The sequence below is a fragment of the Sceloporus occidentalis genome, unplaced genomic scaffold (assembly GCF_023333645.1).
Source record: "Sceloporus occidentalis isolate IW3139 unplaced genomic scaffold, rSceOcc1.0.p SCAF_2, whole genome shotgun sequence".
Lineage (NCBI taxonomy): Eukaryota > Metazoa > Chordata > Lepidosauria > Squamata > Phrynosomatidae > Sceloporus > Sceloporus occidentalis.
In genome coordinates, this window is record NW_028316982.1 from 75,399,440 (window position 1) to 75,522,190 (window position 122,751).

The window sequence follows — 122,751 nt, forward strand, 5'->3', positions numbered from 1 at the left end:
TTTCTCCTGATACTTGAAGCTCTGGTTACAGCTATCTAGGGAAAGCTCAGCTCCAAGGAGCTTTGGGTGGGAAAGGAAGAGCCACCAACATCTCGCCTCCAAGGAGAGAGGTTCCCTGACAGAAATTATTCTTTAGATGAACAACAAGCAGTATAGTTGTTGTTGTTGTTGTTGTTGTTGTTGTTGTTGACCTTGGCTTTGCAAAAATAAAAGCTGAGCTTTTTGAAGGTGGGGGCAGAAACAAATCCTCTGACCACAGGTTGGGAGGTTAACTATCGTGTGTGTGTGTGTGTGTGTGTGTGTGTGTGTGTGTGAGAGAGAGAGAGAGAGAGAGAGAGAGAGAGAGAGAGAGAGAGAGAGAATGAATGTATATGTGAGACTGAGTGTGAGTGTGTTTGTTTGTTGTGTCTGTGTGTGAGAGAGACTGAGTGTGTGTGAGAGAATGTGCGTGTTATATGTGTGTAAGAAAGAGGGAGTGTGTGTGAGAGTGAATGTGTGCGAGACTGAGTGTGCAAGTGCGTTTGAGCATTGTGTCTGTGTGTGAGGGACTGAGTGTGTGTGAGAGAGAGAGAGAGAGAGAGAGAGAGTGTATATGAGACTGAGTGTGAATGTGTTTGTTGTGTATGTCTGTGAGAGAGACTGAGTGTGTGTGTGAGAATGTGTGAGAGTTTGAGCATTGTGTCTGCGTGTGAGAGACACTCTGTGTGTGTGTGTGTGTGAGAGAGAGAGAGAGATTGTCTGTGTGAGTTTCTGTGTGAGACTGAGTTTGTGATTGTGAGTGTTGTGTCTGGGTATGTGACTGTGAGTGTGTGTTTGTATGACAGAATATATCTTTGTGTATGTATCTGAGAGAGAATGTGTATGTGAAAATGTGTGTGTGTCTTTGTGTGAGAGAATGTGTGTCCTATCTCTGAGAGAGACTGAATGTGTGTGTCAGGATGTATGAGAGAGGGTGTGTGTGTGTGAAGGCGTGTGTGAGACTGAGTGTGTGTCTTTGTTGTGTCTGTGTGAGAGAGAGCCTGAGTGTGTGTGTCAGAAAATGTGTGTGAGAGAAAGGGAGTGTCTGAGACTCTATGTGTGTGAATGTATGAGACTCCGCTCTGAGCCCCACAACAAACTCCAACTCCCAAAATTCCATAGCCTTGAGCCACAAAAGAGTTAAAGCGGTACCAAAACGGGTTATTTCTCTAGTGTGGATGGAGCCAGAATGTGGGTGACTGAAGTGTGTTTGTGTGTGAGAGACTGTTTTGTCTATAAGTGTGTGAGAGAAAGAAAGAGAGAGTACACATTCCCCTCCTTCCCTCCCTCTGAGCCCCTCCTGCTCCTGGCCCTTCTCTAGCCCTCCTCCCAGCTGCAAGAGATGAAAGGGGGGCGGGGGTCTGGAGCCTCCTCATCCAATGGCAAGCGTTGGGGCTTGGCTGTTGCCCAATGAGAGCCCCTCCCCTGGGCTGAGCCTTCTCCCACCCCCCACCCACCAACACACACACACACAAAGCCCTCCCTTCCTGGGGAGCGGATCTATTTCAGCAGCTGTGCGCACTCCAAAGCTTTGCAGAAGGAGACGCGCCAGGAGGAGGAAGGACGAGAAGCAGGAGGAGAAGAGGAGGAGGGGAAAGAGAAGAGTTGGGGGGCTGTGCTTTTGCCCCCTCCCTCCCTGCCCCTTCCAGGAGGGGGGTCTCCTCTGGATGCCAAGGACCTCGCTCCTCCCAGGATGGAGACCTTCCACCCGGCCAAGCTGGAGAAGCACCCCCACTACCCCCACCTCCACCACCCCCAGCCCCCCAGGGACTTCTTCCCCAGCTATGGGGCCAAAGGGGCCAAGGCGGGGGCCTCCGGGAACGCCTTCAGCTCCTGGAACGACTACCTGGGCTTGGCCACCTTGATCACCCAGGCGGTGAGCCAGAGCCAGGAGAAGAAGAAGCCCAAGAAGGAGATGGAGATGGAGAAGGGGGTCTTCGGAGTCCAGGAGGAAGAGGAAGAGGAGGAGGAGGAGGAAGACTTGGAGGAAGAAGTCTTGGAGGATGATTTGGAGGAGGAGGAGGAGGATTTGGAGGAGGAGGAAGAGGAGGGCACCCACTATTTTGGGACCACCCTGGATTTGCACCACTTGGACTTGTTCCACCACCATCACCATCTGAAGCCTTCCGTGGAGGGATTGTTGGAGGAGCGCTTCGCCGACTTGAGCCCCTTCTCCAGTGGGGCATCAGAGCCCTTGGGAAGGCGAGACCGGTCCCCTCCAGGGGGCTGGGAAGGACAGCTGCTGCCCCCCTTGCCTCCCCCGGGGGGGCGCCCTCCTGCCCTGCCTCTCCCGGGGGGCCGCCCCGCTGCCCATCGCCTCCTCCTCCGGCAGCCTCCGGACTTGCAGGTCTGCGTCTTTTGCCGGAACAACAAGGAAGCGGTGGCCCTCTACACGACCCACATCCTCAAGGGACCCGACGGGAGGGTCCTCTGCCCGGTCCTCAGGCGCTACACCTGCCCTCTCTGCGGGGCCAGCGGCGACAATGCCCACACCATCAAGTACTGCCCCTTGTCCAAAATGGCCAAGCAGCCCATGGCCCTCAAGGGCGCCCGCCACCACCCCCCCCACCACCACCACCTCCTGGGCAAGAAGGTCCGCTAGGGGGGGCCCCGCTTGGATTGGGTTCAGTTGGGTTGAGTTGGTTTGGTTGGGTTGGGTTGAGTTGGGTTTAGCTGGGTTGAGCTGAGTCCAGTTCAACCCAACTCAAGTCAAGTTGGGTTGGGTTGGGTTGACTTGGGTAGGGTTGGGTTGGATTGGGTGGTGTGGACCACATTGGACCCATACCTCTCCACCTCCTTCCCTTGCCTACAGATTTCTTTGAAGCTACTACAGCAAGTGGGGGGAGGGAGGGAGAAAGAGAAGAAGAAAAATAAAGGACACTTCCCTTAGGGAATCACATTTTTTAAATAATAATAATTAATAATAATAATGGTCTTTTACCAAATGATGATTTTTCCTCTTAATATATTGCGACGCAAGGACGGTAGGCCATGCGGTGACGACGGTTTCCTTGACTTTCTGTATCCCAAATAATCCGAATATAGTTTCTAGTTTGTATACCTAGGAGCCGGGGAGGGGGGGAGACCCCCTTCAGGCTTCCTTCATGAATTTAAGGTTGAGAATAATGATAATAATAATAATAATAATAATGCCCTTGACAGGTACTGTATTTGTTTATTGTAAAAAATATAATCTAATTTTTAAATGGGATTGGGGGAGGAGGGGCTAAGGGTGATCCTTTTAGGAGTCTGCTCCCACTGGTGCCGTTTTTCTTTCATGTTAACTTTCAGCTGGGGGAAAGGAGCAGTCTTTTTTATTTAAAAAAATAATCACAAAATTAAATGAAAATGAACATTTAGAGCAACTTTCAAGCAGAAGTCAGAAAACAACATGGACTTTGGCTTGTTGAGATGTACGTGACCTAAATGAAGATTATTTTTTACGTGTGTGTTTAAAGTGGGGGGGATGTCCTACCCTGAGTAAGAAAAGAGGCAAGACAAGGCTTGAGAAAGCAATGAATTTACTGTTGGACTGGTGTTTTGTTCCAATTGATGTCTTTACTGTTTCTAAGCAATATTTGGTTACAAAGGTTGGGACAGGAGTTTTTTTATTGATAAGCAATTATTTTGTTTATCCTTCCATAATCAGATTTTATTTTGAGTGCATGTTTGCTTTGCCTTTGTTTTGCTGTTCCCAAAAAAAACCAAAACAAAACACCCATGTTTCATACATTGCCTTTTCTCTTCCAACCACCACCACTCCCTTTGCCTTTCTTTAAATTTCAGTTATCTTCCTGTAGCCCAGCTGAGATGACTTGGTTGATTTTATACAGTGGAAGTAAAGATGTTACAAAGACCTGATGTCAGCTTATTCTTTCCTTTGGAGTTTTCTCCTTCCCAGGCCATACAGTTTTGGACCTTTAAATACAAGTCATACGAGGAGCAGGTACTGCATTTATGGCTTTTTGGATATCTGAGTGCCTGCCAGGGGCCCATTCACACTATACAGTATCATACAATCATAGAGCTGGAAGAGACCTCAAGAGCCATCCAGTCCAACCCTCTGCCACGCAGGAACACAGAATCAAAGCATCCCTGACAAATGGCCATTCAGCCTCTGTTTAAAAACCTCCAAAGGAGACTCTACCACTCTTTGAGGGAGTGTGTTGCACTATTGAACAGCTCTTGCTCTCAGGAAGTTCCTCCTAACATTGAGCTGGAATCTCCTGTAATCTGAATTCTTTGCTCAGGGTCCTGTACTCTGGAGAAATTTGAAGATGTCAATATGACATCCCTTCAAATAATTTAAACATGGCTATCATGTCACCTCCTAACCACCTCTTCTTCAGACTAAACATCAAGTTTCCTAAGTTCCCCATAAGGCATGATTTCCAGACTTTTCACCATTTTGGTCACCTTCCTCTGGACACGCTCCAGCTTCTCAATATCCTTTTTGAATTGTGGTGCTCAGAACTGGATGCAGTACTACAGGTGAGGTCTGACCAAAGCAAAACTTCTGTTGATGCAGCCTAGAATTGCATTGGCTTTTTTGGCTGCTGCATCACACTGTTCACTCTTACTCAGTTTATGATCATCTAGGATTCCTAGAGGTCTTTCACATGTCCTGTTGTCAAGCCAGGTGATTATTCCAGTTTAACTGCCATGGTTGCATACTGTGGAATCCTGGGGTTTGGAGTTTGCTGAGGTATCAGAACACGCCCTAAACTTCCAGTCCCAAAATTCCAGAGGAGAGAACTGTGACAGTTAAAGTGGAATCAGGGTGCTATGGTTTTGTGAATGGATCCCCCATGACTGATCAACCCTCTCGCCCTCCCTGCTTTGTTAAGGTCATGTAGCAGAAAGGTGTTTTCTAACTCAAAAACAAAGGCAAAGCAGTTGTTACACTTCTTACTTGACGTTTTCAAAATGAAAGCAGGATCAATTAAATGGCCAAAAAACAAAACACTGTATTTTTTGATACGTAAACACAAAAGGTAATGCAGAATGTGTCACATTGAAGCAGGCAACAAGTAATATTCCACCTACTTGTGTTTACTCCCTGCATATGTATTTTTGGGTTTTGAAAGTCCAAAACTTTCCCATCCACTCTGTGCAGCTGTCAAGCCCTAGGAGCAGGGTGACCAGACATCTCTTCCTTTTCCAGACATGTCCTACATTTTAGCCTTCTGACCAGGAGGGATTCCAAAATGTCCTCCAATTTGAACATGGCTAAGCAGCATGAATTTATATTTATATTAGTATTTGTAGTTTTTATTTTGTAATGTCCATTTTTCTAGATCCCTTTATCATGTACTGTTGTCAAGAACTAAGAACTGCAAGAACTGAGGAAAGTAGTGGAGATTAAGAAGTCTTGGAGATGTCTCATCCACAGGGCAGTCATGAGTCAAGATTGACTCGAGGGCAGTTAACAACAAAAACATTTTTGTGAGTGTCCTACATTTTGCAGTACCTTGTCTTCCTTTGCTATTATGACATCTGGTCACCCTTCTTAGGAGGGGGCCCCAGTGCCGCTTTCCAAAAAGAGGCATAAACATGTGTGAGACACATTTACACTTGAGCATGTCACCAACAGGATCCCAGCCACTGTTACCTAGAGCAACCTGAAAAGAATAATTGTCCAGGTCATAGGGCAAATATTTCAGTGAATCCATGTTTTACATTTAGCAATCCTCTTTTCTCCTTCCCCCATCCCCAGTAAAAAAAAGGAGGGAAAGATTCAAATGTCATTTGGTAGAGTGAACCTGGTTCACATTCTTATGTGCGTTTTTAGTACAGATCAGAAAACTGCACTAAAATGTACTAAAGTTAGAAAACTTTCCCATAACTGTTGCAAAGGGGGCAGAGAGTGCCATGTGGACGGGTTTGTGATACTAAATGCTTGTAGTTGCTTACTTTAGTGTTCTTGGGGGCTCCTTTATGTTTTGGTCCTCCTAGTGGCTACAGATTCACATACAAAAACATTTTATTTTTTAAATTACAGTGGTCCCTTTCCATCTGCAAGAGTTGAGTTCCTTCCTCTGCCCAGCCCATGGGAAAAACTATGAATGATTGCAACCCATTTTATTCAATGGTGATGGTGTGTACGCATATAGCCATTGAATAAAATGGAGTATGAAGATTTATGGATGCTAGAATCCACATAGCTAGCACACCAACACGGCTGGCCCACTGTATATGCTGTTCTTCAGATGCCTTATCTGTGAGATAACACAAACCAATCAAAACAAGGCCTCAACCCTGTCATTACTTCCAGGTGGAATAAACCTGGGCCCCATTCACACAACACAATTATAGTCCTATTATCCCATTTTACTTCCCATAGTTCTATTTTATGGAATCCTGAGGCCTGTGGTTTGGTGAGGCACTAGAGCTCTCTGGATTACAATTCTAAATGCCTCTCCCTAGCCTACCCATCCTAGTATTCCATAGGACAGAACTATGGCAGTTAAAATGGAATTGGAGCACTATAACTTAGTAGCTTGAATAGACCCCTGTTGAATCAGTGGGATTTATCTGTATGTTGTCTCACTGGGATTACTCTAATTGGGACTAATTAAGGGCTGTGCAGACTGGCCTTTAAGGCCAGCTTGGAAGTGGAGTTGGGAAGTGGCGTCCACATGATGCATGCCCTGGCTCTGCCCCCAGGGCGGTATGACTCCGTGCACCACTCCACACAGCATGCAGCATCACAGCACTCCTCTGGCTCTGAATTTCCAAATGTGCTTTGACAATTATCTTAAATTCTCTGTAAAGAGCTAAATCTTTTTAGGAAAAGCTCCAGCATGGAAGTACTTCAACTGAGAAAAGTTTGAACATAGTGAAGACCTATTCATTGCAACGATTCAAAGTACAGTGCGCCCTTGTTTTATACGGGGGATCTGTTCCAGACCCATGTAAAATAAAAAACGCATATGCTCAAGCTCCATTGCAAGTAATGGGGCATGTGCTTGCGGCAGTGTGTGGCACCAGCAGCGTATGCGCGCCATTATTTCTTCCAGCACATGGTGCCAGAAGAAGCAGCACTGCTTTCAGTGTATGCTGAAAGCAGCATATAATGCGCCCACATATGATGCGGGTGCACTGTAGAACTTCATGGGAGGATATTAAGACCTTGGGATGAGATGAGTCTAGAGCCATGAGGTGCAGCAATTCCTCCAAAAGTAATTATGGCTGCATGCCTTCAAGTCGTTTGATTTATGGCAACCCTGTCACAGGGTTTTCTTGACAAGTTTCTTCAGAGCGGTTTTGCCATTGCTAATGAGAGAGTGTGACTTGCCCAAGGTTACCCAGTGGGTTTACATGCCCAAGCTGGGATTTGAACCCTGGTCTCGAGTCCTAGTCCAGTGCTCAAACTACACCACACTAGCTCTCCCAAAATATTATTTGTTGGGAAAAGAGACATAGCATGGCTATCTGTGTGCTGGTAAATACATTTGAAGGCCTTAGAGCAGTGCCTTAAGAAAACAACAATATTTTATTACTTACATGTTTATTCACATATCAACAAGAAAGTCTTTCAAATGTATGTTTAGGTTTGCAGCCTTAATCTAAATAGAGGAAATCTCTCTGTATGAGTGTATTTGGGCAGTGTGGAGTTATAAGGAAGCATAGAGTATAGAATATCATCAAACTGAGTTTATTCTCTGGTTAGGGAGGGCGTTTTTCTACAAATGGGAAAAGATTGCATATGTTGATGTCTGAGTCCTAGAGAATCACTACATTAAATGAGGCCAGGATATGTTTGGGGTGAGCTGAGCAAAGGCAAAGAAATTAAATAACATTGGTTTCCACCTCAAACTTTCCCTTCTACTTTTTCTCCTCACAGTATTCAATTCTATAAAGGGTTCACTTCACCTTCCAGTGAAGTAAATGAATTCACTTTAAGCAGGGACATAGCTAGGATTTTAGGAATGGGGGGGTCCAGATTAGGTGCCACCATTATAATAGGGCTTGGGTGTGGCAGCACAGCAGCACACACTATTCATTTTTCTAATGGAAGGGGGGGTCCGGACCCCAAGAACCCCCCCCCCTTGGCTACGTCCCTGCTTTAAGGTGTACAAATGAGCAGATTTGTGAGATGTTTAATCATATATATGTCAGAAATATTCGCTGTCAGAGTATTTCTATCTCAATAACAAACTGAAGAAACATGCTTATAATGTTTAAGATTAGATTCTAGAGAGGAAAGCTATTTAAGAGCATTTAGTCTGATCCTAGATATACTTGAAAGTAAAGCACAGCCCAAAAGGGCTTGTTGAGATGGTCAGCTGCCTTCAAGTCAGCCTCAACTCATGGTGACCCCATGAACGAGGCACCTCCAAGCCCCTCTTTCTTCAACCACTCTGGTCAGGTCCTGCAGGCTCAGGCCCAAGGTCTCCCTGATTGAGTCTATCCATCTAATGTGTGGCTTTCCTCTCTTTCTGCTACCCTCCATCTTTCCTAGCATTATTGTATTTTCTAATGAGTCCTGCCTTCTCATGATGTGTCCAAAGTACAACAGCCTCAGGGGCTTTTACAGACAGCCCTGAAGGGGTGGCCTTCAACTGCCCCTTTTACAGCCAGATCGGGGCTGTGGCAACCGCACACTGTGGCCCCAATCTGGCCTTTGCAGAGCGCAAAAAGGAGCCACAAAAAGCGGGTCTTCTTTGAACCTGCAAAGGGCACGATAGGTTTACAGCGCTCCTTCGGCACTGAATCGTGCAGACACAGCACCAGAGGAGTGCCGTTATGCCACATGCCATGTGGAGCAGCGTGCAGCATCACACCAGGGGCCGAGTCGGGGCGTGCATCATGTGAACACTACACCCCATTTCCACCCCCAAGCCGGCCTTTAAGGCCAATTTGCACAGGGCCTCAGTTCAGTCATCTTGGCTTCCAGGGAGAGTTCAGGTTTGATCTATTATAAGACTCATTTGTTTGTCTTTTTGGCTTGTCCACTGTATCCTCAGCACTCTTCTCCAGCATCACATCTCAAATTAATTGATCTTCTTTCTATCAGTTTTCTTCATTGTCCAACTCTCACATCCATACATAATGATGGCAAATACAATGGCTTGGACAATCCTAACTTTGGTGTTCAGATTTATATTTTTGCACTTCAAGATTTTGTCCAGTTCTTTGGGTCTCTTCGTTGGGACAAGCAGCTTTGTTGGGACAAGTAACTAGATTTAGATCCATGTTTCCTGCAAAGCTCCTAGCTCATAAGAAAGCAGTAAGAAAGGTGTTTCTTACATAAGAAATAAGGCAAATAAACAGAAATATCCATTTAAAAAAATTGTCTAGTTCTTCCATAACTGCCCTTCTCAATCCTAGTAGTCTTCTTTTCTTGACTTTGGTCCCTATTCTGATCAATATTTGAGCCAAGGTATGAGAAATCTTTATTCCAATTTCCTCATTTTCTGAATTTGTGTAATTCTTACTCCCAGTTAAAAGTAACCCAGTTAAAAGAAACAGTTTTGCAACTCCTAGCTTCTAGTCAAATAAGGTAAACAAACTGGTACATTTACAATCTGCAGGATTTAGCTTAATTTGAATTTGCAAGTTGCTTTCTAGTTTAAAGAAAGTACTGATAATGGATGGAGGGGGATTCTCCTAAAAAGAATGTTGTCATTTAAAAAATATTTTTATATTTAGCAGCACAATCCGCTTTAAATTGAAAATAATTACAAATGCTGATGAGGTATATTTTTTTCATAATATTGCAAAACCATAAACTCAAGGCTAAAACTGTTAAATACTATTAAAACTAACAATCTTTGGATGCTCCTCTTTTAAAACCAAAACAAGTCTGTGTCAATTTAGCAATGAAAACACATTTCTGACGTCCAGGATGAGGATCTGATAACATGACCTTAAGCATGATTCCTTGGAAGAAAATTATACTACAATTAAAAGGTCTCTTCATTTAGTGCAGTGAGCAGGAGATGTGTTTATGCATCTGCACCCAATTCACATATTAAATGGACAGTGGCAAACAAATGAATTCTTATCGCAAAACACGTGTGGCTAAAGGAATAGTCCTGCCCCTGGCTTTGATTGCTGTACCAAAATGGACCATATAAAGGCCTATGAAATAATGGCAAAAACATGCCATGCAAAGTTTTTGAGTTGCTCAACAGTTTCCTACTCAAAAATATAAAGAACAAATTTTTAAAAAGTTTATATCCAACCTCATCCAATGGTCGATTTATTGAAATAACTTAAACAAGTACCAGAGAAGGCATTTGTATTATTTCATAGCAAAACAGCATATATGAAACGTGATAATATTTTAGACAGATAGATGATGCAACAGCCATCTGTTAACTTTTTGCAATCTCAGACTTCATGGACAATAACTATTACTTTGTCTTTCTCTGTCATACCCAGTCACAACTGCACTGTGCACCCTTAGTTCTGGACCAAGGTCTGAAACCGCCTTCTGAAGCTATAAACACAAAGTTAAGCAGCTCCTTGAGGATTCAGCATTCAACTTATATGAACAGCAGCTCTGAAAAAGTTCTTAGTATAGAACGATCATGGAATGCAAAGAATAGCATAATAATAGCAGGTGTTGGTTAGTTTATTCCAGGCATAGATACTAATGTAAAACCACAGTCCATTTCTTCTGAGGGCTTTTTCTTAGGGCTATCAAGCAAGCTGTCATGTCTGAACATTTCACTTTAGTCAAGAAAGAGCAGTGGCAAATTCATAGAAATGTATGAAACACCTGCTCCAACACTTAACCCAAGTCCATCAAAAATTGTTCATGAACCATCCTATTTCTAATTATCAAGTGTCATTCTCAAGGGTGGCTTCAGTTTGATTTGACCAAGATTTGGGAATCTGAATTGTGAGAACACCCTCATTGCTTGAACAGAACAGAAAAATAAATGACTATAACTTTTCATAGAATCAGAGTTGGAAGCGACCACAAGGGCCATCCATGCTACTCTCCTGCTGCACAGTAAGACACAATCAAAGCACTCCCAACAGATGGCCATCCAGAGGAGGCAGCTTCACCACACTTGGAGGCAGCGTATTCCACTGTCAAACAGCTCTTGCCATCAATAAGTTCTTCCTTTGTCTCCTCGCCGGACTCCGCAGCCAAGCCGCGCTTCTGCCGGGCGGTCTTCTCCCGGGGTGTCGGAGGTGCGCATCTGTGCACCGCCCCGGGAGAGCCTCCCACGGACTGAGGGAGCACCGCAGCGGGACTCTTTGTTTTAGGCTGCTTTGGCCTTCGGCGGCAGCCAGGGACAGGGCCCTTTAAGACTCCTGGGGGGAAGGCAGAGAGTGGGAGCTCGCCAGGTGAGAGCGGCGAGCTCATAAGCCGGACGCCGGACCTCCCCACCACGGCCCCTTTGCCTCCTCGCCGGACTCCGCAGCCAAGCCGCGCTTCTGCCGGGCGGTCTTCTCCCGGGGTGTCGGAGGTGCGCATCTGCGCACCGCCCCGGGAGAGCCGCCCACGGACTGAGGGAGCACCGCAGCGGGACTCCGCAATTGCGCAGCTGCGCAGTTTTTACGGGGCTAGGGAGGTTGTGGGTTAGCTTAGACAGAGGATGCCTGCAGTGGCTAACCTCTGCCCCTTATTTGTCGGTGTAGGGTGGGTGGGTGGAGGTCATGGACGCGGGGGATGCATGGGCTGGGGAGGAAGGGGACAACATCACTCTGAGCGGAGCTCCTATTGAGGTTGTGTGGGGCAGGGGGAGGTATGGCGGTGGGAGGAGGGACTTGCGTTCCAGGGGAAGGCGAGATCGATGCCTCATATCTATCTCCCCTTCCTGTCCCCCTCCCAACCCAAGGGACCTGAGGGTCACTCCAACCGTGCCACAAACCCTGTCGCTGCTCCTGTGCAACGCCAGATCAATTAACAAGATCCACATCCTCCACGACCTGTTGGAGGACCGAAGTTGTGATCTGGCTTGCATTACCGAGACCTGGCTGGGGCCTGAAGGGGATGCTGTGTGGGCTCAGGCCCTGCCTGCCGGGTTCTCGGTGAAGGACCAGCCCAGGTTAGGTGGGCGGGGGTGTGTGTGGCTTTGATACATAGGAACACCGTGTCCCTCACTAGGAACCACATCAGACAGACGTCCTATATCGAGTGTATTTACCTGACCCTAAAAGCTAGGGACAGTCTAGGGATTCTGTTGGTGTATCAGCCACCCCGTGCGCTAACGGACTCCCTTAACGAGCTGACACAGCTGGTCGCTGAATTGATGCTGGAGACGCCCAGGCTACTTGTCCTGGGCGACTTCAACATCTCTCTCACGGCCAGCTATGTTCCACCCGGTGCGGCTCGCGAATTCATGGACACCATGGCTGCCATGGGCCTGTCCCAGCTAATTCAGGGTCCTACGCATTGTGCGGGTAATACTCCCGATTTGGTCTTCTGTTCGGATGCGGAAAATCCGTGGGTGGAAATATCTGATATTTCCCCCTTGCCATGGATGGATCACTTCCTGGTTGAGGTGAAAATCAAGGTCTCTACCCAGATCCCTCCCGGGGGTGGTGGACCTATTAGGATGGTCCACCCTCGAAGGCTAATGGAACCTGACCGGTTCCAGGCAGCCCTAGAGGGATACATGGTTGGAAGCGACGGCGATTCTGTTGATGCCCTGACTGGTATCTGGAATACCGGTCTCTCGAGGGCTATACACAGTATCGCTCCCAAGCGCCCTCTCAGACCCGCTTCCAAACGTAAGCCCTGGTATACGGAAGATCTCCGGGCGAGGAAGCGGGAGCTGCGACGGCTAGAGTACCGTTGGCGGAAACACCTTCGCTCAGACGACAAGACTCTCCTAGACCAACTGTTAGAGGACTACGGAGAGGCGATACGCGCAGCAAAGAATTCGTTCTATGGTGCTCGTATCGCGTCCGCGGAGTCGCGTCCAGCAGAGTTGTTCAGGGTAGTCAGGGAGCTCACTCAGCTCCCTCCTGCCCTGAACCAGATCCTTGAACCTTCTAAGGCCTGCTGCGACTTATTTAATAACTTCTTCGTGGATAAAACTTCTCGTATAAGCGAAGGTCTTAACGCCGACATTCAGGCAGAACCTAACGTAGAGGCGTCCAGGGCCTCCGTGGACTTAGTTAAGCTGGATCGGTTTGAGTTGGTTAGTACCGAGGATGTGGACAAGATCCTCGGAAGTGTTCGGAAGACAACCTGCTCTCTCGATCCCTGTCCCTCGTGGCTAGCAGCCCAGGGGGGACCGGCTGTAACTTCATTGTTACGCCGGATAATTAATACATCTCTGAGGGAAGGGCAATTTCCATCTGTTCTTAAATTGGCCCTAGTAAAACCTTTATTAAAAAAGCCCTCCCTCGACCCCCTGGTACATAATAATTATCGGCCAGTTTCACTGCTGCCATTTCTGGGGAAGGTGATCGAGAGGGCCGTTGCAATCCAGCTTCAGGGGGTCTTGGATGAAACGGATTATCTGGACCCATTTCAAACTGGCTTTCGGGCGGGTTATGGGGTTGAGTCGGCCATGGTCGCCTTGGTCGATGATCTCCGTCTGGGCATCGACAGGGGAAGCGTGTCCCTGTTGGTGCTCTTGGACATCTCAGCGGCTTTCGATACCATAGACCATGGTATCCTTCTGGGGCGCCTGGCAGAGGTGGGAATCGGGGGCACTGCGCTCCAGTGGTTCCGGTCCTACCTCTCCGGGAGGTCCCAGATGGTGCAGCTGGGAGACGTGTGCTCCGATGAGAGGGCCCTTAAAACTGGGGTCCCTCAAGGAGCCATTCTGTCTCCCATGCTATTTAACATTTACATGAAACCGCTGGGAGAGATCATCCGGAGACATGGGGCGTGGGGTTATCAGTACGCTGATGACACCCAGATCATTTTCTCTATGTCTCCGACTGATGCAGTGACCAAGGATGGCGTCTCTCCTCTCGTGGCCTGTCTGGAGTCAGTAATGGGCTGGATGAGGGAAAACCGACTCAAGCTGAATCCAGAGAAAATGGAGGTACTTGTGATAGGTTCCCCTGGTCCAGGAATGACGGTGGTTCCACCTGTCCTGAACGGGGTCACGCTCTCTGTGAAGGACTCCGTGCGCAGTCTGGGGGTGCTTCTTGACTCGTCCCTTCACCTGACTGCTCAGGTGAACGCGACGGTCAAGAGCACCTGCTATCAGCTTCGGCTTATTCGCCAGCTGCGCCCATACCTGACCCAGAGGGACCTTGAAACTGTGGTACATGCCCTGGTAACCTCGAGATTGGATTTCTGCAATGGACTCTACATGGGACAGCCCTTATACCAAACCCGGAAACTTCAAATGGTGCAGAATATGGCAGCTAGGCTGGTCACTGGCACGTCCAGGGCCAGCCATATAACACCGGTTTTAAAAAACCTCCATTGGCTGCCCATTCGCTTCCGGGCGCAATATAAGGTGCTGGTAATGACCTATAAAGTCCTAAATGGCTTGGGCCCAGGATACCTGAAGGACCGCCTCTCCCCGTACATTCCGCCTCGCACCCTCAGAACTTCTGGGCAGCAACTCCTTAGGGTTCCCGGGGCAAGATTATCCTCCACATCTAGGAGGTCCTATTCCATCGCCGCCCCGGCCCTTTGGAATACGCTGCCCACAGAGCTCCGCTCAGTTACCTCCCTGGCCCAATTTAAACGGGACTTAAAGACCTATCTGTTCCAAATTGCATTCCCCGATTAAGTCCCTATAGGCCCCCCCGCCGCACAGGCCGCACAGGCAATGGTTTGCTAACCCGGGGGCTTTGGTTTTTGGTTTTTCGTTCTGTTTTGCTTTTGTTTTGCCTTGATTTATGTAATTTTTGATTTGGTTTTTAGCTTGTATATTGTATGTTTTTAAATGCTGTAAACCGCCCTGATCTTATGGAAGGGCGGTATACAAATAAAATGATGATGATGATGATGATGATGATGATGATTATTATTATTTAGGGGAATCCTGTAGCTTGCATCCATTGCTCTGTGTCCTAGTCTCTGGAGCAGCAGAAAACAAGCTTACTCCATCATGAGTATGCTATCTTCTATGCTAACTTCAGTCACCCAGAGGGCCTTTTCCATTTCAGCTCCGAAGCTATGGAATGACCTGCCGAAGAGATCCGTGACATTTCTACTCTTACAGCCTTTAAGAAGGCTCTTAAGACGGATCTCTTCCAGCAGGCCTTCCCTACCTAGTTCTACTCCCCATTTACTGTGACTTATGTCACTCTGTCCACCAATTCTTCTCTTAAATTTAATGAGAAGAATTAAATTAAAATTAATTAAAATAAAATCCTTGCCTCAAGAAGAAGAGCCCTCCCTCCATGACATCACCATCAGACCTGGGAGGAAATTAAAAAGAGAGGCCCAACTTCCATCAGGCCTAACTGTGAATGTACTCACTTCGCTCTCTTTAATTTTATTGTATTTTATTTATTTATTGTATTTTATTTTATTATCTTTATTTTTACTGTTGTAACCCGCCTGGATTCCTTGTGATTGGGGGGGGGGGGGGGGCTATAAATAAATTATTATTATTATTATTATTATTATTATTATTATTATTATTATTATTATTATATCCCTTCTTAACCTTCTGTTCCTCAGGCTAAACACACTCAGATCCCTAAGTCATTCTTCATAGGTCTTAGTTTCCATACCTTTCACCATTTTTGGTTTTCGTCCATGTGCATAAAATTCTGACAAAGTAGACATTTAAGAGAGGATTAATCCAACCAAATTTTAAAGAAATAACTGCAGGTGTTTTGTGTTAGCTATCTGTCAAGTTCTCCATACAACATCAGTCAACTGTAAAACTTAGATAATAATGCTTTCTTGAGGATACCTTAATTTACAAGCAGTTCAACTGCTGAGATTTAATGACGGTCTTGGGAGCTGACAAAACACACATGAAATCCAGGGCACTTTGGATAGAGATACTTTTGCTCTGAAATTGGGAGCCAATGGGCCAATCAAATTTGATTAAGAGCTAGCACAAATTGGTCTGAATCAGTCCAACTGAATCAGTTACAAAACATTTGAATCAGTTTGAAATCACCACCAAAACATGGTGTACTGAAAATGTAATGTGTCAGCTGTATTAAAGAGTTAAAGCTTTGCATAGTATTTGTTAGCAAGAAGTTTTAGAGTACCTATCATGAAAAGTACTAGGTCTAGCCATTTCTTGCAATCTGAATAAAATCAAGAAGTGTGAACCTTCACCCAATGAAATGTAAACCATGACCAGCAAGTCAGCTCAATGGATAGATTTTGCATAGCTTGTGATAAGTGATGGTTTCAATTCACTTTCACCACATCAAATAATTTTTGTCTGTTAGCTTTTATTCATAAAACAGCATGGTAAATTCCAAATTCTGTTTATTCCTTGCATATAGTCACATTAGCAGCCAAAGAGATGGTGTAAGCCTATTTGAAGGCTTGTGCATACCAACAACAGATTTTTTTTTCTGTATGCAGCAGGGTCTTGTGACAACTCTTAAATGACTTACCAACACTTGTCATTTCAGAAGTGCTGCCAAGTGGAAAGCTCTTTGAGAAATGTCTATACAAATCTTGGACAGACAAGTGGACACAGTTCATCAGATCCTGATCTAGAATTGCAATTTACTTTCGAACTAAGCAATGGGTATTACTAATCTCTGACCAAGAAAGATTACCACTTTCTATTTCTCAAGTAAAAATTTTCACTCCTAATGGTTTCACACAAGTTATTAATAAATGAGTTGCATGGAAAGGATTAAAGTTATGTTCAGTCTGTGTTAGATGGTGTTATACTCCCCTAAAAATACAGGATTGGCCTTGGAGTACTCCTAGATTCAGTACTGAGCCTTGAGGCCCAGGTCTCAGCAGTGACCAAGAGTGCATTTGCCCAGTAAGTCAGTGCACCAACTGTGCCTGTTCCTAGAGAAACTGGATGTGGCCACGCTGTACATGCCTTGGTTACATCCTGTTTGGATTCTGTAATGCATTGCTTTTGAAACTTCAGCTGGCCCAAAGAGCTGCAGGCAGATTATTAAATGGGGCTGACTAAAGGGTGCATACAACTCCTTTGTTGCAACAGCTCCACTGGTCCATTTCCAGGCACAATTGAACATGCTATAAAGCCCTATGCAGCTTGAGTCTGCAGGGAGAGGGGGGGGAAATATAAATAAATTTAATAATTATTTGAAAAAGTGTATCTCCCTGTATGAGCCCATTAGGGTTTTAAGATCCTCTGGAGAGGCCCTCCTGTCTGTCCCATCACCTTCTCAGGCTCATCTGGTAGGAACAAGGAAGAGGGCCTTCTCGGTACTGCTCCCAGACTTTGAAACTCACTCCCCAGAGGTCAGAATGGCCCCATCCTTGCTGTCTTTCCTGTGGCAAGTTAAAACATTATGTCTCTAGGCCTTTCCAGACTGTTGAGGTTGGGCTCTATATGCTGTGTGGTGCTGGATTTCAAGGTTTTTAAGGGTCTATAAATAATTTTCTTTTAATGCAATTTAGTATTCTTAACTGTTTTAATATGTACTGTTTTAAAGTGTTTATCTTTTTGAACTGCATTTTATTCTTTTAATGAATGATGTGTCTTAGTACTGTATTAGTTTAATTCTATTTTAATGCTCACTTTTGCTATTTTTTATGTTGTTCTTTTAATCTGTAAGCAGCTTTTGTGTCCCAATTTGGAGGGAAAGCCGGAAATAAGTATAATAAAATAATAAACTTCTGCTGGAGTGAAAATAAGTGTAGATGATTTGCAACTGATTTGCATGTTGAATCAAGCCCCCATTTCTTTAGTAATTTACATTGTGATGCACCTATGAAACCATAGCTGTCTCTGGGCTGCATCCTGTTATAATGACTGGACAAAATTATGACCAAGAACAGTCAAATGTAAGTTTTTGGTGATCATCGAGTAGTATCAATAAGGAATGCAGCAGCTCACAAGTCCTATCATCCACCTCATGCAAACCATTGCACACAAACATCTTTTCTCCCAAGAAAACATTGGGGAAGTAAGAGAGCTTTTGAAGAATGGAGAACAATTAAGAAATTAGGATAAATAAAGAAAGAATCAATTAAGAATTGAAAAGAAAACATTTCTTATTTATACCCCACCTTTTTCTCAGGATAGGATCCAAGGCAGCTCCTTCTTGAAGTCTACCGTACCATTGTCATGTCCCCAAACTGTATCTGGCAATTAAGAGAATTAATAATGGACTTTTGTACTTAATCCAATGTGAGACTTGTTCCCCAAAACTCATTGCTCAAGTGATATATCCTCTTTTGATGAAGCCACACCGTGCTTAGCACAACTCTTAAGAGTGAAATTAGTGTCTGGCAAAAGATTCTTGCTTGCAATTACAGTGAATTTTTGTGACAGAGTTCAACTAAATAGTTATGAATTATGTTCAATTAGTCTCAATCTAAAGGTTCACATTTAACTATAGTCGGCCGTCTGTATACACAGATTCTGCATCCAGCATGGTGATCTAGCACAATTAACATTACACAAGGCTGAAATGTTAATGAAGAAGCCACAACAAAAAACACCTTATTTTGTTAAGTTTATTTATCATTGAAATTAACACATAGCAGCAAGTTCTGTGTTGGCTTCAATTAAAAACAATCATTAACTCTGCTAATTCGCCCCCAAAATTGAAGTCAACCCAGCCCTTACTACAAAGCACTTGGTTTAAATGGTAAAGCACTTACCCTGAAGACAAGAAATTGGGAAAGGGGGAAAGTGAGCAGTTCCTCCAGAGCACATATTTGAAATATTACACTATAGGTAAATGCTTCAAAAGGCATGAATTACCCAGACAGAAAAAGTAGAGTTTATATGCAGCAAGAAAAATGACAACTCTTAGCAGTATACTTACTCAAATGCTTTAAATTTTAAAAGCCTTTTTTGACACAGCTGTGGCATTCATTATGAAAACAAAGACTGAATAATGGCTTGTTAAGTGTACGCATTGAAGTAGTCTACAAAAATTCCCAGTGTAGCTAAAAGATCTGCAACCTTTATTTTGTGTAATTCAAATTAAAACATACTGAATTTATGGAATACCACCAGCAAAAAACCTCTTACCATCAATACAGAAAATGTTGTCTTATCCCTACTTTAGAGCGTATAGTCCTGCTATGTTTTCACTTTAAGTAACTAGAAGTGTACTTTCAAACATATGCTTTGTAGATCATACCCATTTCCAGGTGAAGAACTAGTTAAAATAAAATCAGGTTTATTTTTGACTGAGATATACATGCCACTCAAAGATAACTAAAGAATTATTATTTTTTATTTCTTACCACCAAGTGATCAGTGACATATACAACATTTGAAATTTCATATAACCTGTATTTAATTTCCAACTTTTAATTGTAAGTTCTGTGCATGATCAGTTTATGTATGAGCAAGAGTTTCATGCCTTCACATTACCTAGACAATTTTTGTTAAAGGATTCCAATTCAGTGTTAAAGCACCAATATTATAACATTTTATCAAATCAATGCTAAACACCAACTTAAAGCCATTTAGGCTCTGAACTTAACGCCGCACGGTGGTCCAACCATCTTCATCAGTTTCATTTTTAGTGCGACGAAGAGATTCTCGTTCTTTTTCTGTTCTCCAGGCACCCTTCTCCTTCTCACTCTCTTTTTCTCGCTCTTTTGAAACAGAAGAGACAGGAGTAGAACCACCAGCAGGTGTTTTTCTAACAGTTTCACGCTCTTCACGTTCTTCCTTTCGGTCATCACTGCGTCTCCATGAGCTCACTGAAAAATAAGAAGGCATCATTTCAACTGCGTCTCATTTACTGTCCCAGACAACAAACATATCCAGGCTGAGCACTTTAATTGCCTTGGAATCCAAGCCATTGTAAGAGAGGGATGCAGTTCCAGCTTATGATTTATTATATTACATAAACACACAGTCCCAAAATAGAACTTTTTTTAAGAAGGAAAGAATAATCAAGTATACATCTTGGAATACAGATATGCAATGAGGTATAAATATGATTTATGCATTTGATTAACTGATCTCCTCTGGTATTGAAGACCAGAATAGGGGAGGGACTTTTTCTAGCCAACACTGTTCAAGGACTGAGGTCACATGTCAGATTCAAAACTGAGGGGCACACTCTGGAAGATTTATAAACAGAAGTACTCATCAAACTTCCCCTCGGATCATTTACAATCTTATAATTATACAAAGCACCAGCATATTTATCTAATAAAAGTACTTTTCTATATGTTTCCATGGCAGAATGTTTTAAGTGGCAAAAACAGTAATAATGGAACACAAGCCTACCATCTTCCCTATCTGTTCTCGGAGGTGGCCCTCTCCTTTCCCTCTCTTCACCCCGCCGATCTCGAAGATCACGACTACTCCGGTCATCTCTAGAGTCACGGCCACCTCTATCCCATTCATCTCGACGGCCTGAATCTCTCCAGCTAGAGGCTTCCTCAGCTGGTCCTCTTCTCCAGCCAGCATCATCCCTTTAGTAATAGAAAAAGCAATTTTAGTAATAAGAAAAGGCATTTAACTAGTTTCTGTTCCAAGAGAACAGATTTAATCAGCCATACAATCTAGAAGCTATTTTAATGTTAAATGCAGACCAAGCAATCCAAATGTAAAATCAAAACCATGACTTATTCATTCAAATTACTATTTCTGAATAAAACAGAAATGCAATATTCAGAAACATTTTGGGTATTGCAATGAAATACTAGTTTGTATATTAACGTGTTAAAAAATTACTCTGGTTATTGGGGGGTTGGGAGAGGGAGAATGAGAACCACCAGACGTTGTTATTTAAAAGTAGTCAAAGTAAACCTTGATCGTCGGAATCTATCTTCCCGATCAAAATCACGGTCTTTGTCAAATTCTCGGTCCTTTTCATTGTCATCACGATCTTTATCTCTATCCCATTCACGATCTTCTGAAGGTCTAGAATCTCGTGGAGGCCCCCAACTGTCTTCACGGGCCTTCTCCCGTTCTCTCCATCCACCTATCAACAGAAGAATGTATCAACTTGTTTCATGTGGTTCTATATACATTTGTTAGTTTATTGATTCCGCTCTGAATCAGGAAAACTGTTTTCTTTTAATCAATATATTTACATTTAATTCATTTCGGAATAATCAGGTCATATGACAATTCTTATTATTTCCATTTAAGAAATCAAATTTTTATTGATTTGTATACTTAGTTACCAGCAATCAAAATTCAAAGACTTGTCTTTTGGAAATCTTCAACTGGTGGAACCAACTGTAAGATTCCTACCATATGACACACATGATGCTGTCATTTAAAATAATGCACTTGTTTGTGTGCAAAATTAAAACAGAGTGTATGCTACCTATTTTTAGAAAATTATTTAAGTTCTTCAGTAGATGGTTCTTAATGTTGGAATCAGCCTACCTGGTTTTCCAAATGGCCTCCATGGTCCAGATCTGGAGTCATCCACACGCCTAGAGTCATCTCCACGTCTAGGACCTCTATCATCATCACCAACACGCCTAGGTGCACGATCATCATCACGCCTTGACACTCTATCTTCATCTGTGTTGCGCCATGGTCCTCTATCTTCATCACGTCTTGAAATTCTGTCATCATCCATCCCACGTCTAGGGCCCCTATCTTCATCTGTAGCTCTCCAACTTGGTCTATCATCATCCATCCCGCGCCTGGGGGCCCTGTCGTCGTCCAAGCCACGCCTGGGGCCCCTGTCATCATCCAAGCCGCGCCTGGGGCCCCTATCATCATCCAAGCCACGCCTGGGGCCCCTATCATCATCCAAGCCACGCCTGGGGCCCCTGTCATCGTCCAAGCCACGCCTGGGGCCCCTGTCGTCGTCCAAGCCACGCCTGGGACCCCTGTCATCATCCAAGCCACGCCTGGGACCCCTGTCATCATCCAAGATGCGCCTGGGACCCCTGTCTTCATCCAAGCCGCGCCTGGGGCCCCTATCATCATCAGTGTTGCGCCAACTTGGTCTGTCATCATCCACAACACGCCTGGGACCCCTGTCTTCATCCAAACCACGCCTGGGACCCCTGTCTTCATCCAAGCCACGCCTGGGGCCCCTGTCCTCATCCAAGCCACGCCTGGGGCCCCTGTCCTCATCCAAGCCACGCCTGGGGGCCCTGTCATCGTCTAAGCCACGTCTGGGGCCCCTGTCCTCGTCCAAGCCACGCTTGGGGCCCCTGTCCTCGTCCAAGCCGCGCTTGGGGCCCCTGTCCTCATCCAAGCCACGCTTGGGCCCCCTATCATCATCCAAGCCACGCCTGGGCCCCTTGTCATCATCCAAGCCACGCCTGGGCCCCTTGTCATCGTCCAAGCCACGCCTAGGCCCCCTGTCATCATCCAAGCCACGCCGGGGGGCCTTATCATCTGTTGAACGCCAACTTGGTTTGTCATCATCCAGCATTTTCCTAGGACCTTTTTCATCTTCAAGATCAGGCTTCAACACTTTGTCATCTGCTTCTTCATGAGGGGACTGTGCTCTGTCTTCTGAAGTGGCACGAGGAGTCAAATCATCTTTTCGTGCAGGTTTTTCATCATCACGTGCTTCTCCGCGACGCCATTCTCTATTCAAGCACAAAACCAGTTAATTTTTAACACAGAAAATGTTCATATTTAATGCAATTAAAATCTTTAACATAGAAAAGGTTTAAGTGTTTAAGAACCAGCTATTATTCCTATACAATAACAATATGTAACACTAATAATTATTTCCCATATTAAAAGCTGTTCCCCCTTAGAATCAGTGTACAATCTTTTTTAGTTTCATGTGCAATTCTCACCTATTTTATCACTAACTCTATCATCCACATATCAAGGAGCCATAGCTAACTGCAGATTCACTGCCATATGTATTCCACCCGGTGCTTCAGAGACAGATGAGAAAGAAAGCCACTCCATTCTCTCTGCTGAGACATCAGTGCCATCAGATTTCTCTCTTCCCTGAACTGTTTCCATTCAAGTTGACCATTGCAATTCATTAAATGCTGGTGCCTGAGATTACCTTTTCCATTACCTACCCTCATTTCTTCTTCCTATTCTACCTTGTTGAGTATCTTATTTACTGAATATCCTAGAAGTGCTTAAACTAAGCTCATTTACTAAGTATATATGGCATTAAGACTCAGACTTGCATCCTTCCAAGGTCGCTAAAATGAGTGCCCAGATTGGGGGCAATTAGCTTACAGTTATAAACTGCTTAGACACTGTTAGTTCAGTATGAAGCAGTATACAAATGAAGCTGTTTATTACGTTTAAAAGGAAGCTGCAAGTTAAGCTACTCTTTGTCTAATTTGTGCCTTCCTATTTTGTACTTATAGTACGACCCCATCTCCATTGTACAGGTTTCACTTATCCATATATGAAAAGAGTATGTTCCCCAGGCATTTTCTAGATGCTCCAGTGATTCTGTGGTATTCTTCCGGTGGAAGTTGAGCATGGAGTCATGATGGATGACCTAGAAATGCCTAGAGAGGTGTTCCCTCTAAGAATCTCTAGATCCTCCAGCATGACTCCATATTCAACTTCTGCTGGATGTTATTCAATACAATAGTTTCCCATTTCCACATTATATTGGCACATTGTGCACTGTGCTATTCTGGTTTCTCAACAACTCAAATTTGATGTATGGGGCATTTAGGCCTCTTGTTTAATTTATGGAAGTGCACAGATGTCTAGTCTCCCCTAAGAGGAGCAGTTTGGTTTTACAATCTAGCATTCCCAAACCACAACTTGCTCAACCCAAGGTAGGTCATATTACTTTGTTTCCTACAAGATGCTAATATTACTCTCAGTAAAAAGAACTCCCAAGACTTGAAGTGTTAAGAAAGTTAGCTCAGGGACCAAAATAAGACTTTTTTGTGTATCTTTGGTCCGGTTTTTAAAGGAGCTTTGGGAAGATAACACTAATGAGCACTACACCTTCAGAGACTTAGACCTTCCAGAAATGAGCTTTTTTTCCCCAGCTGTTAATTCAGATAGGGATAGCCTCAAGTTGCTGTACATTCATCACTCTTTTCAATAGTCTTAAGACTCCTGTCAAATGTATCAATGAATGAGGGCAAGCTGGATGACATATCTTCCAGAGTTTTGTTAAGACATCCCCTACATACCTACACCTATACTTATACATACACACATACAAACATACGTATATTGTTTGTATATGTTTTTTTGTGTTTCTCAGGCAATAATTACTCAGAGGTGGCTTGCCATTGCTTTCCTCTGAAATATAGCCTATAGCACCTGGTTTTCCTTGGTGATCCTCTACGCAAGCACTAAGTTCGATCCTGCTTAGCTTACAAGATTAGACAGGATTTGGTGCAGGGAAGATGAAATATACAGGAATTTTCCAGATCATGTATACATGCAATCATCAGAGGTGACATTCTGGTCTGTCTTTTCTTGGAATGTGGCAAACGCAGATATGTTATCAACAGCCATCATGGTCTGACTGCACATATATCAAAACTCTTCCAACTTTTTCCATTTATTGCAAGTTCTTCAGCTTCAGGAATAGGCTTCTATGAACAAGTCTTCTAGTTTCCAGAGCAAGTTTTAGTTACATAATAACCTGGGCAGGAATATAAGCTGCCTGAGATGGACCCCAGGGCATACATGGAACAAATATGTACATGTACAGAAGTTCCAAGTGCCTATGAAGAGATTCCATTCCACCTACTTTTTGCCCCTCTCTGCTATACAGAGGGAATTTGATACTATTCAGCATGTTTGTGTTTCTTTAAACTTAATCCTTAGCAGTATTTTCTTTTTATCCTACTGCCTCTTTCTCTCAAATGTTAAAAAAGGTGATTGTTTAATTAGGCCACAGAGATTTGTAACATATCAAGGATATAAACAACTGATTTCTTGGGGCCTCGGGAACAATAAGCATGTTAAAATACAGAAGACAAAACAGATTCTTGAGGACAGTAGACAAAAGTGACAGCCATTCCACAAACATGAGTCTTCCACCTAAGATGGGGTTGGGTGGGTAGGAGCCACATACATCTTTGCTTTAATACACTGTTTGAATATATGGACAATTAAATCTGCACATTATTTACATGATCAAATGAAATAATGGGAAGCAAACCTCCACAAACAATTGCAGCTTACAGCACTAATGGCCACATAAATAATTTCTTCTGCATGTAAAAGTGTTCTAAAATTTAAGTATTATTCCAACTACTACCTTTCTGCTGGTGGACGTCTCCATTCTGATTCTGGCTCTGCGCTTCTTCTCCAGGTACTTTCACCATCTCTATCACCCCAACGAGATTCCTACATTTAAAAATTAAGTTTAAAAGCCTTTATAACCCATACTCATGTTTTAATTTCAATACAATAGCAAAAACATAACACCTAACGCTCATCAACAAATATGTTTAAGAATAAAAGATGTAACAGTCCATGCAATTAAATCATATTTAAAAACAGAATTAAGGAATCATTAAATTGATTCTTTAAAAAAACCCTCAAAGAACAGTGCACAGATAACTATAAATTTTTGTTTAGCTCCTATTTACCTTTATATAGAATGAATTTTGCCACTGCTCCCCAACCCCATACTTTTAAATCTGGAATATCAGACAATTTCCAGTATTTTGCATTCACAAATGCTGCAGATACTTTCATTCAGCAAAATGATTGATTACAGCCCTAGTATATAAAGTCTTTTATACACTAATATGAGTGAAAGTAATGCCTCTAGTCTTATTGTGCAACAGAAGTTTTAAATTATGATTGTTATCATTTAACCTTTTTTCTCAATTAAATCTATCCATTATAGTACATCAATATCAAACAAACTATTAGACCATTCAAACATAGGGAATAATAACTCTTAATAATTTTTGCTAATTGTTACAGCAGTTACAAATCACCTCATCATCATTTTAAAGCAATTTCTTCAATATTCTTTTCTTAAGAACTTTTCTTACTCCAAATTATTCCCATATTTTTTTATGAATACCGTTTTCCTTTGTCTTGCATCCAATTTACCATGTTCTTTTACCTCAAGAGTGATTGAGGTGAGGCCCTGAGGCTGCATGCAACTCTCCCAGATGTTTTTGTGGCTCCCCATCACATACACCTTTTAAATAGCACTAGCACATCCACACCTATCTGACACTCACTGACTTAAAAATCTTGTTTTTCAAAAAGAAAAGTGTACAGATCGGGGTTTTCTTCCCTAGTATACTGGTAACAATATTTACCTTCCTTGAAAGTGGATCTTCAAGATTTCTCCTCTCTTCTTCTCGGCGACGCTCTCTCTCTTCAATCTCCATCTCTCTTTGACGTTTTTTTCTTTCTACCTCTTCTAGCTTTTTAACACGCTCCTGATATTCCCGCATTTCTTGTTCACGTTTTTCACGTTCAGCTCGTTCCTTTTCTTCTTGTTCTGCCCAAAGAATTGAGTCAGATAAATAAAGGGCAATGCCATCTTGCCTACCACATCTACTAATTCTGGACACAAACCATCTCATGCAAGCAAACTGTAATATATTTTAACACAGCTACGGCTCACCTCTATCCAGAGGAGCGAAACTACTACTGTTAGGAAACATAAGGGTATACAGGCTGAGTATCCCTCATCCAAAATACTTGAGACCACAAGTGTTCCATATTTTAGATTTTGAAATATCTGTATTTGCATACATATATATAATGAGAATGGAAAGAGACACGAGGATCTGTGAAATGGCAGGAGGTGTGGATTCCCACCATTTCACAGATCCTTGTATCTCTCTCCACCCTTGCAAATATGGTACAGGTATGTGATACATGACTTGTAGCTCATACAGTTTTGAATTTTGGAGTACTTTGGATTTTGGAATTTCATGTAAGAAACACTCAACTTATATGAGCAAGTGAGTGTTCTTTCAGCAAAAGACTTTCAGCATTTACCTTTGAGCATCTTCTCTTCTCGCAAGCGTTGCTCTTCCTCCTCCTTCTGCTGGTAATAAGTAATGCGTCTTTCCTCTTTACGCTGTCTCTTGCGTTCTTCTAAGCGGTTACGCTTTTCCTCAGCCAGTTTTTCTTGAAACTGTTTAAGTTTTTCCTGAAATATGTATATGAATAACAATATTTAATTCTGAATACCAGAAATAATGTGAGTAACCTACAAACCAAAGGACAAAATGTGGCAGCATCTACACTGCAGAAAGAATGCAGTCTGACACCACTTTAACTGCCATGGCTCAATACTATGGAATCCTGGGATTTGTAGTTTTCTGAGATATGTAGCTTTTGCTGTCAGAAATCTCTGGTGCCAAAATAAACTACAAGTCCCAGGATTCCATAGCACTGAGCCATGGCAGTTAAAGCGGCATTAAATTGTATTATTTCTGCAGTGCAAATGCAGCCTGAGATTAAAGGTTAGAGCATAAAGGACTATTTGTTGTTAGGAAGCAGTCTATCACTCAGTAAATAGGGACCTCTACCTACAAAAGCAGCTAATCATTACAGTGGTTCACCACACAGACTAACAAATACACACCGAATAGCAGACATACGGCAAAGCATTGCAAAATGTGATAGGAAGCTGTTTCTCCAAACAGAACAAACATGTGCTGGATTTTAAACCTTGTGTGATGGTATTTATCTTCTAGTTTCCATGCCAAGAGCAGCCTTTTCAATGATTTAAAAACAAATTATTTCATTGCTCATGTCATTATTAAGGTACTTCCTATTGTTAATGCCTGGAATTATAACTAGCATGGTTTCTGCTCACTACTTAGCTGGAAGATTTAATGGATGAAACAGTCCCTACCCTTGAAGGGGGGTGCTTTTTACTGATTTTATCTTCTAACATTATGTGCACATGCATTTTCATTACAGAACAGTATTATATACAAAGAGTGATAGGAAATGAAGTTCTTTTCCAAAATGTTCCACACACTAATGGCAGCAGGAATAGCTCTTATTGAACAGGCCTTTAGTGGCAGAGTTGACTGAATTTATGTTTGAAGTAATCACTGAAACTGATTTTAATTTGGATGCATTCATTATGTGCCCATGCAGCTACTGCAGTTAATACACTGTGACTGAGACAATAGTTATACCTAAGTCCATTTTCAAAGGAAAACAACAACAAAGAAAATCTAGTACCATTACAACAGTATGAACCACCAGTGCTCTTCCTCTTCCATCTTCTACTGATATTAAGATACCTGGATGGACATTTTAGGGGAACAGGCAAGCCCACTGTAAGGCCCGCTTATTCTAAATAACCCAGATCATAATTCCCTAGGCTGTAACAGTTCAAAACCCTGCCCTGATTCAGTCAAAAAGTCCTTATCAAGAAGCAGCTCATGCTGGGTATATTTCTGGATGTGCAATAAACCCATAAATCATTCTACATATCGTTTCTTGAAAAATGTTTTTAACTGGAAAAGGACCTGCTCTCCAGCAATTTCACCAGTTTTGTTCTCCACTCCAAGTCCCTCTAGGCACTTCAGCTGGAGTTTGGTATCCAAACTGTGTGGAGAATCCTATGATCTGAGAATGGAGAGCCTGGAATGCTACACTCATTTCATCTAGAGATGTTCCAGGAACTGAGGCCGTAGCTTAATACCAAAGCTGTGCGTGTCAAAAAGGCATGCCATATATCTTTGAAGAGTTTCATATTCAGCTCTGTCCATCTCAGTCAAAATCAATTAAAAAACCCAGATCATTTCAGAAACCTGACAACTAGATTTTTATAGCTGGATGGTATCAAGCTGGAGCTACAACTAACAATCCAACTTAATGCTTCATAAGCCATCACTGAGGTTTGCCAACAATGAGGAAGATGGAGCCAAGGCCACCTGAAAGGTCAGAATCAATCAAGTTATATACAAGCTCAGGGACAACACCTTTCTGAGGTCTGATGTTCCAGGGCTTAACCCCTCATAAACTATTACAAGAGCATTTGGGGTCAGACTGGACTGATGAAAGAAACAACCCATTGGGTCATCCTGATGAAGACTGTCACCAATGGACAAGACACATGTAGCCACAAATGCTCAATGCTGACATGGTTGGCTGAGTACACTCAATCAATGAGGTTATTTATATGACATGTTTTCCTCAAAGGTGGGATTCAAGAGAGATGAACTCAGATGAAAATGAAACACTAAATTTTATAGCATGCCTCAAACTGCTGTGAGACATCATTAAAAAAAATGAACTGGAACGCATAAACCATACCGTCTTGAATGTGCAGAATGTGGATGGTGTCCCTGCCCAAATTCTAGTCTAGATTTAGATACATTTCTTTTAATGGAGGAAACTGTAAAGGAAGGAAACTCCTACGTGGAACTGGATTTAGGACAATGTAAAATGTGTATTATATAACATATTTTGATATTATATGTATTTCATACATTAACAAACAATACCAAGGGAGCCCAGGTGGTGCAGTGGTAAAATGCCTGAACTGCAGCCACTCACTCACAAGCCACAAGATTGTGAGTTCAATACCAGCCAAGTGCTTCAGATCATCTCAGGTTCACATCCTTCTGGAGGTCACTAAAATGAGTACCCAGCTTGTTGGGGGCAATTAGCTTACACTTTGTACTGTTTAGTACATCGACAAGCAGTATAGAAATATACTTGCTATTGATTTAATTACATTTCAGCTTGTTATTCTCCTTTACTTCCATACCCTAAAGTACCCTAGAGCTTAGCATGGGCTACATGCCACATAATGAATGCATCCAAATTAAAATCAGTTTCAGTGATTACTTCAAGCATAAATTCAGTCCACTACAAAACTGTGTTAAGTTTGGAATGATTTATAAAACAGGTTAACCTGCAAATGCCACCTAATGCCTATAGAGGAGGAATGAAATACCAATAGATGAAAGGAATAAAAACACAATTTAAAAGAATTTTATATCAGATTGTTTTCTCAGAAAGAGCAAATCTCTACAGACAGCATGGTGATTATGGTAGTCTTGTGTCTCTATCACACCTCATTCATGTTTTCAAGAAAGGACCAACCCCATGTGTGAAAATGTAGAGAACACAAAACCTTATTTACCTCATAAACTGATCTTCTTGCTGCTTTGAGCCTAGTTATAAATAAATCACTGTCTTCTAACATCCTCGACAGCCTGTTCTTATGCTCAAGGGCCTTCTCACGTTCTAGTTGCATGGTTGTGATCTGTAATATATGCAAAATCAAATTAATATTAGACTGATATGTTCCAAATGTCTTGCTTATGTAGTCCCCCAGGCCTCTTTGTTACCTTACTCAGACATCCCTAGAATTCAAAGCTATAGCCATGTTAGTCTGAAGAATCAGTAGGTGGAGATCTTGTAGCATCTTTGAAACTAACTGAAATAAAGAAGTTGGCAGCATAAGCTTACGTAGACCTGTCTACTTCCTCAAATGCATCTGAGTTCATGCTTTCAACTTCTTTATTTCAGTTAGTCTCAAAAGTACTACAAGATCTCTCTACTTACTGATTCCACAGACTAGCTTGGCTATATCTTTGATTTCTACAACTATGGAAAGCACCAAATTTAGCCAAATAGAGTGGAAATCCATCAATCTCTTAAAGAAACTTGCCCAGACCCAGTCACATGTCCCTTATGATCTTATATTTAGTAAATCAACCCATTGATGAACCTATTATTTATTACACAAAATATGCAGAAATTGTGATTCTTTCATTTCAGCATATCTAAACACAATTAAATTTTGCCAGGTAATAATGCTGCCTCACTGGGCAAAGATAAATTGTTATAAACTGATGATCACATTCTATTAACCAAAAGAGGGGGAAATGTTTAACGCAACTACTTCCACCTCACATAGGTTTGCTCAAAAACCTTACCCGTTCTTCTTCTTGCTGCTCCCAAAGATCCATATCTCTGATTCTTTGCTCTTCATATGCACTCTTAATCAATGGAATTTCTTCTAAGCGTTTTGCTCTTTCAAAATAGTCAATCTGAATAAAAGAAGAAATGTTGACTGTTGAAGTTTGATGTTAAAAAAATATTTCAAGAGTCACTGTTCTCTCAACCTAGTTCACAGCAGCTAAGTATGCCATAATTTTTCTGATACCTTTTTCTCCTGATTCTTCAAACGTTCTTGCAGTTCTTTCTTTTCTTTTTCTAGCTGTTCAACCTGTTTTGCCATAATGAAGTCAGGGTCCAATTCTTCAAGATCCTACAATCAAAGGAAAGATGTTATGGAGTCACACTTATCCTGATACATACAAATAAATCATTATGATTTTTAAGTATTTTACAGCTTTCCACTGGATACACTATTAGTTGATCTTTAGTGCATTTAAACATATACTTTAATATTCAGAAATGGTTTACATTAATTTTAAACTACTTAGATTCAGAGGGACATCATTAATGTTCAGAAACTTAATTCAAAGAAAAGGTACTGTTGGTGGATGATTTAACTAATTATACTCTCTTACTCTTTCCCCTCCATGTTTTGATAACCTTTCATCATCAGGTTGTTACTATAATGTGCTGTATACCGGATTGCCTCTGAATATGTTTTGCCATGCTGTCAGGGTGTCTGCTGGTGTAATGAAGATCTGATTTTAACAAAGTCTTCATTGCCACCCACATGAAGCAAAGTATCATGTAACTAATATTTAACTCTAAAGTCTAGATTTCTAGATTCTGTTTACAGTTCTTTCCCCTAAACCATTGAAGACTCCCAGATAGGCATGTAATTTTTCATTACGTTTCTTCTCAAAGGTATTGAGAAGTAATTTCAGCAATTTTCTTGCCAGAGCAAGAAAGTCTTCAAAAACCAGTTTTCAAAAACTATTCACAATTTGGTACTTAATTCTGCACAAAATTCACACATAGCTGTTTTGTGCAAAAAACAATCAAACAAACAAACAAACAAAAAACAAAGCATTTTTTTCATGGAAAATAGTATTTTGAAACAGAAAGTTACAGTGCAGAAAATCAACCATGTGCTAATTTTACATAGAACATACCCCCAATTACAGTTTTTCTGGGAAAAGAACAGAATTTCTTCACAGGAATTAAGATTTCTGAATTAAAATATTATTTCCCATACATAAAGCAATCTTTTCTGCACAAAACATCCATCTATGAATCCCACACTGAATGGGATTCAAAAATTTTCAATTCAATTCAAAATTTTTCTCATCAAAGTTTCTCAACACTTGAAAAACATGTTTTTCAGCCATTTTCCAAGTATTTTCTTTCCATTTCTTCCCCCAGCATGAAAACACAAGGAAACTGAGGTAAGGAAGGCACAGATTTAAAGATACCTAAGTAAGCTGCCATTGCTGGAGTGAGTTTCTTTCTCTGCAGATAAGAATGGACTTTCCAAGAAGTCCCAACATACCATATCTACCCAACTATAAGTCAGCTTCATGTATAAATCAAGGATATGTTTTAGGGCCAAAATTATGAATTTTGATATGACCCATGTATAAGTCGAGGGTAAAACTCAGGGGCATGTGACAAAGAATCTAAAGGCTGAAGCAAGGAAAACAATGCCAAACAACGTACAAAATTCTAGCAGGCACAACTGTTTGTACTCGTCCTAAAGGATAGCTGAATGAAAGAATAGAGGAGGGGGGTGTCAGTGCTTCCAATACAGGTTTTTGCTTTTCACCAGGGCATGGTTCCTTTTTTTAATAAGAGTTAAAGTACAGCACTTACGCTGACCCATGGATGTCAACTCAGATTTTTGGGATCAATTTTTTGACTAAAATTTGTAGACTTATAGATGAGTATATACAGTACTATTCTTTGTCTGAGGTGAAGGAGCCATTTAGGTACAGCATTTATTAAACATAGAGAAAAGGAGAAGAGTGACATGATCAATTAAATTGAAACCACCTGCTAGAACATCCTTCTGTCAAACACAACTAGTGCTGTCAAAATTATCCAGTTCATAACATCTGGCGAACAGAAGGATTAGAACAGACAGATGCCCTGCAATCTCAAGAGGTGTGTGAATTAGTGAAGAGTCTTCATTAAGCATGGGCACAAGCATATGTGATGACACTCTATGAGCAGTAAGAGGGTACTGAGCTACTGTGAACTACATATTATAGAGTGGTACCGTAATGTTAGCAAATTCAAAATGGCTGCCCAGTTCGATACTGCTAAACATATTCACCCTGCAAAAGGCAGAAACACCACTACACTTTCTTGAGAGATTAATTTTGACACCATTTCTAACTACAGTCGCCCCTCCGTTTTCGGGGGAGATCCATTCCGGACCTTCCCCCGAAAATGTTTATATTCAAACCCCATTGGCTTGAATGGCGGTGCGGGCCCCATTTTGTCCCCCTCCATTTGCCATCCGCGCATGGGCGAAGGACACATACTTCAGTGCTGCAAAAATGGAGGGGCAATTGTACTACTGAAGATATAACAAAACTTACTATGGGTCAAAATAGACAGCCCCACCTGGGTCGCTCCACCTGAAGATGGATTGGGCCCAGTTGTCAACTGTTCCTTTTTCGGCTATGGAAAAGCCGCCTTTAGCAGCTCTTCTGCAGCTCCACAGCAGCTTCCCGGCGTGTTGGGAGCTTGCAGTGTGTAACCGCCATGTCCCCATGACATCCAGCAGCCAGTCTACATGTGGGCAGCTGGGCAGCTTCAGAGTGTGCTGTGTCAAAACGTTGCGCTCTGAAGCCCCTTGGACAGAGGCACAAAGGGACTGTCTGTTTCACCCCTATGCCAACTCTAGGATAGAAATTTAGGATGGAAAGATTTGCAGCCCCAATCTTAAGGACCCTCTGATCCCAGCGCTCCAAATGTCTGTCTTCACTGATATCTTGCTTGGGAGTTTCTACAATGAAAGCCTCAGCTAGGGACTGGAAGCCAACTTTTTCAAACAAGGAAGCAATTGCTAGGAATACAGACACTACGGCCAATCCTACTGCAAGCAAAGCGAAGTGGCAGCTGGGACAGAGATAGGAAAGATATGGAACAGCATAGCTCTATCAAGGTCCAAGTAGAGGCAAAAATCTTTAAGCACAAATGTGTTAAAAGCATAAATGTGTTTTAAAGGCAATTTATGTGCCCAGTCCAAAAAATCCTTCCTTAATTTCACTGCTTTCCCCACTGGAACCATAACACAAGCTGAAAAGAGAAAAGCAGGATCAGCAATATAATGCACACAGAAGAGGGAGAGACTAACAAAGAGACTTTTAAAATTGTAAAGGTGAACTCAGAGGGAATAGAACTATAAAGGTATGAAGCCAAGAGTGGGACAGAATTGTAAAGATACTAAACTGATGAGAAATTAAAGATAAAGAGATAAAAAAAATTAATAAACCTAAAAGGCCAGTATCAGGAAGTGAGAAATATGACCTGTTCTAGGTTAAGGTATGGATAAACATTCACAAGAAGAGCTAAAGATCTACATTTGACAGTTAAGAACTGGTCGCATGATCCCCTGCCTCACAAGGGCAGCAATGAGTTAATCTATCACTGGACAGCTCCTTTGCTATAGACACAGAATTTCCCATTCGGGGTTTCCATGGGCAGAATGACATCAAGGGTATACTCAAGAACAAACTGTCATCAGATTCATTCTCAAAGAAATTTCTTAGGCATCCCTATAAACACCAGCTGAAAGGCCCCAGATTGCTTCCCTCTTCTTTCCTTGTGTTAGTAAAATGGATGGGGAGAGGTGGTGTACTCTTAGCATTCCTGGGAGCTGAGTGAGCTCTTGGATGGGACTCCTGGAAGTCTGGCTAAAAGTAGGAAACAGAATCTCCACAAGAGGAATAAACAAATCATTGGGGGAAAACTGCATGGTTCTTACTTCAATATCAATATCTTTGAATGCCTTGGCTCCAAGCTCAGTTTTCTTGATCTGCTCCAAACGTTCACGAACTGTTTTCTTTTTGATTTGTTCATGTTCCTGAAGAATGCGCTCCTTTTCCCGCTCTTTTGCTTCCTGACGCAATCTCTCTTCTTCAGCTTTGCGAACCTTTTGGAGCTCAGCTTCACGTTGTTCTAACTCTTCTTTCTCACGCTGAATGTTAAGACTTTCAAGACGTTCCTTTCTTTCCTCAATTGTCTGACGGCGAGCAAGAATTCGTTGATGTTCTTTCCTTGAGTTTTTCAAGTAAGCTGTAACAGCCTGTTGATGTTGCTCTTCTTTCTCTAGCTGTATAAAAAAAATTAAAGACAGAAAAGAACACCCATTAATAAAATGCAAATACCAGGAATGATAAACAGGACAAAATGCCTTTTCCTTTGTAGTAGCAATTTAATGAGGAACAACACTGAGATTACAACAAGCTTTGAAGAGAATCTGGATTCAAATTCAAGTAAGATTATCATAGCTGAGTTGTTTTTATCTTATTTAAGATTAAAGATATTCCTAAAATTGTATACAGGACAGTATCTTGTTTCTTTTGCCTTCTTCGTTTCTTCTAACATTCAGTTTAAGCAGCTTGAAGGACAAGAGAGGCAACAGCAGAAAAGCAGTGCTGCCATGGTGTGATATGAACTACAGATCTTGCTAGATTTCCTTGCTCTTTTCTCCCCTTCTCTTATCTTCTCTTTTGCAGGTGACAGATGCCCCACCATGAGATAAGTACAAGTAGAAATGACTGGGCATGGTTGAAAAGGAAATTCCAGCATACGCTCTGTAAATGATTTCTAAAGAAGGTACTATTATTTACAAAATATTCTCTCCATTTTTGTATAAATTATATAAAACAAGTAGATTTCAACATAGTGGAATAGAAATCTCAGCACTAAACACTTGGTATTTATCATCAATGAAGAAATTATGTGAACATCAACACATTTAAAAACAAAGAAGATAGAAAGGATGTGAGGACAAAAAGGAAGATTCATTTGACAGGAGAGACACTGTGAAAAATGGAACACAGAAGACATAATACTACCTTTACTGGAAGGGAGATATTTACACCAAAGGTAGGAATTGTTGCCAAGACTTTTTGCAAGGTTTCTGTTCAAAGACTACAGCTCTGGAAACCCAGAAATAACCTCCAGATCACTTCTAACTTTATCAAAAGTCTAGGTCAGGGGTAGGAAACCTTTTTGAGCCGGGGGCCGGGTTGCTGTTCCTCAGACAACTGGGGGGCCGAAGCCAAAAAATAAATAATTAATTTTTTTTTAAAAAAAATTAAATAAATAAATAAACCGGGACAAATGTAGGACAAAATTTTCAAATGGTGGACACATTTTTTAAAAAGTAGAGGGCACGCGAAAAAATTTGCAGATTTTTAAAAAAAGTTAATATAAATGCATGTTTCTGAGGCTTCTATAGACAATTGCCCCTATGCGCGAGAGGCCAAAGGCCCCGGCGGCAATTGGTGGCAGGACCGGGCTGGGGCCGGTCCCAAGGCCTTGCCGGGCCGCAGGTTGTCTACCCCTGGTCTAGGTGGAGGCACATGTGTTGTACAGTCCCTCCACATTTGCCTATCCCAACCTCAATCTCGACTGAGATTGCCTAGGATTTCCAGGAAGTATTGATATTCTATTATCCCAAAATTGTACCAAAGGCACACTGAAAACCAGAAAGAAAACATATCCAAAAAAAACAACCAAACAAAGAAACCCCAACCTATGACATACCAATAGGTGAGGTGGTTTAATCACTTCAAGAGCCTTTGCAAGGGCTGAAGACATAGCTGTCAGCTGATTCCTAATCTGTTCAGAAGGCATGCTCTGCAACTGAGGTCCAAGAGGAGCATCTTCCCGAGTGCAATAGTTCAAATCTGACCCAAAACTCAATGTTCGAGTAGTATGATCAATGCGAACCTTTTAAAATGGAAAACAGAGAAAAATTTAAAATTTACATTAGAGTAATGAATGTATGCATGTGCTTCATATTTCTAGTCACCAACCCTTACATTTTTATATCACTACTATTAAACATGGAACACGGTATAGTATATAACAAATGTCGGAATAGTTCTCAAATGAAATAAGGGAAAGATAGATTATCTTAATTCAAATTACATGCTAAAGATTTTAGTTCTACTATAGCTGTCTGTAGTGGAGAAACTTAGTTAAATCATCTCAGGTTTTTGCTCATGGACCAAATAAACATGCCTAAATGTAAACTAAAAAAAGTAATTCTAAAAGAAAAAATAAATACTTCATTTTAACCACCATTTTAAAAGGATTCTCCTTTTCTCACACAGAGGAAGTATTTTTAGGACAGAACTTCTATGATTTTAAAATATACTTGCATTAAAAATAATGTTTTAAATATCTACCACCTAAATACCATCATTAACTAAAAAGTCAGCATCCCTGCGTTCCAACTATATTGCCGGAAAGCTTCTGAATAAGAATCTGTTTTGCAAAAAAACAGAAGCTAGCCTGGAAAAGAAATTACAGCTATCAAGTTTTCATTTATTGGGTTTTAGTTGAAAACTCAGGTTTTCTTGAAGATATGAACACATATTAATGTTTTATACTTTTTATGGTACTTACTTGTAAATCACAATGTCTAGCTGCATCTACTATTGCCCGTTCCAGTTGGAAAGCATCAACAAAAGGAACTAGAGTTGTCAGGCGAGAAAATTCAATGCTTTGATAAATTTGGGCCACCTGTATAACACATTAATAGTCAACTATATTCAATAAATCATTATAATGATATGCAAAGCATTTATTCTGGCTTTTTTCAGAGTTAAACCAAATTAATCAACAGCTTCAACGTCAATAATAATTACTCACATTTGAAGAACATAATATGTGTTATCAGCATTTACTGAAGGAACCACTCTCTCTCCTGAACTTTTGTATGAAGGAGACTGGCAGGATCACTAAAAGAAGTGAAGCTGCTAATTAGCCTTCAGCCATTACTTTAGCACATCAGAAATAACACTGCTTACCAATACAAAGGAAGCAGGTCAATGTCATGTGCATTTGGAAAGTAATTGAACATCTCTTAAATATGACGAGAATAAAAAATGCACGATTCAATTAATCATCTTAAACCCAAGAGAACTCCTTACTGTATTTATGGGATTTTATTGTTTTATGTCAGTTATTAGTACCACTACTCAGATAAGCATCACACACAAGGAAAGAAAAGTGGAATTGTTGCAGCAATGTATGTTAATAAATATGCATAACAGCCCCTCCCTAATATTTGCATAGTCACATGCTATCTATATAGTTCCTAGGCATGCATACTAATTGTACATGCACTGGGAACCTTGATTCACCACTATTCCTGGCAATCATACCTAGAGAGCCTATCAACCTACTTTGTGCATTAAGTAGGAACTGTATAGACTATACTGTACAGTGAACACATGTAAAATTGGGGGTGGGGGTTATCTAATGAAAAACTGCACACACACACACACACACACACACACACACCTTACATTGCACTGTAAAAATGGGGGGAGGGGAATCTTTGCCAAAATTGCTCTCCTTTGCTACATTATATATGGCATGGCTGCTGTCTGATCAGGGCTGCTCCCACAGCACTCTTTTGACTTCAGTAACAGTAACAGTAACATCTATTAATTACAGGGAAGATCTCTGTGAGATTTCCCTAATGAGACAAGAAATGCCAGCATAGTGGGTCATAGTATTATATAATATAGGCTAATCTACATTCTCTGTGGAAGAGTGATTGGAAATTTCATCACACTGGTGGGTAGAACAACCACACACTCTCTACCACGCATTCACTATCTATCCATTCACATCACCTATCCATTCACACACATTCACACACACCTTAATCAATTGTCCATCCTTAACCCCAAACATTCAAATCTCAACCCCCAGAAATCCTACAGATAGAGCCAAAGACTTGCTAAAGACTGAGAATGACAACAGAAGTATGGATCTGCCTGCCTAATAGCTCTTGTCTTTCTTCAGTTATGGCTGTGGTACATAAAGCATACATAAATTATGAACAATGTCAACAGGAATTCCGATGGAAACTACCAGGATACTCTGCTAGTTGCCATAGGGGTACCTGTTGTCTCTTCTTTTTCTCCAGTGGCAGCATGAAGATCTGTGAAGCTGGAAGCCTCCAGAGAGAGAAGTCAAAGGCAACATGGGGCTCCCTGCATTACATGATCTATTTTGATCATATGGGTGGGATCTGAAAGCATTACCAGATGCAGTCTGGGAAAATCATGCTGCTTATATGAACTTGATCAAAAGCAGCTACTAGACATTCCAGACAACAGACAAATCCAGGAGTCAACCCAGGAGATCTATTAAATTACTCCAGAAAGACAAATCTAGAATCTTTTGCATATCCCATACAGTTAAAATGTCCCTGGATCTTTTGCTAATGGGTTTTTCAAAGATCTGTGGTAAGGAACAAAACAAACAAAACAAAACAAAGTACTTCAATCTTTGACTGATTTCACTCATGAAAGATTTACTTCAACACTGTATTATACAGTATACCAATATTTTCTAACAATACCTGCTGAAGCAGTCTGAGGATGGTGTTGTTCTGCAAATGAGGAATATACAGTTGCAGTTCTGGTTCCTTCTCAGATTGCTCTCTTACCCAGTTTAAAACCTGTACAGAATTAATTCAAAGAGATTAAAATACCTATTTCAAAACAACACATTCTCCTCAGCATATTGGATCAAAGTTTTTGATGAGCTAGATAAAACTTTGAAGGTAGGTTGGCAGGGTAACAAACATAGTCATGATTGTCACTACCTTCAAACAAAATTTAACTCGGCTTGCACATTATAGAAAATGGAAAAATGTGTTAGTGATTGAGCTAAAGAATAGTTTGGTGGTTTGTTCATTAAAATAAAAGGATACTGTATTTTATAAAACCCTCCATTTTTCTTAACTATTCATCCAAACAAAAAAATAGTAGAAACAGACTGGAGCACCATTTATAAAATTACATATTCAAAGAAAGATGTTAGAATTTCAACATCAGTTTTTGTAGCAAAAGATTTCAAATAATTCTCACAAAAATTGAAATGAAGCAGGACAGGAGTAAGGTGACTGTACCAAACAAACAGGAAACACTGAGAAAACCTCAGAGTATCTACTATAGCCTACCATTTTTAAAAAGAAACCAACACACATTTATTACAGCCCAAAATCTGTGTTAACTGGCACTTGCACATAAATTCTGTATTTTTGAATAAAATTTCAGCACTTACCTTACACACACGGCCACATAGCTTCAATGGATGAAAATCTACTTCAAGCCAGTTATAAAGCTCCTTTACCTCTGGGACAACATGCTGTACTACATTGAATCTCACCTATGAGAAATCATGAATTTTTTGAAAAACTAATTAAACAAGCTGGAAGACTAACAAGCATCCTAACAAGTTGGTGTAAACACAAAGAATATTCATAATTTAAAACAGACAAAATTATAACGCAAATATATGAAGGAAATATAGGGGTTTTTTAATTTAAAAGTAATGTTCATAAAAAGGGAAGGCAATCATAAAGACACAAATTACATTCCTTGTAGATCAGGGATGGGCAAAGTGTAACCAATGGAGCTCACAAGAGCTTCTCCAGGGCCTTTGTTAGCCCCAGCATTCAAAAACAAATTGTTTTTTCCCTCCAGAATGCCTCCAAATGTACTCTTGAGGGTATTGAGGTAATTTCTACAATGTTTGGCATCTACCACCACTACCCCGGTACAAGGGGTCCAAAATAGTTATTGCAAAATTTTCCCAAAAAATATTTTGTTCCAAAATGCCCCCAGATGTCCACTAGGGGCACAATTCCACCATGTTTGCAGCCTCTCTGGGTCTATTTACGCCCAGGAAAGGTCCTTTATTAAAAACAGGGAGTGAACAGGATATGACTGCTACTGACTTACTGCTGTTAAAAAGGTCTCTCCTGAACCTAAAATGGCCAAGGTCCCCAAACATGATGAAAATGCTCCCATATTCCCTAGAGGACATGTGGGAGCATCGTATTTTATTTTTATTTTGGGGGAGCAGGTGAGGTAGGGAGGTGCGGCCCTCCAAGGTCTCTTAGAGAGCTAATGAGACCCCCTAGATTTGCAGTTACCCAACCCATTGTAGATATATAACACTTAAGTATTTTTAACTGCTGCAGCAGCCCACAGTCACACATATATCACAGGAATGAAGTATTTATGAAATAACGTATGAAATATTTAGCTTTCATTAATATTATGTATTCACCAAATCATTCTAATCATCTTCGCTGAGTTTTACTAAAGTATCTTTCAATCATGACTGTCATCTTATCTTGAAAAGTTTGCATGGTTATAACATCTGGATAATAGAACAAGATGCCAATCATACAAATTGTTAACCAAATTCTACCCACCATATCATTTATAAGAGTAATCCGTGTAGGTGGGGCTTGAAGGCCCAACAGTGTTGCCAATCGCCGCTGTTTTTCTACAATTATACCATCCATGTCCAGAAGCCGAGCAATGTCTGTTCGTTCAGGAGTTATTGGAATTGAAAGCGTAGCCAAAAGGACTCTTGTTGACATCCTACCAACAAAAATCAGAAGAATTAACTCAGATTATTCTTTTGCAGTTTTAAACAGTTTAATGACCTTACTATTTATTGAATGCGTTAAATCTTAGAAAATTTCTTTTTTAAAGGTTAACGTCCAAACTACTGCTTGAAAATAAGTGACACTAACGCTACTGGAAAATCAGCTATATCTCTGATTACTGCAAACAGAAAATCAAACACAAAATCAATTTTTCCCCACCTCTGCATCTCTTCCTGTGTGAGGTTCTTCCGCATTTCCCGTGAAAGATGATACAAACGATGAAGTGTGGATGCATGAAACAATGCATTTCCTGATTTCCAGAATACAGTAGAAACTTTATGATAATAGTTTGCCATTAGCTGAGGTTTTGGTGGTTTTTTGGATAATGAGAATAAGCCATGTATATCCTCCACAGCTTTGAAAGCTTCCTGAAAGAAAATAACTGCATGGTAATAGCACAAAATAGAAGAAACACTGTTCAATGCTGTTCAGATTTACTGATAAACAGAAGGATATGCTCATTATATCAATTTGTAAGCCAAAGCATATTTAAAACCATACTGACGTAAAACTAAATATATTTAATAACATTACTGTTCTACAAAGTTTACTATACTTCTGTGCCGCTCTAAGTTACTAGATCCCTTAAAACATGAAACCAAATTTAATGCTTAGAATGTGGAGAATGCAGACTGCAAGAAATGTATGATGGTGCCTCACTATTCTAAGCATATACCTGCCACAGTTCCATGCTGATAGCACTGTCCAGTTGTACAAGCCTCGTCTCCAAGTGCATTGACTGACTCTCTGGATTGTTAAGATTGATGGCTGTGCTTTGATTGTGATGACGCTGGATCTGACCCAAATGCATTCTCAAGTTGTCACAGAGTTTGCGAAACTCAGCCTTGCGGGTATATTGCAAACAAAACTTGAAAGCTGCAAAAATGTTATTCCACGTTTTAATAGTTGAAAAGAAAGTTTAGATACACATACACATGCACACATCCAACCAAATCTTGTTCTTGTGAAAGAGTTAATATTCCCACCTCAGCTCCTTCCTAAGAAGCCAGTATTGTCTGAATTGTTCCTTTAAAATATTTTTAAAGCAAAAAAAATTATTCGTGCATCTCCTTCTCAGTGGTAGGCAACCAATAACATCAACCAATAAGGTATCTACCTTCAAACCTCCTTTTTGAGAGGCTACAAAAGTTATCATAGTAATTACAATTTTACCTTGCTGTGCAATATCATGGTATAGCCGCTCCACTCTTGAATTGTTTCTGAGAAGGTCCAAACACTGCCTATATGATTCCCAAAGAAACTTCACCCAGGGAGTCAAAAGTAACCGATCAGTACGATCCTGAGTATCTTCTCCACTAACAGCACTTAGGAGAACACTAAGAACAAAAATAAATATTTTATTGTATAGAATCTACAGTATTCCACATTTTTGTTTTATTTGCCAAGATTCACAGAGCCAACTGCTAACAGGACTAAAGGACAATATGAAAGCAGCATTTAGGAATTATTTTTGTTGTTTTGTTTTCAGACTACTATGGAACTACCACATCTTTCCATCTTGAAAGATGATGGCCCATTACAGACCGCCCAAAAGGGGTGGTCTTGGGCCGCTGCCGGTTGCAGCGTGGGGAAGCCGCTGCAGCCAAACCGCGCGACTCCCCCGTGCTGTAAAAAAGGAGCGCGAAAATCACGCTCCTTCCAGTAACCCGGAACAAGTGCCAAAGCGCGCACTCGCGACGTCTCTTCCGGGTTTAGACGTCCGGACGCTGTGCGTCCGTTACGTCAAGATGGCCGCGCCCGTCTGTATAGGGCGCCGCCATCTTGCCGTACGGAATACGCGCGAGGGGCAAGGCGCGTCCGGAAGCACCGCCCCTCGCGCATATTCCTGGCGCAACGATGGCGCCACTTAGGCCCGTCTGTAAGGCGCCGATGTTTCTGAGATATTCATAAGCCAAGAAAAGACTCCACTTCATAAATGTTTTCATGTGGTGGATCTTAGGATTGCAAATTAGTTGGGTCAATTATGTTCAAAGTGTACACCTAATACAGACAAAATTTAATCACATGCCAAAACATCTTAGCGTATCCTACCTCTCTGGAGTCTGAATATTATCCAGGTCTTCTATGTCTAATACCATCTGCTGAGACTCTTCTTTAGCAGCTTCGGTTTTTTCTTCTGCTAATTTTAAATAGGCCCGAACTACATCCTCCAAAGACTTGATGTTCACCTGTATCAAAAGTAGAGCAGATAAGTAGCTTTTCTTAAACATTAGAAAATTTTATACAAAACTCAAAATGTAAGAGCAAAATATAGCAATGCGACAATGTATTTTAAAATCAAAGTATGCTAGGTAAACTCCTGAACTCATTGATATTAAGAATCAGTTACTATGTCTAGCCAAATCCAAGTTGTTTTACAAAGAAATATGATACTAGTGTAAGTAAGCAATGAATATGTTGTTTCCAAACATTTACGGACAGAAAATTAAAAAACCAAAAAATTTAATAAGAACTAATTATTGGCTTTTAGCTGTATTTTTAGTTCATGTTTAAGAGCCTTGGGTTCTACACTGGGAGAAAGGTGGGATATAAAATAAATATATATGATTAATGCAATCATAACGCTCAAATCTTTTACCTGTTGGCAGATATTTTTGTACTGATATAATCCTTCCTTTGCCAGGTGACTCTTGCGGAGGTCCACACAGAGTTCCAAATATTTTAGCATAATTGGTTCATGGATCTTTTGCCATGTTCGGTGTTTTTTACTTTTCATAACATCATAGAGTACATCAAGAGCAGGTTGCTTCTTCCCAACCTCAAGAAATTCTGAAAAAGACATTGTGATTAGCATGTAGTGTACTCTCAATAATTATTGCAAGAGACTATTTATGTGTAAAGAAATACCTAGGGAAGTAAAATGCTAAAGCTCTGGTTTGTAAATAGCCATTCTTCCAGCTGCTCGTGGAACGTAATAATCACCTGCTGGCAACCAGACTGTATGGCTTCTACCAAGCAGGCTGACATTTTCCCTCCTTTTCAGGATAGCATTCTTTCAATGAGCTACTGCTTTATTTGAACTCCCCCGCCCCACCATTCACAAGGGTTTAAAAAAGCAATGGGGAATCTCTAACCTGCTGGCTAACTATGGCCTCTGGAATTTATTGGATAGCCCACACATTTATTCTGCTGTTAACTATGGTTAAGTGATATGTGATTTGTATCAAGCCTACAGACAAAGCATGTTTAAAGGGAAAGCTGTTGCATTAAACTGAACTGTACTTTTCAATCTAAGAAACTGGGGGTTACTCCTCAGTAGAGATGCCTAGAATTAAAATGTGACTCATAAGGCTGGTAGCAAAATGTCCAAATTGGCAGGAATTATATCAGTCATCATCACTACTGCTTTCAATGCCATTTACACAGGTCACTTCCTGAATTTCATCCCAGCTTCCAGGGCAAGGAAGGTTTAAAAGGACTTCAGGAATCTACAGCAAAGGATGGACAATTACCTCTAGTTTTACGTATTAATTTATCTCTCTTGGAAAAGATCCATTAGCTCCAACACTTGGCGTGAGCCATGTTAAATTTCTCAGTGCAAAGCTTGGACAACACAGCTTGGGCAAAGGCCTTAATACTTCATGAATGCTTAGGAGAGCATTTGATATTCCTCAATATCTGCTCAAAGACTGAAATAAGATTCTCCCCACAAGTGACTTCCAAGTTGCTTGTACCACCATGTCTTTGGAACATGAGTTACTTATAATGTAGAGAACAGATTTTCTTTTCTCAAGCTACCTCAAACAGTGCACATTTTTAGAACAATATCCCTAAGCACTATGAACAGTTTCCAGATCTTTTAAAGACTGTACAACTTTTTAAAAGATAAAACCTCCCCAAAGATATAACAAAACAAGCTGAAGAGTCTTCATTAAAAAATATTCTGTGCATTTCAAGAGAAATACTATAATTTGTACTTATGAGCTACTGAGTTCTGCAACTTTTCAAATTCTGAATGTTCAGGACTCTATCTACCAAAAAAGAGGAACATTTTTTCCTCTCCATCTTGTGCAGAATTAATTTCTCAGTAACTATCGTTCTTCGTTTCTGATGTTAACCAAAGGTATGTCACAATTCCTCAATGTCTAAGTCTGTGGTGGCAAACTAATGGCACATGTGCCAGAGATGGCACACAAAGCCATTTTCAGGGCACGCAGAGGACGAGGAAGAGGAGGAATAGGCGCATGCCTGCTCCTGTTCTTCCTGGCCATCCCAGGACTTCAGCTGCCTCCGTAGAGGCATCAGAAGGCCCTGGGGTGGGGGAAGAGCCTGTTCCTCTTCTTCCACCCCCTCAACCCCCAGGCCTTCAGCTGTCTCCACAGAGGCAGCTGAGGACCCAGGAGGGCAGGAGGAAGAAGTCCCGCCCTCAGAAGGTGAAAGTCCTCCGCAGAGGGAGAAGTCCCCCCCCTCAGAGGGCAGATGTCCCACCCTGGAAGTCCTGTCCCTGGCACCGCATAGCACCCAGTGTCAGAACATCTTTTAGTTTGGGCACTCAGGGGCTGTAACAGCCTGTTCAGGGGCGGCTCTATTGGGTTGGGAACGTGACAGCCGCAGGCCACGCCCCCAAACAGGTGCAAATAGGAGCCCCGAAATGCAGCTCCTACTTGTGCCCTAGAACAGGAGCCATAAGGGCCACAGTGCCATGTAAGCACTGCACATGAGTGACATCATTTTGGTGCGCCCTATCTATATGGTCGCGTGCCAAGTTGGTGCCCAGAGTGCAATAGGGTCACTGAGCATGTAAACACTCAGCCTTTGCGCAACCCTAGTTCGCGGCCAGGCTGGCACAAAGTGCCAGTCTGTACCGGGCCTCAGTCCCCAAAACATTCACCATCACTGGTCTAAGTTGAGAGGCAAGATACCAACCCTAGTTTCATTAATTATTAATACACTTATCCAGTGTTCATTCCAAGGAGCTCTACATGGTGTACATGTTTCGATCCTTGCAATCGCTCTGAAAGATAGGTGAAGGATGAATGATATGAGGGCACAAAGTAGGTTTTCAGTATCCTACAATAAATAGAGCATCTGAGGAAGTAGACTGAAGTCTATGAAAGCTCATGCTGCCAGCTTCTTTCTTTCAGTTAGTCTCAAAAGTGCTACTAGATCTCTCTATATACCACAATAAATAGTAATCTTACTTACTGTTTTATATTTACTATTCTTGTATGTATACAAATAAAAAAATGGCTCTTCTCTGAAGCACAAAAGGCATGTGTACTCCATGATCTCAGCCTCTGAATTATGGTTTTTGGTATTTTGGTGTGGGGTGGTGTTTAAATGTTGAATGTAGACATAGGATCCAGATTTAATAATACCAGAAATCAACGATTCTTCTTCATCCTCAAAGTTACTTACTCAAATGATCTTAGGTTTCATAACAATCAACATAAAAATTATGAATCCCAAGCCATCATCAACAAAATTTGGGTTATTTTCTTTATGTTTTTATATTGGTAACATCCAGTGTTCAAAGCAAAAAGCATATTTAAATTCTGTACACTCTGCCAACCAAAAAAATAAATATCTAGTTTTCAGCATCCCCTAAATTGCTGTCTGCTCCAAAGACACTTAGGTTTAAACCAAGATTGCCAACTCCTGCTCTGTCCAAATAGAAAAACGCAGCTTAGCACAAACAAGACCCAGGCAGTTACATAAAAGGGGGAGGCTTTTAAAGAAAATAAAGCATAGATTGGTGTTCCATCTGAAAGCCCCCAAGAATGCATAAAATTACAAAACCTTAGTAGCAGAGTCTCAGGTCGTATGGAATTCTAGGGTTTGTAGTGTGCTGAGATACTAGAGCTCTCTGGCTAAGAATTATAAATCCCTCTCCCTAAATGGCAAATACTAGGATTTCATAAGGTAGAATCACGGCAGTTAAAGTAGAATCATAGTGCTATATTTGTGTGTTGCAAAACAGCTCTACTATTATTGTCTACTTTCATGTTACTTCTGATTTACTGTGACCCTAAAGTGAATCTATTATGAAGTTTTCTTGGTATTGTTCAGAGGGGGGTTTCCCCTTCCCCTTCCTCTGAGGCTGACAGTGTGACTTGGCCAAGGTCATCCAGTGGATTTCCATGACCAAATGGGGATTTGAACCCTGGTCTCCCAGAGTTATAGTCCAGCATTCAAAGTACTACTCCATGCCAGCTCAAAACAAGCATATTTACAAAAATTGGTTTTTGTAACATTTTAGTACTAAAATTTACCTTTTAGTAACTGAGTATAACCTACTTTAACCCGATTACTCTGTGTTCAAACATATTTAACATGACACTTTTTATATTACAGACGGCCCTGCCACACAGAACTGGTTTTTACCAGCAATTTTCCTTATTAAATTGGCTTTTACAACAGGGTGTGTTTACTTCTTCCCAATCAGCTGTGCTACTGGAACTGTCAGTTCACCACATAAAAGACACAAAACAGGGGAAAGGGGCCAAGAAAGTGTATTAAGGATGGCAGCTCTGAACTTAAGTCTATTATTAATTCCTGCCTTGTTTAATCTGAGAGAACACACAAATATTTCACAGCATTGCAAATAAAGTTAACTATGATAAGCAAGACGCTTGACTAATTTTTCTTCTCTTCGCTTCAAAAGCTGCAACTTGCAAAGCAGAAATAATGCAGTTTGACACCACTTTAACTGCCATGGCTCAATGCTAGGGAATTCTGGGAATCCTAGACCATTGGTCACGATGGCTGAGGCTTTGGGGATCTGAAGTCCAAACACCCCCAAAAACCTGGGGGACCAGAGTTTGGAAGTCACTGCTTTGGAGACTGACATTTTACTGGCCCATTATAACAGCCACTCCCCCGCTTTTGAGCCTCAAAGCGAACTGTCCCAATTGAAGAACTTTAACATGGGGAAAGGGCTGGGAAAGACGTCTGCCCTTGCTCTCTTCCACTCTACAACTGGGAAATTAAGAAAGGACTTGTAAATACAACCTGTAGCTCAGCAGGAAATGAAACTGAGAGGACGCATAAGTGACCAGTCTTGAATGGACTGTGGAAACGTCATACTGAAAAATGCATCTGTTGGTGGTGAGAAGAATACCAGTACTACACACCAGTAGTATACTGTCTTCATGAGCACTGTGTAGTTCCACTCACTATACTCTTTCTTTTGGTGTGTGTGTGTGTGTGTATATATATATATATATAGTGTGTATGCATAGTGTGTGTATATATTTACATACACACATATACTGTGCATATATACATACATACATATACTCTGTGCATATATATAGTGTGCGCGCGCGTGTGTGTGTATATATATATATATATATAGACACACACATACTCAAATACTGTGTATGTATAATATCTGTGTGTGTCTATATTTATAGTGTATGTATATACTGTGCATGTATAGTGTGTGTATATAATGTATGTATATATATGTAGTGTGTGTGTATATATATATATATATATATACACATATACTCTCTCTGTACACACATATACTGTGTATGTATATTGTATGTGTGTGTGTGTGTGTATATATATATATATATATATATATATATATAGTGTACAGATATGTATATATAGCGTATGTGTGTGCCTCCAACTCCTTTCTGCTTCAGGACCACCCTAAACCAAGCCTGTAATGGGATTTTCTTGGGGGAAATCGGTCGAGGCCATATGTATGCTGTACATTTACGAAAGCTGGAGTGTGTGGTTTCAGAGCCTGGCTTTGCCATGGCCATCCTCTCAGGCTGAGTGTGTGTGACTGGCCCAAGGTTGTCAGCCAGGCTGCATCCACAGTGAGGTGTACCACTTTGACTCTTTGTGTGGCTCTTTGCTGTGGAATTCTGGGAGCTGGAGTTTGCTGTGGGGCCCAGAGGGTGCCAAAGGATGTATTCTTCGCCTCGCGAGAAAGAAGCCGTGCTAAAATGGTGGCGAGGCCAGCCAGGAGCCAAGGCCCATAGGCCTCCATTAATGGAGCCCAAGCCGGGCGGGGCGCGGAGAAGGAAAGGGGGGAAAGGAAATGGCGGCGGCGGCGGTGATGGGCGCGGAGGCTCCTGGCACTCACCGTTCGCCCGCTTCAGGGCGTTCTCCGGCCTCTGGAAGTAGACCGGCATGATGGCGGCGGCTCCTTCCCCTCCTTCTCACGCGGACAGAAGAGGAAGAGGCTTCAGGGCCCGGGAGCAGCAGCCAGAGAGCGAGGCCGGAAAGAGAAGGCGTCACGTGACACCTCCCTCTCCTCTCCTCTCCTCTCCTCTCCAGCCGCGCGCACGGACGTGTCCGGAAGTGGAGGCCTGGAGGCCTGTCCGCGCGGGAGGGTGGCTCTTCTTCGGCGCGCGCATGCGCCCTGAAGGATTCGAGGCGCAATTGGTGTGTCACTGTCAATTGGCCTTTTTTGTCTTCTTGGAATAGGCGAGCCGGGGAAGGAAGGAAGGAAGGGACGAAGTTGTTGGTGTGGTTGCGTTCTCCCTCCCGAGGGTCGCGGGTTCGAGGCTGGCTCTCGTCCTTGGCTCCATCCATAAAATACACTCGTCCCCTCCTCCATACTGTATTTGCTTTGATCATTCACGGGTTTGAATAATGTTCTCTCTAGGAATCTCTAGGTCCTCCAACGCAACTCTATGGTCAACTTTAACCAAACGTTGCTCTGAAGGAACTAGAGATATTCCTAGAGAGAACACTCCTCTAGGCATTTGTAGCTCTTCCAGGGCAACTCTATGGTCAGTGTCTGTTAGACGTTGACCACAGAGTTGCACAGGAGGACCTAGAGATTCCTAGAGTGTACCTACTAATCAAATCCACAAATATCAAAGCTGCAGATGTGGAGAGACGAGTTTACAGAGTTTGGCTCCGCTTTAACTGCTATGGAATTGTAGGGATGGCAATTATAATGGGACATTTAGCCTTCTCTGGCTGCGTTCACACTGCAGAGGTTGACCCTACTTTAACTGCTCCATCCTATGGAATTCTGGGAATTGGAGTTGTTTGTGGCATCAGAACTCTCCCTGACAGAGAAGGCTAAATGTCTCGCAGGAATAGAAACTGTTTGTGGTTTCCACCTAAATGTCTCACATAACTAGAGAGCTTTGGTGTAACAACAGACTACAAATCCCAGCATTCCATAGCAGTGAGCCATGGCAATTAAAGCAGTGTCAAACTGGATTATTTGTGTAGTATACTCACCAACCAGAGCCCTTGGCTTTTTCTCCCCCTCTCATAACTAGGCCACAGTTTAGTGTTAAGGCCAGATTGAAATTTCCACTTGGCTTATTTATTGAGTTGTTGTTGTTGTTGTTGTTGTGTGTCTTCAAGTCATTTCTGATTTAGAGCGGTATCAAGGGGTTTTCTTGGCAATTTTCTTTAGGGGGGGGTTGCCATGGCTATCATGTGAGGCTGAAAGAGAGTGACTTGCCCAAGGTCCCCGAGTTGGTTTCCATAGCCCAGCTGGGATTCAAACCCTGGTCTCAAGAGACATAGTCCAGTGCTCACTTTGGACTGATTACAGCATAGGCATAAGCTGCATGAAATGAATATATGGGAACAGATAAATATCTCAAGTGATAGATGAGCATGTCAACCAGAATTGGGCAAAGTTACATTTTTGTTACTCAGTAAAGTGTCAAGTCTCCTCTCCACCGCAAAGCACATTTTATCACAATGTTGTCAGTGACAACACTGTCAGGGGCATTTGGGGAGTTGGAAGTGTAATAAAACTAGAACTTTTAAACTGATGCTGATTCACACTTGTCCACAGATTAAAGAATAAATAGAAATGTGTATCATTCTGATGATACAATATCTCATAAACCATCCAGCAACTTTCAGAGAGGTTTTGTACAGATATGAAAAAGCAGGGACCCTGAGGAACACTGCAGGACAATTCCCATGGGAAAAGAGCAACAGTCCATCAGCATCCCATTCTAGAAATTATGTGCCAAGGAGAAACAGAACTACTGCAATATACAATCCCTGATCCTCAGTCTAGAAAGAGAGGCTGCCATGATTAATGGTATTAGGATTTGTTGAGGGATCTAGGAGAATTAACACAGTCACTCTCGCTCTCTCTCACACAGAACAGGTCACTGAACGGGGTATTCAGCATAGCATGCATCCCAAACCCAGACCTGAAACCAGTATGGAAAATGGTCTAGAACAGGAGTGGGGAGCTTTTGACTGTCCAGTTAAATAATATTTAGGGAGCTGCTGATGACAGGCAGTTCAGAAATGTTCCCTGTTTTTGCAGTTATTAGGCTGCAGTGAGCCCTGCCCTCATTCCCAGTGCCACAAAAACAGAAGGAAAGGCAACAGTTCAGGCTTCCTCAAACTCAGATGTCTTTGTGGAGAGACAGGAACATAAGATATTTGAAGGATTTGGTGTTTTTTTTAATTGTCCAGCAAATGCTGCTTTTGCAAGGAAGGGATAACAAACTGTTGAGTAATATTATTTTCCATCTTGCAGATGGTCAGGAGTGAAACAGACGTGTTAAACCTGTATTACAAAGATGAGAGGAGAATGAATAGAGTGTGAACTAAAATAGTACTGCTCAAAGTGGTGGTCAAGAAATGGTGCCAACCTGTGAAGCATCGGTTGTTGGTCCACAGCAAATTTCAAAGAAATAAACAATATTTATCTTACATCCACACTGCGGAAACAATCCAGGTTGACACCTCTTTAAGTGCCATGGCTCAATGCTGAGAAATGGAGTTTAGAGATATTTAGCCCTGTCAGAGAGGTCTGGTATCACAAAATTACAAAAATAAAAAATACAAATCCCAGGATTCCATAGCACTGAGTCATAGCAATGAAAATGGTATCAAACTACATTATTTCTGCAGTGTGCATGCAGCCGCGGCCTCAAAGGTGCTACAAGATCTCTTTGCATACAGACATTCCCAACTAACACAGCTGTGTCTCTGAATTCTGGGAGTTACATTTTAAATTGTATCATTTTAAATTTGCCATTCAGCACGTTTAGTCCCTATATTGGGAGAAAGGCATAATATAAGAAAATAAAACAACAATAACAACATATGGGGATCCAAGATTGGAAAGCCTTGGGCCTTTAATTCAATGCCAAAAATACTTCAGGAGTCTACAAGGATGTATTCGGTTTAACACCCATTGCTATTTTTTCATTTTTTAAAATAAATTTTATTAAACATGTAAAATCATAACAGTCCTAACACATAGCACACAAACATCTAAAATCCATTTTAACACATATATAATCTACCTTAATTTAATATAACGTGACAGATTCACAATCTACAATTTACAAATATCTCTCTTACATTCTACAAACAACTTTTTCCTTCTTTCTTTTATCCCTTTATTCTTTTCCCCTTTTGTCCTTTATACTTCTCTTTTTTTCCTTCTCACGGTATCTTTCCGCACGACTCCTTTGACTCCTTACCTTCCTTTTCCTTTCATCACTCCTCCCCTTTTCTATACCCACTTTTCACTTACTCATACCTTTTCACTTACTCACACCTACACATATACCTTCTCACACTTCTTCCATCTGCCTGCCTGCCAGTACTTTTCTACTTCTCATCCTAAGACTTTCTTTAACAGTATCATAGGTCCAAAACACACTGCAGAAATGATCCAGTTTGAAACTGCTTTAACTGCCCTGGCTCAATGCTAGGGAATTCTGGAAACTGTAGTTTTGTGAGACATTCAGCCTCCTGTCAGAGAGAGCTTTGGTGCCACAATAAACTACAATTCCCAGAGTTCCCTAGCACTGAGTCAGGGCAGTTAGAACAGTCTCAAAGGCCTGTTACAGACTGCCAAAATAAAGCTGCTTCGGGTCTCTTTGGAGGTATGCCATTTAAATGATGCATGCATCCTAGGAATCCGGAAGCTGCACCAAAAGCTGCACTCCGGTGCTTAGGAATGGAGTGTGGCTTTGGTGCGACCTCCAGACTCTTAGGACCCATGCATCATTTAAATAGCATACCTCCAAAGAGACCCGAAGCAGCTTTATTTTGGCAGTCTGTAACAGGCCATAGTAGATTATTTCTGCAATGTGCTTTGGACCTTAGTTGATAGTCCTGTCTTAACAATTTTTCCTTAGAAATCCTGGGAAGTTCCTTAGAAGTCTTTCCTTATTATGGTCCAAAACACAATGCAGAAATAATCTAATCTGAGACTGCTTTAACTGCCCTGGCTCGGTGCTAAGGAATTCTGGGAACTGTAGTTTTGAGAGACATTCAGCCTTCTCTGTCAGAGAGCTCTGGTGCCACAACAAACTACATTTCCCAGAATTTCCTAGCATTCAGCCAGGGCAGTTAAAGCTGTCTGAAACTGGACCATTTCTGCAGTGTGTTTTGGACCAATAATTCAATTGAATACAAAAAAAAAAAAAAATACATCCTTAATACAAACTTTGTCCTGTCCCATTTCAATATTTACAAACTACTTACAACCTATTAAAATAAAACCCCTCAGACCCCCAATGAAGCAGGGGCCTCCTCCCCTCCAGCTGCACCATGGCAGGCTTCATCCTGCTGCTCTCTGCTGGTCCAAAATGGAGCCCCCAAAAGCACACACCGGAAGCTGGGAGGCGTGTGTTGACTCCATATTTTGTTCTCCTCCTCCTGATACTGCTAAGAGGAGGAGGAGGGCCATGATGATGGGACTAGGAGGCCAGGCCTGGCAGTCGGGAAATAGGCGGGGTCCAGGAGCAGGAGGAGGAGGAAGAGAGAAAGATGGCAGAGACAGAGATTCAGCGGCTGTTGGGTGTGGGGCTGGTTGGTAAGTCTACTTCTGCTCTCTGCTGCACAAAATGGAGGCAGCTTTGGGTGCCTTCTTTTCTCTCCCCCACACAGACCCTGAAACCTCCCCCCCCCAGCCACCCTCTTGCTTGAGAAGAGAGCATTTTCTTCCATTGCATCCACTGCTCTGGATCCTAGTTTCTGGAGCAGCAGAAAAAAAGCTTGCTCCCTCCTCAGCATGACATCCCTTCAAATATTTTAAACAGGGCCATATACCTCTTAACTATCTCTTCTCAAGGCTAAACATACCCATCTCACTAAATCTAGCCTCATAAGGCATGGTTTCCAGACCCTTCACCCTTCCCTTCCCTTCCCTTGAAAAGCCCTATTCCACTTTGTAGGGCTGTTGGTATGGACAAATAACCAGACGGTCTCCAAAGGAGGAGGGTGTCCAGAATGGTGAAGGGTCTGGAAAACATGCTTTATGAAGGAGGAGAGACTTAGGGAGCTGGGGATGTTTAGCCTGGAGAAGAGAGGGTTGAGAGGTATATGACAGCCCTGCTTAGGTATTTGAAGGGGTGTCATATTGTGGATGGAGCAAGCTTGTTTTCTACTGCTCCAGAGAACAAGAGCCAGAGCATTGGATGCAAGCTACAGCAAAAGAGGTTCCAGCTCAACATTAGGAGGAACTTCCTGACAGTAGGGGCTGTTTGACAATGGAACATACTTCCTCAGAGTTTGGTGGAGTCTCCTCCTTAAAGGAGAAGGTTGGATGGTCATCTGTCTGGGGTACTTTGATTGTGAGTTTCTGCATGGCAGAATGGGGTTGGACTGGATGGCCCTTGGGGTCCTCTTCCAACTCTTTGGTTCTCAGAGTGTGGAGGAGTACGGTTGTGTGGCCTTCTCTCCTCAGCGCTTGCTTGTGGGTTAGGGTGATGGGGAGATGGCTATGCTGAAGGAAAGGGGTGGTTTTTTTGGTGGGTTTTCCAGGTTATGAGGCTGTGTTCTAGAAAAGTTTATTTCTGACGTTTCACTAAGCATCTGTGGCTGGCATCGTCCTCTGAAGGTGCCAGCCACAGCTGCTGGTGAAACATCAGAAGTAAACTCTTCTAAAATGTGGCCTCATAGCATGAAAAACCCTTAAAAAACTATGGATGCTGGCCATGAAAGCCTTCGACTTCACATTGGAAAAGGGTGAGTTTGTCTGTGTTCCTCTGCTGTGTTCAAGTCAGGGGTGCTGTGATTGTGAGTTCCTGCATGGAAGGGGGTTGGACTGAATGGCCCTTGAGGGTCTCTTCCAACTCTAGGTTCTATAAATCACTTCCGACTTATGGAGACTCTAAAATGAACCTATCATGGGGTTTGCTAGGCAATTTTTTTCAGAAGGGGTTTGCCATTGCCATCCTCTGAGGCTGAGAGTGTGTGACTTGCCTAGGGTCACCCAGTGGGCTTCATGGCTCAGAAGGGATACGAAGCCCGGTCTCCAGAGTTGTAGTCCAAAGCTCAAACCACTAAGTCACATTGGCTTTCTGTACAAGAGTGGACTCAACCCCTGAAACTTTTCCACAGGACTGCTGCCACATTGTGGAATTAATCCCATTTGACACCACTTTAACTGTCGTGGTTTCACTCTGGGATTTTGAGTTTGTTGTGACACCAGAGATCTGTGACAGAGAAGGCTAAATAGCTCACAAAACTAGAAGTCCCGTAATTCCATAGCATTCAGCTATGGTCATTAAAGCAGTGTCAAAGTGCATTATTTCTGCAGTGCAGATGCAACCCTAGTCTTGGGGTGGGGCGAAGGCACATATAAAGTGATTGAATGCTCCCAATTAAAAACAAAATGTGGAAATCTACATTAACTCTACATTAATTCTGTACTATAGATGCAGCCCTATTATTATTGCCCCTTCTGGGTAGTTGCAGTCCTGCCTTTGAGGCTCATATCCCCAGATAAAACCCTTAAAATCATAGGTACCTGAATATTTAAATATGGAAATTCTTTCCGTAGTCCTGTAATCTTAATTAACATTCAGTGCTACATAAGCAGTTTATGTATCTTCCTAATTGCACTGTGTATACATACTCTTTGGTTTGTCAACAAATGTGGCTAAATGAAGTCCTAATGTTTAATTGTTCTGTGTCAGAAGTCCTTATCTGACTGACAGTGTTTCTTTCTCAACACGGAAATAATTTAGGAATAGTTTCATTTACTGTTGCTGTGTGCCTTCAAGTCATTTTCTGACTTATGGCAACCCTAAGACGAACCTATATCATGGTTTTCTTGGCAAGATTTGTTTAGAGGGGGTTGCGAGTGCCTTCCTCTGAGGCTGAAAAAAATGTGATGCCCATGGTCATCCAGTGGGTTTCCATGACTGATCGGGGATTTGAACCCTGGACTCCCAGAGTCTCACACAGACCTCTACACCACACTGGCTCATTATTTACTAAATTATCATTTACTGAGCACCAGACTATATAGAGTATAAAAAGGGTAAGTCTAGGTTCTCAGGAACTTGCAGTCTAAATTGCAGCACATGAGAAAAAAAGAGGAAGGGGCAACAGGAAAAGAACATTTGTCATTGTTTCATTACATGTACTTAGGTTTGGTTACAGGTTTAATGGCTGCAGAGTACAGTGGGCCCTTGGTATCCACTGTGGTTTGGTTCCAGGACAGCCCATGGATACCAAAATCTGTGGATGCTCAAGTCCCATTAAATAGCGTAGTAAAATGGTGTCCCATATACAAAATTGCAAAATCAAGGTTTGCTATTTAGAATTAATATATTTTAAATACTTCAAAGTTGTGGATGCTTGAATCTGTGGATAAAGAATCTGTGGATAAGGAGAGCTTTTACAGTATGGGAACATCTTATAATTTTTAATAATGCTGCTCCAAAAACTTTAGACTAAGCATTATGGAAATACATAGCTACAGATTTCTGCATCAATCTATGTATAGTACCAATCTATGTATTCCATAACATAAATTTAAAACAGAAACACCAATTTAAAATTAAGATAACAGATGAGTGAAAATCTCTATATATGTGTGTGTGTGTGTGTGTGTGTGTAAAATGTGAGTGTGAAGGTGAGTGCAATAAATGGATCTGATTAACCAATCAATTTACTTCCTTGCTGCTGTTGGCATTCTCACAGTGAACATCTTTCCACCATAGAAAAAGATACCAATGGAGATGCTTTGTGGGTTTGGTGTTACCCTTCTACGACAATTGAATTAAGAGATCTCTTGTTGAGAAAATGCTGCCTTACAGATGAAAGCAAACAGCTTCACACCTTCATATTTGGTCAGTACAGAATGACATGGTTTTACATTACAACCATGGACGTTCAAGACTCTTCAGCTTTACAAAAGGTAGGAATGGAATTCTAAACAGCTTGGTGTAGAAGGATCTTAGTCCTGTCTGTACATGTGCATATTATGGCCTTATGAATGCTTGCCAGCAAGACATTTGACATGCCTGCCAATCTGTCTGATTATTTATAAGTACATCTGTATGTCTGTTCACAAGACATTTGTTGCCTAATCAGTCTTTCACTAGCATAATATCAAAAGTGGAAGAGAATATAAGAACCATAGTATTCCATGAATATATACATTTGCATTCAAGACTAAATTGGGAAATTGTGTAAAGTGCAAGGTGCATTAGGACAGAGAAAGATATACTAGTATTATAATATGACTCTGGGGAAACACCTAAGTAACCTGTCATTTCCAGTTGTCCTTTTTTGGGCAGTTTAGGACAGTGCTCATGTGCCAGCATATAGTTTTGTGGTAAAATGATTTGGCCATAAGCCTTTGGGTTGATCATCTAAGGCTGTAATCCTAGGCATTCTTTCCTGGGAGCAGAACCCACTGATTCTGTGTGTGCGTGCATGCATATGTGTAGTACACCTGCACATATGTGTAGTACATCTGTGGATTCCTGATCAGCTAGAGCTTTCATGTTGGTATGTAACTGTTGCGGGGATGATGGTATAACACAATAATCCCTTAGAAAACTATGGCTGGTGTAACATTTGACCAGATTGTTTCAGATTCAAGAACTAACAATAAAGAGGTCTTCTGAAGTCAGAGCAGTGTTGAAGAAAATAAAGCAGCAATTAGAGTCATAAAATCATATATTTCTAATGAGCATAGGAAACATCTCTACACTGAGCCAGACTACTGGGCCGTGTAGCTTAGCAGGCAGGAACTACACAGAATTTTAGGCAGGCTGCTTTCCTAGCTCTACATGGAGATCCCTCATATTCCCTGCTAGCTGCCATTTCCAAGTACTAACCAGATGTTGGTATTGCAGCCAAAATCAAGTGAGATCACTGTGTTCAGAGTGATATAGTGGTTGAAGGAAGTCATTAAGTGACGAATACAGATAAGAATATTGTTGTGGTTGTCTTATTTTATCTGCTTTCAAATTGGTTGTCTCTAGAAGTATTCCTTTGGAATTCTCCTTGATGTTTGTTTAGCTGCTTCCAATAATTCAAATTCTTCTGCTCCTCCCCCAATACATATTGCTTTGGAAAATTTCAAATGTCTGTAACCCAGACAGCAGACAAGCTTATACACATGAGTGACTGACATCAGCTTTGTATGTGTGACTGTGGAAAGTGCTTTCTTTAAATCCTAAAAGGTAGTAAAACATTCAAATCCTTATTAAACTTTGATGCTAGATTCAAGCATGCATGTGACTACATGTTTGGGAAAGCTCTTTGTGTTAAAAGTTTTAAAATATTGTTGAACTTGCTCATTTGTTAGAAGAAGATTATTGCAGTCTTAATGAGGTTAATAGGGGATGAATGGAAAACACATCTGATATAGGGTTGAATCTGGATTTAATCACACTTAGAGCAAGCGCATGAAAATCAATGGGACTTAATCATGACTAAATTTCACAAGATATGACTGAAGCTGGTTTCAAATCTATATAAACAAGTTAACCTCTTTATTTGCTAGAAATGGAGCAAAACCAAATCCATCAATTTTGTTTTATTTACTGTTTTCCAATGAGATTCTGAATTAGTTTGGGCACTGATTAGTTTGTGTTGGTGTAATGTCTTGCATATGCAATATAGTGTAGTGTTACAATGGAATATTGGGGTATAAAGCAACACTATAGAGCAATGTTTTCTTTCCATGTGTTGTATAGGTGACACATTTTTCCATTGTTTTGACTACTAAAGACTTTAACCCAGAGAAATATGCAGCCTTCACTCGGATCCTCTGTAGGTGTGTATCACTCATCTGTTTTTTACTACAGCTGCAAAGTTCAGTAGGTAATTTCAAATCCTTTTTTATCATTATTCTCATTCTAGAGGCTTACTCTGCATCAGCATTGCAGAAATAATGCAGTTTGATACCACTTTAACTGTCATGGTTCAATGTTGTGGAATCCTGGGATTTGTAGTTTTATAGGTCTCTGACAGAGAGGTCTAAATATCTCACAAAATGACAAATCTCAAAATTCTGTAGCATTGAGCCATGAAAGTTAAAGTAGTATCAAGCTGCATTATTTCTGCATTGCACATGCAGCCCTAGTCTGGGGAAAAGGCAGATATGAATAAAGTGATTTATTGTTCCCAATTAAGGGCTAGTACAGACCAGCATGAAAGGCTGGCTTTCAGCCAGCTTGGGGGTATGGTGTACGACGACACATGCACCCATGATGCCCAGAAGCCAGCTTCACACCGCATGGCTGCCCGCACGGGAGCTGGCTTCTGGGAGCCATAAAGCTGCAGCAGGACAGGAAAAGCCATCTTTTTGCTAGCGCAAAAAGGAGCGGCATTTTGCTGCTTCTTTTTGGGCAGACAAAAAGGCGGATTGGGGCCTCAAGGGGCCTTTGTGGCAGTCTGTTCCACCCCAAATAGAGAAACCTTTTTTTTAAAAAAACTTTTTAAAAAACTACAAGCAATTAGAAACAATGTAGAAATCTGTTGCACCTTTTTCATACAGAAGGTCAGGTATACATGTGTCTTGAAAGTTGCCAACTAAAATCCAAACACTCTTTTCTTCAAAGCAACGACATTGTTTTAAGCACATTAATTACATCCTTGTAATGTTATGATTAGATTATTATAACATTATCAGTGTGCACTTGTTCAGCAGCTTCAGTTGGTTCTGAATAGTCACCAGTTTGTTATTAGTTGCCAGATTACTAGTTTCTTTGAGAGCTGAAATCAAGACTACTGATTTCAAGACTACTAGTTTGTTTGGGAGCTGAAATCAAGACTACTGAGGACCTAAACAGGGTGGGGAAATTTGTCCTCAAGAAGTTGAGACAATCATTCTAGCAAACCATTACTATTTACAGTGCTAGGTGAGGCTGATAGGACTTGTAGCTCAAGATATTTAGATGGCTAAAGATTTCCGCAATCTGTGAGATAAGTATTCTATCAAGGTTACCTTGGGACAAGCAAGAAAGTAGATGGACTTTACTGGGTTTAGTTTTCTTTTTGGGTGGGGGTTGTTTTTTGTTTGTTTGTTTGTTTGTTTTGAGACTGGTGGCAGATTTTTTTTGTGAGTTCTGATTGCCAGCTATTTAAAAATAACAAAGGGCTTTTTTGTTGTAGTTGTGAACCTTCAAACCATTTTCGAGTGGAGTTTTCTTGGCAAGATTTGATTAGAGGGGAGTTGCCTTTGCCTTGTTCTGAGGCTGAGAGGCTGTGACTTTGTCAAGGTCACCCAGTGGGTTTCCATGGCTGAGCAGGGATTTGAACCATGGTCTCCAGAGTCATAGTCCAAGGCTCAAACCACTACACCACCCTGGTTCTCAAATTGTATTGCTGTAGTGACAAAATATGAGGTGTGTGTGTGCTTTGAAAGACTTTTCTGTAAATGGAAGTGTATGTCTTTTGCAACAGGTTCCACTTGGTGGACATGATGTTCCTGTAAAAAAACAAAAAGCCCAAAGAATGAACAACTAAATGGATCCCACATGCTTTTTATGAGACTGCTGGTGTATTCCATTAAAGAACTAAGGCTGTATTGATTGTCCTCCTCCTTTATAAAGTCTCCCAGTTTGCAATTCATAACAAGGCTTTTTCATTATCAACATGTAGACTGCAGCATGAATTCCCTTTACTTTTTAAAAACAGGATTACTCACTGCTTCCATTAATTTTATTAACCATAAATAAATAAAATTATTTATTTATTTTGTATTGACCCTTTCTTTACACTATTTTAAAACCTAGGACTGTTCTTTTAAAATGTCAATTTTTTTTTAAAAAGAATGTTTAAAGTTGCCTTGAAGGTAACTGACAGAAGGATGGAGTATCAGTGACTTGATAAGTAATATCCTGAGTCAGACATAGAAAGACAAGTAAGCTTGTGTATGAAAAGTATGTTTGGCATATTAAATGAGCAGTCAGATTTTTCGTAGAGTAGTTGCCCTGCTGCTTTGTATGTAATGTTCGGCCACTAGTATAAAGTTTAAAAGATGGAGATCTATTCTCTTTTTCAGAATATACCTAAAATATGGGAGTCCTGTGAAAATGATGGAGAGTTATATTTCTGTCCTGACAAAAGGAATCTGCCAGAGTGAAGAAAATGGTTCTTTCCTAAGCAAAGATTTTGATGTCCGAAAAGCTTACCTTGCAGGTTCAATCAAAGGTGGGAGAAATTCTTCTAAGTCTTTATTTTAATGAAGTATATTTATGTATATCTTGTTTTTCCTCCAATGACTTCAAAAAAAAATCTATAGCTTCTTCTTCCTCAGTTTTCCACTTTACCCTTACAACAATCTTGTAATTCTGAAAGAGAATGACTAGCTCAAGGTCATCCAACAATTTAAATGACTGAATATTTAAAGGAACCTGGGTGTTGTAAGTCCCATTCCAATACTCTAACCATTATATTACACTGTCTGTCTGTCTGAGCATGGGAGAATTGGTTTGTTGAATAACATCAATGTGTTGTCATCCCCAAAAGAAACATTTCCAAGCCCTGCTGTTTGCTTCCATTTATGGATTGCAGCACAGGAGGCAATGCTGTTGTAACTGCAATTGTGATGAATTATACATAGCACACCTTTTATTCATTAGCAGTCTCCCATCTGAGAGCTAACCAAGCCTGACTGTACTTAGTTTCTGAGATCAGACAGGTTCTGGTGCCTTTAAGATATTTAGGCCCACATCACACATAGAACAGTAAACATTTTCTGACAGGCCTGGTGTCAACACCTGATATTCACAAGCTGCTTGATGGGCTCCAAGTGTTTTGGCAGGGCATAACTCGGAGACTTGCCTTAACACCCCCCCTCCTCCAACTTTAATTTCTTCTCCCAATGAGTTGCTCCAAACAGCACTGGAAATCTAGGTCTTGCTGCCATATAAATTTCCCACACTGCCTCCAATGCTCCAGAGGATTGTGGAAAATTAAAATGGTGGGTAAAGCCAGCTGTTACCTCCAGATACGTATATCCTCTAGGACAGGGGCCCATGACAAGCCTTCCCTAAATCAGGCAGTTCTGGTTGCAGCTGTCTCTTTAAGTCTAAGAGTTGTGAACTGTATGGGTGTGTGTGTTTTTGCTTTTTCAGGCTGCACTGGTGCATTCAGGAAAACCAGAAATGACATTTTTTAATCTCCAATCACAATTTTTGCAAAGTTTTGTGACAGGAATTCTGAGTTGTGAGCAACCCAAACCACCCCATTTAGAAGTTGTTTGGGGGCGTTTGTGGCTATTTTCAGATGAAAAAAAATCATCCAAAAGTTGGCCTGAACATTTTTAAGAATTGGGGCTGAGGGCCAGTGTGGATTGTGAGCTGCATTCAGTTGACAGGCCACACTTTCCCCAACCTTGCTCTACTCTTCTCCTGCTGTGGTATAAGTACAACAGGATCACTCCTGCCTGTTCTCTTTATAAGAGTAGGAGAGAATGTTGAGCAGTTCTGGGAACTGTTGTCTAAAAAAGTAACTTTTCTAACCTTTGCTCTCAACTTCCTGTTTTTGTGTTGTTTTAAACTATACAAAGGCAGTGTCAGAGAAAGAGGTATTTCATGTGCTAAAAATGTAATATAAACCATTTTTTTTGGCTCCAGAAAAGATTCCACTTGGCAAATTCCTTATCATTCCAGTAAAAAAACTTTCTCATGATAAGTAGTTAAAGTAAGTTATTGCAAATACTACCGTACTTAATTATGTCGTTGCTATCTATATATTTATTAGCTGCCACACTAAAACTTTTTTCTTTCCTCAAGATATAATTTCTCAATTTGGAATGGAAACAGTCATCCTGTATACTGCAGTTATGTTAAAGAAAAAAATTGTAGTGTATCACCCAAGAATAGAAGCTGTCCAGGAGTTTACAAGGTACAGCACATATGAAATAAATAGTGACCAAGAGGTATGGGTTGTATTCAGCCTTTTCTTTTTTTCTTTTTATTTACAACCCAAACCAGCCCATGTTTGCTTCCTTTGTGTTCAGAGTCAGAAGTACAGGCTGATATAATTCACACATGATGCTAAATCTTATCCTAACAGTGTATGTATAAGCCCCAACCTTGGCTTTCGTATGTTCCAACCACCCAACTCCCACATGATTAGGTCTTCAGCTACTTTTAGTTTTGCTTTCACAGAATCTTGCCTTGTCACTGTGTGGAAACGACATTAAGATTTAGAACAAACTCAGGTTTAATAGGACAGCTTCACAAGCAGCTTCTGGTTTGAAGTTGGCTCATTTTGGAGGGGATCAAAGGACCATCAAAATGGTGGTGTTATCTTGCATTATGTACAAGATCTTGTAACTTCCATTAACTACACAACTCACACCTTTACCCCCAGGTCCACACATCTTCTCCCATGTTTTTCCATTGCCTTTTAAGGAAAACTCAATTTGGAAAGATCAATGGTCTTCCCACACATCTGTTCCTGTGCCCTGGTATATTTAGTTTTTGCAGAGGGGAGGGAGTGTATGAGTGATGTCATGATTCTGAGTGTCACCCTTCTTTTTGGGCTCCCAATAGCAGCCAATAAATATAGCACTAAGTTAGCTTGACACAATTAGTAGCTAATTCCCTGATGTTCATGCAGAGGATATATTCTTCCTCAGTCATTGTCATTGTTCAAGAAGAAAAGAAAGGCATTAAGAAGGAAGAGATGGGGTCAAGGTTTCTCAGGTACTGTGGGACTGCCAAACTGGGACAACTTTTTAAGGAAGAGAGCGACTTCTATCCCAGATGAAATCAGATGTGTAGAAAACAATTTCATAAAATAAGTAAACCTCTATGGGGTATGGTCCCCCCACCCCACCCAAAGATGGTGGGTAGAAAACAGCAGGAGAAATGGGACAAGGCTGTTCAAATCACAGGTGGAACAAAGGTGGAAACAAAACTAACTTCTGCTGTTTTCCAAAGCTGGTCTGGAGATAAACTGTACTACCTAAATGAAAGTTTTTCATGGGAATAGACTTCAGAGTCATAGCCACATTAGTTTGAAATAGCCACATGCCAAGGGGTCTTGGAGCACCTTTGAGACAAACTGCAAAAGAAGTTGTAGCATAAGCTTTCATAGACTTGATCTTATCTGTCTGCATGCCTCTGAGGAAGTAGACCATGTCTACTAAAGCTTATGTTACAAATTCTTTTGCAGTTCGTCTCAAAGGTGGTGCAAAATCCCTTTGCATATGGATATGTCTCAGAAGTCTAACCCCATGAAAAACATTCATTTCTTCTTTCACATAGGTGGTGAAATATTCCTTTGCATACCAAAAAGAATGTAAGCCTTCAGCATTTGGATTCTGTATTTAAAAGAAGTGAGGGGAGACACTTTGAGGAAGTGCAAGGACTTGTGCTGGAACCAGCCTTGTTTAGCTAACCACAATATTTCTTAGAAACAAGTATTTACAGTTCCAGTCAAAACACTTGTTAGTTTCAAAACAAGCCAGCTTCATATCAGGAGTTTGGAAGCTGCCTTTTTTGTGTCTCTCTAACCAGTCTTTGGCCCCATACAGACAGGCCAAAATAAAGCTGCTTCGGGTCACTTTGGAGGTATGCTGTTTAAATGATGCATGCGTCTTACGAGTCCAGAAGCCACACCAAAGCCATGATCCAGTCCTAAGGATCGGAGCACAGCTTTGGCGCAACTTCTGGGCTCTTAGGACGCATGCATCATTGAAACAGCATACCTCCAAAGTGACTCGAAGCAGCTTCATTTTGGCCTGTCTGTATGGGGCCTTTGTTTAAAGTAGAATAATCCATATGCAATAGCAGAGATTCTACAGAAGTAAAACTAAACCCTACCAACATCTTCCTCCTGAACAATTAGAGGAAGGATGTGAGATGTGCATGAACTATGTGACTGGAATGTTTCCAAGTGCTGGTTATGGTTCATACAGTTCCAATCACTTGAAAGGAGAAATCAAGACCAAGTTTGTTGCCCCCTCTGTGGGTGAATATACATCACCCTCTGTGCATTAGAAGGATTGCATTAGCATAGGAAGGGGGCATGTTGTACTCCTGCATGTTCTAAATTACAATGAGAAATCTACATAAGTACAGCAAGCTTCCTGCTTCAGACAGCAGGCATACAGTCCTTCAACATGTGAACAGCCACAGGAACACAGCATAAGGGAGGATATAGCTACTATACCCCTGCTTACCTCACTCCTATGAGTGCAAAAATGTGAAAAAGCATGAATCATACTCTTTTTTAAAAAGTGAATGTTAAAATATGGTCATACTCTTTTAATTTAATTTTTAGGACTCTACCAGCCTTGGTATGGCATCGGCAAGATTGGTCAATCCTTCATTCTTATGTACATCTGAATGATGATGAAGTGGAAGCATTAAAAATGTGTCCAGGTATTAGTAATAAAGGCTGTGATTCACCACCTTAAACACAGTGACTAAATTTTCTCTTTGCTATAAAATAATCAGATAGGATCAAGTAGCAGAAAGCAGTATCATATAACCCAGCGACATGATACTGGCAGTAACATTATACACTCATCCCTCCACATGTGCAGCTTTGACTTTTGCGGATTTGATTATTCACAGATTTTATTATGTTCTCTCTAGGAATATCTGGGTCCTCCAGCACAACTCTATAGTCAACTTTAACCAAGTCACACTGAAGGATCTGGAGATTTCTAGAGAGAACACTTCACTAGGCATTTGTAGCTCCTCCAGTAAATTCTGTGGTCAATGTCTATTTACCACACAGTTGCCCTGGAGGACCTAGAGAGTCTTATAGGCGTTCTTCCAGGTAAAAACATAGTGTTTTTGTTGTTTGTGGTTTTTCCACGTTCGTAGGGGTCCTGTGCCCCTAACCCCAGTGAATGTGGAGGGACGAGTGTATTCTTACTTGTTTACCCAGGCATTTGAAACTTTTCTATCCTAAGTAATATGAGCTGTTTTGGATGTTTCTTGCATTTCATTTTTGTGTGTATATTGTTAATAGTTTTTATTGTGTACTCTATGAAGATTTTTTATTGCATTTTGTACGCTGATCTGGTATTTTAACATAGATGGTGGTACAATTTTTTTAAAAAAAATAAAAATGCTTTGCTAAAGCTATACATTATAATGGCTTCTAATATAGTTGGTTTTAGTCCCACAAATATTCAAATCATAAAGAACATAGTATTATTTGTCCCTTAATATTAGATCCTTGCAATATGACTTAGTTTACCTACAGTGAAAAGCAATTAGTTGTACAGTGCGCCTGCGTCATACGCCGCTTTCAGCATACACTGAAGCTGCACTGGGAAAAGGGGCGGCGTGCTCCATAAGGGCTAATGGAGCATGTGCCTGTGGTGCACATGTGCTGCCACATGCACAAGCCCTGTTCATTTAAATAGGGCTTGAGCATAGGTGGAATTCCCTTTACGTGGGGGGGGGGCGGTCCGGAATGGCTCCCCCGCATAAAGGAAGGGCAGACTGTACCATTTTTAAACCCCTCTTCCTCCTCCCAGTGTATGTCTTTGTCTGTGTGCACAATTCTTTCTGAAATATTTTAATAGTTATTTCATATATTGTATGGGAAATGTTATGCTGTGATTTTTCCCCACAGACTGCAGGTAGAAGAATGTATAGTATGGAATTTTATTCATATATTTTTCTGAGTAAACATCATAGATGTCAACAGAAATTCAGTGTCAGCATTACTGTATATACTCATGTATAAGTCTAGAAATTTAGGTAAAAAAATTAATCCAAAAACCTGAGTCAACTTATCCACAGGTCAATGTAAGTACTGTACTTTAACTCTTATTTAAAAGAATGAACCATCCCCTGGTGAAAAGCAAGAGTATAATCTGTCCTGGAAGCACTGAACCCCACTAGTCTCTCATCCATCCAGCCTTAAAAATGAACACAAAGTTATGTCTGCTGGATTTTTGTAAGTTCTTTGACATTGTTTTGCTTTGCTTCATCCTTTAGATCCTTTGCTATATGCCCCTAAATTTTACCTTCGACGTATACACGGGTCATATCAAAATCCATAATTCTGGCCTCAAATTTTGTCCTCGACTTATACATGAGGTTGACTTATAGTCGAGTATATACGATAGATGGAAATAATTGTAGTTTTTATTAAAACTAGCATGTGAAAGATCTTGCTTAGTAATCATGTCAAATCTTTCCCAATCAGGTTATATTGCTGGATTTATTGATTCAGAAGTGAGCAACAGGCCAGATCTCTATGATATATATGTAAATTTGGCTGAAAGTGAAATTACCATTTCACAGCAAGCAAAAGGTTTGTTGGCTATGTGATTCTGACTTTTTAATATTTCATCTTGTCTTTGTTCAGAGCAGATTTGAGAAGAGTTTGGTGCACCTTTCTAACCCAGTGGGGAAAATTTACACCTCCATTCTTAAACCATCTGGAGTCCAATATGTTCTAAATATATTGGTCACTAAACTAACAGAAGCTTCAAAAGCAAATGCTGTTCTTTCTAAATCTGATTCCCAACAAAGGTGAAAACCGTAAAAGATGTCCAAAGGATAATCAAAGCAGGGAGAAAAATATATGAACAATAAGGGTTATTTAAAATATATCAAATAACAAGGTGGGACCAAGATTAAAAATTACTCTTTGTTGACCATATAGTTTTCAATTGAGATGAATGGAGTTAGATCAAAGTGATACTATAAATCAGTGGTGTTTCTTAGCAAAAAATGGAACTAAGGAAACATTGCAGACAAGAAAGAGACAGATAATAAAATAAAGTAGCAAAAAGGATTTTTTGAGCCCAGCTGTAGTATGACAGTGATTGCAGAAAGATGAATGTTGGTATGAATAGTCCTTAGCTTGTGGAAAAGAAAGTTTATCTTTATTTTCTCTGGAATTTCTTGGGCTATTAGCAGGGCTGGGGGGTAGGAGTAAGGAGTAGGGGGTTTTTACAGGAGTAGGAATAAGAAGTAACAAAATATATTCCTGTTATTATATTGTACATGCAAACACCAAAATCAATTTTATTCTATTGCACTGGGGAAGGGACTGGGAGGCAAAGAGACACACTTGCACACAAACAACACACACACACACACCAGCCTTGCAAAGCAACCAGGGCTTTTCCCCAGGGCTGGGAAGTAAGAGTAGGAGTAAGGAATAAAGGAGTAAGAGGATTTTACAGGAGTAGGAGTAACATTAAGAAAAATATCCTACTCCAGATTAGGACAAGCAGTAACCCCGAAAATCACCACTACTCCCCAGCCCTGGCTGTTAGGAGTCTCTGAACATAGTGTCTGTGATTATGACTATAGCCTATAGAACATCAGTTCCCAGATGTTATATGACTACAACTCCCAGATGGTCTCATATTCTCCATAATTGCTGACACTTCTGGGAATAGAAATCCTGACAACCTCTGGGGACCCAAGACTGGGAACCAGTTCTGTAGAGTCATTTGTTACTGTGTTTTTTCTATACCAGATGGTACAAATGAATGGCACTGCCTTCTCTTTCTCTTTTTCTCCATAGAGGCAATGACAATGGGAAAACTGCACAAAGAAATTGGGCAGCTCATTGTTCAGTCTGCAGAGGATCCAGATAAATCCAACAGTCAAGTTGTTAAGGTTAATCTTTTGGGATTATTTCCACCTTGAACATACTTTCATTTCTAAAGTATTGTGATTTTACTTTCTGAATCAGAAAACACTGGTTCAAATGATTGCCTAATCCAAGAGGCATCTTGTGAAATATGGCCAGTAGAACAGCGAGATTTCAGAAACACTCAGAGGGCCACAGGTTATCCACTTCTCACCTAAGCCATGGTTTAAGTCAGTAAGTCTCATATGCTGGTTCTCCAAGTTTTCTGGATATCAGCTACTAGAAACTGCAGCCAGCTTGTCAAGGATTCAGAGAACTGGAGTCCAAAACATATGGAAGATTAAAGATTAAGAACTATTGGTTAGGTAAGTGAATAAGCTGTGGCAAGATATAGACTGCCATGCTCCTTTTTTGCTGCATGTGAGGAGAAAGAGTAAAATCCTCCCCTTTAATTTGAGAAGAAAACTGCAGTTTTGCATGACAAAATACTGTGAGAATTATTGTTTGTCCTAATATATGTCTATATAAAACTATTAAATTGCAAATGAATGAGTGATTTCACAGGATATTTAAACTGAGGATGCAAGACTTATGGTCTCAATGGGGAACTATGGCCTGAAACAGATGGGCCAAAAGGGATGCATCAGGCTGTGTTGGGGGCATGGTGTTCACACAGTTCATGCCCCGACAACACCCTAAAGGTAAAGAGACGGCTTGGAAAGGAGTGAAAAAAAACCCTGTTCCTTTTCAGAAGGCGGTTTAAAACAGCAGCAGTGGGGTGGATTGGGGCCACGCACATGTGGTTGCTGCGGCACTGGGCGAGCGGTGCTGGGGCGGCCCCACTCTGCCCTTTTTGGGTGTTCTGTTAGTCTTAGCAGTCTAACCTAGATCAATACTAATTATAAACATACTAGAATGTTTGTCATTGTGGCTAACAGAATATATTGTATGAGTTAAAAGTAAATAAATGATTTTATTTTATTAAAACATTTATATATCACCCTGTATCATTAGATCTTAGAATATCATAAATAAAATCAGTATAAACAAAAAGTTAAAGTAATAAAAATAAAACATTATAAAAGCATATTAAACCATTTAACATTTTTTAAAAGTTAAAACAGCGTAAAACCATGTATATGTGGATAAAACAATTAGATCCCTAACATAGTTTTTTGTGGGTTTTTCAGACTATGTTCTAGAAGAATTTATTCCTGACGTTTCGCCTGCATCTGTGGCTGGCAACTTCAGATGCCAGTGCCGATTTATGTTCTCTTCCATCCCAGCATTCTCTGAATATACCAGCCACAGATGCAGGCGAAACATCAGGAATAAACTCTTCTAGAACATGTCCGCATAGCCCAAAAAACCCACAAAAAACTATGAATGTCAGCTATGAAAGCCTTTGACTTCACAGACCCCTAACACATCAATAAAAAGTCATGTTTTCAGTTGACATCAGATTGAAGCCGATGTTAGTGCCAATTAGTCTTCCAAGGTAGAGTGTTCCACAATGGAACACCACAGCAGAGGAGGCTCTCTCCTACTTCCTGTCCATAAAGGGTCACTGCTTCATTCGCCAAAGTATGTGCTTTGCATGCCAAAGTCCAATCCAAGGCATCTCTAAGTAGATTTTAGAGAGATCTGTCCAAAACTCTAAAGACATGGCCAGTCAGTGTTCCTTTTTGTGTTTGATATTTATATACCAGCTTCCAGAACATGCTAATGTAAAAAAACAATTGTACAAGTTTCTGCACTTACAAAGAGGCTGCATAAATGCAGCCTCCAGTGCAGCCAGTCATGCTGCAAACACACACACACAGGGACATAGACACACAACTTCTCTTTCAAAATGCTGACTTGGCAGTTGAGGAGTAATTGACTGTCATGCAAGAGGTAACCTAAAGGCCTTGGTGCTCATTATACAATCAGTTGTACAACTGTGAGGTCCAGTGTATATTTATGCTACGTATAAAGTGCAAGAAATCTTGACCATTATTGTATTGTACTCAAATTACAATTTGAAAATTTATAAAACTGAAAACAGCAGCAGTCTGACACAAGACCACAGCACATTAAGTATAGATAGTTGAGGGCCAATGGTCTCACTTGACATAAGGCAGCTTGTTACTGTTTTTATTCCACACCAAGTAACTATGCTATCCTGGTGCTTAGTACACTCTCACAACCAAAGAGCTTCCTGGACACTGGTCTATGCTATTCCAGGAAAACATTTCATTTTTAAAATTATATTAAGCTGTAAACATCACTTGGCATAATGCATTGTTGGATAGCATGTCACACAGGTACTATACATCATTCTGAACTATTAATCCTGAAACGAAATGTTAAAAGCACAGTCTCTGTCCTACAGGAAAAATAACACTGGCGGGTTACACACCGCCATTTAGTACGTATTCTATACGTACTAGGGTTAGGAAGGGGCGGTGCATCCGCACCCCCCTAACCCTAGTACGTATAGAATAAGTACAAGATGGCGGCGCCCTGTTCATACGGGCGCCGCCATCTTTACGTATCGGACGCATAGCATCCAGACGTGTCGCGGCGCCTATGACGTCACGAATGCGCCAGCGGCGCCTCGCGACATCACAGAGGCACTGCAAGAAGGAGCTCCATTTTGGAGCTCCTTTTTTGCTCCGCACGGGAGCTGTGCGGTGTGACTGCTACGGCTCCCGCAAGGAGCAGGCGGCGGCGGTCTGTAGCCCGCCACTGTTTCTGAGTGGCTCCACCAGCAAATCTCATGTACCCTATTCTGGCAGTACATAGGATGACATGGGGAAAAGTTAAATATGGGTAATGACTTCAAACGATGATTTTCCAGTTTTGAAATGCAGCCAACCTGAGAACTGTCTGTAGTTTTAGGGACCATACTGCACAGTGGCTCCAATATTCTCTAGGTATGCAGACACTGATAGTGTATACTAGAAAACTGACCCTTTCCACCATTGGTGGTTCCTCCTCACCCTAAGAGACCAATCCTTCTGTTGGATTTGATTAGATTCATTTGGGGGGGGGGGGTTACTCATGAGAACTTTAAGCTATCCATCATCCTCCTGACTTCAGTCTATTGTCTCTTTAAGAAGCTGCTCTGACCACCCTGATTTTATTTTTGCTCTTTTTATTTTAAAATTATTTATGTCTGCAGGACATTTCACTGAAAACAAAAGAAATCTTGACAAATCTGGCCTCCTTCACAGAAGTTCTCTGTGACGGCGAGAAGCCATCCCTTAACTTTGAAGCACTGAAACAGAAGCGATTTCCACCGGCAACTGAAAATTTCCTCTACCATTTAGCAGCTGCTGAACAAATGCTTAAGATCTGATGTCTTGGACAAACCACAGTATAGCACTTCAAAGGAAAACTCCTCTGTGGCATAATATTTTATCCCATATCTGTGTAAAACATTTAGCAGGAAAATACCGCATTTTTATCTTCATGCAAAGGGACTGAGTGACAAAGATTCCTGCAGTGTGTAGTAGGATGCACTTCCATTTTTCTAGTTCTGACATGATTTTCTACGATTAAAGAGAAAGGAAAGGCAAAAATCTACTATTCTTCCAGCAAAAGATATGAGGGCATAGCTGTTTTGAGCTGCAAGTGTCTTCTGTGCATTTTGGTGAAATTACAATGGAAAATGTTTACCAGCATTATTATATAAACAGAATGCTTCATAAGTGATGCAAAAGAAAGAAAGAAAGAAGGCCATTTAAGTTAAGAAGAAAAAGTCCTTTGTCTTTTCTAGCTGTTTATACAACTGCCATGAAGCCAAGGAGGTATACACATGACTGAAGTCCTTTGAACATTCAACAAGTGAGAGGGTGTATAAAATGTGGTGGACAGAGTTGCCAATGGAAGGGACAACTTCACCTCTTCCTGCTGCTTTTCTGCAGCTACACCTCCCCATGTGCCACAGTAAGCATACACCTAGAATCTTGCAGGTTGAATACCGAGTGGAGGCAAAGTGTGCACAAATTCCCATAGGCCATTTATCTATGAAAACTCAGCAGTCAGGCTGGTTTTCCCATAAAGTTGCCATTGAAGTTTGAATGCATGCCTGTGTAGGTTAGGGTTTTAACTCCAAACCATAGATACTATAAATCAAGGGTTTTGCAGAAGTCTGATAACTAAAGGACTACCTCTGCATTTTGCTATATAAGATCCGTTTATGATTTTTGCTTCATACATATATGCCTTAGCATGTGACTAAATTAGCATGGACTAAATCAAGCTATTCCAAACAAGAATGTTGTCAGTGCATTGAACAAATGGGCCTCTTAAGACAACACTTCCATAAATCCTATTGAATCAGTGGGTTTTTCAGCCCTATATGCTCAATTTTTTAAAAAAGCAGTTATTCCAACCCCTAACACATTTTGAAATAGCATTCATTTATTTAATAATCATCACTGTATTCAGTATTAATTTGAGAATCATTTGGCCTTCATTTATATTATAAAAAGGAACCTGAGTTATATGTTGTAATACAGAAGAAATGGGCAAGAATTGCAAATCTAAATTAGTCCTAGTAAGTTTGCAAGCATGACTACTGCTCCCCTATTTTCAGGGGTCTGTCATTCTCTTTTGTACAAAAGTGTATGTTGACCTAAAAATGTGTATATCTAAAAGCCAACTTACTACATTTTTTCAGTTTTGGTATGACATTTTCCATAGAGATTTAATAGCCTTGTTACTGTGCATTTTCCGTCTTGCAGCCAGCATATACATTTAATTTGTTGTTGTATGCCTTAAAGTCATTTCCAAATTATGGCGACCCTATGGGTTTTCTTGGCAGATTTCTTCAGAGGAAGTTTACCATTGCTATCCTCTGAGGCTGAGAGAGTATGACCTGCCAAGGTCAATCAGTGGGTTTCATGGCTGAGCCAGGATTCAAACTCTGGTGTCCCAGTACAAACCACTACAACATGCTGACACTCATTTCATACAGACTGGTATTTAAAGGCTCACCTGGTAGCCAGAGTCAATAAGGAACTGAATGCTGGGGATTGTCTCTCATGTAAACAAAGCTTTTTGTTTCTAGATAACAAAGCATTTGTGGATTGGTGAAGTGCCTGCATTGGTGAGGTAATTCAGTTTTAAACAAAACATGGACCAAATCAAACTTATTATAACATTTCATATGCATTGACTGTCATGTTTAAATTAAGCCTCAGATCCAAAACACACTGCAGAAATAATCCAGTTTGAGACCACTTTGACTGCCCTGGCTCAATGCTAGGGAATTCTGAGAACTGTAGTTTTGTAAGACATTTAGCCTTCTCTATCAGAGCACTCTGGTACCACAATAATCTACAATTTTCAGGATTCCCTAGAATTGAGCCAGGGCAATTAAAGTGGTTTCAAACTGGATTACTTCTGCAGTGTGTTTTGGGTCTCTCTTATAAATCAGTAGTGTGTAACAAGGGTAAATGCTAAGTCCGCACTCAGAGACTGTTAATGTATTCTGGCGGTAAACAACTTGTGGCCTAGTTTGAAACTGTACCTGGCTTTGCATGTAACCTGCATCTCCTGACCATGTGGTGCTGAGATGTGCCCCATGACAGAAAAAGGTTTTCCATCCTAGCTCATCTGTAGTTCTATGACAGAAACCTTGTGGGCGCACCCAACAGATTTTACTTCTTGGGGACAGAATCTACTGTGGCTTTATCCATAACACGGACTGGGCAATGGCAAGAGGTCCAAAGGCCATTTTGCTGACCAGGTACTCTGTAAGTACTACCAGAAATGTCAGAAGTCTATTTCTGATTTTATAAAATAGGTATTTCCTTTATGCTTGGGGCACAATTTTTACCATAATGGTGGTCCAGCGTGTCTGGAGGCATCAAGGATCAAATAATAATAATAATAATAATAATAATAATAATAATAATAATAATCAGCAGCAGCAGCAGCAGCAGCAGCAGCAGCAGCAGCTGGGGTACACTTAATCCACCTCTGACTAACAGCTTCAGTTAGAAGAGACCAGAGTCAAACAGTTGTTATACACCACTACCAAAAGGCTGTCTTCAATACTCATCAGCAACCTGTGTTACCAGTCTGCATTTCAACACTGTGATAAATAAGGTTTCATAGCATTACCCCATGGAGAGAATATTAAATTCCATGACATTTTCTTCATGCTGATTCACAAAGCCATGCTGTAGAGCCCCTGAAGTCCAGGAGCTCTTTTACCAAGTAGATACATACAGAATTGTTCTGCATTTTCTTATTGAACAGACACAGTCAAAATGTATCAATTGGTAGCTTTGATATCCAGTCTTGGCTAATACGAACGATGTAACTACCTGCAGGAGATTTAAGCAACACAAGAGGATGAAAGGCATATTTGGCAAGGAGAAAGCTCCACATAATCTCCCATAACTCCCCTAAAAACTAAAGATCTGGAGGAAGCTTACAATTTTGAAACAGAGCTCAGCAGTAGTTTTCAAAAGACATATTTGCCCAGTTGTGCATACATGAATACTGCTTCTGTGGCCGGTGATTTAAATGGTATTTGTCATTGGAAAGTCTGGCCTGTTTCTGTATACCAGACTTTCTCATGATCACATCAATTTAGCAGGTGCCATTTTAGCTTCTTTTTTCTATCGAAGGAGTACTGTGGCTTGGTTTCCCCTTTTCTAAAGCAGCAACACGGGAGCAGTTGAGGAAAAATAAAATTAAGTTAGGGGCCATGCGAGTGGCAACTGCCAGCTGAAGGAAGGCCTGTAACAAAGAACAACACTTTGTCCTATCCATTGAGTAAGCCATAGTATGAGTTAAATAACTTTTCTGAAGATGAATTAGGAATCATTTAAACCAATGCAGCAGCTTCAGTTTCTTTGGAAGTTATCACAAAACACCCCCTTCTGAAGTTATGCCATTTCAAGCATTAAAAGCATCAATAGGGAAGGGGGCAAGAAACTTAAATTTTCTTTCTTTATGGGCTTTTAATTGTTAGAAATAGTGGGTCACAAAATTAAATCTTTCTTTTTTGAAAGGCAACCATGATAGAATGGAAATCCAACATGATTTAGCTGTAATTTACATGCAGCTTTGCATCCAAATACAGAGAAATGTAAAGAATGACTTGATTAGATGTTACTAGTACATCTGAATATGCATACTTCTTTGTACGAGGAATACTGTCCGTAATAGATTAAGTGTTCCCAAATCATTACACTCCCCTGTTGTAAAAGAATTCTGTTTCTTCAGTGGTAGAAATTATTTCAGGCTCAAGTTCACTTCTTGTTATCTGAAACACAAAAGATACAACATTCTTAAATTTTCAAAACATTCTTGTTTTGAGTTCAGCTCTGTACCCAGGATTTGAAAATAAATCATCTGTAAAGGTATGATCACCACCACCACACCAAAAGAAGCACTGGTTGTAAGGATGCTGGAAGCAGGTCGGGATCACCAACTAATATCTCTAATATCAGTAAAGGAGAGAGGACCAAAAACTACAGTCTTATCCTTCAAATACATATCAAATCCATTCAAAATCCATATAAATGTCTAGGAAATTAATTTAATTTAATAATATGCAAAATCATGTTGATGATTTTGCAGCTAGTAACTACAGTCTCTACAAGAGATGCTAGCAAATGCCTAGTCCTTGTAAGACAAGAGAGCAACTCTGTAGTCCTCCAGAGCTGTTCAACTGCAGTTCCCATAATTATTCATTACATTGACTAAGGCTGGTGGGAGTTAAAATCAACAACTTCTGGAGAGTCACATGACACCCACATCTGTTATGAGAGGTGAAACTTGGACTGGCATCCTATTAGAGAAATACACCAGCATAATTATGACATATCCTTTTTGGATGTTGCATGGGGGAGAAATTCCACACCTCTCACATGCAATGAGACCCATCCTACCCACTTGTTGCTTGTCTGGAGCATTCAGCTATGTCCCTCTGGGACCTATAAAGGACCCCTGGGCTGTATGTGCATCTGGGTATAAAGACATCACTGGATGCTCCTTCTTTGCAACCCCACCCTCCACCACCTGCTAAATAGCCATGCTGGGAGGAGAGTAGCTGAGTTTTGAGAGAGTGAAGGTGAAACAGAGCATAGTTCTGTCTCAGTGGAAATTTATGTCATCTCCCTATGCAAGATCTCATCCCCAATACTGTAACTGCATATTCTTCCTCATGACCTTATGATCATGAATTCTGCAATTTTTTTTGGTAATGTTTTTGTTGTTTTCTTTTTAATGGCATGTTTTTCACTGCTTTTCATTTTATTTTTAAATTATATTTTTAATTTTGGTTATGATATGAATTTTAGAGCTGTGTCCATTTTAACCTCCATAAGCTGCCCTGAGTTCCAGACTGGGTAAAAGATGGGGTGGTGGTGATGGTGATGATGATAACAACAGTAACAATAAGAGGTCACTGGTACCTGTGCAGTGCATTGTTAGGAAAAGTCTTGCTGACTCAGCTCTGTTCTAAACAAAGCACTGCACAGGTGCCAATGATTCCATATGTGTGATATCATAGATGACAACTGAAAGAAACACAGATACAAGTAAGCAACTACTTCATTTGAGTGTCATGTATTGTTTTTGCCTCTGTTACTGGCAGTATTTCTTATGCCAAATCTAAACCTAATGACCAAGACTAGAAATCATTATCTCTCTGGCATGATCACAGCACACCCAGGTTTTCTTCTGGCTATTTCTGAGAAAAATCATTTGAAACTGGAAGCTGTTACCAGACAAACTCTTAAGTAGGCACATGCATTTCTTGCACTTAAAAACCCAACTCAGGTACATTTTAATCTTTCTGGGTTGTTATGGGTTTTGCATTTTAAAAGTCAGCAGATAATAAAAGAAGAAAACAGAATCATGAGAATTACCTTGCCCACTTGTGGCATCAAACTAAAAGAAACAGGTATCATTGCTCCAAAAGCTGAAATCATCACAATAGATCTCAATGGAGTCCAAACATATGGATTTCGAAGCAAAATGTTTGTACTGAAAGGATTGAAAGAGTAAATTAGAATACAATATGGGAAAAATGATACGCAACCACAGCACCCCCATGCTAATAAAGGTCTGAGGAAAAACTAGACAGCATATAGGAAGAGTTCTGTGAGCTGCTACCACAGGCTCAACACTGTAGAAATGGTTGCGTGATCCCTCCACACATTTTGGTCAAAGCAGCAAGTGGTCTACAAATTCAGAATTTTCCCCTGGACTTCTGAATCTATTGTTGTTGTGTGCTTTCAAGTCATTTCCAATTTATGGCAACCCTAGGGCAAAGCTATTATGAAGTTTTCTTTGCAGGGTTTGGTCAGTGGATGAGAGAATGTGACTTCCCCAGGTGGGTTTTTCCAAGGCTGCGTGAGGATTTGAATCCTGGTCTCTAGAGTCATAGTCCAACATTCAAACCACAAACCACTACACCTGAATGTCTCTGAATCTATACAGCCAGTTTAAGTTGCAGTGCTGCTCAAATAATAACATTCCATGTCCCCAAAAAACTCAGTGATTTGCAGAAATAAATATGCAGAGACTTTGAAAAGGGGGTAAGTCTGCCTCTACACCTAAAATGAAGTCACCTTCTCTGATCATAGTAAGCATTACACAGTAGTTAATAAAAGCTCTCTTGAAAGCCAGAAGTAAGACAATCACTGCACACCACCTCTTCAGCAGCAAGAACGAGGATACTAGTTTGTGCCTTAAATTGCTATCAGAAAAAGAAAATGTGTGATGAAAGTCTATGAATGGTCCCTTCTCATTTCTTTCTGGGTATTTATTTTGTTCAGAAACCTATGCTGAAGATGTCTTACCGTTTTAGAAAGTGCAGAACCAAGTCTGGAATACATATCGCTGTACCAAACAGCACTGCTCTGGATATAGCTGTTTCTTTCACAGCCTAGGGGATTAGTGAGAAATAGAGAACACATGCACAGATATAAAGGAAGGTTAACACCAGAATAAACTCTGACTACTGCACTTCTAACAAGTCTCGCCAGTCCTGGATTTTCAGGCATTAGCCAAACAAAAGTTTCGGTTACAGCTGTATTACAAGAAGACAAAAAAAAGCCCCACATAGGTTACTAAGTGAAACTCTATATCAAAACTTTCTCATATCTATTATAGCTGGATGTATTTGTTGCCCTACATTCATATTTAAGATAGCCCTGGGTGTTTTTGCCAAGAAAGAGGCAGCAGAATCAGAGCTTGAAAAGTTGTTTGTTTTTTGTTTGTTTTTTGGATTACAACTACCAGAGTCTGGAAATCCAAAAAAGTAACTTTTGATTTATAAGCAGAATAAAGGTCCACACTGTGTTTTCATTATATGGGTGATATTTCATGAATGTTTACATGTAGAGGGGGCTCCATCCTAACGAACAGTGGCATGTCTCCAATAATATTTTGAGTGAGCACCACCATCCCATGGTCAGTTCCTGCTGGAAACATGTGGTGTAAAAGAACACCAGCCTGGGGCAAATGGGATGATCACATTATGGAACAGTACCAAAAACTCATAAGTAATTCCCAAGGTGTGACTCATTAGCAAATCAGCCACATGATCAAACATGGAGAAAGCAACTAAGGCCTCCATGACTATACTATGAAATTGTAGACATTTCACAATATGGGAAGGGGGGATTTTCTTCTCATTGATCATACATTCCTTTTTAAAAGGAAGTTGGCCAGCCAGGGCAAATGAATGAAAAATCAGGAAAAAAAATGGGAAGTCAGTTGCAAAAGGCAGTGGGTGAAAAGAATGAGAAGGAGTCCCAAAGAAGTATGGAAAGACTACACACTTGACACCAAAGTCATAAAAAGCAGTTGATAAGACATTAAGGAGGAGAGTTCTGGACTCTCTTCCTGGCAGACTAAGACTGTCCTTCTTGCCCAGTGGTTCTCAACCTTTGGGCCTCCAGATGTTTTGGACTTCAATTCCCAGAAATTCTAGTCAGTATGCTCATTGTTCAGGAATTCTGGGAGTTGGAGTCTCAAATATCTAGAGGACCAAAGATTGAGAACCACTGTTGCAGCCCAACAAGTGACTGAAACGAAGCAAAAAGTAGTTGGTTGGTTGGGTGGTTGATAATGTCATCTAGTATAGACAACACGAGTTAGATTATTGCAGTGGGAGAAGCATCCTAGTAGAAGATTAATTGCTCCACTTACCTTTTCTCCTGCCCTCTGAGACACTCCAATGACTCTGCCCTTGTGATCCATTACCTTAATTCCATTCTCAAACTCAGTGGCCCTGATTACAGTCAGATTAAATGCACACAGGAGGGCTGTAAAAAGGAAAAAGAATTCAGGAAAGCAGTACTTGTGTAATAAGAGACCTTTTCATATATATATTTTTTTCTCTATGCTCATATTTAATAAATGTGGATTTTCATGTGTTGTGAGCTGCTTTGATTGTCTCGTCACAGAAAAGTGGGATACAAATAAAAGTTTTATTATTATTATTATAAACACTGCCAGATCCCTGTTAATGACACGCATGCACGCAACTCAAAGTCAGATGTGTGTGTATGTCTTGTTCTAGGTGAGGCACAAGGGGCTACTGACTAAGCCCTTGCATTCTACCCCAAACAGCCCCCATCAGCTGGTAAGCCCAGAGGGCTGCTGTTTCAAACATTAAGTGGTCAGGGAAGTGAAGCAAGGCAATGAAGAAGCAGGTACTATGTTCCCTCCCTGTTACAATTTGCTAGAGGGAAGTTCCTTTCCCTCTCTTTTGCAAGAAGCAACAATAAACAGACACAGTCCCTGGTATTTGGTTGCTCCCCCCCTCCCCGCTTTCCCTCCCCAGGCCATTTAATAGTTGTAGCACTGGCATCCAGGGCTTTGTAGAGAAGGGGGATGAAGTGCAGAGCTGTAGAGCATTGGATTCTGTGACTGAAATGCAGGGTCTTGGCCATCACTTCTGATGGTCACAATTTTAGCTACTGGTGCCGAGTTCCAATACTGCAGAATAAGCAAAAACAAAAACACTCCAACATCTTGGTTAATACACTAAGAGGGGGGTGAACAATTACCCAAAATACTATATGTAAATATGTAAGGAAAGGAGGCATTTCTATGTGAAAGGTAAGAGGAAGGAGCCCAGAAAGGACTCCTGATCTCCGAAAAAGTTAAGGGAATTGATACAGTTATATTTGCAACAGGTAACTGGAGGCATGGAAAAGGTCTTATCAGCCATCAAGCTTCATGATCGATCTTAGCACATTGGCACAGAGTCCAATGCTGTACATCCACAGATTTGCATGGGAACCTTTTGCTGTTGAAAATGTGCTTTATGGTATAAAGGCCACATTCTTGATTATTATTTTTTTAAATGACAAAGTTTTCAAGGAAGAATTCTGGAACACATTGCTAAATTTTGGCATAATGCTTTATTGCTATTTTGACAGAAGCCTAACATGTACAGAGGAAAAAGAGGCTAAAACTTTATATCCTAAGGTGCTATTATCCTGAGTTGAATTAAGCAAGCATAACTGAGGCAAACCACTAGCAGTTCCTAGTCCTTAACATAAAAGAGTCTAAAGAACAAATGTCCAACTTTTTTGTGCTTCTCATTTACCCACCTGTAAGCGGACCTGGTATCACACTCCTGAAGAGAAGCTGCACAGAAGGATTCTGTGGTTTATAGTGGATCATTAAGTACTGAGGAAGAGTCTAGAAAGAACAGGTTCTGTTAAATGCATCAACATGTGTACAGTTTTCCAAACCACTCATAAAAAAGGGCACCACAAAACAAAATGAAAGCAAGAACATGACAAACAAATTTAAGAACCAGAACTCAACAAGTTGGGTTCACACTTTAAGGTAACTAACTATGGTGCCACTGAAAATGAAATGGACAGTTAATGCAAGAAACGCATCTCACTAATTTCGGTGAAGTCCAAAAACATAGAAAATCTGTACCTGTGGAGACAGAGTGGATCTGCACATGACAGACTCATCCCCAACACCCCCTATATGCCAACTTCATCCCCAAACTTCATGCAGTCCGCCATTCCCTTATGCGGGGGATCCGTTCCAGATCCCCCCACGTAAAGGAAAAAATGCGGATGCTCAAGTCCCATTCAAATGAATGGGGCTCATGCCCGTGGAGGCGCGGCAGTGGCGTGCGGGGCGCATGCCACGGGAGTATGCACCATTGTTTCCTTCCAGCACGCGCCTCCATCACTTCCATCGCGGATTCCAGCATATGCTGGAATCCGCGTAAAACGCGCCCACATATAATGCGGGCGCACAGTACATTGAGCTGGAAGGTCTGAAGAAAGATCCTAAATGTGTTTGGGTAAACACACGTTAAAACCTCTTCAGACATTCCCACTGAGAACAGAAAAAGCAGGTGTGGAACTGGCACACCACAGTGACATGCAGAGTTTGGCTGCATCCACACTGCAAAAATAATCCAATTTGACACCACTTTAACTGTCATGGCTTAGTGCTATGGATTTCTGGGAATTGTAGTTTGTTGTGGCACCAGAGCTCACTGATAGAGAAGGCTAAATGTCTCACAAAACTACAGTTCCCAGACTTCTACAGCACTGAGTCATGATAGTTAATGTCAGACTGGATTATTTCTTCAGTATGGATGCAGCCTTGGTGAATATAATTGCACTCCTCGTGTATCCTTAATTTAGTTCTGGATCTAAGCCACAGTGACTTATGTTTGTTTACAATTCTACAGCCATCAAAATGGAATTGAAAACACATGACAAAAAGTTCCTTTCACCCATTCTTACAGACAGCTTATAAAGTTCCCTTCTAATGTATCTGTACATCAGTATTTCACAACTTCAAAAGAGGTTGAATATCAACATTTTTGACACTGAATTGCAAAGCCTGAAATACTGTCACTCTAGAATATAGTGTTGTGTGTATCAGGATGGGCAACATGAAGCCTTTGGTCTAATTTCAAAAGCCCTGTGGAAATGGATCAGGTCTATGCAAGAGTAAATACTTCCTTCTAGGTGGTAAGCATGAAAAGAGAGAGTGCATGTAGGTGAGAGAGGAAGAAAGGTGGCTAAAAGGGTGTCCTTTCCTACTTTTGACTTCTTCTCCAGCTCCACACACTATTGGCATATGGAACTCTACATGTTATCCATGAAGGAATCTGATCACTGGCAGCAAAAATGTTACCCCATAATGCAGCCTTCCTACCCCAGCCCACCAATTCTGCTTCTGGGCTACTGAGTCAAGAGAAAGTAATACAGCACAGAAGAAAAAGGAGAGAATATTGAAGGCCTCACTCAATACCAAAGCTCAAAAGCTGTCAGGGTCATGTGTCCTGCCATGGTTGCTGACTACATAGCCCCAAAACCCCACAAAAAACTATTATGGATACGCTTTGCTTGTAATACTAGATGATGGATTATGCTACACAAGTGGTGGTGCTGGGTGGAAAGCATGTTTATCTTTCTTAAAGCTGGCAGATGAGAAGATGTGACAGATCGAAGCATGCGCTTTGAACTATGAAAGTCAATTTGATGGGGAAACTTGCCATGGAGAAGAAAGGATGCTCTGGAACCAGAATGTTTTGATTTAAAGATGAATGGGTGAATGTATGACAACAGCCTGAATTGCTAATGGCTTTGAATATACACTGTAATCGAAAGTGCCTCAACCCTGATGTGATGTCCTGCCAGGACTGATTGAATTTCCCCCTGCATTTTCTTTCACATTGGTTCAGGCCATAGTATGTTTAGTGTAGAAAAGTTCTTTGTATTAGTTGTGGGAGGAGTTGTAGGATTCCCCTGCATTATTTCTAGGTTTGGTTTGCCCTTTCCCAGCATGCTCTGTTGTAGCTGGAAGCCTTTAGTTTGGAGCAGTCTTTGCTGTGAGCAGGCAGAGGGCTGTCTTTTGGTGGCAAACAGGCCCAGACAGCCGGAAAGGGCATTTCTTACACTTTAGCCATTTTAGTTACCAATTTAGCCATTTTAGTTACCAAGTTAGCCGATTTAGTTACCAGCTCAGCCAAATTAGTTACCAACAACAAGTGAATAAAGAATTCAGGAGCTGAAAGACCCTGCACCAGCTCCATTGAGAGAGGAGAGCAAGCTAACATCAGACCCAGAAAGATGACATCCGGAAGATTGGTGAAACTGTAAAGTATCTTTTATTTAGTGCTGGGGAGGAGAAAACTCTTTATTTTTGTCCTTTAAATTAAATTTCCCCCCTTTTGAACTTTACATTCAGCTTCAGAGCCTTTTTTGGGTAAAGAGTTTGATCTCACCAGGGTACCGCCGTTGCACACCCAAACCTGCCACCACCTTTAGTTGGGTGTGTCTTCATACCTGACAATAATGCCATGCTGTGAACATCTTTAGTTTCTTGAATAAAGCTTTCTGTTTTACTGAAGCATGTTTCTCTGAATTGAAGTGAGCCAGTACATGACAGAGGCCCTCTTACATGTTACCAGAAGTTCACTGCTTCCTTCTCCATTCCACTGATACCCTTTTCTAACTTGGTAGGTTCCAGATATGTCAGAGTATAAGTCCCACCAATCCTAGGCCTGTTACAGACTGCCAAAATAAAGCTGCTTCGGGTCTCTTTGGAGATATGCTGTTTAAATGATGCATGCCTCCTAAGAATCCGGAAGCTGCGCCAAAACTGCACTCCAGTGCTTAGGAATGGAGTGTGGCTTTGGCGCGACTTCCGGACTCTTAGGATGCATGCATCATTTAAACAGCATACCTCCAAAGAGACTCGAAGCAGCTTTATTTTGGCAGTCTGTAACAGGCCCTAGACTGCCAAAGCGAAATATATTACCATTAAAGTATATATTCAAAGAAAAATTTAGAAATACATACTCCCACACAAGCAGAATATGTGATTGCGCCAATGCTAAGAAGTGACTGTTTGAAGGGAAACTCCTAAAAGAAAAAAAATACAACAAAGAAAAGCATATTTATCTACTCCAATGCACAGACAACTTGTGCCATCTTGTCCTTTAAAAACCAACACATTCTACCACCTTTTCTGTATCATTCCTGATTGCTTCTGTTCCAGAATTCCCATTTGCCAAGCTGAATCCACCAATGTACGTATGGAGAAGGAACTGAAAAAAGTGAAATTGCACAATCACACACTTAATTCATGAATTAACAAAATACTAATGTGTTTAAAAAAAAGCTTCTTGTTACCTGCCAAAGAAATGCTTGGGTAGTTCCTCTGTGTGGTAATGAAGTTGTGATAACCTGAGAACAACAATTTCATGACATTAACAGAAAAGCACATGTCAATATCAACCATTCAAGACAGTGGATGCAATACTCCTATGTATAGTTGTACTGTATGACGTAAAGCAAGAGTGCACAACCTTTTGAGTCCCAAGGGCTACATGGAACGCTGTCTTGGGGCCACACACCCTCACTCAGTGATCCTCTTTCTCACTGAGAGGGAGCAGGGAGCATTTGCTGTGCAGTGATCTACCCTGTGATTATGAACCATGAGCCAAATATAATAAACTTGTTAAGGTGGGTAAGGAATGGAAATGGTGGGCAAAACAACTTTCTAGATAAGGAAGTTTGCTATATTTCTCTTTCAGTTGATTCTAAGTCTTCAATATGGCATCCACTGAAATTTTAGGTTCTTCAACATAGCAAGAAATGATAAACAACTTAATTACACAAAAATCTTCTGGAAACTTCCATCATTACTCACCAGTGGAGCAGTAAAGGGCAGGAATGCTTTAAAAGGGGAGCAAGAGAGAAAAAACCTTGTTTATGAATTTAATAAAATAAATGGTTTTTGAAGGATTAACAGTAAAAAGCAAACAATGAATACCAGGAAATCCAACAAAGTGTGAATCTTGATCTTGTTTCTCAAGCAGAGGCTGATAAAACTGAAGCGTACAATTCAGTTCAAAGGCCAGCGTGACCCTTTCAGTGATCCATAGCAAGAAAACTAATTGGGAGCTACAGCTCTGAGGACAACTGTTCTCAGAGAAGACCTGTGGTAATGTGGTTTGCATTAAAAGGAAGCAAAAGGTTATGCCAGGTAACTGAAGAGGAAGACTTCATGAAAGGTATGCCTGTGTGGGTCTAGGTTTCAAGTTATGTTGGCTCTGTATTTCATGAGCACAAATGGAATTTAACCACCAGGAGTGAATCCGAACAGCACACAGTGCAGCATCAAAGCCAGACAGAACCAAGTACACGGAGATGGGTGCATTTTATGTGATAAGTAAATATTGGACTTGATCATATGGTGCAAAAGATGTTGATTAATCAGAGTGTTTCTATCCATAACAACAAACTATGAAATTCAAGCACTGCTGTTTCAAGAGAGTACAAAATACTAGGCATCATATGGTGAGAGAGAATCATGAATCACAGATCGCTAAGGCTTATTTGTGTAGATGTACATTACTGTTCTTCATAAGATTACTCAGTGCTTTCTAAAAACTCCATTTATGGATTATCTTGCACAAGATAAAAAGTGTAAGTTTTTCACAGCATCAGACATTTAAGTTAACTATTTGCGTCAGTTATGTGACAGGTTACAAATTAAGTGCTCATGTACATACACAATACAAAAAAGCCCTTAATTCATTCTCTGAAACAGCTTCTTGTTTACACAAGAAGCAAACAGCAGTATACCAAGTATTGTTAACTTCAACACTTCAAAAATTACCAGTGAGGCTTTAAAAATCATGTCACATGCTTTTAAAAAGTAGGTTATATCACAAAAGAAAACAGCAATAGCATTTAAAAGAAAATACTAAATTCCTGTATCTCTGGGATACATTTCATTCACATTCTCCATATCTAGTTTACTAGGTATGGTAACTGGCCACTGTAGTCAGGAGAACTAGAAACATTCAAATTTAGATTGAGACTTTCATATTTTAACCCTCATTCATGGATCACACAACAATTCTTACAAGTTATATGCTGCAGTTAATAAAAGTCTTTAAATAGCAACCAGCATGAGTCCCAATGTTATGATTCACTAGCTGAACAGTATTATTATTATCTGCACAATAAGCCATGCATGTATTTATTTACAGTGTTTCAGTAAAAGTAGATATGAATACTGACCTGGTGGCCTAAATATAACAGGAATTGTCTCACCACTGGCAGAGTGTACAGAGGCCTTCAGGAAGAAACGCAAAAACAAAGCCCCACAAAATTAGAAAGGCACTTCAAGATGGGAAAAAGTATAAGCTAAAACAATTGCTAAATATTTTATAAAAACTTACCAGACTTAGTTGCCAAGCTTCTTTTATCTAAACAATTAGAAACCAGGGCTTTAGAAATATTTCAGAATTTTCTTAATTTAAATTTTGTAGTACCTGTAACATTTTTGCAAGCATATCAACAACTACCTGGAATAGTCTGACCTACATTAAGACTGAGACTCACAAATACTGTCATTATTTCTAGCAAACTATTTTTAATAAGGGCATAACAATGATACAAATCATATGTAACATAACATTATTTTTCTATCTGTACTGTGTAACACTGTAATATTAGCTTCCTTTAAGGGTGTTTTTAGACATTTTGGAACTAATTTTTTCCTGTTTTATAAAAGCATTCTGTTACCAATCTTAATTTCCCACCCCACAAATTAAGCAATATACAAGAGTGAGGCAAGCAACAAGTAATGGGCTTGTAATGAGTTACTCAATTAATGCAAAAAATAACTTCCAAAATTATGTTCTAAACCTGCTTTTCCTAACCAGCACACGCCAACCCTAGGGGATGATGGGAGTTGTAGTTCAGTACAGGGGGGCATTAGAGGTTGAGGAAGACCCATCAACACAAACTGCTCTGTGTCATTTCCACTGTAGTATCTTGACAACATTGTCATCTATGGTGACTCGCTTCCTCTCAACCAACAGTAGTATATATACCCCACTGTCCCCCATGCCAGCATTCTCTGAAGATGCCAGCCACAGCTGCTGACAAAATGTCAGGAATAAATTCCTTTAGAACACAGCCTCATAGCCCAAAAAACTCACACACAAAAAACCTGTGGGGTCATATTGTTGGCCCTACTCCTGACATTTCATCGCTGGGGCTGCCCTCCAATGTCCAGGTGCTGAGCATGGACTTCTGGGGGGAAAATACCTAGATGGGGAGACCTGGGTTCAAAACGACAGGTTTAAGATGAACTCTGTCTCAGTTTCAACCTAGTTAAACAGATTTTGGAAACGATGGGACTAAGATCTTGGTATACATAAACAATAATCGACACCATGGCATACAAACATACAAAAATTCTTAGTACTGTGAGGTAAATGTCACTTGCCTTTTTGTCCTGTAAGGACTCTGTAGCCTTTTCTCCTCTCTTCAATAAAAGTATTCTGGCATTGTCAATTTTTTGCTGCAGTCATAAGAAGCACCAAGAGAAACACAATAAAGTTACTTTTTTACATAGTCTTTCTGCAGTAGCTAATCTTCAAGTGTATGTTTTGTGAATATAAAATTTAAATCATTCTTGTGATCAATCTGTACCAGGCCTACATTATTATTATTTTTAAACAGGAAAAGCACAAAGCAGTTTCAGGGAAGCATTTAGAACAGAAACCAGCAAACAGAAATAAGAGTTAATTCTCATTCTTCCAAAACCAATGGTCCAATCAGAATTGCTTCAAATTTTCAGGAGACTGTTTGCTGAATAGTAATTTAGCAATACCTCTTCTTTCCCTCTGGAGTATACTTCTTCAAATACAGCAAGCATAATTCTACATCTGAAAATAGCAAACTTTGGCTGTCCCGATATTTTGGACATCAACCCCCATAATACCTTATCATTGGCCATGCTGGGTGAAATTGAAGGAAGATGAAGTCCAAAACATCAGGACATCCAAAATTTCCTAGCCTTTGCTCTAAGTCATACTCAGCAGGAGATGATTATATTCTGGACCGACTTGTACTGTAATTTAACAAGCTAACCAATCCCTGCCACCAGTTTTTGTGCTATGGAACTAATTTTTCCAGTTTCTAATATTTAACATTATCAATGTGCAAACCTAACTTCCAAGTTTTGTCCTTAACTACATTTAATATGCAGTCACTTTCTTTTATTTAGATAGGTCTTTGGCTATTAACTGGTTGTTGCAGAAGGGTTTGGTTTTTTTAATGGAGGGGTGCTTTACTTTTACTAAGTGCCATATTTTAAATTGCTTTTAATTACTGCTATTTTAATAGAATCGTTTATTTACTTTTTAAAATGCTTTTTATTATAACAGATGTAATTTCTTTTGATCTGTGTTGTGAACCACCTTGGGGGGAAAGGCAGGTTATAAATACATAGCCTGAATTCTGATTTCCAGTTTTACATCAGCCAGATATGCAAATCAAAGTACAGGCTAGGTATCTCCTATCTGAAATGTTTAGGACTAGAAGTATTTTGGAGATGGGGTGTTTTTTTGGATTTTGGAATACACAAGTAGCATAGAACGTACCTATAATGTATTTGTGAGGCTGGGGAGAGACAGGTCCAGCAGAGAGAGCAAGAGAGGGAGAGAAAGAAATAAAAGTACTGTACATGCTATGCTACTTGTGTGTTCCAAAATCCATAATATTCCAGTTCAAAAGGCTTGAAGCATCATCTTGGCACTCCAAAAGTTTCAGATTTTGGAGGCTTTAAAATTTTGGTTTCTGGGTTAAGGGTGCTCAATCTGTATCTAGCTATGTGCATATGGTTGGTATATATAGAGTACTTACTTGGGATACAAACAAGAGTAATGGGTTCAAGATGTCTGCCCAATGATAAAATCTTTGGGAAAAGGTCTAAAAAAAAAGATTCAGCCATTAGAAGATTTAGCAATTTCAAGCTGTCAAAATTCCTAAGGTAGTTGTACTAATTCTATTTGTACAGCAAATCCTTCTTTATTTCCATTGTTTAAATCACAATCTATGGAGCTTCCTCTTGTTGCTAAAGCAGGACAAACAACATAAGTATGGCCCACAGTGACAAGCCTAATCATAGAGCTTCTCTGAAATACTTGTTTGTGTCCTGCTGATGGGACTGGAATAAAGCAAATGATTGCATCTTGCATTCGGTTAAGCAAGCAAGGTAAATTTAGCTGAATTCGGTTTCAATTCAGGAAACTGAACTAAGGCCATAATTCTGTGCTTTAGTATGTACCAGAGTTTTGTTTTCAAGAATGAAGTAAAATTAAAATCCAGTTCTAAGCCATATACCTAGTCTGCAATCAGAACAGATGAGAGACACTGGTCCCTTCTCTGTGCCTGATCCTGAGGCTTCACAGCTGGACAGCTCCTGCCACAGAAGGCTTAGACACTCAGTAGCATGCAACAAGTGGGATTTACCCTTTGTGACTTTTCTGGGGCACACTGGAGTCTAATCTGCAGTACACAAATAATGTAGTTTGACATAACTTTAACAGACATGGCTCAATGCTATGCAATCCTAAGATTTGTAGTTTTGTGAGACATTTAGTCTTCTCTGTCAGAGCTCTGGTGCCACAACAAACTACAATTCCCAGAATTTTATAGCATTGAGCCATAGTAATTAAAGTGGTTTCAACTGGATTGTTTTGCAATGTGGCTGCAGCCATAGAAGACAATTCAAAAGTTAAGTGTCTCCAGGTGAATAGAGAATGTCCCCACTGATGTCTCAATATGCAGTATATGTATATTGATGTCTCAAAATGCTCAATATATTTAGATAACATAGTAGATCCCTTTGCATACTATTGAATATAATATAGCAGAATATAGAAATATAACAGAGTAGACTTGCAAGATCCCTTTGCATACCAATGAATGTAACAGGGCTGAATGTATGAATATACTATGAGTAGTAGACATGCAAGATTCTTTTGCATACCAGTGACTATAACAGAGCTGCATATAGCAGAGTAGGCCCTCAAGGTCCCTTTGCATAGCAATGACTATATCAGGGCTAAATATATGAATATAACAGAGTAGTAGACCTGCAAAATCCCTTAGCATACCAATGACTGAGGCTGCATCCGTACTGCAGAAATTAGTTTGAGACCACTTTAACTGTCATGGCTCAATGCTATGGAATTCTGGGAACTGTAGTTCTGTGAAACATCTAGCCTTCTCTGTCAGAGAGCTCTGGTATCACAACAAACCACTCAAAATTCCATAGCACTGAGCCATGGCAGTCAAAGTGGTGTCAGCCTTGATTATTTTTGGAGTGCAGATGCGGCCTATAACAGGGCTGAATACATGTATATAACAGAGTTAACCTGCAAGATCCCTTTGCACACCAATGACTGTAACAAGGCTGAATATATGCATATAGCAAAGTAGACATGCAAGATACTTTTGCATACCTGTGACTATAAGAGGGCGGAATATGGTATATGCATATAACAGAGTAATAGACCTGCAACATCCCTTTCCATGTTAATGAATATAACAGGACTGAATACAGTATATGCATATAACAGAGTAGAAGACATGCAAGATCTCTTTGCATACCAATGAACATAACAGGGCTGAATATAGGAATATAACAGAGCAGTACTGCAAAATTCCTTTGTGTGTCATTAAATATAACAGGACTGAATACAGTTTATGCAAATAACAGAGTATAGAACCATACAGCTGGAAGAGACCACAAGGGCCAACCAGTCCAATGCTCTGCCATGCCAGGAATACACAATCAAGGCACCCGTGACAGATGGCCATCCAGCCTCTGTTTACAGACCTCCAAAGAAGGGGACTCCACCACACTCTGAGGGAGTGTGTCCCACTGTAAAACAGCTCTTGGAAGATCTTCCTAATGTTGAGGTGGAATCACACAAGATCCCTTTGCCCACCAATGAACATAACGGGGCTGAACAGATTTAAATTTTAATGAGATTGTAAAAAATGTTTTTTTAAAAAATGATTAAAAATGTTTTCACCTGGGAGGAAGGCAGCATACAGATGAAATAAATGAAATAAATAAATATATATATGTTTTAAAAATAGATGCATATAGCAGAGTAGACCTCCAAAGGGGGTGCAGAAAGTATTATTCCACATGACCGCGCTATACTGTTATGGTGCTGCTATTCCACTTCTACTGCTCCAGCTGTCTCCTGTTGCATTCTGGGGTTTGTAGTTCAGTGCATTTTCTGCCTGAGAATTCTAAATGCCCCTCACTCAACTGCAAATCCCAGAATGCAACAGGAGGCAGCCAGAGCACTTAAAGTGGAATAGCAATGCTATAAGAGTGTAGTGCAGTGATCTAAATTGTCTGAAGCAAACCCATCCCAGCTGAGGGAGGTGCGGGGATCCCTTTGCAAGCCCATGCTCCTGCCTCCCTGACGGGATATACTAAAACAAATGGCAGTACTTGCCCATAGGGAAACCATACTTGCCCATAGGGAATAACAGGAGAATACCTGCCCATAGAGAAACATTGGAAAATACCTGCCCATAAGGAATCATTGGAGAATAGTTGCCCATAGAGCATAATAGGAGAATAAATGCCCATAGAGAATAATAGGGAATGACTGGCCATAGGGAATAAGTGAATTCTTGCCCATAGAGCATAATAGCAGAATACTTGCCTATAGTGAAACGTTGGAGAATACTTGTCCATAGAGAATAATAGGAGAATACTTGCCCATAGAGAACAAGAATACTTGCTCTTAGAGAATGATAGCAGAATACTTCCCATACAGAGTAATAAGAGAATACTTGTCCATAGAGAATAAAGAAGCTGGGTTTCTAAAACATTCTCCACCAAAAAAGGAACCCGCCGTAAGTGATGCTCCATGGGCATGTTTCCCTATGGGCAGGTATGCTCCAATGTTTCCCTATGGGCAAGTGCTGCCATTTGGTTCCATGGGTCCCCTCCGTCCTCCCTGACCTCTGCAGCTTAAAGCCTCCTCGTCCTCCTCCTCCTCCTTCGAGAGAGAGAGAGAGCCAGGGCCATGCCCTCCACCGTGATCCATACCGTCCCTTGGCTCCTCCAGAACTCCAGATTCCCGTCCATGAGGAGGCTCTCCCATGCATGCGACCGAAGGGGCGGCTGGGCCGGAAAGCGCCGCCGGAGACGCCCCCCCCCTGTGCCCGCCTTCCTTCTCAGGAAAGGCCCAGGCTTCGCCGCGCCCTAGGCCTCACCTGCCCTTGGAGCCGATGGCGGCGGAGAAGGAGGGGTTTCTACTTTTGCTCCTTCTCCACTGCAGAGTTAAGGCAGTTTGGCACCGCTTCAGCTGCTGTGGCCCCAGCCCTCTTTGGTAGAGAAGGCGAAAGACCTTGGGAAACTAGAAATCCCAGGGTCCCCTAGTCAGAGAGGGTGATCGCAAAGGAGGACAAGGCACTGCAAAGTGTAGGGCCTTTGAGGGGGAAAATGGAGGACTTGTCCAAAGAGAAGCTTAAAAACACTTAATATACATGTAAATCTATGCTTCTCCTTAATCATGCTCAAAATGGAATCCCTCCCAGTGGACAGAAGAGGGAAATGGAGGACGTGTCTTGGAAAAGGAGGACATGCCTGGTCACTCTGAGGCGCCAGCCCTCTTTGGCAGAGAAGGCGAAAGACCTTAGGAAACTAGAAATCCCAGGGTCCCATAGGAGGGAGCAACACATGGTGGCCTCATGTCCTCACCACCAAGGAGGGCAAAGCATAGCAAAGTGTAGGGCTTTCGAGAAAAAATGGAGGACATGACTGAAGGAAAGTTTGAAACACTCCTATGCATGTAAAACTACAATTTCCAGAATTCTATAGCATTAATCCATGGCAGTTAAACTGGTTTCAAAACAAATTGTCTCTGCCATGTGGATGAAGCCATTGTCATTTTCAATCCTAACTCATGCTTCTTAGTCAAGTTCAAAATGGAGGACATTTTGGAATTCCTCCTGGATGGAAGGTGGAAATGGAGGGCATGTCCTGGGAAAGCAGGACGTGCCTCATCATCCTGCCCTCCTTGGCAGAGAAGGCAAAAGACCTTTTAAAACTACGGGTCCCAAGGTCCCATAAGATGGAGCTACACAGGGTGACCACAAAGGACGGCACGGCGTGCTTCTTAATCATACTCAAAATGAAGGACATTTACAAATCTCTCCTGGACAGAAAGTGGAAATGTAAGACATGTTCTGGAAAAGCAGGATGTGTGGTCAGAGTTACAGCACTTAAAAGTGGTGTCAAAACTGTATTATTTCTGCAATGTAGATGCACTCAGGTCTAATCCACACTGAAAAATTAATACAGTTTGAATTGACACATGGCTTTAATTGCCATATCTCCATCCTACAGGATTCAGGGTTTTGTGGTTTTGTGGGACACCAGTACTCTTTGGCAGAGGAGGCAAAAGACCTTGTGGAACTAGAAGTCCCGAGATCCCATAGAAGGGAGGTAAACAGGGTGATCAGAAGTCCTAACCACAAAGGAGGACGAGACACCTGTAGGACATTAGAGAAAAAATGGAGGGCATGAAGAAAGAAAAACTAAAAACACTCATATAAACATAAATTCATGCTTCTTCTTAATCACACTCAAAATGGGAGGACATTTTGGAATTCCTCCTGGACAAAAGGGCAGAAATAGAGGACATGTCCTGGAAAAGGAGGACATGTCCCTTCATCCTGTGAGGCGCCAGCATTCTTTGGCAGAGAAGGCAAAAGCCCTGGTTAAGCTACAAATCCCAGGATTCCAAAGGGAGGGAGCAACAGCACTGAAAACTGGTGTCAAACTGCATTATTTCTGCAGTAAACAGCTTCATTTATATACCGATTCATACCGAACTAGCAGTGTCTAAGCGATTTACAACTGTAAGCTAATTGCCCCCAACAATCTGGGTACTCGTTTTAGTGACCTCCTTGGAAGGATGCAAGCCTGAGTGGAGCTTGAGTCCTTTTTCTGGTACTGAACTCACAACCTTATGGTTTTGAGTGAGTGGCTGCAGTACAGGCATTTAACCATTGTGCTACACAGGGGTAATCTGCACTGCAAAATTAATGCATTTTGAGACCTGCTTTAACTGTCATGGCTCAATGCTACAGAATACTGAGATGTGTGATTTTGTGGGGGACCATCACTGGCAGAGAAGGCTAAGACTTCATAAAAATACAAACTCCAGCATTTGATTAAGATGGAGCTAGCAGAACTTAAAGTGGTGTCAAACTCTGCATTATTTCTACAGTGTAAAGGAAGGCAAAGGCAAAGAGCTTCTGAACCAATCTAGCCAGCGAGGCCCCATGATGGGGTCACTTTAGGGTCACCATAAGTCAGAAAGGACTTGAAAGCACACAATAACAACAGGCACCCAGGTATCATCTGCACTGCAGAACTAATGCAGTTTGGCACCGCTTTAACTGCCAGCGCTCCATCCTATGGAATCTTGGGATTGCTAGTTGTGGCACCAGACCTTTCTGACAAAGAAGCCTAAATATCTCACAAAACTACATGACAGTTAAAGTGGTCTCAAACTGGATTATTTCTGCAGTGCAGGTTAGACAAAGTGAGCCACCACTGTGCCACCAGGGCTTCTCAGTAGAGATACACAGGTCTAATGTGCACTGCAGAATTAATTCAGTTTGAGACAAAGTCTGCCCCAGAAAAGCCACAAGGGGTGACTGTGTGTCTCTAAGCCTCCAGTGTCAGTAGTAGTCCAGCTGTGAAGCCTCAGGGGCAGGCACAGAGAAGTGTCCTCCAGATGCTGGACTGCAACTCCCTTTCACCCTAGCTGCCAATGTGGTGGGGATATTGGGAGTTGCAGTCCTGCAACCTCTGAAGGATTGCAAATTCCTATCCTCCTTCCCCAGATTTCGGGGGATTGTTAATTGCTATGTGCCCACAAGTCATCCAAGGTTAGGGTAATCCTACCATAGTGTTTTCTTGGTAAAAATTCTTTAGAGGTTTCTCACTGCCTTGCTCTTAGGCTGAGAGAGTGTGACTTGCCTGAGGTTACCCAGTAAGTTTCCATGGCTGAGCAGTGATGCAGACCCTGGTTGCCCAGAATCCTAGTCTAACACTCAAAACATTGGTGGCTCTGTTTAAGTAGATTAGACTTTATATTAGATATGTGAAAGGATGTCAAATGCCTAGAGATGTGTGGGTCAACAGCAACTTATGATTGATCAAAGGTTGTAAGAAGATAATAATTACTGGAACCAACTTTGGGTGGGTCCTTTCCATTCAGCTAGTGTGAGCCCAACCTCACTTTCTTGAGCTGAGCTGGACAAGTCACAGTAGCTGTCTATGTAGTAGAAACACCTGTCTACACAAGCTGTGACCCCATGATTCCCTATGTAAAATTGCTAGGAGTTAATCATTGCCTGAGTCTTCAATAGCCCCATGAAAGCTGGAAGTGCCCTTTAAAAAAGCAACCAGAAACTCAAAAATTAGATGAGCATATCATTATAGGCAAATGACCAGTGGGCCAACCATGCCCGATATCCAACTTACAGAATCGAGAAGATAACTATAGTATATAACCCAAGGCATTTTGTTCTAGAGTTCTTTAATTCACTGTTGCATAATTTCACAGAGGCACTTTTGGATGTTTTCAGAAATAAGCGCTTTTAATTCACAGAATCATTAATGAATCTTCTACATAATTACTAATAACCCATTGGTACATCTGAAAGTCCACAGCCAAAGCAGCACTAAACAAAGTTGATAAAAAATAATGAAAGTTATTTGAGCATTACCAACAAAGGACTTTGGTTCACAGCTTCTTGTGTTTATTTCTAAATTAAAATAACCCCTCAAACTATTCCAATATATTATTATTATGCATAATAGTGGCATGTGGCTAAAGACTTCCTTGCTCTAATTTCAAGGACAATTCACATGGCAACATAATGCATTGGTTCTACATTTAGTATGGTATGGGACTGATATGGCACACAGTGCATTTCTAAATGCAAAGAACCAATTTGCAGAACATGTGTCATCTTGGATCAGTTGAACATACATCTATATGTGAATTTGCTCCACCCATGTAGACTGTGTCTATAGAAAAGGTGGGCAATAAATTCAGATGGAACTATTCATAAGAAAACCATGTGGGGTCCTCAGGCCATACAGCACTCTGATGTAATACAATAAAAATAGTAGGTGGATAAAACAAGCATTAAACTTGTTAAGCAGAAGCCACGAATGGGACTTCCATCTGTTAAGAGCACCTGAAAGAGGGTAAATGCAAAAACTAATTTTTCAGCAATAGTTTACTTCTTTCTCTAAGTTGCTCTTGTGTACCAAGCCTACTGCATGTTTTTAAAGCGTGAACCAAAATTTTTAATAGAAATGTTAGTATAATACTTTGCATCAAGACATTCCAAATGAGAAAATGAGAAACATATTCTTCTAGTGCTATTACATGTAGGAGGCACTCAAGACTCCAGTGCTTCTTTAACTTATTGGGGCTAAAGAATCATCCCCACAATTCTGCAAAATAGATCAACTTTTCATCAGAACAAATATTAAAACAATTGTGCGATTTTATTACAATCAAACCCTGCTCTCGCAGGAGATTAGCTTCTGGTTCAAGGAAACAGGATACTAACTCTTTATTGTTCATGATCTTATTAATTGACTTTGCTAAAATACTCCTTTGATCCTTCTGGATTTGGCTTGATCTGAAAAGCAAATAAAACAAAACAAAAAAGGTCATAACAAAATATCAGTATTAAATTATATATTCAGATCAAGGCAGCAAATACTGTAAATCACCTCTTAAGAGCTGGCAGAATAGTTTAGTGAAAACTGATTAGTGTTCAAATCACCAGCTGACATGTCTTTGTTCTCCTTAACTATACACTAATCGAAGAGACCACATTTCCATACAAGAAAATGAAACATTCCGTATTGTTTAATTAGAATGAAATGAAGAGATGGATCCTAAAGTCCCATAGGGACAGTTAAGGTTAGATGTTTTCGACTTCCCTCTCCATCTATTGAGTCAGTTCCAGAAGCAGAGAATGGGCCCCACTGCCATAGGCCCTCTTGCGGCAGCAATTACTCCATATTCGCTAGGGTTAGGGGAACAAGACCCCCGTGAATATGGAAAAACCGCAAATAACAAAAACACTGGTTTTACCTGAGAGGACACCTCTCTAGGAATCTCTAGGTCCTCCAGTGCAACTCCGTGGTCAATGTCCAACATACACTGACCATAGAACGGCACTGGAGTAGCTACAAATGGTCTTTTAGTGCAACTTTTAGTTAAAGTTGACCACAGAGTTGCACTGGAGAACCTAGACAGTCCTAGAGAGAACAAATTAATGAAATCTGTGAATAATCAAATTCATAAATATCAAAGCCGCAAATATGGAGGGATGACTAATGTACTCCAACACTGTTATACCGACAGTTTTAAAGGAAGAAAAAGTGGAATGTCAGGCTAAGCCATGGATCTATTTAATCTAAAGCCTTCCCATTCTTCCAACTTACTACAACCCCCAGAACAAGGAATAATCTACACCAGTCCTGGATCTGAAATATTTTTCTTTCCACTAAAACTACTGGAAAATAGATTTTTAAAAGGTCCATTGAAGACATGATGATTTTGCCACCTTCCACCCCACTCTCACAGTGATAAACTCAAGACATTTAATGAAGCAAAAATAAAACATGACAGAGAACCAATGTTTACACCCAAAGTGAACATTCTAATTCAAGCTAGATCCTACTAATATAAAAAAGAACCCACTTCTAAGGAAAGACGCTTTACAGACCACCCAAAAAGGACGGTCTGCTGGTGCCTCCGTTTCCGCCGCTGGGAAGCTTCAGCCTCCAAACGGGGATGGTTCCTGGCGGCGGAAAAAGAAGCTGCAAAAAGCGGCTTCTTTTTGCGTCGTGGTTGCAACACATGAGTGCGCAAATGGCACACTCGTGATGTCGCAAGCGCAGGGGGACGTGCGGACACTAAGCATCCGGCACATCAAGATGGCTGCGCCCATGTGTATAGGGTGCCACCATTTTGTACATGCTTGGCATGTACTAGGGTTAGGGTGTCCGGAAGGGACACCCTTTCGTAACCCTAGTACATGCCGAGCACGTATTTTTTGCCTGTGCAGAACGGGCCAAATATTATTAAAATAGGATTGTCAACTAGCATCTAAAATACACTGCAGAAATAATTTAGTTTGATACCATTTTAACTGCCTTGGCTCAGTGCTAGAGAATCCTGAGAATTGGAATTTATTGTAGCTAAATGTCTCATAAAACTACTGTTCTCAGAATTCCCTAGCATTGAGCCAGAGCAGTTAAAGTGGTCTCAAACTGGATTATTACTGCATTGTGTTTTGGAATAGTTTTGTATCCAGCATCTTAACTTCTGGGACTATATGGGAATTCTTATATGGGTCAATTCCTCAGTGCCTTTCCTGCTTACACTTTTCTTGCCATAGATCACAAATTAAAGAAACATGTAGCAAAGCCCTAGAAAGAATGCATTTGCTGGGCTTGGAAGCCAACAACTCTTGTCATAAATCTTTTCAAATTCATATGTTTCTGCAGTGCTACAGAAGTACAAGGAAAATCCTGATTTTGAACCCTGTAGATATGCACTGAATTTCACATCATACAGCATCCTACCTTAAGTCAAATGAAAGGTTTGCTCAGGACAGGTGCTATGGCACAACTGCTCGGCACACACTGGGTATTGCACAAATGTAACATTACGATTATATTATTCAGCTGGACCATCAAAATTCCTCTTCCTGGTCTACCCAAACCATGTAGGAGCAGCTTGTTTAATTTTTTTTTTGAATGAAACTTCCTTGAATTTTAAATAATTTTTTTTTTAAAAAAACTTCCTGGAACCAGCTTTCAGAAGAATCTAATTATAATATACTTTTATCTACTATTTAAATAGCCTATTAATTAATCTATTGTTTAATTAATTAACATTCCAGACAAAAGTGGATTGATATATTCCATTGTTCTACATCCAGGACTGGCAAGGCAGATCCAGGGGCCCATTTTCTTCCACAGGGATTCTCTAGGAAATGCATGGATTTCCAAAATATCCCCAGAAATTTTGGGGCAGGGGGACAGAAAACTGGAATTGAAACTGAAAAGTCAGTTTAAATGTTAATTGGTTCACAGGAGAGTGGCAATTTAATTAAAAGGGAATCGCTGCTCCTGGGACTCTGGTCCAAATAATAACATTTCCAAGAGGCAGACATCTCTGCAGCTTATTTCTATTTAAATTATTGTTCTCTTTTGAATTTTTATCAGCCCAGAAATGAACATTCCCTCCCAAGAAAAGGAGTCCTGCCCACATTTACACATCAGAACATTATATTTGCCAACATACCGTGGGGGAGTTTGGTGTCCAATTTGCTGGGCAGACTTCTCCATGTGTTTCTACAAACTGGAAGGCCTTTACCAAGCGAAGCGTTTCTTCCACGCTGCGACCAACAGGGAGGTCATTGATACTCAAATGCTTGATGATTCCATTAGGATCGATGACAAAGAGACCCCTTCAAAGAAATAAAGCAGAATGCATACATTTAAACAGGCCTGGTATGTAAAAGTACAGCTCCCATAGGGGCTATTTTTCAGTTTAAAATGTGCTCCAGCTACACACATGTATCCTCTCATCTATTTAGAGAACTGAGTATTTGTAAGTGTATAGATTTTAAATCATTGCGCGGCCAGGGGTGGGGGATTATAATTACTTGCATCTGATCAACTCTTTTAAAGTGGCTGTTCTATACAAATATATATATTTGTATATATTTAAATAGCCTTTTAAACTCTTGAGACTGGAGCAATATAAAGGCAACAAACATGGCAAGAAGAATTAGTGTACACCAACATTACAAACAACAGTTTTTATCCTTTGGCAACATAAAAATACAATAGAAAGCAAGAATCTGAGAAACCACTTATTCAACCGATATCTGCCAAAGAAACTTTCTTGACTCTAGCACTTATTATATCTTATATCAAGCAGGGATCTTTTCTTTGAAAATGGCCAGTTCCGAAATTAATCCCAGTCTTGGATTATAGCAAAGATTCCAATAAAATATGTTAAGGTTTTAGGGTGTATTAGAGTTCATGTCCTTGTCTGGATTTTTTGAAAACTAGACAGAGACCTTTTACAACAAGGTGGTATATAGTATTTAAAGTAAGTAAGGTCAGTCTCCATTTCTCACACATATATGCACAGACAAGACTTGAGACTAACCCATATGAACAATGTTTCTCACACATATATGCACAGACAAGACTTGAGACTAACCCATATGAACAATGTTGCCTGGACTCTATTATCTCAGACAAGCAAACAGTTTGATATAGCCTGTACGATTTTTTTTCTTCCTGCACGTACAACTACTATGTCAGAAGGAGATTAGTCTAGCTGTTTCATGACAGTTTGCTGATAGTATTATCTGACACAGAGGGGCTGAATGTGTGGTCTTTTAGCTGTTGCTGGAATGCATCTCACAATAAGCCTAGTCAGCATAGTCCATGGTAAAGGGACATGGTAAATGAAGTCCAACATCTGGAGGGCCATATATTCTCCAATTTTACTGTGAATGATTTGAATAGTTGAGCTTGCAAATAGAAAACCACTCCAGTTCCCATTCCTCCATGGATTTTCACTAGTGCAGTCAAACCATGTACATATTAATGGTAATTAATTAAGATATCTCTCACCTTAATGCAAGACCAGGTGCTTCCAAAAGCACGCCATAATCTCGGGAGATCTGTTTTGTTATATCTGATAGAAGAGGGATATTCATATGGCCTAAGCCACCATTCTAATGAAACACAGAAGAGAGGCATGTCAGTTTTCAATGGGGGACACATTCAAATGAAAATCTTAGTTTAACCTGGAAGATTCTGTGATGAAAGGTTTACTGACTATAAGGTCTGAGGAAAACATTTTTAGATGGGGAGGCTATAGGCAGAAGAGAGATTTTCATGACAAGTTCTCTCTTTTTCAGATATATGTGTATGTTAAAACCCATTTTTAAACAAACAAATGAAGAAAGGTTGTATGAGGCTTCATCTTTTCTAGTCTCAGTACTCAGGCTTTTGCTCAGTTAAATAAGATGGTTTACAGTCCGCCCCTTTGGGGCGGACTGTACCCACCCCTTTCCCCAACGGATCAGGGCCTCAGCTACCACAGCGGCAGCCCTGAGGCCCCGATCCGCCGCTTTTCCAGGCCAGGGGGAAGCAGCAAAAGGCCACCTCCCCATGGCCTGGAAAGGGGTGTCCTTGGGGCTTGAAGCCCCAAGGACACCCCGACATGGCGGGGAAAGGGAGAAAGGGGCCGCTCGGCCCCTTTCTCCTTTGTGTTGCTGGCACAGCTGTGTAAAAGCTGCACCAGCGACACAAAACCAGGAAGGAGCTCCAAAATGGAGCTCCTTCTGGTGCCATGGAAAGAGCGCCACAGGCGCCCTTCCACAGTGCCAGGACGTCACATCCGCGCTGCTCCATTTGGAGGCGGCGCGGCCATGACGTTGTAATGGCGGTGCCCATGTAGAATGGGTGCTGCCATTTTGTACGTACTCTGTACATACGAAACGGCCCGTTCATAAAGGGCCTAAGTTTTCATTTTCTTACATACACAAAAGACTCATTTCAACAATGTCTAACTTCTACAGAAAAGCAAGTAAAAGCTACAATGTAAAGTATATATAATAGTGTTATCCAGAAAATAAAGAGATCAGAAGCTGTACAACAAGAGTTGAAACCTTTGACATTACAAATTCAAAGACATCGGCTATCCAACACCCCAACCAGCATGAGCAATAGTAAAAGAAAATGGGAGCTAATTCCCAAAATATCTGGAGGGGGGCAAATATCCCCTACCTCTGCAGAGAACAGTCCACTGTTTTTATATAAAGGAGCAACCACATATGTCAATATTACTGGGGAGATTTGCCTTCCTAATGGACATAATGGCCACCTCAGTCCTTCCATCAACTTTAAAATGATTAAGGAGAGGTATGAAACAGAGGCTTGTAAAATCACGGCATAATGAAAATGTGGATAGACAGAAGTTTGTCCTCTCATAAAAACACCAGAATGTGGAATAATCCAATGTACCTTACTGGAAACAGATACAGGGCAGACAAAAAGAATAGGTTTGTTTGCATAATGAATTAACATATGGAATTGTCTACCTCAAGACTTGACCGTTGGTACTAGTTTACACCAGAGCATTGAAAAGTTATTTTTCAACTATAGTTCCCATAATCCTCCATCCACCAAGGTCAGTATGAGGGGATTCTGGGAATTATAGCTTAAAAAGTAATTTTTACAAACTCTGGTTGAGATTAGAATATTAGAAAATTTTATGAAAGTTGGGGCTATTGATGGCTATTATTCATAAATAATAAGTATAGCAACAGTATAGTATACTAATATTTGGTATTGAACACTAATTATTGGGGAGTAAAAGGGGAAAGTTAATTGCTTGCAAGCTTTTCCAGAAGGGTTCCCTAAGCAGCTAGTGGGACACTGTTAAAAATAGGATACCATGTACAGAAAGGATCTTCTTATGTTTTTGATTCTTTACAGAATAAAAGAGGTGCAGATTATCTATACAATGCCCTCTTAGCTTGTGTTTTTTCTGTAGAGGAAACATTTCCCATGAAAAGCAATACTGTTAAGAACTTGGGCAGTTACAGCACTTTAACTAGAAAATAAGTATAGGTGTTTTTTATTCTGCTCAGTGGTTTCCACTATTGTTCTGTATCTTTTTATTAGTTATGCCCTGTGTACATATGTAAGCTTGTTTATACACATAAGTGCCAGTTACTATTGAATTTCACAGCATCACCACAACCAGAAAGATAAATGGCTTATCCTCGAAACAAGGCTGACGGATTTCATTAGTGTTCAGGGACCATCCATGGCCTGTCCCTAAGTGGCCTTGGTTGATCACTGCTAGTTCAATTTTACAAAAGGTATGCACATGCATAAATTTATCAACATAGATTCAATGACTTTAAGTCTGGTAGACATGAATCAAAGTTTATAAATGAATGTAATAATCAGATTTAATCCACTTCCTATTCATATAATATATAATAAAGTTGTTATATTTATAACAAAACAAATTTTAAAAGCTCCCTGCATGATAGCAAGATCATGAAGTGGGACTAGTACTCTGAAAACCTAAAGGGACAAATGTATGTATGTATATAAGCATAACAACCCAAAACAACCATTGTACTTGGTTGTTGGTAGGAGAAAAATTCATAGAACCCTATTGTAGAAAGTATCAAGAAAGGAGAAGGGAGATGACAAAATACATACGGTCCACTTGGTTCAAGCCTTCCAAATCATATGATGAAAGATATACAATGACAGTAGTAACAGCAGGGTGTAATTGATTAAATGAAGTCAATTTAAATCAGTGGTTTACATCAGCATGAGAAAAAGCTAATTTAAATAAAACTTCTGATATTTCACATATTTCCTAAACAATGATCAATAATTGATTTGATCAATAATTGATACTATTTTTACAAGTTCACTTTGAATTTGGCTCAAATCAACCTTCACAGTTTAAAGAATAAATGAATGAATTAAAATGTCCTTAGTTGAGATGCTAACCTAATGTCCAGTGGTTGCCAGCCAAACTAGAGCAATTTATTGTTATCAAGTGAGAAGAATTACGGTAGCTCTAGAATTACATTCACATAGAAAAACATCCTTTATCTCAATGTATCTGACAGAGGAACTAATTCAGTGCAGAAAGTTTTCTGTTAGGCTAATGTGCTTAGATTCGAGGGTTTTAATAGTAACATCATAATTGTTTAAAAGAAAGGTACTATTTACCATTTTTGAAAGTTAAATAAACTGTAAAATGTGGTCCTTTAAACAATGTATCAAGATTTATCCACCTTGAGTAATCGACATTTGTTTTAAGTGAGCTCCCATTTTCTTTTTTTGACAGACTAACTCATGAATGCTACTGGACCCCTCCCTCTTGAAAGAATTAAACATACTAATCTCACCTACCCACCCAAATATGAGTGCTAATAAAGATGTTATTAATAAGAAACAAAACAGCAACTTGGAACAATTCAGTTAAGATGGAAAAGTCCATACCTTTCGTGGTGTGTTTATCCAGGCAAGGTGACAAAAGTGAGAATCAACTGACACGCCAACAACCTCACAGTTCACATCATGGAATTCATTTGCTTTGTCACTGAAAGCAATAATTTCTGTTGGGCATACAAAAGTGCTAGTAGAACAAGCAAAATAAAAAGGACAAGTCACAGAGGTGAGTTTTTTAAAACAGAATTTGACTTCTTTCCACTGTAAAGTTCAGAGAACACAAAAATAAATATTTGCAGATTTTGTATAAAGGAACGTTCATGAACCCCTCTAAATCACAGAATTTTAGTTCAAAGCACACACGAATAATGCCATTTTGTCAAGAAAATATGTTGAGAACTAGAACATAAAAATGGGACTCTTACCTAATCTCATTTTTTGCTATTGCCAATACAGAAATATTGTGGCAGTACTGGACATTACAGCAGGCTAAAGGAATGCTGGCTGGCTACTGAGTCAGGTAAGCCATCATTTATTGACCCTTGTCAAAACACATTTTCAAATCAACTTAAACTAATTCCAGGTTATTTAAACTCAAAATTAGCCAGTTGTCAAGAAGCTTGTCAGCATTTCTGTAATAACACTTGAAGGCAAAACAATACACACACAACACATCATGTATAGGATTTATTTTATTTTATCCTTAACAATCATAATAAGATTATATGATTCTGAAAATAAACATTTTCAAAGTCATATACAAGAATTTCACTGAATACACACACACACATCATTGCATTATATTTGTCTTCTGTTGTTTCTCTGATTCACATGCTACAAGTACACACTGTCCTCTTGCAGCAGCTTCTAAAAATCCATTATTTGACCTTAGCCACAGTTTCCTTGACATTTTCACCAATGTCCTTGTTGTGTGTGCATGTGTGCCTTCAAGTCACTTGTTGACTTATAGCAACCCCATGAATTTCACAGGCTTTTCTTAAATACTTAGAAGTGGTTTTTGTCAGTTCCTTCCTCTGAAATATAGCCTGCAGCACCTGGTATTCATTGGCAGTCTTCCATCCAAGTACTAACCAGGGCTGACTCTGCTTAGCTTCCAAGATCAGACAAGATCTGATGCCTATAGGTATTGAGGCATAGGATTTTTACAAATAAAAGTTGTGTTTCCTCTCTCTCTCTCTCTCTCTCTCTCTCTCTCTCTCACACACACACACACACACACACACACACACCCATGCCTCAACAAGGCAATGATAACACTGCCTTCAGTACATTTTTATCATTTACACAAGAGATACATTGTACTGTCCCAAAAAAGGCAAGTTAAGTGAAAGCAAGCTCACTAACAGATTCCTTTATCACCAGAAAACATTTGGAGATGAAACATTTAAGAGCTAGAACATCTAAATGTTACTTACAAATCCAAAGGGTAGAAGAAGAGAACCAGATATTTCCCTTTAAAGTCATCTAAACTCAGCTCTTTGAAATCTCCATCAACTACAGCAGTACCCTTAAAATAAGGAGCATGCTGAGTGACAGCAGGAACAAATCTTGAAGAACCTAGGAAAAATAGATAGCATAGGGTTATAGGTATTATCAGGAAAGAAAAGAGGACCTTCAGCATATCCCTTTTGAGGAAAAAAAGAGCAAGAATGCTTGATGATAATTTGGGCCTTGCATTGTGTATCTGTGTTGCTCGGTATCTAGTCAAATATGCTTCATTGAATTAAATCAGTCTTTCCCTCCATGGTAACTGTCAAGGTGTGCAGAAGCATTTTAGAAATGTAAGAACCCAAAGTTTTTTTTACTGTACTGCAGCCTTGAAAAAACAGTTCAGTTAGGACAAATCCCAACACTGTTTCAAAATTAAAGGTTTATATAAAACCTAGATTGCATATGGTCTTCAGTTATGAAGTACACCTATAGCGACTACTATACACCAGGTCAATTATCTAGGGGATAGGGTTTATGTGAAAATATGTATGTTTTCATTTTTAGAAAACAAACCTCTGGGCCATAAAATTTCAGGGAACAGCTTGACAATGTGCAAAACAGTATAAGATGAAATCTCAAGATGCTAAGAGCAAAAGGGGATGTAGCATTTCCACAAAACTAAGGCTTTCAGGTGATCGGGAGGTTAAGTTTCAGTGGCCTACTCTTCCCCCTCTCCATGATCAGCTGAAGTAAACACATACACACACAAACTGGCCAAAGAATTTTGTTATGGTGCAACATTCAAATATCATAAAGAATAACTTTGGTCCAAAACACACTGCAGAAATAATCCAATTTGAGACTGCTTTAACTGTCCTGGCTCAGTGTTAAGGAATCCTGTGAACTGTAGTTTATTGCAGCACCAGAGCTCTCTAACAGAGAAAGCTAAATGTCTCACAAAACTGCAGTTCTCAGAATTTCCTAGCATTGATCCAGGGCAGTTAAAATGATTTCAAACTGGATTATATCTTCAGTGTATTTTGAACCATACTTTGCATAATTCCACTTTTCTTGAAATAAAGAGTTCATATTTTGTTCTCAAATTACACACTACAAAATCATAGCAGAAGAGTCTCTTCATCAAGGTTAGAAGGAGGCTAGAAGTTGTTCAAACAAAGATCAATGGGATAAAAAGTATCCAAGCAGAACTTCTTGCATCTGAGGATGTAGTTCAAGGGTGCATCCACACTGCAGAAATAAAGCAGCTGGACACCATTTTAACAGCCATGGCTCTTTGCTATGGAATTCTGGAATTTGTAGTTTTGTGAGATATTTTGCCTTCCCTGTCAGAGTTCTAGTGCCCCACCAAACAAATCCCAGAATTCTACATTCAGAGTAATAAGTAGTTAATATTTCGATGATGAGGGGAATGCTAAAACTTTACATAACATTGTGTATATCATGCACAATTATGTTTATTTAATGATCAACAAACAGTGATTTATTTATTTATTTTAGACTTGTATGGTAATATAGCTGAGATTTATATTATATAGCTGAGAGCTATACATAGATTGAGCATCTGACTATGACTCTGGAGACCTGGGTTTGATTCCCAGACTGGCCATGAAACCCACTGGCCATGAAATCTTGGGCAAATCACACTCTCTTAGCCTCAGGGGAAGGCAATGGCAAACCTCCTCTGAACAAATCTTGCCAAGAAAAACACATGATAGGTTCGCTTTGGAGTCACCATAAGTCAGAAAGGACTTGAAGGCACACAATTGCTTTGTGCTTTATGTCTTCAATGCAGCAGCCTAAGCCTACCAAAGCTTCTGCTCTGACTTCTTTCTTTTGCTCAGTTTAGTTAGTCCCAAAAGTGCTACAAGATCCCTGGCATCCTTCTGTGGGCACACAAGGGGACAAACTTACTGGTGCTGAACTGGTGCCGAGGAAAAGGTGGTGCTCCACTGGCGTTCTTCTTCTGCCTGCCTGCAGCTGCCAACACAGGTAAGCACCGTCCAGGGGCAGAAGTGCAAACCTTCTGGAAGGGGAAAGTGGAGCTCCAGGCAGCCTGGAAAGAAACAGGAGAGTTGAGATCTGGAGAAAGAGGTGCACCCTGGAAGAGGGTCCCAGAGCATGGATGGAATAACATAAAATGCACATCACAGTTGCTGCTGCTGCTACTACTACTAATATTATGTATTTATATTCCTCTTTTTTGCTAGTTTGGAACTCAGGACAGCTTACAACACTAAAATATAGGTTCAAAACACACAGCAGAAATAATCCAGTTTGAGACTGTGTTAAGTGCCCTGGCTCAAAGCTAGGGAATTCTGGGAACTGTGGTTTTGTAAGGCATTTAGCCTTCTCTATCAGAGAGCTCTGGAACCACAATAAATGACCATTCCCAGCATTCCTTATAGCACTGAGCCACAGCAGTTAAAGTGGTCTCAAACTGGATTATTTCTGCATGTGTGATTTGGACCGTAGTTACAAATTAACATCCTGCCAAAGTTAAAAAGCAATTAAACCACTGTAAAAAGTGAAAAACAGATTAAATCAAATCTTTTCAACTACAGGGTGCTCCCAAAGAAGAACAGTTTCCTTTTTACACCATTCTTTTGGAGTTTCCCTGTACAACCAAGGACACAAGCAGAGGACAGAGCGATGCCCAGATATTAATCAGTTCCAATCTCTCCACTTGAAATTGCATATAAAACACACACTCATGGGGGTAGAGCGCTGCAAGGGGAGTGTGATTCTTTTCATACCATATAGGATGTTTCTTGCATATTAAAAATAAAAGAGCTACTCATCCCCCTCACCATCCAGGATTCAAGACAGCGTGAAAGTAACCCATTTTACAGAAAGCAAAGTGGAGGCCTCTGACAAGCCGCTCATTTGGGGGAGCAGGTAATTCTTGCAAGATTCTTGCAAGATGTGGAGTGCATCTACATTGTAGAAATATTACAGATCGACACCACTTGTAGCTCCATCCTATGCAACCCTGGGAGTTGTAGTTTCACAAGGTCTTTCCCTTTTTCTGCCAAAGTGTGCTGGTGCCTCACCAAGCTGCAAACCCCACTTTTCTGCCAGTTAAAATGGTGCCCAACTGCCTTATTACTACAGTGTAGATGCACCAATAGAGACAAGGTAGGTAGAAAAGATTATGTTTAACTGCCCCCCCCACCACCACTTTTTATGATAGTTTAATTGCTTTTTAACTTTGGTAGGCCATTAATTTGTAACTATGCTTTACTGTTGTAAACTGCCTTCAGTCCCAAACTAGCAAAAAGGTGAGATACAAATAAATATTATAATAATAAAACTAACGGCAACTATGAGGGTGAAGATGAAAATAGTAATAATAATAATTGCTACTATGATGGTGATGATGCTAACAGTAATAATAAAAAAGCAACTCTGATGGTGATAATAGTAATAATAATAATAATAATAATAATCGCAACTGTGATGGTGATGATAATAGTAATAGTAATAATAGCAACCATGATGGTGATGATAATAGTAATAACAACAACAGCGACTATGATGGCAATAATAGAAATAATAATAATTGTGATAATGATAACAGTAATAGTAATAGCAATAATAATAATAGTGACTATGATGGTGATGATACTAGTAGTAGCAATAATAATAATAATAATAATAATAATAATACACAAAGTTTGCATCAGTGGTTCCTCCAGTTATTTGACACTTCAGCTCCCAGAATCCCTGACTTTTGGCCATGCTAGCTGGGGCTTCTGGGAGATGAAGTTCAAAACACTCAAAAGAGTTTGGGAACCACTGACCTATATACACTGCAGAAATAATGCACTTTGGCACCTCTTTAAGTGCTGTGCAACAGAAATCCTACAGGACCCTGGGATTTGCAGTTTCACAGGGTCTTTCCCCCCTCCCCTGCCTTTCTCTTTCTCCTCAAACTATAGCCTGGAGCCCTGGCATGTTAAAGTGGTGCATTATTTCTACTACACTGTGTAGCATATCCTCCCTTGGATTATCAGGCACTGCAAGGCTGCAAAGGGAATGGGATAATAGCCCTCCCTGTCTGCATGGGGACCCCAGAGCCAAAGGGGCTGAGAGCAGGGTGGCTTCCCAGGGCGACAGTCTAAAAAGAAGCCCCCAACCCCCCCCCTTCTCTTGCAGTATTTACCGAGGGTTTCAATAACCTCCGCAGCGACCCAGCCAATGCAACAGCAGCAGCCGCCATGTTGAGCATGTGAATGAAGAAGGGGCTGGGCCTCCTTTCCTGGAAGGCAGCGGGAGGGGCCTTGTAGCCCAGGGCAAGCCTCACTGTAAGGAGGGGGGCAGATGCCTCAAAATGGAGGACGTTCTCAAGAGGAATGGATGATCTGACCATGTCAAAGATCAGAACACCCCTGGGAATGTAAATCCATGCTTAGTCATGCTCAAAAGGGAGGACATTCAGAAGAGAAAGGGAGGGGCTGAACCAAGAAAAGCTCAAAACACTCCTAGGAATGTAAATCCATGCTTAGTCATGCTCAAAAGGGAGGACATTCTCAAGAGAAATGGAGGACCTGACCATATCAAATGCTTCTTAGTCATTTTAAAAAGGAAGGACATTCTCAAGATTTTCTAGCTTTCCTGGTACTATGTAGTACTCTTTTTTTTTCTTACCTGCCTCAAGAAGTTGAACTTGTGTTGATTATGCACAAATATTTTTGAGTAAAACAACTTTTATATACAATCCGCCCTCCGTATTGTACTCAACCATCCACGAAATGCAAGCCCATGTTGTCCCCAAAGATGACACACGCATGTGCCTGCACCACCATTAGGGACAGTCCTTGTTGCCACTAGTGGTGGTGCAAGCATGTGGCCACGCCACCATTAGGGACAATGAGTCTCGTCCCTAACAACAGTATGGCTGTGGGCATGAGCCACCATGAGACAACGGGGCTGTCCCTAATGGCAGAGCAGCCATGTGTACATGCTGCCATTGAAGGTTCATTGTCCGCCGCACCGCCATTGGGGACAACGTGGACTCTAGCATCCGTGGATTTTTGTATCTGTGGGGATTCTGGAATGGATCCAGAAGAGGCTCACTAGTGCCTCTTCCTTTCCTGAGCCCAGCTTTGACATCTGGAATTCCTCCCTCCATATATGTCTTTGTTATAAAATTTTGAGCATCATATTGCTTGCATGAAAAATTAATACAATAGTCTTGTGGTTACTTCCGTTGCCTTTCTTGAGCAGTGGGATGTAAATTGAGCATTTCCAATCTGTGGGCCATTCTTTTGTTTTCACTATTTATTGACAGATTTTAGTTAGACCATCCCACCCCAATGGATACCAAAATCCATGGATGCGCAAGTCCTGTTATATACAATGTGGTAGTAAAATTGTGTAAAATATAAAATATGTTTGTTGTTGTTGTTAACCACCCTCAAGTCAATCTCAACTCATGATGAACCTGTGGATGAGACATCTCCAAGACTCCCTATTCTCCAATGTACGTGCTAGAGCTATTTCAACAATAAATGTCTTCCCCTGAAGACATTGGACCCACTTTAATGTGATTTTAACTCCTTGTTGTGCTCTGTGTGTGATAACCAATAGCAAATGGCCTTGCTTTTGTGCGATACCAGCACTTTAACCATTTTTGGGATGGAAGCACATAGGTCGACGTGTAAAATCCTCTTGATGTATGATAAAGTCCTCCACCCATTTAGCATGCATCTTCCTCTTTTTCTGTTTCCCTCCACCTTTCCTAGCATTATTTTTTTTTCAATCAGTTATGCTTTCTCATAATGTGCCCAAAGTATGACAGCCTGAGGAGATTATTGCATTCACTTTAAAGCGACTTATCCCTAACAGGATAAAGTCACCTTTAATTTTTAAAATGGGTGTTATTGCACTCAGCCACAGCAGGGCGAGTGCAACCTGTCTGCAGCTCAGATCCCAGACACGCTTATTCAGTGGCTTTCCAATAGCGTTGCCAATTTCCAGGGAATTTAATTTATTTCTTTCCAGGGATTTTGACTGAATATTCCAGTAAATATTGGGGAATTTGGAGGATTTTGGATTTTGGTAAAACATTCCAGGGAATATCTTCGAGGCTTATTGACAACACTGCTTTTCAAAAACAGGAGCTTGCATGACTGGGATCCGATCTGCAGATGGGTTGAACTCGCCCAGCCGTGGCTGAGTGCAATAACACCCACTTTTAAAATGAAAGGCAACTTTTTCCTGTCAGGGATAAGTCACTTTAAAGTGAATGCAATAATCTCCTGACTTTTGTCATCTTGGCTTCCAGGGAGATTTCTGGCTTGATCTACTCTAGTACCCACTTGTTTGTCTTTTTGGCTGTCCACAGAATCCTCAGCACTCTTCTCCAGCACCACATCTCAAATCTTGTTTCTTAATTGTCCAGCTCTCACATCCACACATGGTATGGCTTGTATGATTCTAACTTTTGTGCTCACTTGTATATCTTTGCATTTTAGGATATTTTCTAGTTCTTTCATAGCCCCTCTCCAGATTCTTAATCTTCTTCTAATTTCCTGGCTGAAATTCCTGTTGCTATCAATTTTTGATCCCAGGTATGAAAACTCTTTTTACTATTTCTATTTCTTCATTGTCTAGTTTGAATTTAGTCTGAATTTGTATAGATCCTCTGTAGTCATTATTTTAGTTTTCTTTATGTTCAACAGTAAGCCTGCCTTTGCACTTTCTTCCTTAATCTTTCTTAGTAGTTGTTCCAAGTCTGAGAGGTTTTCTGCTAGTATTATGGTGTCATCTGCATATCTTAGATAAAATAAACTATGTGAATATATAAAATGCCAAAACCAAGGTTTGCTTTTTGGAATTAAAAAAATCAAGTTGTGGATGGTTGACATGGAGGGCCAACTATAATTATCTAATGACTAAGAAACAGCCAGTCAAAGGCGCAGTACAGAGCGCCAGGAAGAGGCAGCCAGGAGCCGCCTCGTTGCTGCATAACAGCATCACAACAACCAAATTGCTCACCGCTGCTACGCGAAAAAAGGACCACTAAAAAGCAGCTCCTTTTTGTGTCAATTCAAATAGCTTGAAGCAATGTGAGCATGTTGCTGCTGTGCGGCTCCATTCGGATGCCGCGCAGCAGTGACGTCATCGCTGCGCGCGCTGTCTATTCAACACCATACAATGAGGACACCCTCGTCATGTGCAAGGGACGTGTGGACGGGGCGCCCCTCTCATGTGACGAGGGCATCCTTCGGGGCCAGTATGTACTGGGCCAAAGATATTTTGCTCCTTAAGAAAAAAGATAAGTTTTTTGGCATGTAGATGCAAGAGAAACATTCTATACTACATTGGTTTTTTGCCCATTCTTCTCTCTGTCCAGAGATGTTAATAAATGAGAATGCAAGGCATTGTGTTACAGATGTGTCCTAGAATTATGGTTCAGCATAGGATACCCATTCACTGATTATATTCAGACACCAAACCATGGTTTCACATTAAGAGAACAAGCCTATCCTTCCCTCAAGTTCACGTGATCCCCTTTCTTCCTCTGGTGTAGCTATGAGAGAACTGTACACTCCTGCCTTTCTTATGAAGTACATACATAACGGAGTGCCTCCCTCTCATGCATCCAGCAGTTTAATATTTCATATGAAGCCTGATATGCAATTAATGTGAACCATGGTTTGAAACTGACTTTCTTTCATTAAACAGGGACTGCTCTGCCACACTGAAGAATTAATGCAGTTGAACACCGCTTTAACTGCCATGGCTTAGTGCAAATCCTGGGATTTGTAGTTTGTTGTGACACAAGAAAGATTAAGAATCATTATTGGGGTTTTTTTTCCAATGAGTCATTTCTTCTCATGATGTGACCAAAGTACAACAGCCTCAGTTTAATCATCTTCGCTTCTAGGGAGATTTCTGGCTCAGTCTGTTCTAGGACCCATTTGTTTGTCCTTTTGGCTGTCCATGGAACCCTTAGCACTCTTCTCCAGCACCACATCTCAGATGAATTGCTTTTTCCCTTATCCACTTTCTTAACTGTTCAGCTCTCGCAGCCATATATGGTAATAGGGAATACAATGGCTTGTACGATTCTAACTTTTGTGTTCAATTATATATCTTTGCTCTTTACAATCTTTTCTAATTCTTTCATAAAATCTTCTTAAACCCAGTTTTCAATACACTCATAGATACCACTGAAAGAGATACTTGCCTTGCATATGAACTCTCTCAAAAGTAAATCCTATATCCCTCCTCATCACTGTGGATCCATAAGGTAATGTTTCTCTCTGATCATGAAGAGCAAAGTGAACTGGTTCAATCCCACCCTGGGACAGTCAATCACAGCCCTCCAAATCTTTTGGGCTGCAATTGGTCTGATACCTCACAATTGGCTATGCTAGCTAGGCTGCTGGGAACTGTAGGCCAAGGATATTTGGACAGTAACAGTTACCCACATATATTCTACATGATATAGGGTTGCCATAATTGTCCACTATTACCAGGGACAAAATGTGGAACAAATTCGAGACCAAACTGTAGGACAACTGCAGGACAAAACTCAGCCCAAAATGTAGGACATTTACATTTTGGGCTGAGTTTTGTCCTGCAGTTGTCCTACAGTTTGGTCTCGAATTTGTCCTGCATTTTGTCCCTGGTAATAGTGGACAATTATGAACAAAGTTTAATCCAGAATTCTCTTCAGAGGCTGCTGCTATACTGCAGAATTAATGCAGTTTGACACCACTTTAACTGCTATGGCTTCATCCTATGGAATCCCAAGATTTGTAGTTTGTTGTGGCAGCAGAGCTCTCTGCTGAAACATGGCAGTTACAGCACTGTCAAACTGCATTAATTCTACAGTGTAGATTCAGCCAAAGCAATGGCAGTCCAGTAAGGATTCCTCAGAAGCATTGTGCTTAAAAACAGGGTCTCACAACAGCAAATAATGTCATTTGTTCATTTCTTAGATATCAAGTTGAAGATTACTTTCCATTATGGAAATGCAGCCATACCATATTCCTGTCTGATCCTTCACTAGCCTCTTGCTGCTGGTCAAAGCTAAAACATTTGGAGCATTTAAAAGACAGTTAGGATCTATTGGCAATCTTATTTCTCTTCCCCTTGTGTCCATTTTAGATTGCTTTTCTGGAAACAAGTTGCTAGCGGAATCATTTGGCAGTGGCTGCTTTAAATAAAGTAATGACTTCATTAGGGATTTTTGAAATGGCAATGTGGGTGTAGTACTGATAGGCAAGCCTTTTGCAGTTTAACAACTATAAAATGCTAAGCTTGAGTGCCTGAGGAGCATTTTTATAGAACATGATGCATTGTCTTGTTGCCACTGATAGGTGGCAGCAAATTCTTTCCATATGCAGGAGCACGTAGAATTAGTCTATAATGCTCAGGCCGTTCGCCAGATGTTTTGCATAAGGCCAGCATAATCCTACACCACTGTTATGACACACCATAGAATGCTGAGACAATACATTAATTTGTAAGATCAGAACCTCATTTTAGCCACCACAATTAATTGAAGGCAGACAAATAGTCAAATCATTCTAAAGGAGACAGTGAAAAAACAGACTAAGCTAAAGGATAGTAGTTAAGTCTACAGATATCATGCTACACAGAGGTGGGTGGGTGATCACTTTAAAAACTGCATAAACGCAGTGTGGATCAATCTGCAGCAGCCATGATTGCTACACATAATTGCACTTTTCATGGTGTCATTTGTTTACAATTTCTGAGATATCACTAGCTTCAATAAAGCTTGAGATGGAATGGATTTGGCTTCAAGCAGCATTCATTACAGTTCAGTTTGCAAAAACTATTTGCACATAAATATAAATGTCAATTTAGCAAATGAAAAGGTCTTTTTGTACAAGTCTTACATAATTTTCAAATACCATCTCTTCACTGATACTGAGACACTTAGTTTGATTATTCAGTGAAATCTGAGGTTTAGGATTCTATCAAGCATTCTATTACAGCACAGATGTATTTGGAAGACCCCTCAGAAGCCCATAAACTGTGGTTTATTTACCGTATAATAAATGGATGAGATGTTAAAATACAGAAGAAGGAACAGAAACCCTATTGGAAGACCTCCCATGACAATCCCCATAAAAGTGGCTGTTGTCTTTGGAAATTTTATCCTGAAAAAAATAATGATTTTCCATTTTCTCCTATAGAGACAGGAGACACTCTGTTGTTGCAGTATTCACAGCTGCAGACCTGCAAGCCCACTCAGTCGGTGACTCATCAGCAGCAAGAGCTCATAACACAGCCCTCCATTTACCCGTCCTCTTTTCTTATTATACCAAGGCCAAATTTCAGCTTTTGTATGAAAAAAATATGTTAGCGTTTCTCTAAAAGTCCTCTGAAAGATGTCTGTGAGGCTATTTTCCCCTCTTCTGACACCCTGTGTTGATCAAAAGGTGTTTTATGATGTGTCCCTGCATAGCTGTGAAGGAAAAATACCTTCCTTCTTCAAAAGAGATGGTGAAAGATATTTTGAAAGGTTTATTCGGGACTTTCCCCCTCCTCTCTCTTTATACCTTTATAATTCTAGGCTTAGAGATTTTCCTCAACCAGTTCCAAATGAAATCTACACTAGGTTCTGTGTCTTTGAAAATTTCTTCTCCAGAAAAGAAAATACATAAGAGACTATGGCTCTCGTTTCTCACTCCTTTGGTGATCTTAAAACCAGTGTTTAAATGTTCCAGGCCTATGCAGACTGACTAGATCCACAGCTGGACAAGATTCTAAGTATTCATAGGATCAAGCTACACGATTGCTATCCTCCGTATGCTTATTAGGAAGTAGACTTCATTAATTTATTTTAGGATTAAATCCAGAGTAAACATGTTTACAATAATGCACAACAAAATGCATTCCAACTCAAATATAAATTCCTACCCTATCCTGTTGAAAACAGTCAGGGCTTGGAAAAATTGTTGGCTGCCAACTGTTAGCAAGATTTTCTTTAAAGATATAAATACGGATTCCCTTAACCTTCAATGAAAGACTATGACATTTAGAAGATTACTATCATAACAGTTCAACCCTGACAGTATTCAAAATTGTTGAAAAACATAGAAATGTTTTTGGTGCCTAGCCTGTTGTCCAGGGTCTGGACAGAAGATAATCCTATGTGACATCCACCTAGAATGCAGTTCTGTATGCTTTAATTCTCTTGAGTTGGCACACAGTTCTGGATAGGTTCTTGTCTGTGGCTGTAGCAGCCACAATGTTTCAAGATGCATATGGAGAATAGAATGCGGGAAGCTGCCTCATGGCAGATCAGCATCTGCAAACTTAAATTGCTGAAATTCCCTCTTCTGCACAACTGCCAGAGAGGCAGACGTTATGTCCTCTTTTGCATGTAGCCACTCTCTTGGTATAACAATGCTAATACAGCAATGTTCTTCAGGATCTCTTTCAGCCAGCCTTCTGCTTCCAAAGCATATGCCATACCACTGAGTTGTACCGCCTCCCAAAGAATAATATGAAACTGTTATCAAGTCCAGGTAAACATCTCATTTCAGATCATTTAAACAAATATTGATATAGTTTAATTAAATATTTGGCTATGGAGGTGCCAATCTGCATATTTTGTCAGTATTTATATTTAGTTCTTCCTCAATAACAGGATCAATGACTTCCTAGTTACACACACACAAAGATACACATGGAATCTATGCTTTTACCTCTGCCTCTACTTTATGTTCCTTCTTCTGTTTTCCGCCATATCAGATTTTATACTGCGAACTCCGCGGGGCTAGTATTTGTCTTGTATTCCTCCATGTGTCATGTATGTGATTGGTACTATAGAAGTAAATAAGAACATAATTGGAACATTTACTCTAAATAATTTAACTTTTAAAACAAGATGGTTGCTTTATGCTCCCAGAGCATCTAACATCTATAAAACAATTCACATTCTGCAGCTTCAGGCTAGTTCACATCTTCCCCTGAAGAATTATGCCCAACATTTCACAAATGAAATTTCAGATGTGTGGCCAAGCAACATTTTAGTGTAGTGAAGATGGCAAAAGTTATTAACAAAGAAGAACACACAAATTAGGAGAAGCTCTAAGTTTGCTTTTGCCTGAGCCTCCTGAAAAGGCAAGATACCACCCCCTCCTGACCTCTCCTCTGCTGAATTAACTGAGTGCAGACTACTTTTGCACTTTGAACTCAGTTTGCAGCAACTGAAGTAAAATTAGGACAAAGAGGGAGTGTAGGGGGAGAAAAGAAACTGGAATATTTTAAAGCAACTGAAAAAGTGGAATGACACAAGATTATTTGGTATTGTCCCAGTCAAATTGGACAGTTGATATGGATACTAAGTGCTGTCCATTAAAGTGGAAATGCCCAACTCCTATTGCTTGCTACAGACACCTATGATTTCCACACAATCTGTCTCCAGAGACCCCCAGAAAATGCCTGAGATGTGGGGCAAAGGCTATAGTGAAGGCAGACATTCAGGAGAAATGTGCAGAGGCAGTTTGCAGTTCCCAAACCTCAGGGGTATAGTGAAGTGTAGTGGGGAAGAGGGAAATGGGATTTCCCTTGCACCAGTGCACTGGATAACTGTTGTATTCCACTTATTGTTTGAAAAGACCTGTGTCAAGATATATATCTTATATATCTTATGCACACAAAATGAACGGGAGAAATTGCTCTTTTGCTGTGCTTATAGTCCCCAACTGACAAGTGGACAACCAGCTTCCATTTTCAAATATCAGGATGAGGGTATTATGCTGTGTACAGTAGTAAGAAGCTGTGATATTGGGCTGAATTGGGATACACAGATCATCCTTTCTAGCAGTTATTTTATAGCTCCTGTTAGTTATCTGATTCCAGTCTGTTTACAGTCTCAGGATAAGAGAGTACTTATTTCTTTCCTAAACAACTCAGTAGATAATGCACGCTTTCCCCATGCTGCAGATATTGGGAAAGCTGCACCTGTTGATTTTCTGCATTCATGAAGCTACTAAACACACAATGTGCGATTCAAGAAAGGGGGAGCAGCTCTGTTCAGTTCCCCTGCAAGCAATCTTTCCTGAATGTAACAAAAAAAAAAAAACAAAAAAAACAAGAACAGTCTTCTCATCAGATTAACTGTGGTTATATTGTACTATAAGAAGAAAAGTCCTGAGCAAATCAGAACTTGGAATAAAGTAATTAATTACTGATTTATTTGCATATTTAATTTTCAACTCACTGAGGTTGAAAATGTTGTAAACAATGCCAATAGGTGGCTTGAAAGAGTTTTGAGACTCTCCAGTTGTTCTGATTTGGCAGGGAAAGTCTTGGTTAACTGTCTGCCTTCCCACTTTTTCAGCTACTTTTAAAAATGTCCCAGCTTCTTCTCCTCCCACTTTCTCTCTTTGTCTTCAGCTTACTTCAGTTGCAGCAAAGTGAGTTCAGAGTGCACTCAGTTAATTCAGCAGAGAGGAGAAGAAAAAGTGGATGGATGCTAGCCCTGCTCAGTAGGTTTAGGTTGCCTCCCCTGGCTTGTATATATTTCTTTACTAATAAATTTGCTATCTTTTTCTGTGAAAGGTTGGAGGGTATGGAGTTTAAACTGCTCTAGCTTGGATTGTACGCCATGGGCAGGTTTACTTTATCTATTTTATTGTTTGTATGTACAACGCTGTTTAAATCTACAGTGCTATATAAATAAAGCATAATAATAATGATGATAATAATGGTGAGGCCTCAACTGGGCATATGACTCAATGACTGTCTGCTCCTGGGGAGCTCCCTTGTATTTTAGAGGAAGCCCAGGCCTTGTGTGTTGTGCAAACAAGAAGAGAAACAAGAAGCTATCTGCTTTGGTGAGCCCTTCAAGCCCTGGACTGGGGAAAAGGAGGAAGGTAGGAGAGATGTACAACATGGAGGGGCAGGATAGCATTTTTTAGCTCTCCAGACCACTGTATCCACTTTTAAAAGGCACACCGGGGGTTGGTTAAGTAAGACAGAAGAATAACACAGGGAGCAAGGAAGAATTGACTTTAATCCCAGCCCTGATGTATCAGACACAATACATATTTAAAATATTTATTTACATAAATACATGTTTTGGGGGTGAGTGATGTTGCTTTATTCAGCTCAGTTGTTTCAGAGGTCTGTTTCACTGATTGCTCACACTTTTTTGTTGCTGCAGAAGGATCAGTTCCTTGATGATATAAATGGACTGAATTTATGGCTAGTATATCAAACTAGGCAAAAACAGGAATAAATGTGCAAAACCCAGAATAATTTTAACATTAAAAATAAATATATAGGAATAGTTAATTACTTCTATTATAAAAAAAAATGTTCAGACCAGATTGCTTTTATTTGTCTTAGTTTTGCAGAATCCCAAATGTCAGCTAAATCACCTTCTTGAGATAAACACAGAAACAGGTAAGACAAGACAAATCTCCAGAATAATAATACAGGGTAGTTTCTCTCCTCACCCACCTTGCTCAAAGTTATCCTAACAAAAATGTTTATTACAATAACGTTCCAAAGTAGTCAACACTAAACACTCTGTGGTGCTATGAGAAGCAGGGGGAGGGGGGAAGAGAACTAGGCATGTCCCTATTAAATTAAACAAGCTCCCACAGCTTCCACATCCCACCATGTGAATGTATCCAGTTATAACATGTTGGTTCTTGGACCATTAGGGTTGGTGTCACACACCATCACTGACCTCCTCCTATACCAAACCATACAGAACCCTTAGTAATGTTTTTGTACTAACGTTACTCATAAATCATAATAATCATCACTGAATGTAATGGTAACAATTGTGACATAAACAACTAACAAAATTAAAATTATACCTTTTACAATATCATGCACAGCCTAGATGTATTTACATGTATGTAGTTTCATGTGGTTAAAGTGGAGATTTGGTAAAATGTGATGTTTTCAAATAAAATTATAAAATAATTTTTTTTAAAAAAAAATTAAAACTAAAACAAAAGGTAATTGGGACCTCTCTTTTCACCTTCCACTGAGCCTAGCCCCACTCACACCATCTCTTCAACGTTTTAAAGGGACACAAGTGAATGCCACATCCTGTTTCTGCCAAAAGACAAATTTTTAGGGAGCAGTGGTGTCACCCACACTTAGGGCATCACCTGGTGCAGTCCACACTACCCACACTGCACTATTGATGCCCTTCCCTGGTGGTGCTCCTGGATCGACTGCAGTAAGTTGACTAGGAACACCTTATGTAGAGCAGTTGGCCAGGCTTTGGTTGCCCATTCATTAGGTCTCTCCAAGATAGATACTGTAAGTGTAAAGTGCCATGTCTGGGGCTGCTTTAGAAGAGAGTCCAGAAACTTTAACAACATTAAAATATAGCTGTCGCCATATTGATGGGGCCAGAATGTTGCAGTCACAAATTTTGCACTGATCCCTAGGACATTTCTGGGATCATTTCAAACTGCTGGTGTTAACCTTGGTGCTCCTAATGGTTAGGGACCAGATGATTATTTAATGGGATGTCCTCACCTATATGATCCTGCCTACCTATTAAGATCAGCTTTGGAGGTCCAGCTTTTATCTACCAGTAAGATCAATTAGGTTAATAGGCAGAAGACAGGGCTTAAAGTATCTGAAACTCCCTTCCAAATGAATTGTGCTTAGCTTCTATGTAAGCTTTGAAAGCAATCTTAAGAGATTTATCTCTTCCAGGCTACCTCTCCCTGAGTAAAGTGCCTAAGTGAAATAAGACTGATGTACAAGCTACTCATGCTATACAACCATTAAAGGGAAAGGAGTCCTGTCTCTTAGTTCATCTGACAACCCTGTCTCTGGGAGTACTTCTGAACATCTGGCTTTATGTGAGTCTGCTTATTTATTTATTTTATTTTAATCCTTATAGCTGAAAATCCAACCCTGGGGTTATGTATGACCTCCCCAAGGCTGTTTTTGCAGCTCTTGACTCCTCCAGGACTGTTTATTTTCTGTCCAAATTAAAAAAGAAGAAGAGTGATTTGCCTCTCCTTGAAGTCACTAGAAACAACCATTCACCTTTTAAATAAGTAGTAGTCCTCCTCCTGTGCTGCCTAACCTCAAAATATATCAATTTTTCAAAGCCAGAAATTGACTTCAGGGTTTTTG

At 40.6% G+C, this 122,751-nt stretch overlaps 5 protein-coding genes, 1 long non-coding RNA gene and 1 other non-coding gene across 12 annotated transcripts; 3 read left to right on the plus strand and 4 right to left on the minus strand.

Moving 5' to 3' along the window:
* The first annotated feature begins 1,517 nt into the window (after window positions 1-1,517).
* NANOS1 (nanos C2HC-type zinc finger 1) lies at window positions 1,518-3,861 on the plus strand. Its single transcript, XM_089507817.1, has one exon. The coding sequence runs from the start codon at window positions 1,712-1,714 to the stop codon at window positions 2,618-2,620; it is 909 nt and encodes a 302-aa protein (XP_089363943.1). The 5' UTR covers window positions 1,518-1,711; the 3' UTR covers window positions 2,621-3,861.
* A 14,669-nt stretch (window positions 3,862-18,530) lies between these two features.
* EIF3A (eukaryotic translation initiation factor 3 subunit A) lies at window positions 18,531-49,759 on the minus strand. Its single transcript, XM_089510025.1, has 22 exons — window positions 49,583-49,759; window positions 44,117-44,307; window positions 43,570-43,706; window positions 42,691-42,854; window positions 42,194-42,393; window positions 41,677-41,885; window positions 41,278-41,449; window positions 40,119-40,223; window positions 39,412-39,510; window positions 37,440-37,556; window positions 36,573-36,758; window positions 34,783-35,130; window positions 31,057-31,161; window positions 30,827-30,940; window positions 30,028-30,150; window positions 26,910-27,063; window positions 26,219-26,403; window positions 25,195-25,283; window positions 21,399-22,567; window positions 20,811-20,985; window positions 20,286-20,473; window positions 18,531-19,750 (listed from the first exon to the last, which is right to left on the minus strand). The coding sequence occupies exons 1-22, from the start codon at window positions 49,629-49,631 to the stop codon at window positions 19,524-19,526; spliced, it is 4,506 nt and encodes a 1,501-aa protein (XP_089366151.1). The 5' UTR covers window positions 49,632-49,759; the 3' UTR covers window positions 18,531-19,523.
* LOC149318557 (small nucleolar RNA SNORA19) lies at window positions 37,747-37,877 on the minus strand. Its single transcript, XR_016280323.1, has one exon. It is a non-coding gene; the product is annotated as a small nucleolar RNA SNORA19 (small nucleolar RNA).
* Window positions 49,760-49,808: 49 nt separating the features above from the next.
* DENND10 (DENN domain containing 10) lies at window positions 49,809-74,579 on the plus strand. Of its 3 annotated transcripts, none has more exons than XM_089510028.1 (9): window positions 49,809-49,884; window positions 57,391-57,607; window positions 59,400-59,479; window positions 61,712-61,860; window positions 63,447-63,558; window positions 65,947-66,047; window positions 67,837-67,944; window positions 69,172-69,266; window positions 72,407-74,578. In XM_089510028.1, exons 2-9 carry the CDS (start codon window positions 57,551-57,553, stop codon window positions 72,581-72,583), a joined length of 879 nt encoding a protein of 292 aa, XP_089366154.1. In that variant the 5' UTR covers window positions 49,809-49,884; window positions 57,391-57,550; the 3' UTR covers window positions 72,584-74,578. The 3 variants fall into 3 exon arrangements, with proteins under 3 accessions (XP_089366154.1, XP_089366153.1, XP_089366152.1); XM_089510027.1 differs by lacking the exon at window positions 49,809-49,884 and adding an exon at window positions 53,882-54,271 and having other exon boundaries at window positions 57,411-57,607; window positions 72,407-74,579; XM_089510026.1 differs by lacking the exon at window positions 49,809-49,884 and adding an exon at window positions 53,885-54,271.
* Window positions 74,580-75,193: 614 nt separating this feature from the next.
* Window positions 75,194-93,287, minus strand: SFXN4 (sideroflexin 4). 2 transcript variants are annotated; one of them, XM_089510041.1, is made up of 14 exons: window positions 93,148-93,287; window positions 89,928-89,993; window positions 88,507-88,581; window positions 87,452-87,478; window positions 87,291-87,345; window positions 85,912-85,937; window positions 85,392-85,445; window positions 85,223-85,306; window positions 85,059-85,121; window positions 81,822-81,912; window positions 80,410-80,525; window positions 79,056-79,141; window positions 78,120-78,237; window positions 75,194-76,510 (listed from the first exon to the last, which is right to left on the minus strand). In XM_089510041.1, the coding sequence occupies exons 1-14, from the start codon at window positions 93,184-93,186 to the stop codon at window positions 76,433-76,435; spliced, it is 978 nt and encodes a 325-aa protein (XP_089366167.1). In that variant the 5' UTR covers window positions 93,187-93,287; the 3' UTR covers window positions 75,194-76,432. The 2 variants fall into 2 exon arrangements, with proteins under 2 accessions (XP_089366167.1, XP_089366168.1); XM_089510042.1 differs by lacking the exon at window positions 93,148-93,287 and adding an exon at window positions 92,108-92,140.
* PRDX3 (peroxiredoxin 3) lies at window positions 89,975-111,025 on the minus strand. Of its 3 annotated transcripts, none has more exons than XM_089510046.1 (8): window positions 110,804-111,025; window positions 108,553-108,694; window positions 106,605-106,746; window positions 105,220-105,355; window positions 101,809-101,912; window positions 100,460-100,625; window positions 97,704-97,775; window positions 89,975-89,993 (listed from the first exon to the last, which is right to left on the minus strand). In XM_089510046.1, exons 1-7 carry the CDS (start codon window positions 111,008-111,010, stop codon window positions 97,725-97,727), a joined length of 948 nt encoding a protein of 315 aa, XP_089366172.1. In that variant the 5' UTR covers window positions 111,011-111,025; the 3' UTR covers window positions 89,975-89,993; window positions 97,704-97,724. The 3 variants fall into 3 exon arrangements, with proteins under 3 accessions (XP_089366172.1, XP_089366171.1, XP_089366170.1); XM_089510045.1 differs by lacking the exon at window positions 89,975-89,993 and adding an exon at window positions 96,652-96,800; XM_089510044.1 differs by lacking the exon at window positions 89,975-89,993 and having other exon boundaries at window positions 97,411-97,775.
* Window positions 105,625-121,045, plus strand: LOC149318561 (uncharacterized). The gene is made up of 4 exons (XR_016280064.1): window positions 105,625-105,688; window positions 108,488-108,630; window positions 120,410-120,509; window positions 120,985-121,045. It is a non-coding gene; the product is annotated as an uncharacterized LOC149318561 (long non-coding RNA).
* The last annotated feature ends 1,706 nt before the right edge of the window (window positions 121,046-122,751 follow it).

Coding starts and splice junctions, on each gene's coding strand:
- NANOS1 (XM_089507817.1), top strand. CDS start 1,712: ATGGAGACCTTCCACCCGGCCAAGCTGGAGAAGCACCCCCACTACCCC.
- EIF3A (XM_089510025.1), bottom strand. CDS start 49,631: ATGCCGGTCTACTTCCAGAGGCCGGAGAACGCCCTGAAGCGGGCGAAC. Junction 42,855..43,569: donor AATATTCAGACTCCAGAGAG/GTAGGATACGCT, acceptor TTTTGTTCTTAG/TGTTCTCCTAAGTGCTGTTA. Junction 42,394..42,690: donor CCATGATATTGCACAGCAAG/GTAAAATTGTAA, acceptor ACATTTTTGCAG/CTTTCAAGTTTTGTTTGCAA.
- DENND10 (XM_089510026.1), top strand. CDS start 53,973: ATGAAGCAGGGGCCTCCTCCCCTCCAGCTGCACCATGGCAGGCTTCAT. Junction 59,480..61,711: donor TTCACTCGGATCCTCTGTAG/GTGTGTATCACT, acceptor TCTCTTTTTCAG/AATATACCTAAAATATGGGA. Junction 61,861..63,446: donor CCTTGCAGGTTCAATCAAAG/GTGGGAGAAATT, acceptor TCTTTCCTCAAG/ATATAATTTCTCAATTTGGA.
- SFXN4 (XM_089510041.1), bottom strand. CDS start 93,186: ATGGACGGGAATCTGGAGTTCTGGAGGAGCCAAGGGACG. Junction 85,307..85,391: donor CCCAAGCATTTCTTTGGCAG/GTAACAAGAAGC, acceptor CACTTTTTTCAG/TTCCTTCTCCATACGTACAT. Junction 85,122..85,222: donor TCAGGAATGATACAGAAAAG/GTGGTAGAATGT, acceptor TTTTTCTTTTAG/GAGTTTCCCTTCAAACAGTC.
- PRDX3 (XM_089510046.1), bottom strand. CDS start 111,010: ATGGTCAGATCATCCATTCCTCTTGAGAACGTCCTCCATTTTGAGGCA. Junction 105,356..106,604: donor TTCTTCTACCCTTTGGATTT/GTAAGTAACATT, acceptor TTGTTCTACTAG/CACTTTTGTATGCCCAACAG. Junction 101,913..105,219: donor GGATAAACACACCACGAAAG/GTATGGACTTTT, acceptor GTGTTTCATTAG/AATGGTGGCTTAGGCCATAT.